Source organism: Octopus bimaculoides, chromosome 10 (genome assembly GCF_046866305.1).
Source record: "Octopus bimaculoides isolate indiv1 chromosome 10, ASM4686630v1, whole genome shotgun sequence".
NCBI lineage: Eukaryota > Metazoa > Mollusca > Cephalopoda > Octopoda > Octopodidae > Octopus > Octopus bimaculoides.
In genome coordinates, this window is record NC_142937.1 from 94,813,278 (window position 1) to 94,928,677 (window position 115,400).

At 36.9% G+C, this 115,400-nt stretch overlaps 3 protein-coding genes and 1 long non-coding RNA gene across 5 annotated transcripts in view; 2 read left to right on the forward strand and 2 right to left on the reverse strand.

Moving 5' to 3' along the window:
• LOC106876575 (cytoplasmic phosphatidylinositol transfer protein 1) overlaps positions 1–29,255 on the reverse strand; it is a 43,241-nt gene extending 13,986 nt beyond the window's left edge. Inside the window, exons 1-5 of the mRNA XM_052971379.2 lie at positions 27,808–29,255; positions 4,931–5,079; positions 2,621–2,709; positions 1,923–1,930; positions 385–456 (exon numbers count right to left, since the gene is read on the reverse strand). Coding sequence (XP_052827339.1) covers positions 385–456; positions 1,923–1,930; positions 2,621–2,709; positions 4,931–5,079; positions 27,808–27,855 — 366 coding nt within the window. The 5' untranslated portion in view covers positions 27,856–29,255. The remainder of the gene's footprint in view (positions 1–384; positions 457–1,922; positions 1,931–2,620; positions 2,710–4,930; positions 5,080–27,807) is intronic.
• A 9,909-nt stretch (positions 29,256–39,164) lies between these two features.
• On the reverse strand, positions 39,165–90,153 carry LOC106877200 (ubiquitin carboxyl-terminal hydrolase 46). Of its 2 annotated transcripts, none has more exons than XM_014926045.3 (9): positions 90,064–90,153; positions 64,236–64,316; positions 49,407–49,626; positions 47,695–47,775; positions 45,580–45,713; positions 44,000–44,160; positions 43,281–43,413; positions 42,411–42,554; positions 39,165–41,418 (listed from the first exon to the last, which is right to left on the reverse strand). In XM_014926045.3, the coding sequence occupies exons 1-9, from the start codon at positions 90,064–90,066 to the stop codon at positions 41,317–41,319; spliced, it is 1,059 nt and encodes a 352-aa protein (XP_014781531.1). In that variant the 5' UTR covers positions 90,067–90,153; the 3' UTR covers positions 39,165–41,316. The 2 variants fall into 2 exon arrangements, with proteins under 2 accessions (XP_014781531.1, XP_014781530.1); XM_014926044.3 differs by lacking the exon at positions 90,064–90,153 and adding an exon at positions 73,605–73,707.
• Positions 90,154–95,889: 5,736 nt separating this feature from the next.
• On the forward strand, positions 95,890–110,323 carry LOC106877199 (uncharacterized). Its single transcript, XM_014926043.3, has 3 exons — positions 95,890–96,952; positions 108,734–108,823; positions 109,419–110,323. Exons 1-3 carry the CDS (start codon positions 96,764–96,766, stop codon positions 109,686–109,688), a joined length of 549 nt encoding a protein of 182 aa, XP_014781529.1. The 5' UTR covers positions 95,890–96,763; the 3' UTR covers positions 109,689–110,323.
• On the forward strand, positions 102,864–106,687 carry LOC149133955 (uncharacterized). The gene is made up of 2 exons (XR_016243506.1): positions 102,864–105,430; positions 106,103–106,687. It is a non-coding gene; the product is annotated as an uncharacterized LOC149133955 (long non-coding RNA).
• Positions 110,324–115,400: the final 5,077 nt, after the last annotated feature.

Sequence of the window (115,400 nt, forward strand, 5' to 3'; positions counted from 1 at the left end):
ATTAAAATGGTCTCTGCTTTTAACCAAAACCAATTACACAATACTAATTACACAATACTACGCTTCATTAACTACACGACTATACTCAAATCATATCATTTTTATCTTAGATTTTTGAGATTTTCTTATTAGCTTTTCACAGTTGGTTTGAATCAGCAGAATTCCTAAATCCTAATATTTCAAGACCTTCAAGTCCCAAATTCAAGAATTGAATATATTTGTGCTGTTTCTTATAAAACTGGTTGAATATACTGTAGACTTTCCCACCAAAGGTTTTGAGACCATTTAGCGTTGAGCATCAGCAGTCACATGTTGATTCGTTAGACTGTGACAAACAATCAACATCTGATTGCTGATGCCAAAATTAGATGAGTGAATACTTACATTCTCTGATGTCGCAGGATTATTTTCATAGCGGGTCTCAATATAGACAGAGAACTTAGGCAGGAATGAACACTGTAAACAGAAAATAATCATTTTCTTTATTTATTCATTTAAATACAACCAGTCAGATCATCATCATCGTCATTCAACGTTCGCTTTCCATGCTGGCATGGGTTAGAAAAGAAAATAAGTGTTGTGATGTTCATGTCGTTCTTCTCAAGAACATAAATGTCGGTCAGGAATAATAGAGAAAATACCCAAACAGAGTAAGCTGCCCTTTGTACACTATTTCTTTATTGCTCACAGGGAGCTAAACATAGAGGGGCACAAACAAGGACAGACAAAGGGTTTAAGTCGATTACATCAACCCCAGTGCGTAACTGGTACTTATTTAATCGACCCCGAAAGGATGAAAGGCAAAGTCGACCTCTGCGGAGTTTGAACTCAGAACGTAACGACAGACGAAATACCGCTAAGCATTTCGCCCGGTGCCCTAACGATTCTGCCAGCTCGTCACCCTTTGTACATTAAGCAATCCTTTGGCCATCAGGCTTCCCTTTACCCTTCACTCACTGAGCTGCTTTTTTGCCCTTCACTCATCAAGCTACCTTTTGCTCAATGAGCTACCCTTCACTCACCAACCTGTCCTTCCCTCATCAGCCATGTTTCTCATTAACCAAGAATATTTGACCTTGACATGTCAAGAATAAATGCGCTAAACATTGTGACTAATCCTATTAAATACAACACACACACACACATCATATGCATGTGCACACAACACACACATCATATATACATACACGTGACCCACAAACACACACACACACACACACACAATACAATACATAGAATCCCTGCTGTTAGACAAATGTAGGTTAATGACACACACAATTCGCCTGTGATAAAGTTCATTTGGCCAAGACTAATCACTTGGAAGACAGCACCACCTCACAGCATCCACTACAGTTGATCACATGACTAGTCATGAGACCAGGATCTCAGTCAGTCACATGGTTGAACTGCTGTAAAAGTATGAAGTCTCCACATGTTTCAGAAGCACCTATCATCATCATCATCGTCATCTACACAGAGAGATAATGTTGGGAAAGAGAGTGGTGGTGGTGGTGGTCATCTTTATTTGATATCTCTGAACAGCAGCTGTAAGAGGCACCCATCGTTGCCACATCTGTGCAAAGAAGAGTGGGTCCCTAGCTTTATAATTATATTTACAGATAGAAATCAGTAAAAGGGGAGCGAAAAAGTCAATACAAACAGTAATGGACACATGCCAACAGGGTCAACTCAGTGGGAACAAAACCCTACCAGGGCCAAAGGCAATCTCAGATGGATGGATATCAAAAGGGGTTCAGTTTTAAATATAAAACATACATCCATCAGCCACTTAATGAAAATTTCTAAATTTACAAACATATCCAACTGATATTAGTGAGAACTGACAATCTCATTACTATAGAAATATTGCAAAGTCTTGTGTTTAGTCATAAATACGAAGAATAAACAAACATATCACTTACTGTGTATTCTTTATGTCCAGCCAGTGGGAAAGATCAATGTGGTGGTCAGAAGACAAGCAAAAGAAAAAGATTCAACACATGAGAAATTTACTGAGATACAAAGTAAAAGTAAAAAAAAAATACAAACATTTAATCAGATAATTTTTAGATTTAAAAGATGTTCAATATTAAAAGATGTCAAAATGTGCAGAGGATCTGTTTGTCTCTGAGTTATCAGGTATTAAACTATTGAGACAAACTTCTAACGTAGAAATACAATACAACTCTGTCACAGTCTTACTCATGGCAGGAGAATCACTCTGCACTGTTACAATTCCACAAAACACTTTACACTTATTCATGTAAGGACTTAGCCATGATGGTTAACAACTAATATATATTTAGTAATCAAAGTAATACCTAGAATAATCCAACAGACAAATACCTGATATTTACTTTCATATGAACCACTGTAGCTAAGAGTCAGCTATCCACCATAACTAGCAATCAGATATCCACACCATATATTGTACTCAGATATCCACCATAGCTCACAACATGATATCAACTGGAACTAAGTGACATTCGCACAGAACTAAGTCTGTAATCCCTCAAAATTCAAAACTAACCCTTGTCACCATTGTAGGATGACATTAAACCTAGGTTTTAACAAGAGTCCAGTATAAAGTTATATAAGGGGTAGAAATATAACACAATACCTGTTATAGTATGAGGAAAGAAATTCCAGGCTCGTTCAGTGACATAGAAGATTCGTGGAATAAGACTCTGTACCCAGCCTGGAAGTCGACTGGAAACAGAAGAAGAAAAACAAATTGATATAATCATATTTAAATACACAGGGGTGGCATGGGACACAGGGGGTGGCGTGGGACACAGGGGGTGGCATGGGACACAGGGGTGGTCAAGCAATGGGGGGGGCGGACAAACACAGACACACACACACATATATATATATACGATGGGCGTCTTTCACTTTCCGTCTACCAAATCCACTCACAAGGCTTTGGTCGGCCTGCGACTATAGCAGAAGACACTTGCTCAAGGTTCCACGTAGTAAGACTGAACCCGGAACCATGTGGTTGGGAAGCAAGCTTCTTACCACACAGCCATGCTAAAAAATTTTAATATTTTGTATATTCTAGAAGTCTAAGCAGTTTATTGCAGATAAACCTGAGTAACAAGATCTTACTTGGGCCCCCACAAGGGTCATGTGAACCCGGGTTGAGAAGCCCTTATTTAACTCACTATTTCCCTGTCTGTCTCTGTTTTTCTATCTCATTACACATTTCTGATTAATGTGAAATAATCCAGGCATAAGGGGAAGCTGGGGATGAGGAAGATGTGGGGGATGAGAGTTGGTGAAGAATGATCTCCAGAGGTTGAACCCTCACAAAGGAGATGTCAAAGGAATGAGATGGTTGGGGATTTGCTGTCCATCTAAGCAAAAATGAGACCCTAAAGGCACTACTAAATCGTAGTTGGCAGTTGACGTGTTAACTAGGAAAGGTTCAAAAGAAGGCATGGCTGATAGCTGGGACAGGTCATACAGAGGACACAATGATATTTAGGGCAGGTCACAGAGGTCATGGTGATATCTAGGACAGGTCATACAAAAGACATTGGTACTTCCCACATCCTCTAATTAATAAAGCTACATGGAAACAGCATTGAGTGATATTTAATGGATTAACTTAACTTGATATTTACGGGATTAACAGAGCTTGTGAAATATAAAGGATTAGAGAGATCAGTGGGACTTAGAGAGTTACACTGAAAATGGTTTATGGAACTGCTAAGGAATTTAATTTTGGTTTCTGGAGACAAGATCAGTCATTGACATTAGTACTTCACTGGTGCTGTAGTTAACACATCAAGCGCGACGGGTCACGATGATGGCCATCAGACACACAATCGTGGCCCAGAGAGATGCATTTAATTTATGGCCGTTAGTTGGAGTCTACTGTCACTCAAATGCTCCGACGCCCCCCCAGAATGCAAGAGGACTAATAGTTCAACTAATAACTTTTTCAGATGATGTAAAACTTGCCACCATCAAATACTAAGAAGATATTTTAGCTATTTTTTGTTTTTTACGTGTGCATGGTAGTCTTATTTTCATAAAATGTGCTCAGCAGTCCATGCTATGTAAGTGCAAATCCCAGCACTTTATGGGTTAATTAACCTTGGAGATAGAAAATGCAAAGTTGACCTAAGCAGGATTTGAACTCAGAATGTAAAGAGCTGCAATGAATGCAGTAAAGCATTTTTTCTGAAGCACAAATTACTCTGCCAGTTTGCCTCCTTAAGGAATCTAATTATGAAAGTTAAATATAGGTGCAAAAATGGTTGTGTGGTTAAGAAGTTCACTTGCCACCCACATGGATTTGGGTTCAATCCTACTTTACAGCAAGTTGATCAAATGTCTTCCATAGTCTCAATCCAACCAAAACCTTTCTGAGTGGATTTGTTAGATGGAAAATAAAAGAAGCCCAGTGTGTGTGTGTGCGTGTGTGAGAGAGAGAGAGAGAGACAGAGAGAGAGAGAGAGAGAGACAGAGAGAGACAGAGAGAGAGAAAGAGAGAACAAACAAAAGAAAGCAACATTCAACACATTTTTTACAGCAGTGTGACTCCCATCCATCTCATCAGATGCTAGATGAGATGGACATGTCCTTTGCACCCATGAAACTTCAAGTTAAGTGGAGTTGAGTCACAAGGATTATTAAAAACGTCTAAGAGAGTCTCTCTCTCTGTACTGCAATTGAGTGCTGGTTGTACACAAGTATCATCATCATCCAAGAAGTGTCATTCGTTTGTCATGTCCATCCATTGTGCTGTTCATGATCAAAGGACAAGAGGAGACAATATAACCTTACTCAGAAAGAGGTGGGGGTCAGTGGCCCTCAGCCATAGAAAATCTACCTCAACAAATTATGTTTGCCTGTGGAAAGCATGGAAAGGTGGGCATTAAAACGGTGATGATGATTAAATAAGTTGCAGATAATTTACCTGGACAGATGTATCCGTTTCTCAGTATATTGACCATTACCATGGACTGGATGTTCGCAGGGCTCATTCTTGACCACTTCAACACCTTCGCCACTTTCGCTTTGCTCATGGCTGTGTTTGGCTATCATGTACAGTTGGCCAATCTTGTACTGAAACAAACAAAACAGAAATTAATCATGTATGCTACCACCACCTTTATCTTCTACCCAGGTACTCTCACCCACCCTTATATAATGCAAGCAAGACACTAGTGCTTGCCCCTCAATGATACTTTAGCCTTTCAACACCTGGCATGAAGCCACAACCTTTGCCTAAAATGCACTCAAAGATAGACAGACTGATAGATAGATAGATAGATAGATAGATAGATAGATAGATAGATAGATAGATAGATAGATAGATAGATAGATAGATAGATAGATAGATGGACGGACGGACGGACGGACGGACGGACGGACGGACAGACAGACAGACGGACAGACAGATCACTGCTACAATATATAGAATATATAAATCTCGTTGTTACGATATATATTCTGGTTGGTCTGGGGTTACAGCAGAAGACAGTTGTTGAAGGTGTCACAATGGGATTGAACCCAAATCCACATGCTTTAGGAAGCAAACTTCGTAACTACACAGCCGTGTTTTTACCTGTTATGAATATATCACAACAAAAGTACATCAAAACGAAGTTTCAATTCTCTTCTAATTGGAGTCGAGAGCAGATACAGTCGATGCCTTGCCTCAGATCTACAAATTAATTGCCAATCATGCAGTTGGTGACACACTAGATTATCTCTGATCTAGATTTACCTCAGTAATCCTATAACTAATGTTATCTTAACTCAAGTTTAAATCTACCTTAGAATTGTTAATTAACACTCTCATTAACGGTAATTAGGTGTTAAATTTAAAGCAATAAATCAAAACAATGTTTACAAACGAAGTCCCTTCAGTTATTTTCTTCCTGATGTTCTATTTATGCTTCCATCATTAACCTAATGTCTATTTTGCTGGCATGGGTCTGGAGAGCAGGTTCTCTGAAGCAGGACTTTACAACCAGATGCTCTTCCTGTCACCAACCCTAAACTGCTTCTGAAGTAAGGATTTATTTATTCTACAGTGGAGAGGGATCAAAAGGGTTTTTGTTGAAAACATAACATTGATATATGTATCAGTGACATATTCCACAGAATCTAATCGTTCACTATTTCTATTTCCTATACACACACACATACGAGATACACACACACACACACACACACACACACACACACACATATATACGATACATACACACACACATATACGTGCTACACACACACATATATAAGAGTTATACACACCCACACATATATATACACAATACACACACACATATATATACATGATACACACACACACACACATATATGAGACACAAACGCACACAGATATATATATATATATATGAGCTTCCACACAGTTTCCATCAACCAAAATCACTCACATGGTATTTGTCAATCTGGACAATAGTAGAAGACACTTGGCCAAGGTGCTGCACAGTGGCACTGAACCAGAAACCATGTGATTACAAAGTGACTTTCTTAACCGAACAGCTACGGCGGCACCAATTATATAGGGAAAACATTATTTACCAGCAGCAGTCATACATCTAACTATGGGTGTGTGTGTGTAAGTGTTTGTGTGTCTGTCTGTCTACACCAATTATATTAATTGGCTCAATTAAGAAACATTCTAGTCTTTGATGAGCTCTGCAGACACTTTGATCTTGTTCACTCTTTTATCACAATGTCTTCTTATGAAACGGGGGAGAAGAAGTGGCTGCAGGGACGGACAATCTGCAAACATACAACATTCAGTGGATTCTTTGGTGAAGAAATCACAAAGACAGTGATGCTCTCTAACCAAAAGGAGGACCACTTGCTCAATGTTATGCTCCACCTGGCCAACCCATTGCTTTCCCAAGCGGAAGATTGATCAGGACTGACCAGGGCTAAGTAACACCTTAAGAAAGTGAAGGATGCTGACGGTGATGATGATGATGATGTCATAATAGTTGTGGTGGGAATGTTAATGGGGTGAATAAATGGGAGAATCATGGTGGTGATGGTGAATGTAATAATAGTGGGGACTGTGGTGGGAAAGGTAGTAGGGGTGGATGGAGTGGTAATGGAGATGCTGATGGCAGTCACAGCTGTGATGGTGGCGGTAGTAGTGATGGTGGTTGCAAGGGTAACGATAATTGTGGTGGTAGTGGAGGTTGTGACGGTGGTGGTGGTGGTAGTGGTGGTGGTGGTAGTGGTGGTGGTAGTGGTGGTGGTGGTAGTGGTGGTGGTGGTGGTAGTGGTGGTGGTGGTGGTTGTAGCATTTATGATCATATTCACCTGATAAGTCAACAGGTACCAATGAACAACCAAGATATTAGATTGAAAGCCGATTTGGCAAGATTATCTGATCAATATTTCTATACTAATAACCAATACACACACACAAATGAAAGAATCGTTGTTTAGGTAACATCTTATTACTGTAACAAAAGAAAACTCATGCACACAAACACACACAACATTTCTAATGGATCAGTTTCTATGATGAGTATTCAGGAGTTTAGACTGAATTACCTCTTCCTTGGATTAGCATGCATGTGGCTGAATATCCCACAGATACATGTACATCATCATTATCAATGTTTTTACATTCACTTTTCTCTTCCTGCATGGGTCAGATAGAATTCACCAAGGCAGATTTTCTACAGCCAGATACCCTTTCTCATGCAAACCCTATTTCAAAGCAACTTAAAATTTTCCTCATGCAGGTGCCACATAAAAAGCACCCTGTACACGCTGTCAAGTGGTTGGCATTAGGAAGGGCATCCAATTATAGAAACCATGCCCAAACAGACATGGAACCTGAGCAACCCTTCGGCTGGTCAGCTCCTGTCAAACCTCCCAACCTATGCCAGCATGGAAAACAGACATTAAATGATGATGGTGGTGATGATGATGAGGCATATTTTCATGAAAGACTGGAGATGAATGACACTGCTTGTATGAAAGACACACTTGTTTACAACTAGCATGCAAAGAGGCACACATACACACAGATGCATACTTATATGACAAACTTCTTTCACTTTCCATCTCCCATCAGTCTACCAAATCCACTGACAAAGCTGTGATTGGCCCAAGGGTTAGGGTTAGGGTAGAAGACACTTGTCCAAGGAACTACATAGCATTTCTGCATTTTTTTTTTTATAATTTTACTTGTAATTACACCTTTTCTGTTTTAAAACCCATAAAAAATTATTTTTGAGTGGTTTTTAGGGGCTGGAATGGATTAATTATAATTTAGTTAATTTCAATGGTGAAAATTGATTTGTAAAACAAGTAAATAATAAGACAAGCTCCATCATGGAATGAATTAAACTCATACTGCAAGGTATCAGTGTATATGTATTCATATATGTAAATATACACGGATTGAAACCAGATCAGACCAAGTTTGGTTGTGTAGTCACACCAGTGAATAACTATAAAACCGTGAATTAACAAACTGCACCGAGACACACCATTCATACCACCAGATACTGGAGGTAAACAGACTTGGCACTTCCACAGAGCAATTACATATAATTACAGTCTGTGATCATTTTTGTGTCATTTAAAGACTACAGATTGGTTTTCAAAGAAAACCTGACAAGCCAAATAATTTGAAGAATTATTTTTAATATCCAAAGGAAGCGTTTAAAGCTAGCAAAGCCAGACTTGTGTCTGCTTTGAAATATGGTGTGAATTATAATGAGAAATTACAGAAACTTGCCAAAAACCCAGCTTTTAGAAGACAAACTTTTTTGAATTTTGATGTTCTTTACACAGTGAACAGAACAAAATAATATGCAGGTCTAATATTGGCAGAAAACCTTAGATTTTAGAGAAGGACATGGTTAATTATATCAATCCCACGACTTGAGTGAGATTTTATTTTATCGATTCTGTGAAGATAAAAGACCAAGTTAACCAAGGTATGATCAGAAATCAAAAAGTAAGACTTACAAGGAAATAATGCAGCTTTTGACCATTTCACAAAATATAAGAATAATGGTTTCAAATTTTGGCTCAAGGCCAGCAACTTTAGTGGGTTCAATGTAAGTGACCCCCATCATTGAGTGGTACTTATTTTATCAATCTGGAAAGGATGAATAACAAAGTTGACCTCAGCAGAATATGAACTCAGATGTAAAGAGCTGACGTACATAGCACAAAGCATTTTGTCCAACATGCCAATGAGTTTGTCAGCTCATGAGAGTCATTTTTATCAATGCAAAAGATATGTAAAATAATAATAATAATGGTCTCAAATTTTGCCACACCGCTAGTAATTTGGTGGGGAGGGGTAAGCTGATTACATCCACCCCAGTATTCAACTGGTACTTATTTTAATGACCCTGATAAGATGAAAGGCAAAGCTGACATGAGCAGAATTTGAACTCAGGACGTAAAGACAAACAAAATGCCACTAAGCATTTTGCCCAGCATGCTAACAGTTCAGCCAGTTCAATGCAGCAGCAGTAGTAGTAGTAGTAGTAGTAGTAGTAGTAGTAGTAGTAGTAGTAGTAGTAGTAGTAGTAGTAGTAGTAGTAGTAGTAAATAAGTAAGTAAGTAAATAATAGATAAAATGTGTGTCTAAATCGAAGTGGGAACTTTCTAGAATAAAATATTTTCTTCAGCCAGTTCATGCAATATTGAAGAATCCATCAGAGCAGGCCAACAGAGGAAACCAAACTGGGAATGACATTAAAGACTCCAGAGTGTCCATTGTGTCATGCTGGGAAACATTTGAAATGTCTCACTTGAAGTCATTTGTTTTATGTGACACCAGAGCAACGTCAGAGCCAGTAAACATCATCAGCTGGAACTAAATATCTTATTAATTCAACTGATATTAATGACTACGTCTTTATGATAATTCTGTCATTTTATAAATTTTGATTTCAGAATTCTAACCAAACACAATGTCTTGCAGAATTTGTTCTGGCTTCCAGCACACATCATCATCATCATCATCATCATCGTCGTTTTAATGTCCACTTTTCCAGGTTCAATAATTAAAATAACCAATCAAGCCCTGAATTGGAATGAATGGGTCTTGATTCGTCTCTCTAACATTCTCTGAATTGGTTACATTAAACTTTGAGAAGGGTTGTTGAGTGGGGCACAATCATTCACAGTACCATTTTCTCAGGGAATGGAAAAAGGCTGAGTGAGGAACCAACGACCATTGATCGTAGAAAAACTGACAGGCAATTGGAGCCATTGGAGAACAAAGTGATGTGCAATGTGGTATGGAATGGAAATAACCGGAAAATAATGAATTGGAAAGGAATAAAGTTGTAGGGCTTGGTCTGTGGAATGGCTCCTAATTCATGGCATTCAAATGAACTAAATTATTGAAGAAGAACAAAATGTGGTAGAATACATTTTATTAGATCATCATAAATCCTCATAAATTACTGTCTCAAGTTCCAGGACACATAGAACTGGTTACCCAGTTTCTGTGGTATACAAGTGGCTGAGAACAGAACATTCCTCTTGAACAAGGTACCATTCCTCCACACAGGTTTACTCATTCACAGCTGAGTGGACTAATGTGAGATGAAGTATATTGCTCAAGAACACAACACACCACCCAGGAATCAAAAAGCTAGCAGCTTGTGATCATGAGTGCAGCACCACAAGGCCAGGTGCCTTCGCTTGTATTAATTCTGCCATATTTGTCCATTTATGGTCAGACAAACAAATATCAAAGTAAAACAGTAGAATCTGCAGAAACTAGAGACAGTCTGTGACAGTAAATACCAGTAAATAAGAATGGTCAAATGTCCACAAAGTCACACAAATTATTTTCTTGTAAGAGAAGTTAACATTTCCTACATGAGCCCTCATCCAGGCACCTCCGCTTCAGCAAGACACTTGTTCCTGTTCCTCAATCATACTTTCACCTGTCTCAGGTGAGGGGAATGGGGGTCAGGCAAGTTAATAGGGGACCCCTCTAAGGGCTGGTGTCACACACACACACACACACACACAAAAGCACACAATACATTCTGTAAAGTGGTTGCCATCAGGATGGGCATCCAGCCATAGAAAAACCATTTCCAAAAGTAGGCACTGGAGCTCAGCATAGTCCTCTGGCCCATCGGTTCCTATCAGACCATCCAACCCATGCTAACACGGGAAACAAATGATAAACAATGGCGATGATGATGGTGAGGAAGTAAAAAAAAAAATATATGTTTAATTTTGATTTCTTTATTTGGTGAAAAAAGCTGGTTGAGGAGAAATCTGCAGAAAGATTTCATCTTAAGATGGCAAGATTGAGAATAATGAATAATATATGCAAATTGAACGTAAAGAATAGTAAATTGGATGTCACAAATAATGTAAATAAATTGAGGAGGATAAATAAAGATATGTAAAATTGGATTGAATAAATAATATATGTAAATTAGGTATAATAATAAATATGTGTAAATTTATCAAAGCTTCTCATTTCCATGTAATCTACAGATTGGTGAGTGAGAGTAATTAAAGATTTTATAGGTGAAGAGGTGACATATTTTACAAGAAGTTAACTGCAATGGATGATGGGGAGAGATGTGGTGAGAGAGAGAGAGAGAGAGAGATGGCGAGAATGACAGAGATATTGGGAATGGTAAAGAGAGACAGTGAGAAGGATAGAGAACTGGTGGAAATTAGAAAGAGAGAGAATGATAGAGAGAGAGTTATTAAAACTAACCGAGAGGGATGTCAGGAATGATTGAAAATGTAGAGGAGAAAAGAAATGATCATGTAATACTTTAATCTGCAGTGAAAGTCGTCTGCTTTACAAGGAAATCTAACAATACAAAACAATAAAAAAAAACGGAAATAAATGTATAAAACCTTAACATAATTGCTACTGGAACAAAAGAGACAAGATGATAGGTTTTGAAATGGAATTAATTACAGGTGTGTGAGAGAGAGAGAGAGAGAGAGAAAGAGAGAGAGAGAGAGAGAGGGAGAAGAGAAAGAGAGAGAGAGAGAGAGAAGGGGTTTGGAAAAGAAAGAAGAGGAGAATTATTCTGAAGGCAGTTGATTAAAAATAGTGTGAGATTAAATTGCTGTGAAAGGTTTACAGTCAAGCTGAAAATAATAATTAAAAGACAAAACACTATAATTTTTTTCTTTCTTTCATTTCACCAGTAATCTTCATAATACAAAGGAAGAGAATCACCAATTCCTTCACTAACAATAGCTTCTTTATCAGTTTAGCATTTAGGACTTTCTAGAATGTCATGGAAACACTGACAAGGTACCAAGTTGAATAGCAACAACACAAATACATACGTGTTCTACTTTTGTTTCAGTCAATGGACTGTGGCCATGCTGGGGTCTTAGCCAAACAAATCAATTCCAGTATTTATTTTGAAAGTCTAGCACATTCTATCAGTCCCTTTTGCTAAAATGCAGTTACATGGACATAAATAAACCAACACCAGTAGTCAAACTGTGTTTGTGTGGGGGACAAAAACTGACACAGACACACATTTATATACATATATATTTATATATATATATATATATGCATACACATACGTCTACATTCATGTATACACGGTTCCTGTATACCAAACCCATCCATAAGGTTATGGTCAGCTCAAGGCTAAAGTAAGACAGTTGCTTAATGTGTCCTGCAGTGGAATTGAACCCAAATCTACGTAGTTGCAAAGGAAGCTTCTTAACCACAAAGCCATGTCCATCCCTATATAGAGGAAAGACGAGATCCCCTATAGGCAATGCAAGATTGTCTATACTGTCCAAAAGTTTCAATCAACTGGTCTCATGGCAGTTACCTACCTTGCTTGCATTATGTTCAACATTTTAAACCTCTCTAGAGGGAGTTTTTAAGTGCACTAATTACTTGGATCATTCTCAGTTGATCAAAATTTTACAACTTGTTGAAGGTCATATGTAATACCCTACCATATTTGCAATTAGTGTGCAGAATGCTCTCCTGAGGAATTTTTCCATAAAGTCAGCTATTATCAATTCATAGAGATGACCTTCCAATTATTATTATCCACAGGATGGTCATGACATCAGATATAAATAAATTAATAAACTGTTGTCCAACAAGGTAACAAGTCTGATAATAAAGGCAGATTTCACAGATTAATCCTGGCACATTATTATTTTTTGCTACGACAGAATCATTAGAGTATTGGACAAAATACTTGAAAGTATTGTTCTGGACTTTTCTATTCTGAATTCAAACCATACCAAGCTCAAAACTGTTGGCCTTGCACCAAAATTAGAAAGAATTATTATCTACCAACACACACACACACACACACACATCACTTTGACAGCTGATGCGTGGCACACTGTGTACCTGTACAGACAAGGTCAATTTAATGGAGGTACTGGCCATGCAGCACGAATATTTGAGCACTATAACTGAATTAGCTGTGCAGGTTGTCGAACAAAATGTTGCAGAACCTTCATATGTTGTCTATGACAAGAGAGTTCACTAAAAATATGTCTGTATGTGAGTATATATATATATATATATATATATATATATATATAAATATATATATATAAATATAGTGAGAATTCACAAAAAAACAAAAGACCAATACGGGCATGTCTATATATATATATATATATATATATATATATATATACACTTTATTAAAAAGCAGCAGAAATATCACAAAAACTGTTACTCAGAGTTTCACGTTCCTGATGATGACACACACACACTACTGTTTTGTTCTTCCTGTCCTGTTTTTCTTACCAATTTAACCCTTCTCAAAAAAAATCCCAAATTTTACTTTATTTGCTGTATCGGAAGGACTGTTTTAACAAAGTCGTGTCTTGTCCCTATCTTCGAAATGCAGAGTAGATAAAACAAGGGACAACTGATGAAGGGAATGTTCTTTATGTTGCCTGTCTCATTTCTCTATTTGTTTCTTTCGTTGTTTGAAAAATAGTTCGTTTTCTATGTTTTTGTTTTTTTATTTTCTCGTTTCTCATTTTGTTGACATGTTTTTGATGTCCTGTACCCATATATGCATGTTTATATATACATATATATATGTAGGTATGTACATATATGTATACATGCATATATATATATATATATATGTGTGTGTGTGTGTGTGTGTGTGAGCTTCAAATGTGTATGTATGTGTTTGTGTGCAAGTGACGATCATCATGATAGTGTTGGTAAAGCTTGAGTTATATGCAAATAAAATGGTGATAGTGGTGGTGATGATGATGATGATAGAGTAGGTAAGAACGGTAGTGAAGTGTTTATTGTAATTATGACTGAAGGTGCACTCCCCCTCCTCCTCCTTCCCCTCCAGGTACTTGTGAAGTTGAGTTTCAATAACAGAAATGCCATCTTAACTGTGTTTATGTTAGAGAGGAGGTTAGAGGGGACACACACACATACACACGCACTTTACCAGATAATCTCCAGTTGCCATGGATATCTATTGAAATTGATCTTAATAACTTCCAAATGAAAAACTAAATTTCTTCCAGTGATGTCTCAGATTTCTCAAAAACTTGCTGATTTTATATTGAAGAATGTTAATGTTACATTACCGACAAGGAACTGAAGTTATGCCATATATATATATATATATGTACATTCAGAGATGTGTATGTGCATGCGTGCACACACACACACATGCTGGAATGGTTGTATGGTCAAGAACCATTTTGCAAAGCCAGCTTCCCACTACTGCCAACTCACTGCAAGTCTTAAGTGTGACTTTCAGTGAAGAACTGTCACACATGCACACGTGTTGTGGCGCCACTGCTATGCACACAGATATTCTAGATTGCATTCAAAGACAAAAAAAGCCACTTCAATGATTAGCATGCAATCACACCCCACTACACCCTAATCTCTGGCCCACAGACATGTTGTCTCCTCTCTCTGCTTTTTCTCCCTCTTCTCTGATCCTCTGAGCTTTCTTCGTCCTCTATCACCACTCTGCTCTTCCCACCACACAAGGCTTCCTTCCTTCTCCCATCATTTCCATTGTGTCCTCAATCACTTCAGTCCTTCTTCCCTAACATGTCCTCACTTTGTATATTTTTCCCTGCAGCTTTTGGAGTGCAACAGCTGAAAAAGAGCATCATTAACTGTGTTGATCTCAAAGGTCCTGTAGAGGCCATGGGATTAGCTCCTTCCCTCGGATCAACATCAATCCAATAAATACAAAAGGAAAAACAAAAAAGAAAGGAAAACAAGCTGCCTCATCAATTGTGGAGGATTGGTTGCTATTTTGGAACTTAGCAGAAATATTTGGGATTTATGGTTTTATTTCTGAGTATTGAGATAGCTGTTCTTCACAGCTATTTGTCTTTGTAGTAAAATAATTCACAAATCTGTTTAGAAAGCAACTTTGAATACTAATCCGTAATTGGATTTGATGTTGCTCCCACACCACACTGTAATATCTGCATGTATATAGTGGTGGTAGTGTTTTCTCCGTCATTCAATGGTGAGGAGAGATTCGGCTGTTTGATCAACTGGATTATCTGCTCCTGAATTAACGCCTAAGTGGCTGAGCGTTCCACAGACATGCGTATTCTTAACACTTCCCAAACAGATTCACTCTAACTCAGTGTATGATGAGAAGATTGCATCGTTTGAATTCCAGGTACTATCTACCTGATGGGCTTCTATACAGTTTCTGTCCACCCAATTTCAATCAAAATATAGTTTCACCTCACATAGAAAATAACATTTGCCCCAAATGCCATGCAGTTGGACTGAATCCAGAACTTCATAGTTCAGAAGTGAACTGCTTGGCCATTTAGCTGTGCTGCACCTATGACTCTTATATATATATATGTGTGTATATGTGTGTGTGTGTGTATTTATGTATGTATGTATGTATGCACATCATTTTCTTTTTGAAATGAGTAAAACAAGTATACGTTTGATGTAGTTCTTGATGCACTGGACTCTGCTTGGTAAATAGATGAGGTGGTCATGTCTGGAATGTCTTTCATCAAAAATCAAAGATGACCTGAGCTAAACAACTATATCCAAGAATTTATTTTCTTCTTAGCTGAATGCTTCCTTTATGGTGATGCTGTTGATGACTGTTGACCAATTCTTACATAGAAGAGTCTTTGGCATTGACTGCATGGTAATATTGGTGGAGGTCATGGTTGATGTTGTTCAGCCTTTCTCTCCTCTCGTCTGATTTCTTCCTTTTCTCTTCTGGTGGCTTCGAAGTTTTCCGAGGCATATTTTCTATGTCTTCATGGCCTTCCCGTTTCCAAGCAAGGCAACATTCTCTCATGGCCAGACATGTTTATGCAGAATACTGGAATCGAATGACACTGCTTGTGTGATAGTAACATCCATTTATAACAATCATGTGATATCAAAAGAAAGGGGCACACACACACACACACACGCACACACACACACATACACACACACATGTACGTACATATGCATATGACAGGCTTCGTTTGGTTTCTCTCTTCCAAATCCCCTCATTTTGGTTGGCTCAGAAAGACACCATGTAGTTTAGGAAGCAAATTTCTTAACTTCTCTACTATGACTGCATCTTTCTGTCAGTCTATGTACAATATATATGCGTGTGTGTGTATATATATATATGCATGTGTGTGTATATATGTATATGCATGTGTGTGTATATTTGTGTATGTGTATATATATATGTATGTGTGTGTGTGTATATATATATATGTATGTATGTGTGTGTATGTATATATGTATGTGTGTATATATATATATATATATATGTAAGTGTGTGTGTGTATACGTATGTTTGTATATGTATATGTATATATGTATATATATATATATGTTGTATATATGTATGTATGTATGTATATATGAATGTGTGTGTATGTGTGTATATATATGTATGTGCATGTGTGTGTGTGTATAAATATATACATCATCATCATCATCATCATTCAACGCCCATTGCCCATGCTGGCATGGGTTGGACGGTTTGAGTGGGGCTGGCCAGCTGGAGGGCTGCACCAGACTCCAGTCAAGTTGTGATAGGGGACACACCAATAGAATAAGTACCAGGCTTTAAAAAGGAAGGACCAAGTCCAGGGGTTGATTTTTTTTTACTAAAACCATTCAAGGCAGTGCCCCAGCATGGCCACTGTTCAGTGACTGAAGCAAGTAAGAGATCAGATAAATGATTAGCTGCTTTCAGCTTTTGCTCATCAGATCCACTCAAGGTTTTGGATCATCCTGGGGCTGTAGGAGAAGACACTTGTCCAAGATAGCACTCACTGACATTCTTCAATATAAAATCAGCAAGTTTTTGAGAAATCTGAGACATCACTGGAAGAAATTTAGTTTTTCATTTGGAAGTTATTAAGATCAATTTCAATAGATATCCATGGCAACTGGAGATTATCTGGTAAAGTGCGTGTGCATGTGTGTGTGTCCCCTCTAACCTCCTCTCTAACATAAACACAGTTAAGATGGCATTTCTGTTATTGAAACTCAACTTCACAAGTACCTGGAGGGGGAGGGGGAGTGTACCTTCAGTCATAATTACAATAAACACTTCACTACCGTTCTTACCTACTCTATCATCATCATCATCACCACCACCATCATCATCATTTTATCTACATATAACTTGAGCTTTACCAACAATATCATAATGATCATCATTACCATTGATGTGTGTACACACACAAACACACACACATATATATATATATGAAGCCTGTGGGGGTGGGGTGTATCTATACACACACACACACATACACATATATAATATGAGTGGATTTGGGAGACAGAAACTGAAAGAAGCTGTGTGTGTGAGTTTTTTTTTTTTTTTTTTAACCACACCTATTCATTTTGCCACTAAATTGTATATTCTTTCTTATGTCTGAGATGTAAGCACAACTGATTCTGGTAATTGGCAGTGATGCACCTGATTTGGAAGCAAATTATGTAATGCACACATAATTTGACAGATCTTTGCTTCGAGAACATATGTCGTGCTGAACTGCGACTGTCAGTTGTTATTTTACAAGGATGTGTGTGTATGAGTATACATATATACATTTATAGACACACACACACATATATATCCACACGCACTATCGCTGACGTGGCCGATGACAGTACCGCTTAATTGGCACTCATGCCAATGGAACATTAAAAACACCATCCGAGTGTGATCTTTGTCAGGGATGCTGACTGGCTCCCGTGCTGGTGGTATGTAAAAAGCACCATTCGAGTGTGATCATTGTCAGCGTCATCTTACTCGCACATGTGCCGGTGGCACATGAAAACAACATTCAAGCGTGGTCATTGCCAGTGCCGCCAGACTGGCTCCTATGCAGGTGGCACATAAAAGCACCCACTACACTCCCGGAGTGATTGGTGTTAGGAAGGGCATCCAGCTGTAGAAACTTTGCCAAGTCAGATTGGAGCCTGGTGCAGCCTTCTGGCTTGCCAGTCCTCGGTCAAACCGTCCAACCCATGCCAGCATGGAAAGCGGACGTTAAACGATGATGATGATGATGATGATATATATATATAAAATTTGATAGAGACAGCCTTTAACAATAACCTTCTCGAACACCTGGAATTTCTCTTCCTCCTGAATCATTAACTGTATGATCTCCTTAACTCTTTAGCATTTAAACTGGCCAGATCTGGCCTCTCACACCTACCCTGCAATGTCATTGACACATCATCAAAATCTCAAAGCTACAGGATAATAATCCATGATTAATTCAAAGCAATGTGAATAAAGAAGCATTACATTGGACAGAATAATCTGAACGCTGTAGAGTTAAAAGCTAATCAACCAGGAACACTCCCTCGTCTATCAGTCGGCCCTTGTCCAAGGCTTGATGACAAAATAAGAAGACACATATATGTGTACACACACAACTGGCTTCTTTCAGTTTCCATCTAGCAAATCCGTTCGCAAGGCTTTGCTAATTCTTAAAACTTGGCAGAAACATGAATTGAGATTTGTTACTGAATCAGGATGAAAGCTACAAACAAAATGGATGTCTTTCCCCAAAGTTTTCTCCATGTAAATGATTAATCTCAAACTAGATGTGGATCCTGTACTTCAGCTCAACTGTGGATGCTGAGAACATATTCTGTAGAATAAACGACACAAGTTTGATGATAATTACATCATTTAAATTAATGAGTTTGATGAACTGTGGACAGTGTGGCGTCAAACCTGATTTTCTTATAACTTGTGTTACTGACTCTACAGTCTGCACCACCAGTTTAACAACAATAACAATTATAAATAATGAGTTGATTAATGAAAGATATAGTTAATCAAATCAATACTCTATCTCAATTAATTTACTTCATTTGTAGGAAAGAAAGACAAAGTTAACAGTGAAACTAGTTGACCTTAAAACCATAGAGTAGTGAACTGGATACAGTTAATTGTTTAACAAGCAATAATTAATTAACACTAATAATTCTCACATAAAATCAATCAAATCAGAGAAACACAGGTCAACATGAGAGTCTCTTATGGTCAGTTAATCTGCTCGAAAGAGCAGACAAACTTATTTCACATTATACCTTACACTTTTCAAGAAAGATAATGTGGTTTAACTGAAAAAGACAGAGTGGTCAAAGTTGGATTGTCTTTGCACATTTGTCTATTTTATCAGGGTTGACCTAGAGTAAAACAACAACAACAAATGAAAGGAATCTGGCTGTCATTTAGCCCAAGGTCAGTTTGATTGAGCAAACCTATACAAAAAACCAAAGGTGTTCCAGCCATGATCATCCTGTCTTTTTCAGGCAGCAACTACGACTACATTATTCAATGTGTCTACATTTACCCAAGACTCTAGGGTGTATCTGTCAATTTAGCTAATGTTTTGTGTTAACTTTCTTCAGCTGAAGAATTATAAAACAGCAATCATCTTAATCCCCCTCACAAGGCTTTGGTCAACCTGGAGCAATAGTAGAAAGCACTTACCCAAGGTGCCACGCAGTGGGACTGAACCTGAAACCATGTGGTCGGGAAGCAAGCTTCTCAATCACACAGCCACACTTGTTTGTGCCCAACAATATTTTAAACGAATAGAAGTGTTTGTTTAGTTGTAAACAACAGAATGACCTTCTTAAATTGGATTTGAATATATTTTCAGAAAGAAGAGTTAGAGTAATTAAATGAGAATACACACCACTTTGCTAGACAAAATATGAATAATAATAATAATAATAATAATAATAATAATAATAATAATAATAATAATGATATATGACTTAAACAGTAGCATTAGTTACAAGGGTTTGAACTTATTTTAAAGTTAGGAGTTACTAACACAATGTGACAACTGAATCACATGTGGAACATAGCTTATTTAATATTCTAAAGAATTGCAAGAATTTTTCCATTAAGGTACCATTATCTTTGAAGAAGCAAAGATATTTTTCACAATTTAGTTTCTGAATACAGAAACAAAAAAAAAAAGCTGAATGAAATGAAAGCCAATAAACTTCAGGAGGTGGAGGGGCTTGGGGGGGGGGGGGTAGTCTTGAGCATTTGGACTCATAAGGACTATAAACCCCATTTTCATGGTGGATAGAGACGAAAGTCAGAAGATTCCCTGAAATGAGATAGCAGCCTATTGTAGAGTTCAAGGCCAGCAATTTCTAGAAGAAGGGCAAGGTGATTACATTGACCTAAGTACTTCATTGGTACTTCATTTTATTGACACCAAAAGGAACAAAGTTGACCTCAACCAAATTTGAACTCCGAAAGGAAATAACCAGAAGACAAACCAGAAAGCATTTCGTCCGAAATGCTAATGATTCTAATGATTCTACTGGCTCATAGTCTACAGAACGGTAAACATTGGCACCGAAATAGAAACTGGTTCATAAGAATAATAAAGTAAAATGATGGAGGTTTGTATTTAGGGAGGAGAGAAATAACGTCAGTTATCAAGAGTCATAAAGTGGATTATGTCAGTGAGAAATCACCATGGTTACGCTGTTCTACCAGTAAATAGCTCTACTAACAACAAAAGTACAATCATTAGTTTTGGTGAGAATCAACTTTGAATGGCCTCAATATTTACAGAATTGTACTTTAGATGGAAAAGAAACTAGAAACTGAGGTAGGATGTTGGGATGGAATGGAGTGGTGTTGTATATGAGTGCTGGCATATAAGAATGTGTGTGTGAGTGTGTGTGTTTGAATGCAGTGTTTAGTGTAGAGTGTTAATGAGGTGCAGAGCGTGATGTTGGTGTGGTGGGCTGCTTTGGAGTGGAGTGCTGCATCAGTGTACAATTTGGTGTGAAGTGTACTTTTGTTACAGAGAATGGTGCTGAAGTGGACTGCAGTGTTAATGTTGAGTGTGGAATTGGTGCAGATTAGAATGTTAGTGTAGAGTTGGTGGGGGGAGGTATGGGTAATGGTAAACAGAATATATTTCTTTCTTTTTCTTCAGAAACTGAAAATGAATCAACTTGAAGAAGTTTATTGTTCAAGCTAATAAAATGTCTGAAAATAAGAGACTGACAAAACAAAAAATGGAGATAAAAGATTCATTTATTTGAGAGAAGAGAACGTGTTCTGCACGTGAGAGAATAGCAGAGAAAATCCTATCAGGAGAGAATTATTAGGGATTATTACGATCAAAGTGTTTGATTATATAAAGGAAACATCTGAGCAGCAGATAATCTCAACACAGCTTACAGCAAACAATTACATGAATCTCACAGAAACAGATTATTCTAGTCCAGAGATTAACAGAGATTAATTCAATATGAAAGTGGAATTACCTCATGAGAATGTACAGAACAAAAAAAAAACCTTTTTTGTTCTTATTTTTTGTTTTATTTATAAATGTTTTTATTTTTTGTTGACGGTGGGGAGAACTGTTTATAAATATTTATATAATTAGGAGAAATATTACTAGCTTTTAGCATTTTAGGACAGTAGGGCAAAGGTCAGCCAATACTACAAGAGCGTTAAAGGTCACATTTATAGTGAGCTTCTGATAATCATCAACGCTGCCCCACCACACACCAATGATTTCTTTCTTTCTAACATTTAGCTGCCAGTGTATTAATTTCTTTTGTGCAACGGTCGTACATGTGCATACATGTAGAACTGAGAAAGAATGTCGCCCATCCCTTCGTTCCTTGTCATACACATGATCCTCTCTCGTGTCTTTGATCATCATCTACTTTTCTTTCTCCATTCCTGTGTAAAGTAAGCAATTTCTAATAAACACACATGACCACACCTTTCCGAGTCGGGGGGGGGGGGGGTTGATTCAATCAGCCGCACAAGTCAACAGGTATTTTATCTCATCACTCCAAGAATGATAAATAACAAAGTTGACTTTTGTGAGATTCATGTTGAGGACATAAAGAGTTTTAAATACAGCAAAGATGTGTGTGTGTGTGTGTGTGTGTGTGTGTGTGTGTGTGTTCTCAATGAACTTACAAGTGTGGGTTGGGCAGGTCTCAAACACTATAATTTACCATACATCTAAATATACGCAGGCCTGGTTTAATGAGTTTTCTCTTCTCTGTTTATCTCTCTCAAAATAAAGTACTTTTCACCATCAACTTACATCATTCTCTCATATATATATATATATATATATATATATATATATATATATATGTATGTATATACACACATATATATATCTCCAACACATTTACTCTGTCTACATCAACCTATATCTTTTGATACACATCTACTAACTTAAACCTGTTCTTATTAGCAGCATGGCACATCCAGTGGACCAGACTGAGTTTAGTTCTCTGCAAGTCATGTGCATGCACTGACCATTCATAGCCCTAACCCTAACCCTAACCTACATATCATAAAGGGCCCACAAGACACAGCACATACTTCACAACCACAAACCACACATAATGTTGTCCACGTTCCACTACCCTACCCCCATCCCACATCTCCTACACACCACATGTAGTCCTCTCCATGTTTCACTACCCTACCCCCACCCTGCATCTCGTGTCAAGCTGAAACTCTCATTTAAATTTCACATCAATATAACAAAATGTTAAAAAAAAAATGTTGACACTGGACAAACTGGACAAACCATGTATGTAAGGCAGTCAGTCGGTGGGGCAATTATTGAGTGTGAATGTAGTAAAACAAGTTTTAGATTAAAGTTGTGCATCATTATATAATAATACAAGGTCTACCAATAAATCTCTCCCACCACTACCTATACATTAACAGTAAACTTCTGTAGTAGATTTAGATCATATTGACTATAAAATCTCATCTTTTCATAGCAATCCATATGAGACCACCCTTGATTTTGTGGTATAAATCTCCTGCTTCAAAGTGATCTAATTAAAAACCTTGCACCAAAATTTAATGTTAATTCCAAAGACTAGATTAATAATGCCAAAGTTTTGTTACCTGCTGCCTTCTTCATTTTTTTAAAAAATTAATTAAAATATCCAAGGATCAACCTATGATCAAGAAGACCTGTAATTAGAAACACCTTAGCCACAGCCATTAACTCCTATACAAATTTTTCTTGGACTATATCCTGTAATGTGTGCTTCCTTTTTATAATATGCAAGGTTGTGATCTGAAGGAACATTGACTGCTATTTCTAACAGTCTATGCGACTACATAGAGGTAGTCTTGGTACATTCATTATTTGTTGCTCCAGTTTCCCTCTCAACTGGCTGTGATGAGGAACAGGTCCAGTCACACTTCAGATTCAGATCCAACTTCATGCATGGCAATTATTATTATTTGCACACAGCCTAGAAACCCATACCCAAGCACGGTCACCCTTTGCTCTAACAAGACTTCGACACTAAAGCTGTAGCAGTAATTATCAAACACTGGTGCACCAGGGATTTTGGCACAAGTCCAGCAATTTTAGGGGAAGGGATAAATTAATTGCATCAACCCCCAGTGCTCAACTTGGTACTTATTTTAATGACCCCAAAAAGAAAAAAAGGCAAAGTCAACCTGGGCAGCATTTGAACTCAGAACATCAAGAGTCAGAAGAAATGCTGCTAAGCACTTTGGCCAACATGTTAATGATTCAGCCAGCTTGCCACCTTCAAGCCTTCCAGACTGACAATGAAGGAGTGGAGGCCAGGGCTGGGAGATCTTGCAGGCATTCATTTCAATTTGGTTTAGTTGTAAACAGGCACCAAGAGGAAGTACACTCTGCATAGCTGTAAATAAGTACCACATGATGGTATAAACTACAGAGCTGTGAATGGGTACCATAAGGAGGTATAATCCACATGGCAGGAAATAGATGCTACATGAAGTAGCTGTACACAGTATAAGTGAATGTTTTGTTAGTTCGCAAAGTTTGGTTCAAACAACATTATGATGACACTCCAAGACTGACTGAGGTGGAATCCAGAGAGAGAAGAGTTTCTCAGCATCTAGAAATCTGGGATAAACTCCAACCCACCTTTATACAGCATAGCAAAATACGTGTGCACACACGAGCAAACAGAATGTGTAAAAAGAAAAAAGTGAATGGTAACGAGTAAATGAATGAGCCATTAATGTAGAGAGACAAGAATGCATAGATTATTGAAACCGTTGGTTTTGTGCCACAAGAACTGTGACGTTCACAGCAGGGAAACAGGGTAAGGAGATGGTTGTGGGGTATGAAGAGTGATGGAAATAGTGACGGTGAGTTGGGGACTGTGGCAGGTTTACCTTAGGTATGAGTATATACAGGTGTGTGTGTGTGTGTGAGAGAGGCAGTGTTCATGTAGGGAGAAATATAATTTGTGAAACAGAGACTGTACTTGTATGACAGTGATGTATGTGTTTGTGGAAGAGACTCTGTCTGTCTGTCTGTGTGTGTGTGTGTGTGTACACACACATAATAAATAGTTGTAACTGTGAATGATGGAAATGGATGTTAGGAACTAAGGGTTATGCTAAGGTCCATGAAGATAGGATGGAGAATGAACTGAAAAGGGAATAGTGTCCTCACTGCGTACCTCCACCCATCCCCATTACTGGAGAGAGAGAGATCTTTGTATATATGTGAAAGGCTGCGTGAGAGAGAAAAACTCCATCGATCCCAGTGAGAGAGACTAGAGTTATATTCACAGTAGATGCAGTAACATCCAAGCGAACACAAAGAAGTTTCATGTCCATTATGGTTATTTTGTAATGTTTGGGATGATGCTACAAACATCGAGGAAGAGACGGAGTAGATGTGATCGACCAGTGCTCGACTTCAGCTAAATTTAAACTTCGGTAGTAACAATTCTGGACAGAAAATAGTGGAATTGGAAAAGAAGATTTTGGTGTCTTTTCAGATTCTGTGTTCAAATCTTGTCAAAGTTGACAATGCCGTACCTCCTCTGGGGTCGGTCGGTTCAGTGCATGGTCTCCACAAGCATAATCGCTAAGCAACCAAATCTTCCTCAAAATCACTGATGGTTTTGATAAAGTATAATACATTAGAAAAGATTGATTGATTACAGCCAGAACACTTTTGATCATAGGTTTAGTCTGTCAGGACTGACCGGGGGTTAAACGGTATATTATGGTCTTGTGACAATGTAAGAAGAAAAATCAATAACGATTTCTTAACGGCAGGTAAAAATGAGATTTGGTGACATACAACCACAATAATTACATTATAACCAAAGCATGATTCTACTCCATCTAGAATACACGTTGATATTGATGTTTCTAACATTAAAGACACAGCTATCTTCAAAAATGTGTAAAGATCAATAACATCTGAAATCTATTCCCTGGAAGGCAGGGATTATTGAGAACGGCTGAAAGAGATGAACACCAATGTTATGCCAGTCTGTATCTAGGAACTTGCAAAACCTGGCACCAAACAAAACAAAGATTTTCATAATGCCAAGAGAAGAAGAACATCTTTCCAATGTACACCAGTTGCTCAAATGAAGCACAGACACTGGGAGAGAATTCGTCCCAAATCACGGGTTGAAAACTCCTAACGTATTGTCAAAAGAAGGCAAATTTTGACAAATACCTATGAACAATTCCAAATTGAAAACGAATTCCTTGTTACAGATGGTAAAGGATACGAGTTAAGTTCAAGCCTTGGAACATTCTAAAAACCATTAGAAATTCTTACAGACACAAAGGCAAAAAAATTGTTATGTCAAGGACATTAGCGACGTCAATGAAATTGAATCAACTGGTTACAACCGAGTTGAAAAACTTTGCACAATAATTTCTCTTCATAAAAACATTGAGGAAAGAGTGTTGGGAGGGAAGAGAATGCGATCATTTACGTGAAACTCGTTATTAAACCCTTCAACTTGGATAAAGCATAAAGGTTCATTTTGTGTGCTAACCTCAACCATCCTGTCTGTTTCAATGAGGCCAGTGCCTGCTTAGCCTATCCATAAGGTTTTACATAATGTACAGGTGAGACGAATGAAACTGTAGAAGCCCCAGGTTAATCCTGATTGAGCAAACTTATGAACGCAAGCTTTCAGGCGTGACCATCCTATAGTTTTAGGAATACATCTCTTATTTAAGATTCTAGAGTGTGATTCAAGATTTTGGCTGCTTTTTCTAGCAGGTCATTGGTTGGAAGAGACACAGGTGAAATATAAGGCTGAGCACTTTCGCCCTCAAATTCTTCTACTATAAGAAGAAGAAGAAGTGTATCAATCGATTAAGGAATACCATGAGAGTGCTTGCTAGAGAAAATCTTAACTTTAAGTACATCGATATTGTAATAAAATCAACCGTCAGAACTGCTGAAAGAGTTGCCTTGCTCGTTATAATGGCAGAAACAATGAGACTGGGGACAAACAAAGGAGGAGAGTTGTTGCAGAGAGACACTATTCGAGATAAACACTTAAATCTAGTCTGTATTGTCAACAGACAATAAAAGAGACAGCAAAAGAGCATCGAGAACTAAGGAAGAGGTCTTAGACTGTTCTCGACACCTGTATCTTCCTATTCCTTCTGGCCTTTGAACAAAAAAATACTCCGATATTAATTAACAAAATATATACAGCCGTGATGCACAAATTTCATACACACACAGATATATATATATATATACATACATACACATGTGTGTGTGTGTGTGTGTGTGTATATATATACGTGCATGTGCAAGTTGACGGTGACTTCGCAGTTTCGGTTCAGTTTCCTTAGATTTATAGGAAGCGACGAAAGCAGCAGAACCGAAACTTGGAAATCACTGTCAATCGATCCTATGTAAAAACAAAACTAGATATCATACTTCATTCAGTTAAATATACTGAGCGATGATCCTTCAGTTAATGCTGTTCGATTTAAATATAAACCATAGACATAAGGTATAACACTGTATACGTGATACAGTTGTGAATTTCATTTTGTTTACTTCCTACTTAGAAACGATGGGACTACCTTATGTTGTAGAGGCACACTGTTACATATATATACACACGTGTGTACGTATATATTTATATATAACTGCATTGTCTTAAATGGACTTAAAAAATCCACAATATTAGACGTGTAATGAGAAAGAGGGGGGGTATAAGAATAAATGTAACAGAAAAATTTTATGGAGATATTACATTATGAAGAATAAGATCTTTAAAAAAAATCTGCACAGAAATGGTTAATATAAAACAAAATAGTGAATATAATCATTAGTAAATTTAAAAAAAAACAAAAAAACAATGACAATTGATTAAGAAAATGAAAAAGAAATAGTGATGATCATGTGTGGGTTTGAGATGAGACTTGGTAAGTGGCAGACATAAATGTGGAAAGAAAGAAGGAATAATAATAGATTAGATGGAGTGGAACAAACCTCTTCGACTGACAGTGGCATACATATTCTGTATTCTTTAATGTACATTGTCTTATTATTATTATTATTATTATTATTATTATTATTATTATTATTATTTCTTGTGTTCTCCAATTACTTTGACTGGACTTTGGCAGAGCGGGCTTGAAGAAGAGTTTCACTATGAATATAGAGGCGATATTAATGAATATTTATCTGTTTGTTGTTCACTACAAGTTAGTAATTTAAACAATAAGCTGGAAGGAGACGATGAAACTGGCCGCGATGTAAGCTGTTGTATATTTAAGATGTGAATGGAAATTGGTGGTCAACACTTTGAACAGCCGGTCGAGTGAAAGGTCAGTGTTTGGTGGTTCCCAGGTAAACAGTGTGTGCAGATGCACTGTCGTTGGTGCACTGCAAGACAACGACTGAAGCCAGTAAGTTGTTGGAGCAACATCTTTCAGTAAGCCATGTGCTTGCCGTGATTCCAGCACCGCCTCCAGCGACTCCCTTCTTTTTCTACTCCGTCTCTTCCTCACACACCTTCCTCACTTCTCTCAACTCTTCCTATCACCATCTCTCCCACCTTCACCAATTAACACATTCAGGTGATGTTCACCGTGAAACCTACTTTACTACTTACCCTCACTCTCACCTCTTTCTTCTACCCCCTCTCTCTCTCACTTAAGCTACTTACTTGTCATTCTTTCTATCTCTCTCTCTTTCTCTCGCTAAGCTACTTATTTTTCTCTCTACCTTTTCCATTCTACTACCCCTCTCTCTCTCTCTTTCAGGCCTCCTAATAACCCCTCATTCTCTCACTAATCTATTTTTTGTCTACTGCTCCCTCTCTCTCTCTCTCTCTTTGCAGCCTCCGCTGTTTATCCACCTCTCTCTCTCTCTCATCGATATTCCCAGGTTTCACATCCTGTTGCATTCTATCGATCAGTTTCCTATAACATTCGAGCGATGCAATTGAGACAGGGAGGTGTTGGATTACATACACACTTCACAGTGTTTAGATTTCGTTCTCTTCTGTAATTGACTTTTTCTCGTATCCTCCCAGGTCCAACCAATAACGTAATTTACTTTTAAATTATTACAGATAAGCTATTGGTCGATTGAATTAACCCTTCCAATACTAGTTTCGTAGAAGTCAGAGAAAAAAAGTTGAACTCCACTCTGGCAGCATTTTTAATTGAGATAAAAAAAATTTCTTATTTATTTAAATACTGTTTAGATTCGCTGTCCATGGTACCTCTACTCGTAGTTGGGTAATGAATTAAGCGTTCTCCTGTATAAACATTAGCATTGCACCAGATCTAGGCATCTCACTGGCAGAGTGAATAAAACGTATTTGTTCCATCTCTGCGTTCGAATCGTGCCAAGGTCAACTGTGCCTTTCGACCCTTTCAGTACTAATCCAAGGCAGCGGATTAGGGAAATTGTAAAAATAAAAAAAATTAAAAAACGACATTGGACAAGATGCTTTGCAGTATTTGTTCTGTCTGGCTCTTTGCGTTCTGAGTTCGAATCCTGCCATGGCCAGTTGGGTGGTAGACTTGACTCACCGTCCAGTTTAGCACGACTGCCTGACACCTTTGGAGGCCTTTAACAGAGTCTATATGGGCCAGGTTGCCTCTTTTGAGGGTGTCTTCTCTCTCACTAGTCTTAAAGAATTTTTATCTTTTATTTATTCAAGTCACGAATAAATATGTATGTATGTATGTGCAGACTTGTATGTTTTATGTGTGTCTTCTCATGCATATAGTTGCATATCTAGACATGCTCATATATATATTTAAATGATACACTTCTGGAAACTTCTACAGATTTTAACAGTTCCAGTGATGGCTTGGATTTGTAGTCTTCGAATTAGCTTTCTCCTTTCTGGTTTTGAGAAGCTTAATTTCTCAAGATTGGTATTTAGGCAGTGTATTACATATCCCAGTGACTCAATAATTACAGGGTGTATGTATGTATGTATGTATGTACATCATATGTTTGTATATATTTATATATATATATATATATGTATTTATACATATGTATATACATCTATCCATCCATACATATAACTAAATAGATTGATAGATATGTATACAATGTATGCATATACATAAATGCACCCCCCACACACATACATATATCCATATATATATATATATATATATATATATATATATGGATATATGTATATATATATATATACGTGGGGTGTGTGCATGTATATATATGTATTGTAAATGTGTGTGTGTGTGTAATGTTATTCTCATCTAAACTCAAGTTTGAGATTAACATCTAAACAAAACACAACTCACTGACTGCTCTCCCATATCTATTGCTTGCCGGCTGATCTACTGATTACAACATACTAACTTCACTATATTTTTTCCTTTTTCTCTAGCGATCAGGAGTAAACACAGACTGAATTTTTATAAATTTATGGATAAACATTGAAAACAAAGTGTTTCTGTGCAAATACACAAAGCCAGTGTGTATGCCTCTGCAGATGTGTATATATAAAGTGAAACCCTAATGCATTTATACATTAGCTTTTGTATATCAACTTAAAAGATGTTGGTAAGAACATGAATATGCTTATAAAATCAAAATGGAAAGAAAATAAAAAAAGACCTGTGCTGCACCCATGGCTGTTGGAAACATCTTTTTACCCTCAGAATAGTTGAAGCATTGAATAAACTGCCCAGGGCAGTTGTCTGTTGTCAGGACACTAATGCATCCTTCAACAATTCCATTTTTTCCCTTCAATTTACCAAAACTACACCTGACTTGCCTAATTAGGGTTTCACTTTATATATATACATATCTACAGAGACATACACAGATATGTATGGGTCAGACAGAATTTTTCAAGGCAGATTTTCTATGACTGGATGCCCTTCCTGTCACCAACCCTCACTCATTTCTACTCTGCAAAGTAATATTTCCCCATGCCTAGACCTATCTCCATGGAAGACTAGAAATGAAGGACATTGCTTTTATGATGTTGGTGCTATGTAAAGACATGGGGACGGACACACAGACACACACATATGCATGCACATGACAGGCTTCTTTCAGTTTCCACCTACCAGGATTATTGTAGAAGTTACTTACCCAAAGTGGAACAGAGTGGAATTGAACCCCAAATTATGTTGTTGGAAAGCAAAGTTCTTAACCACATAACTACACCTGCAGTTGATCTTCAAGAGCATTTTGTCCGCTTGTTGGACCAAGTTGTAGTCATTTGATGGTTTGGCACCAACCCCAGCAGCATCTGACACCATTATATTATTCTCCCTCTGTACTCTTGATAAAACAACCTTCAGCATTATTACTTCAACTCACTGATTGACATGATATTTCTACTGTTCTATTGTTGGGCAAGTCTCTTAACTCATCTCAGCCTCAAGTGGAAGAGAAACATAACAATAAACAGTGATAAATATTTTATGTTCAGATAAAAACCATCAGTTTTTCTAATATCCCCCCACTCTCCCTTCCCTATACCCCAGTTTTTTTTTTGTTTCTTTTTTTTTTGTATCACTTAATCAAAAATTCATTTATCTTGTACAAACATAACGAGTGTTCGATTTATTAACCTTTCCTAATCAGAAATTTTTATCTTTTAGTGATTCTTTGCATTCACTTCAAAAGGGTCGATAGCCGTCCACACTTCAGAGCCCCTTGGGAGGGCTCTGGCCCAGCACAGCAAGCGAACAGAGAATGGTTCAATAATGCAGGGTGACTCATAAGGAAGGGCTACTTTTAAAGTAACCAAGTAATGAGGACTGGATCGAACACATTTATTAGGAAATCTTATAAATAAACAAAAGGTGTCCTAGCACCATGAGATGCCCAGTATTTCCATTTACTCAGCTACTTACAGTGGTAAAGTATTCCTCCTCATGGTACCTATTTACAAATAGGTTGAGTGAGGGTTCGGTAGCATTCTTGAAGATCATGATGTAGACCTGTTAACAACACAAGAATATCATAGGCCACCAGTTCTCTACCCAAACTAGTTCTAATAATGGTTTCAAATTTTAGCACAAGGCCAGCAATTTTAAGGGAGGGAGAAAGTCCCTTACATCAACCCCAGTACTCATCTGGTCCTTATTTTACTGACCCTAGAAGGATAAAAGTCGACCTCAATGATATTCGAACTGAGAATATATTTCTTTATTGCCCACAGAGGGGACAAACGAGGACAGACAAAGGGATTAAGTCGATTACATCAATCCCAGCACGTAACTGGTACTTATTTAATCGACCCAAAAAAGGATGAAAGGCAAAGTCAACTTCGGCGGACAAAATACCACTGAGCGTTTCACCCAGCGTGCTAACGTTTCTGCCAGACCAAACTGAGAATATAAAGAACTGGAATGGAGGCTGCTGAACCTTTTGCCGGACTTGTTAACCATTCTGCCAATGCCATTCCTTCAAACCAGTCGTAATGGTAGAGAGAACAGAAGGTGAGGCAGTTAATATTGATAGAAACATTGTTTTTATCTTAGACAAACCCTATCGTTTCAAGTAGAAATTGTATTGAGACTGGAGTAGACACATTAAATAATCAACTAATATATATATATATATATATATATATATATATATATATATATATATATATATATTTATATATATATTGGCTTTCTTTGACAATTATCTTTTTTTTTTTTAGATACTGATTATATATTAATGACTGTCTGACCAGCTAAGTGAAGTGACCAGTCAACAGCTTCTAGAGTTGGTTAAAAGTACACAAGGTGTATATACTATTGTGGGTCATGCAGTGGGTTTGCAGATATTGGAGTAGATGTTTTGTGTCAGGCATGGAGAAAGAAAGGAGCTGAATAAGAGCGATTGAATGAATGAACGAATAAATAATAATAATTGTCTCTTTGAGTTACAGGAGGAGGCAGTACTTGGAATCTTTGCTGATTTGTTATTGCCTGCTTTTGAGTAAAGAATAACTGGTAATTAAGAACTATCCGAGAGTCTTTCAGAATAATAATAATGATGATGATGATGATAATAGCTGGTACTTAATTTATCGACCCTGAAAGGATGAAAGGCAAAGTCGGTGGAATCTGAACTCAGAATGCCAAGCACTTCGTCCAGCATGCTAGCGGTTCTGCCAGCTTGACACCTTAATAACAACAACAACAACAACGTCAGTATTTATGGAATAACAAAGAAAACAACCATTTCTAAAATGATATAACATTTTTTATACAGAAAAATGTGGCAACAATTTACATTTACAAGAATTTACAGATTTTTCATTTCATTTTTATTTATTTTTTTGTGTATTTTTTTTTAAATATTTCTTCTTTATTCTGTTTGATGGTTATCTTTTGTTTTGTTTTCTTCAGTGGGTACAGTGGGAGGGGGAAAGGGGGAAGGGGGTACAAGAGGGGGGGGGTCCTAAAATCCTTGCACAGCTTCCTTCGAATGTAACCACCAAATTTATAGATTTTCAGCAACTACATGATTCTGTTATGAATCAGAACGGCAGAGAAAACAAAACGAAAACTGCAGAAGTGGCGAGCAGAGAAAGTGTGTGTGTGTGTGTGTGTGTGTGTGTGTGTGCGGAGGGTGGGAGAGGAGCAACGGATTAAATGGGGAGGGTGGGGGGTGTCTGAAAGAATGCTACAAGAAAAGAAAATATACAAAGTTTTAGTGTGAGGGGAAAGGATCCGTGGCAATTACAGCCAAGTGCAGCCCTGAGCTTGTCTAATGGGGGTAAACGAAATAAAATAAAGCTGAGAGGAAATAGGGGATTTAAAGAAATGCACATCTAGATATATGTATGTATATGTATATATATATATATATATATATATATATATATACAAACACATACACATATATATATATACATATATATAATATATATATGCAGAATATTAATTTATATATATATATATATATGTGTAAATGCACACACATACATACGTGGATTCATGCACACACACACATCATATAACATGGGATATTATGGATGAGTAGACCACTGAAATATGTCTCTACAGTAATAAAGCTGAAGGCTAAAGTGAAGATGGGTGGGGGGGAGAAGTGGGGGAGTGGGAGAGGAGGACTCACAATAAGGACACTTGTTGATCATTAAATGTCCAAAGTGATCTCAACAACAAATGCAAGGGGGCGAAGGACAGAATGCAAAAGGTCGGCATCTTTTAAGTTAGACGTGCATTTCAAACGATTCAAAAAAAAAAAAAAATTTATATCTTTTGTCTTTTTTTTTGTAAATTTTCCATTTTTTTTTTTAATATTTCATAACAATTGTTTCAACTCTGCACTGCATTGTATATAAAGAGAGACAGAATAGAGGCTCTCTCAAATACATACATACATACATATATATATATATATATATATATATATATATATACATATATACATATATACACATACATACATATATAGACATACATACATAGACACATACATACACACACACACACACACACACATATATATATACACACACACGCACTCATATATATGTATATATATTTCACATATATATGATATATATATATATATACACACACACATATATATAGATATACATTATATATATATATATATATATATATATATATATATATGATATATATATACATATATATATATATGATATATATATATATGATATATATATATATATATATATATATATATATATATATATATATATATATATATATATATGTGGACTCTTTCACTTGACTACACACACACACACGTGTATGTGTGTGTGTGTGTGTGTGTATACATTCAACTTATTTAACATTTGAAAAAAAAAAGAAGAAATTCAACAGTTTGAAAACAGAAATATCAAGACACATTTAGAAACAAAAAGAAACAACAAAGAACAAAAAAAAAAAAAAGAAATCCACAGTGAGTAAAAACATTAAGCAGAAAGGAAAGAAATGGTAAAATGCCTAATCGAGAGGCTTAATGAAGGATTTCTAAGGAATGACTCTTAAAAGCTACGAGATATTAGTTTTGGAGAATATAAGACAAAAGAACATAAATTGTGAAACTTTGATATGTTGATTGTAGAAATTGTCTAGTGGCTCAAACAAGGAGGAAAGACTATCGTACTGATAACGGTCCAATTTGAAATGAAAAACTCACAGCAGTTAAGCTTGCTATAACTTTTAATTAAATGACTGTTCATTAGTAGGAAAGCTATGTGATTAGGAAATAAGAAACCTAATTTGTGGATATTTTTTTTAATTATTTTTCCTTCCCTTTTTTTTTTTCTTATTTTTGTAATTTTTTTTTTTTCAAATTGCACCAACACAAAAAGCTACAAGTGTGTGGGGGATGGAGAGAGAGAGAGAGAAATCTAGAACAAACTATTCAGAAACAGAAGAGAATGCTTTAAAAACAGGTATATTTTATGAATAGAGGCATTTTGCTCAAAAGTGGAAGAGACACAGGCAGACAAAAGAGACAGAAGAGGAGCAGATGGGGGTGGGGGTGGGGCAAACAGGTCGATTGTATCTGACAACAAACATTTACACTACTTGAGTATACTCGTTTTTGAACTTGAGGGCATCAAATATAGCAACACGGATGATATGTAAGGACTGGAATACTTATGTTGCTGTTTGGTCAACTTTTCTATCTCTTGCTCTCTCTACACACATATATATATATCTACACACACACACACACATATATATATATATATATATATATATATATATATATATATATATATATATATATATATATATATATATATATATATATATATATATATATAGGTATAAATATAATATGTGACAGTTAGTTGTCATAATAAAACTCAGAGTTTCGGATGTCGGGACTAAAGTCTGCTCCGGCATCTCTGAGTTTTATTATGACAACCAATTAATTGTTACATGTTATATTTATAGATAAATCCCTCTATTTTACATATCGAGGTTTCATTCATTCTTTTGTTGTCATATTATTATTAATAGATAGATAGATAGATAGATAGAGAGAGAGAGAGAGAGAGAGAGAGAGAGAGAGAGAGAGAGAGAGAGAGAGAGAGCACAGACAATCATTAGATGATATATATTTAAGTGGACCATTATTTAAATTAAGAGATGAAGTTGCAGAATATTTTTTTCTGTATACAAAGCAAGGGAAATCATTCCTAATGATAGGAAGGAATGATAAGATCCATTACAGCTATTAAACATGTAGAATACATTGTAATATTTTGAGGAAGATAAGCTTCTGTGGGTCTATTGGTTATGGAACTAAACTATTATTTTGAGAAAGGTGTGTGTGTGTGTGTGTGTGTGTATTTTATAATGCCTTGCCTTCAGCCCTCAGCTCTTTGACTGTGTTGTAGGGACACCATCATGAAATAGGATTTTTTAGGGCATTTTTAGGCCAAGTGGAGCCCGTCTCTTTCCAGGTCTGACCAAAGCTGATTTCTTCCAGAAAAAGCAGAATCAACTCCAATAAAGACTTGAACTTTATTTATTGATTCCAAAAAGGTGAAAGACAAAGTCGACCTCAGTGTAATTTGAACTCAGAGTGCAAAGCTGGACTCGACTTGGCCATTTGGCTGCCTTAAACTTAAATAATAATACAGGGCATTGTGCCCAATGTGCTGCTAAGATTTCTGAAAATCCACTGGTTCTACTATTATATCAGCCAGGGGTCATAACTGGTGAAGCTTCAAAAAATTGACTCTGTTATGGTATCAGGTACTCTTTCTTCCAACAGTCGAAATTAAACAAGAGTACACACACACACACATGGATAGTTCTTGTTTTCTGAAAGATAGATTTACATCTTGAGTTTACATCTTAACAAGAATTTTCCACAAAAAAATAAAATTATTAGATACATATATATATATATATATAGATGTGGCTGTGTGGTAAGAAGCTTACTTCTCAACCACATGGTTTGGGTTCAGTCCCACTGCATGGCACCTTGGGCAAGTGTCTTCTGCTATAGCCTTGAGCCAACCAAAAGCTTGTGAGTGGATTTGGTAGGTGGAAACTGAAAGAAGCCCATCGTATATATATATATATATATATATATATATATATATATATATATATATATATATATATGTGCAATGTTGGTGTATTTATGTCCCTGTAACTTAGCGGTTTGGATAAAGAGACCAATAGAATAAATACTAAACTTAAAAATAAATCCTGGGATCGATTTGTTGGACAAAAATCCTTCAAGGTGGTGCTCCAGCATGTCCACAGTCAAATGACTGAAACAAGCAAAAGAGTAAAAGAACGTATTTAAACTGCATGGAACTCGGGGGGAAATGGTTCAAAAATCTATCTGCAAGCAGATCAATAGACCTGTCAGCTGAGCCAAACAGCAAAATATATTGGTGAGGCTTGGCAACCCTGACACTCCAGTTGCTGGCACCATCAAACTTGCTGCCATTCTGTCTAAGATAACTCCATTAACCAAATAAGATTAATGAGACATCAGAGATGACCTTCTTTTGATGTTTGGGTCTGTGAGAAAATGCCTTCTACTTTACAAGTTCTAGATTAACAAGCAATAATTTGAAACAACTTGCAAAGATGAGAACTGTCTGTACTTGTGTGTGTGTGTGTGTGTGTGTGTGTGTGTGTGTGTGCATGTGTGTGTGTGTGTGTGTGTGCATGTGTGTGTGCTTGTGTGTATGATCTTCCCAGATGTAAACTGGGTGTATCCCACATATATACACAGGATATGCCCAGCTTAGATCTGGGAAGATCAGATTTCTAACTACTCAATACATACTTGTACAGAGTGTGTATTTTATTATTAGCAAGAGGCCCCAAGAAGGGCTCATCTGTTTCAGAAATCCCATGGGTCGCTCTATCAACATATGGACCTGTGAAACGGATAAGCACTCTGTAGGGCCTCACACTAATAATACACACACATACACATTGTATATGCAGCATAATTGTGTCAATGATTAAGTTGCAAAAGCCTGATGAAACCTTTTTACAAAGCATAGTGAACAGCACTATTAAGAAATAAATGGGAAGAGAATATCTCTGGCTAAAATGACTTCTATAAAATGTAATTTTATATATGTATTACACACACACACAAAGGGCAACAGGAATTTGCTATGAAACAGTTTAACGGGTTAAGGGACCATAACTGAATAAGGATTTGATGAGGGGTGGTGGAAATGTTTGAAGTGAGGCAACAAATGAAACAAATCTGTCATTGGTCAACAATTACAACAAAGGAAATGGTGGTTAGAGTAGAAACTAAAATTAGATTTCATTGATTAGAATATTGTCTATCAATCACTTTATATATATATATATATATATATATATATATATATATACACACATGCATACATACATATACACACACACACACCATTTAAAGAAGTACTATTTAGCAGAATTCTGAAATAAGAAATGTCCGTTTTATTAGGGCTCTTATAAAGACGGGGTGATGGTAACTATAGAAGCTAGCCTAGTGTTGATTCATTCTCATCACAACCAATACTAATTAAAAGTACAGAGTTTTATATAATGATATATAGAAAATAAATTGTCAATTAATTATTGTTCATATAAATTAAACAAATGAGAAACACTTAATTTTGGTATATAACTGAATGAGCCGTAGGCTTCAATCTGAGATACATAGTTTAGATATATATATGGTCATTTTTTGGATTAATTAACTTTTTGCCTGTCCAAATCTTTGTCCATGCTTGTTTTCAGACTTTTAGTTTGACCAGGTTTCATATGTTCCGAGTAATGTAAAGCTTCTCTTTCCTAAGTCTCGATTGACTCTGGTGGTTGACAGAAATTAGGAATGTGTATCATACTATGAATGCATGGACGTGAGGAAAGTATGTCCTGTGAATCACACGGGGCAGGCAAACGATTGAATAAGCAACAGTCTATGACTGGTACTTATTCTGTCAGCTCTGGAAGGAATGAAAAGCAAAGTGGATCCTGGTTGTATTTTGAACTCTGATATAAGAGGGATTACTGAAGTAAATAGCTCCAATTGACCGGGACCAGAAAGAGGGAGTTGAATCTATTGACAGTGAGAAAGGAGGACTCCTGGAAGGGGCAGTTTCTTTCATATTAGAATAATTGGTGTAAATTAATCAAAACAGATCTGCTAATGATTTACAATATGAACACATTTATATTATTAGCTCTAGTGAGGATGTAATAGATGTCAGTCAATAGTTTCTCCTTTTTCTGTAGAATCTACAGCGAATAAATTATTATATTAAGTATTAAAAAAAAAAAACTTAAATTTGAAGAATATCAATGTTTTTTTTTTTTTTATGTGTAAAAAACACATTTCGTTTAAAATATCACTTGTAACATAGTTCTAGTTTTGAAAGGAAAGACATATCGATAGATCGAGGAGGAGAGAAAGGCACAGAAAGATAAATTAAACAATAAATGGAATCTCGTACCAGATGCAAACCAAATCTACAAATTTTGACACCGCCACGAAACACCCAAAAACTTGCCAAGAAACATTAGCGAAGTTATCTCCCCTAGATCGAGGTGATTTCAATTAGCAACAAACTTTAACATAGTGGCCCCTTTTTAGCAATATAATTTAAAATAAAGGGCAGACCCTGAAGATGTAGCCATGATGGTAGTGGTGGTGGTGGTAGGGGGGGGGCTTATATTGAAGAATAATGACGGCAAACAAAGGGAACACTTCAACAAAGAAACAAAACTCGATACATCTTGATGTCAACACATTATTTAACAATGGGTTGGAGGGGGGGGGGATAAAAAAAAAAAACTCATAATTTCACAAAACTGTTACTGTAGCAGGGGAAGAACCAACAAATAGATGAGAATTACATCAACTTCAAATAAAGAATATCACATGTCCTGCTATATGATAATAGTTGATCACTGTGGTAGCTACTATCGTGCATATATCAACCAAGGTCACACATATTTTTATTGTGGAATCTTAAACAGATTATTAAAAAATTTTGGTAAAGTTTCTTTTTTAGTTTTTTTGTTTTTTTGGGGGTTTTTTTTTCACAAGACGATGATAAAATTATTCTACATACTGGGTATTACTGCTGCCAATGGTTTTTCTCGCAAATATTACAAAGAACAGCCCACAAAAGGCAAATAGAAGTTGAGGAAATAATTAGAAAAAAAAAAAAAAAAAAGGATTAAAAAAAAAAGAGGGGAGTTACTTGAAATGTTTTCAACCATTAATAGTTAAAAATGACGTTTTTTTAAATAAACGTGCTGAATATTTTACATACGAAAAATTATTATAGTTATTATTAAAAGAAAACTTTGAGAGCTAATTCATAAATAGAGTAAATAAATATTCATATAAAAATCTGGTGGCGAGGGGTGGGGGGTCTGATAGAAGACTTAACACAGATTACAGCTGATTATTGAAAACTTTTATATAAAACTCTCAGCTCAGCAAAAACTGAGAATAAACTGAAGTCATTTTGTGAGACTAACAGTTCAACAGAGACATCGACATACTCTTATAACACTGTTAGCTCAAGAATAACTTCTATATTAAGACTGACAGGTCTGGATAGACTTTCATATTAGACTAGACACATCCAGTTAGACTGATTCTTCTGTAAATAGACTTCTATACAAGACTGACAGTTTTGCATAGTATTCCATATTAGACTGACAGTTCTGGACAGGCTTCCATACAAGACTGACAGTTCTAATTGGACTACCATGTTAAACTGACAATTGTGAATAGACTTCCATGCTAGACTGCCAGTTTTGGATGGGTTTCCAAGACAGGCTGACCATTCAGTAATAGACTTCCACATAACACTGACAGTTCTAGATGGATTTCCATATAAGACTGACAATTCTAGATAGACCTCCATATAAGACTGTTAGCTGAGCATAGACTTTAGCATAATCCTCCTTGTAAGACCAACAGTTTGGCAGGTTAGACTAGTAGGTGCTTTGTTATTTTCCACCTTTACCCAGTTTGTAAGTAGTCACAATGGGCTGAGTCTGAGGTCGTCGTCGTCTTCTCAGCAATAAGCTCAGAAGTAGTTTTCAGCTTTTCACAGGGAGCAAAGGAAGAGGAAAAGAACACTTCATAACATCGTTTACCTCTTTCAGATGCTTTGTTTGTTTCTGTTATATAACTAGTATTGTTGTTGCTGTTGTTGTTGTTGTGACTGTGGTCTTTGGTAATGTTGTTGTTCTGTACAATAACAACAACAACATCTAGATGTAAAAAGAGCTGGGGGGGGGGCAGCAGCAGCAGTAGCTAGTAGAAGATGTGCTGAAGAAAGAAACAAACCAACCAAACCAGCTTCATTGCTAACAAGAGGTTTCAGGGGGGAAAAAACTGAAAGCCCGGTTGATGCAAAATCTGTATTGCTTCGGAGTGATCTTGCATTCACCCAAACACTGGTTAGTCCGATAATGGAACTGGTCGTAGAACATGTCTTCTAGAAAGATTTAAAGTCAATTAACAACTGCAGCTGCTGCACTGTTCTCATTCCCATGATTGGTAAAACAAAATGTAACCAGATTCGGAATTCTTTTGGAGATCTGAGGGAAGACCATAAAAATCTTCTATTGCACTTGCATCGATTTTCTGTAAAATAAGGAAAACAAATTTAGAATAAAATTCAAGATAAACTCGTAGCAATAAGTGAAACAAAATTAAAGAGCATGGGTGCTATTGACTACACTGGTGCCACACTAATGTACTGAGTTCTTTGGAGTAAAGATTATTTGCCAACATAACATGGCAGTCCCGGTTTAGGACAAATGTTGCTGTAATTTAGCCCCAGGAGACATCATCTCCAGATGGCTGTACGACATGATCTGTGTCCTTATATTTTCGAAAATATAAGGACACAGAAGTCAAGTCTATCAGTCTGTTCATAGTAAGAGTCTTTTTTTAAATACTGGTTGCTGTTTGATTCTTTTATCTCACAGTTGTTAAGAATGTCTTCTGGCTATGTTATGGTGGTTTCCATAATAATTCTTTAATAAATTGTAAAGAAATATCTTTCGCTGAGTTAAGAATTTTGTAATATCTCTGCAGTAATGTACATCATGCTGCCCTGAGATGGTTCCAGTATCATACAGGTTTTTTTTTTTTTTTTATCTATAAGAGGTTTTCAACAAACGAATAACTTGCAGATGTCTGATTACCAAGCTGTACAAGCGGGACCGGTCAGTGGACTAACAGAACCGTTTAGCAGTTAAACTGACCACATCCTGCCTCTCACAGGCTATGTGACAAGGTCAATCTTGAAGAAATGACACAATGCATAACTAACACAAAATAATGTGAATAAATAGGATTACATTTGACTGAGTAATCTGGATGCTAAAGGGTCAATACATACTCTATTTACAGTGGTCAAATTAACAACTGGCCTTCTTACTGCAATATCATGTAATCCACATACAGTGGCCAAATTAATAACTGACCTTTACATGGCCTGTAACACATTATTCTATTTGTGCTGTATTTACAAAGGTGTTTATATTTTGAAAAGACAAATGACGATGGAACTGGACAAACAAGGGTTAAAATAAAGAACCCCCCCCCCCCCGAAAACTACCACAACTTACATCAACAATATCATCATCAAAAAGTAACCAGAAGCCATGGCTTTTAACAATGCTGATGTAGTGGCCTCTGTTAGGTCCACTTCCACAATGAATCACCACTGCTACCAAGTCATACAGTCGGTACGGATTATATGCATCATCAGACTGAAAAACAACAGAATAAAGAATTAGAATAAAGAATAAAGAATAAAGAATTAGAAACATTGAAAAAGAAAAGCAACTTTTTAATCGAATTTTAATTGCTTCTAACAAGGTACAAAATCAACTAGATTGTTTTGTTTTTTGGGGTTTTTTTGCGTTATAGACAATGATTGACAGAAATACAGGAATTGTAGAAATACATTAGACATCATCATCCTTTAACGTCCGTTTTCCATGCTGGCATGGGTTGGATGGTTTGACCAGAACTGGCAAGCTGGGGTGATGTACAAGACTCCAGTCTGACTTGGCCTGGTTTCTACGGCTGAATGCTGCCCTTCCTAATACCAACCACTATACAGTGTGAGCTGAAAATATGTTTACATATTGCCCATCTTGAGGATTTCCATTCACTACAGCAAGGTAGTTGTTGATCCTATGATTGATTTATCTGTCCTTTTAACAGGAAGTCTTGTTTTAGTCATGCTAGAAACCTTTAATCATTAGTCCAATGATTTGCTGTTAAACATTGAGATGGTAATGCTGGCATTGTGTCAAGATATACAATGCCACATTGGCAATAACAAAATTAAATCAAGATTAGCTCACACTTGGATGGTGCTTTTAGCATTAAGAATATATACATATACATATATATATATATATATATATATATATATATATATATATATATGTACTATGTTTTAAGTGGTGATAAACAGAAGTACTTACGGTATTAAATAAACGTAGTTCTAAAGGAAATACAACTCGGTAGGAAAGTTTTGTGTAGCGGTTCAACTGCTCCATATATTTGAAACGCTTTAAGTGCAAGGCAAGAATCTGAGGTAATTTTTTGACTCGCATTCTGAAACAAAAGAATTCATGCGAAATTAAACCATTTAAAAAAAATGCTGTTTTAAAAAATGTTACACAAAATTTTTTTAGTCCTTTATCATTTAAAATGTTCATATCAAATATTCTACCAGTTTCATGTTGAAAGTGGTCAGATTCTGCCTCTCATACCTACCCTACAGTGTCATTTTGGAAATATATAATCACATACATTTGAGAGAGTAAAGTGAATGCTAAAGGATTAAAAATCAATTGGAACAAAAACACAATAGAGGGCATTGAAACGTTCGGACAGACAGACAATACAAAGGCGGACAAGAGAAACAACAATCAGAAGGACAGGCAAAAAAGGACGGGTCGTTCTTGGTTTTCTTTCCTCAGTCAAGTGCCAGACGTCACGACCATTTCTGGCAGTTACACTTGAGATGGTTCGATCTGGTTGCCCCCAAAAAAGTCTAAGCTAAGAGCATTAGACTCCTTTGTAAGAAAGCTAGCGAATGCATATGGCAACAAAGACACAAAAGAAACAAAAAAAAAACGGGGAACATGGTAGAAAGTGTGAGTTTGAGTTGGTTATGATCACTGGAATGACAACAAACCTTTTCTGAGCCTCCTGTTTACTACAGCACACCTCACAGTAATATTTGTGTTCAGCACATAACGTCTCTGTGTTACTAAAACCTCGTAAACAATGGGTTATCGATGTGTTCTGCTCAACATCAACAGATAAATCTAGAAAATCTTCATCTTTACTACTGACCTGAAATACAAGGACATAATAAATCATTTCAAAGTCATACACACATGTAAATACATATACATACATGCACATATATATAAGAAATGGAAAACAAAACAATAAATTAAACAATTATAAATTCATTTCAATTTAAATATTTTATACAAACACCATTACATATTTAAACAGATTTGATTATTCTTGAAAAAATTTGTTTTATTAATGTATCATTTGTTTGTATAAAATATTTAAATTGAATTGAATTTATAATTGTTTGATTTATTGTTTTGTTTTGTTTTTTCATTTCTTATTAATATTTATATATTAATAAACTGTATATTTTTATTTACCTATTGGAATACCATTGTTATTGATATAGGTAATATAAACCAGTAAATTCTTCGGATATTTAACATCCCTTAGGCGAATTTTACACCTAGCTAAATTGTTATATACACACACACACACACACACATATAACAGGCATAATAATGTGAATTGTGTTAAAAGCCTCATTCTGCACAGCTTTAGTTATGAAGATAAAACATCAAAATTTATGGCAGAGGGTAAAAGAAGAGCAGATAAATCTCCAAGCAATTACCACAGTGACCAGAGCAAACAACACTTGTCTCCGCAATGCCTTGCTCGTCTCTGCACTTACCACAGACTTCACACTGAATCAGTAAATGGGTGTGCTTATGGACTGATTCAACAGCTGGAAATTGATGCAGCTGGTGCAAGGTCACACCACTGGCACACTAGATATACAGTTTGCTGTTTATAAAGAGATTCACTGCAAGCTTGGAGGTTGAGTCTTCATATTTAATTCTTTATTGCCCACAAGGGGCTAAGCATAGAGGGGACAAACAAGGACAGACAAAGATGTTGGATCTAACAAGATGATACAGGATCCAGAAGGGTGGTCATACATACTGCACTTTCATCTAAGCCAGATAAAAGGGTTCTCCATTTTGGCACAAGGCCAGCAATTTCAAATGGAGAGGATTAGCTGATTACATCAACCCCGGAGTTCTACTGGTCCTTATTTTATTGACCCCAAAAGGAAGAAGGCAAACTCAACTCCAGCAGAATTTTGAACTCAGAATTGGAAGAAATGCCTGGTGGCATTTCTTCCAATGCTCTACTGATTCTGCTAGCTAGCTGCATTTGAGCCACACGTAACGAAGTAATGATAATCATCATCATCATCATCATCATCGTTTAACGTCCGCTTTCCATGCTAGCATGGGTTGGACGATTTGACTGAGGACTGGTGAAACCGGATGGCAACACCAGGCTCCAGTCTGATTTGGCAGAGTTTCTACAGCTGGATGCCCTTCCTAACGCCAACCACTCAGAGAGTGTAGTGGGTGCTTTTACGTGTCACCCGCACGAATAATGGTGATGATATTAGCAATTAGAAAATAATTAAAGACTTACTGTTTCACAATTTAAACATCTAGTTTCATTGGTTAGCGTTCCTTGGAAAATATCATGAACCCATGTTGATGCAACCTTCGGATGGATATCAACACCTCCAACTGTTGATTTACTTCGGTTACCCTGTTTCTCTGCTTTAAAACAAAACTCAAACATAATCATCTAACACAAGCAACCAAAGAATTTCAATTATTACACTAATAGTAATGAAATTATTGTGTCTAGTGCTCAGGTGCACTACAACTCATCAAAGGTGCATGCGCAGTACATAGAATTATGTACAAATGCCAGGAAAGGGAACAGTGTATGAGTCAGGATAGACATGTGTGCATGCGTATGGAGGGGGAAGGGGATGTCAGGTGTAGGGTTAGTGAATTTCAGGAAGCATGGAGGTTTTTTTTAAGGATGCAATGTTTTGACAGCTAACAACTGATACAGGTAGTTTGTGAAAAAATGTTTCCGAAAGTCATGGGAGCTGTGCTGTTTTCTGACTTTATAAGGCATGTCCAGGTATGTTAAACACATGGAGCTCAAAAAGGTGCTTAAGGTGGTTGTTGGAACAATGGTTAATAATTTCTGAACATGGCATGAATCAGAAATAATTATTTCCTGAACATAGCACTGATGTGGGCAAACAATAACAAATAGATATTTCATTTTTATATCAAAAAGTTACATCAAAAGACTGTCGTCAACATGTTGGTAAGCTCCGAGATAAACTTACACTAGATCTGTCAATTATTTCCCTTTACATGATTAGAATTCTCTATCAAAGTGTGATCGATTCTATGGAACTTGTGCTTCTATCTATTCCTCCATCCAAATATCCACCCACCTATATATAAATACCTGAGTCTACTTATATTAATCTAAATACCTGTTTACCTACCTCTATATCGATCCATCTGCCCATCTGTGCACTAAATAAACACATGAGCCTGTCAATACCTGTCCACTTGTCTAGTGATCTATCTACAGTGCAAAGTGGAGAAGGTGTCAGCTGTAGCATTACTCATCATCATCACCATCATCGTTTAAGGTCCGCTTTCCATGCTGGCATGGGTTGGACGGTTTGATTGAAGACTGGCAAGCCAGGAGGCTGCACCAGGCTCCCATCTGATCTGGCAATGTTTCTACGGCTGGATGCCCTTCCTAATGACAACCACTCCAAGTGTGTAGTGAGTGCTTTTTACATGCCACCAGTATGGGGCCAGTCAGGCAGCACTGGCATCGGCCATGCTCAAATGGTGCTTTTTACGTGCCACCAGCATGGGTGCCAGTCAGGTGGTACTGGCATTGGCCATGACTACAATTTCACTTGACTCAACAGGTCTTCTGAAGCACAGCATATTGCCTGACGATTGAAAGGTATCTTTAAACAGGCCAGTTATGCGACACTGGCATCGGCACAAAACACACTTCTATATTATAAATGCTAGGTTCAGTGATGTGTACAAACGTGGCTTGTCTAATGCATCTATCAATGTAAACAGCCTTTTATATTCAGTGAGTCTTGTGATATCGGGTAACGGTGAATGCTGTAATATTTTGATGTCTTGGACTCTTGTACAGTCCCAGATATGATCTTCATTGTACAGAGTTTAAATTATGGAATTGCGTTCATTTTTCAATAAAGAAATGATTTTAATTAAAGCTAGGTCAGGGATCATATCACAGGATGATGAAACCTGTTACAAGCAGCAGTTCCATAGTTGAGTAGTTGGTAACTAAGCTAGCTCCCCCACTTGAGTAGCCTGCTACTCTTGCGAGGAGTATGTCTGGATGCCCTGTTGAAGGGTAGAGGTGCTCTTCGTGGGCCAATGGCCATCCAGTTCGGGAAGCCAATGGCAAACCGTCCCAATATCTCTACCAAGAAAACACAATGAGAAAATCAGAACCAAGTATTGCCATGACTTCATCCAATGGGAGAACTCCCACTTAATCAGGCAGACTTTTGTTGTTGATCATTGATGTGCAGCAAAAGTGCACGAGACAATGATGACAAATATTTCGATGCAGTTGTGCCTATGTATGAAACAATAAAGTTCACCACCACTGCCACCATGGCATAAAACTTTGATAGAAGAGATAGTGTGAGAGAATGAGATGTCTTACCTTGCAACAAATCAGCCACAGTGTTTAGGAGATAGTTCAGAAATTCGTGTGCATCTTGCTGCATATAGTTATCAAACAACTCTGAAAAACAAAGACAATTACTGACGCTTACGAACACAGATGTTAAATGATGGTGATTGTATATTTGACCTGGGTATGGCTTTAAACAACATCCAGTGGTAGGGCACTGGTTTGGGAGCTCCAGTGTGCATGTTGTCACTTACAAAATATCAAAGGGCCTCATGTCTTTACATACATATTGTCTGTGAGGAAAATTTTCTCCTGAGCCAATTTCAGCAGTAAAAGGCTCTCCCAAACTTGAGTGTATATGAACAGGTTAAATACGACTGTACAGGAGTATATTTAATTCAATGCTGCTTTGTGCAACTCTGCTTATTTAATCCAAGCTTGACCAATTTTTACTTACATGGATAAATGAGTTATTTACTATTCTTATAAATAAGAACTATCATTTATATAGTCCTGTGAAAGACAAATTCAGTATTCATAGCTGATGATTTGCAATGACAGAGAAACCCGTCTCACATTCTGATGTCGTCATTCACAGCCCAGTCTGTTACCAGTCATATTGAGCACGAGGAGAACTTTCTCTTGGGACTATTTCCACAGTGAAAGGCCTTCTCACATCCAAGTACGCACATGTGATAAATCTGGTTGTACATAACAATATTATAGATATTTGTTAGTTTTTACATCTGTTTTTCCATGCTACGAAGGTTTATATGAATATATTATTAAGGCATTGTTTTACAACCAAATGTTCTTTCCATCTTAAGCCAACCAAAACCTCAAGTGAATTTATTAGAGGGAAACTGAAAGAAGCCTGTCACATGTGGCTGTGTTGTCACCTCTGTCAACAAATTGTCCACTCAAGATGTATGAAGTAAGAGATCCTTTACTTGAAAGACAGGTTAGGGTCAATAATAAACAAAATCAAACACACACACAGACAAAGTATGCGTGTTGTTAGTTTGTGGGTTGGCTGTGGTTTTGATTTCTTTATATACCTCAAGCTGCTTGTAATTCATATTTGGATTTTTTTTCCATGGCATGAAACATTGGTACAGCAGATGGTTCCCAATCCATTTAGCAGAGAGTCATAGGCAGTGATATGGCTTGGTGCAGGTCTTGTTTGCTGTCCAGCATTGATAAGTAACAACAATGACGAAACATCGATGTCTGTTGCTCCGAGAAGGGACCTATGTGAGTTGTCTCACTTGAGGTGTCTTTTACACCAGGTCCATAGAGAATGTATTCTCTTATGCCTAAAAACCACAGCTGACCCATGAACTAACAATACACATACCTTGAGCAGGTGTGTTCGATTTTGTTTATAAACTTCAAGCTGCTTCTAATTCATATTTGAAACATAATTAGATGCTAGAGAGAGAGAAAGAAAACATTAAAATGTGTGATATCAAATGAGTCAGCGCCAGAAAGGCTTGGCCAAAATGTTTCAAACCCCACAGGTATCCTTTTAAACAAGTTTACCTCAGTGTTACATTATATTGAATAATGTCTGTTTCCATATGAAATACTGAAAGAATTGAAATGAGATTTTTTTTTCTTTTTAAAGTTATTTTCTGTTCTGAAGATATGTTGTTTATTTGTTACAGTCATTAAATATTAATTAACAATGTCAGAAAAATATAAGATTACTCAAGGAAAACAATATAAGAAATAGAATTTACCGTTTTCTTTACGTAACCTGGTAATAAATTTCTTTGGTGCTATAGTGCCAACCTTTTTCTTCTGCGTGGCTATATTGTAAAAGAGATCGGCAAGACATGTTAGCAGTGTTTCTTTTTTCTGGTTCTTCTGTTGTAATTTGTATTGCAGAACTTTTTCACGGAACGGACGGCAGAAGTATAGCGCTTGCAACACAGAATTGCAGTAACACGTATTTCCAAACTGAAAGGAAAACAAATCAAATACATTGACCAACTTTGAAGGAACAAATACAATTACAAAAAAAAAACCCACCAACAAAACAATGCATAAATACATACATATATATATATATATATATATATATATATATATACATACATACATACACACATAGACATACATTATATATAGACACAGACACACACATACACGATAGGCAATTCCTGTCAACCAAATTCATTCACAAAGGCATTGGTCAGCAAGGTTATAACTGAAGACACAAAGTGGAAAACAGTGAGACTGAACCCCAAACCATGTGGTTGCAAAGTATGTGTGTGTGTGTTGTGTGTGTTTACATTCAGTGCTCAATGCATTGAAATGGCATCGAGCAGTGAACTTCATTGGCAGTTCTTTGCTAAAAAAATAGTCTGCACTTTTGAAAATGTGTGGAAATAAAAATCCCTCAGTAATATGAAATCATCCATGTTAGCATAGTAAAAATAGACCAATGTAAAAACAAACAAACATCGTTAGTTCTTTGCTTAAGATTATAAAACTGGGTTTCTCTCTTTCATATTACGTTTGTGATTGGTTAAGTAGATAACCTTGTAAAATGGACGTTGAAATTAAGTTTACTGTCATTAATAACACCACAGATGATAAATGAAATATAACAAATCTCAAAACTCGATAGGGTGCACAGCCTGGAAATCAAGGGGTCTCTCCAGTTTGAGGTGCTACTTCTATGCATTGAGAGGTCACAGCTCTGCTATGATGAACATGTAATTAAAATGTCACAAGGAAGGAACACAAGAGAAATCCTTCGAGTTTAGGAGACCAAAGAATAGACCAAGAAGTTGGAAAATATCCATAATCTCAATTGGTCACACTTGGGAATTGAGCCGGAAAGTGTAATGGCATTTGCATCTAATAGGATCCTAGATAGAAGGTACCTAGGGACCCTAACCACCCAAAGGAATTGTGGGCAGAGAAAATGGATGGAACAAAATATGAAAACTATGAAGTTCACATTGTGCTTATTCCGTTTTCCCAGACAGTTGCATCTGGTTAAATATTGAGGTCAAAGAGTTCAGGAACTTCATTCCATCACCAACTTTGTGCAATGTCTGTGACATGTTATTTCGCTATAAATAGATACCATGACGAGGCGCGTTTCACAACGGGAAGCAGTAGGGGATATTGTATAACTGTCAAGTGAGTTCTGTGCTAAGTTCAATAACATGACATCCTGTCAAGGGAGAGAGATGAAACGCTCTGCTGTTTAAGAAAAAGTGGAATAAACTCGGCTCTGCAGCAAACTCCAATACCTATTGGTAATTGTGGTGGATAAATGGGAAAAAATATTAACCACTTCATGTTGCCATTATGAATCAAGGATGGAGTAGGTTTAGTTTAGACTCCAAAGCATCAACCATTAACTCCAGTTACAGAAATGACTTTAACCCTTTTTCGTTACCAAATTTCTCTTGAAATACACTTTGTTTCAATAAATTTTGAAAATAATACAGAATTTAGGAAAATCAAGACAGTGTTCGAACATAGATTAACCTGCACTTTAGATGGAAGATTTTAATCTCGATCAATACCAAACAGAAAGGTTTACATCGAAAGGGTTCATCAATATACGTTGTGTGAAGACAAAGGGTCAGCAGGATTTCAACACTGCTACTTCTCAGTCTAGCTCCTTTTATAGAGTCACCTTTTTATCTCTTTATTGACAGACATACTGGGAAGCGAAATGGTATGACAAGCTAGAAAAGAGGTAAAATAGTCAACTCGTATGGAACACTGACAGAAATAACTAAATACTTTCAAATAAAATGGTCAAAAGGAACTACAGTTCTATATTTGAGAGATGAAGAATTATTTACATCATTTACATTTGACAGATATTTGTCCTCATCTTGTTTGTTATTAACACAACGTTTCGGCTGATATACCCTCCAGCCTTCATCAGGTGTCTTGGGGAAATTTCTAACCTGGGTTCTTATTCCTAAGGTACTTTTTCTATGTTATTATTATTATTATTATTATTATTATTATTATTATTATTCAGGTCACTGCCTGCAATCGAACTCAGAATATTGGGGTTAGTAGCCCGCACTCTTAACCACTACGCCATATGCCCATGGGATATCAGCTTAACAGATATGGGGTTATCTGATTTAATATTTCAGAGCTCAATAAATTTTCTTTTGTCTTTAATTCTCTTCTCGTTAAAATCACTTCAGCGAGAGGGAAAGAGTAAAACTCTAAATCGTTTGAAGTAATATTAAGTAATATAACTTTATCGCTCCTACCTGAAACTAAGATGGTACTTTTGCTTCCTGCTTGAGTAAGAATTTGTTAGGAGAGCGTAGAAGAATAAATGTGATCATCAACTTCATCTCTCTCTCACTTTCTTAAGACAACCCCGCCACACACAGACACACATATGGGTCAGCTATTGGAATTTTGTTTACAACAAAAAACAGAATTACTATTATTTTATACCTTCAGAATGTTTTGCAAAGCTATATTTAATGGTTGTGGCCCAATAAAAGTGAAGTGAATTGATAAAGGGATGCAGTAAGAACTACGTAGAAATCTCATCAATAGGAGACGCAGAGATGTGGCAGGAGAGCTTTACACATCAGAAAGCAATTAGGTCATAGGAATGGAAAAGAAGATATTTCTTAAGCTAATAAAATGGAGTTAGAAAAAACATATTCTAAAGGATGTAAATACTACAAGAATTATAAAAATAATTCTCTGCATGATATGAATTCAAATATTGATTTAGCAATTAAGCTAAAATTATGATGGAATTTGATGCCAGTGGTGGGGAAGTTTTCTTTAAAATAAGTTTAGCTGCTTATTCAATGCACTTTTAAGGAAGAATGAAAACAGAACACTTAAAAATAAATATATGTGAATTTGCAAAGTGAACAATGGTAATGTTTAATGATTCAATTGAATCAGATAAAAAATATGCATGACACCTTCTGTTTCAATCATCTTGGAATGACCAAAGCCTTGTGAGTAGATTTGGTAGATAGAAACTGAAAGAAGCCCATCATGTATGTGTGTGTGTGTGTGTGTGTGTGTGTGTGTGTGTGTGTGTGTGTGTGTACATTTATGTCTACTTGTTTTGACATCGCATGGCAGTTGTAAATAATTGTCACTATCATACAAACAGTGTCGTTCATTTCCAATATCCTGCAAAAACATGCCAGGCCACGGAGGAAATATTGCTTTGCTTGGAAACAAGTATGGGCTGGTGACAAGATCTGGCCATAGAAAATCTGCTTCTATGGCACCGAGGGCAAGTGTCTTCTATTATAGCCTTGGGCCGACCAAAGCCTTGTGAGTGGACTTGGTAGACGGAAACTGAAAGAAACCCATCATATATATATATATATATATATATATATATATATATATATATATATATATATATATATACACATATATGTATGTATGTATGTATGTGTGTGTCTTTGTTTGTCCCTTTACCATTGCTTGACAACTGATGTTGGTGTGTTTATGTCCCTGAAACTTAGTGGTTCATCAAAAGGAAACCGATAGAATAAGTAGTAGGCTTACAAAGAATAAGTCCTGGGGTTGATTTGTTTGACTAAAGGCAGTGCTCCAGCATGGCCACAGTCAAATGACTGAAACATGTAAAAGAGTAACTCCTTTGTTACCATATTTCTGTTGAAAGACACAACCTTTCTTTCAATTAATTTTGAAATTAAGGAAGAATTTAGTAAAATAACTGTCATTATTTATTTGATGTTTGGTACATAAACTGATCCCTTCCTAACGCCAACCACTCCTAGAGTGTAGTGGGTGCTTTTTACGTACCACCGGCACGGGGGCCAGTCAGGCAGTCCTGGCATCAGCCATACTCGAATGGTGCTTTTTACGTGCCACTGGCACGGGAGCCAGTCAGCTGGCACTGACATCGACGGAGTGAATAATTTCCAAACCAAGATACAAAAAAAAATGACCACACAAGCAGCATAAATTCAACGAAACAGATTCTGTTGGTTCTACTCTGCAATGCCCAGATCATATCAAAGGGTTAAATAGGGAAATGTGAGCAGGTTGCTTGCGTGAATGCCAACTAAGCATTTACCATAGAACTGTCACAGAACTTTACAGATTCATGTCATCAGTGAGACTGATTTGTAATTTATATTCAGTTTCCAAGTGACATATTTACTATTCTCAAAATAAATAAATAATAAAAATAAAATATACAGCATAAAAAAAATATAAAGAGGTATCTATCTAAATCAATAGTAATTTCCAAAGAAATATTTTTAGTGTTATAAATAAATTCTAAAATGATTATCTAAATGTTGATTCAAGCTGTCGTTTTTGTACATTAATGCATAGAAAGTTGTACGTGAAGCCATATGCTACTGCCTCAGCAAAAGGCTGTGCCTGCATGTAGTTATACATTCGCACATTCTAGTCTGCAAATATGTTGGTGTATATATATATGTAGAGGTAAATGATTCTGTATCTATTGACAGGTAGGTGGCTGCTTGACTCTAAGTGAATGTGTTGGTAGATAAGTGAATCTGTAGTTTAATGTTTCATTCAAATAACAGTCAGAAACATTTTAATAATGAGCACCAAGTTATTGAAAGAGGGCAGATTGAACTCCTGCTGCAAAACAAATAACAAAAGACAATCCCTGAATCCCAAGACCAAATAGATGATACGTTGGCTTTGAATAGTTCTGAAGATTTTCAGTCCTGATACACATGACTATTAATGGAGAAGTTATTGATATAAACAAGACAGAAGTTTCATAATTGACATGCTGGAATACATTTGTCTTGAAAATACATCAATAAAAGTGTCTTCTACAAGAGCTTCAGGTCAACCAAAGCCTTGGGAGTGGATTTCGTAGACAAAAACTGAAAGAACTCTGAATCTTATCAGGTGTGTGTGTGTGTGTGTATGTGTGTGTATGAGGGTGGGTCAAAAAATAATGCCATTTTGTTTAGGACAGGTATAATTACCAACACAGGAACATGTAACATACATCAAAAGGAAGCTGGTCCTCTGTGGATCACATCCCTACTTCTCAACATAGTCACCATTTCTCTCAATAGCAATGTTCCACCTTCGAATAAGAGCATGTATCCCTGCCCCGTAAAATTCTGTTGACTGTTCTTTGAGCCACTTCTTCACTACAGTTTTCACTTCTTCGTCACTGGAATAATGTTTGCCTCTCAAACCCTCTTTCATGGGGCCGAAGAGATGATAGTCTGATGAGGAAGTGAAAACTGTAATGAAGAAGTGGCTCAAAGAACAGTCAACAGAATTTTATGGGGCAGGGATACATGCTCTCATTCGAAGGTGAAACATTGCTATTGAGAGAAACGGTGACTCTGTTGAGAAGTAGGGATGTGATTCACAGAGGACCAGCTTCATTTTGATGTATGATACATGTTCCTGTGTTGGTAATTATACCTGTCCTAAACAAAATGGCATTACTTTCTGACTCACTCTCATATATATTGATATATATATATATATATGCATGTATGAGTGTGTGTATGCTTGTGTCTCCTTGTCTTGACATTGTATGATTGTTGTAAACGAGTGTCACTGTCATACAAGCAGTGGAGAAATGGAGAAATGTTTCCTTGCCTGGAAACAAGTCAGCAAGAGAAGGGGGCATCCAGTAGCAGGTAATCTGTCTCAATAAACTTCGTTTCACTCATCCAAGCATGGAAAAGTGGATGCTGAAATGATGATGATGGTGGTGATGCTTGTGTAAGTTAGGCAATTGTATGCTTGGGGAAGAGTTCCGTTAGACAGATGCCTTTCACAGTTACCCTCCACCACCTGTTCCCCAATCTATCAAACAATAGACAGCTCACAGACGATCACATGGAGAACTGCAAACAAACACCACCACCTATATATAAACAGTAAGATTTTGGTTAACAGTCAGTGAATACATGTGATGAGGGGGAAATATGAAATTACACACACACACACATTGCATGATATGTTTCTTTCAGTTTCTGTCTATCAAATCCATTCACGAGTTTTTGATCAGGTCAGGGTTTATAACAGAAGGCACCCAAGGTGCCAAACAATGATGGGATTAAGCCTGAAAGTATAGTTAGGAAGCAAACTTCTTAAGCACACAAGGCTGGATTAACAAAAAAAACAGGCAGGACTTGTTAGCTGACAGACGCACTCATTCCCACAATACAGCACAATTTATTATTATGTGTGTCATTTCAGAGAGATTTGGTGTATTTTACTGTTTTTTTTTGTTTTTTTTATGGCTGGGTAGTGAAAGAATAACTACATTGATGTAATAAAATATGCCTATTTTGAATAAATCTTTGGCAAAATATATCTAAGTAAGCTACAGCATAAATGTAAACGATAATGGTTAGATTTTACTATAGAACAACCAAAATTGTCATAATAGCATATAATTACAACATAATACCCTATAACTAGTCATTATGCCATAACTACATCACCTATTCCACTAATGTGTGCAGTTTATATGCATCATATTGCTAAAAGTTGAATATCTGACAATACACTAATTCTGTTAACTGATATGAAATTAGTTCACCCAAAATTAGGTGAAACAGACACTTTTCAAGAAAAGGCTGAAAATTCTTTTTCAAAATACAGTCCAATCTAATAGAAGGAACTAATAATTATGGTTTTTAAAGAGGATAATTAACATCCACTTTTCCATGCTTGCACAGGTCAGACAGAATTTGAGGCAGATTTTGCTATGGTTGGATGCCTTTCCTGTTGTTAACCCTCAACTGTTTCCAAGCAAGGTAACATTTCTCCTTGGCCAGATATGATACTTAAGGAAGACTAGAAATGAACAACACAGCTAGTATGAAGGTGATGCTCATTTACAATTGTCACATGATGTCTTGATAAGAGTACACACAAACACACACATACATAAAGACTGGTCTCTTCCAGTTTCCAACAATTGAATCCACCTGCAAAGCTTTGGTTGGCCTGAGGTCATAGAAGAAGACACTTGTCCAAGGTGTCACTTAGTGTGATTGAACCTGAGACTACATGGTTAAGAAGCAAGCTTCTTCACAATTCTTCATCACTGAATTCTAGATTTTAAGGAGAATTTTGTTGCAATAAAAAAAGAAAAACAAAACTGAAGCAAATTGAAACAAAAAAGTTTAAAGAGTAAAATAAAATAATGTATGCAGGGAGAAATGACCATCTCTGGGATAGGCATACTACATGAATGCTGGGTTGAAAAAGTGGTCTCACATACACATGACTATCTCTGGGATAGGCATGCTGAGTTGAAAAGGTGGTGCTTACTGCACCTAAGTTTCCCAAACATTCACTCATCTAAGGACTTATTAGGCTAGAGGTTGGTCAGATGAGAACCTGTGCCATTGTTATCATTAATAATACCATGTGATATTTTTAATAATACCACATCAAGATATGTTCCTCTTAACAGTTTCCATTCAACCTTATTTCATTCATTCCAGCCATCCAGGGACACAGCCTTCAAGATTTCAATTGAACAAATTGCACCCAGTATCTATTTTCGAGTGTGGTTCTTACTCTAATGAACTCATTTGCTGAATTGCTAAGTTATGGGGATATAAACAAACCAATATCAGTTGCCAAGCAGTGGACACACTGACACACACATATGCACGTGATGGGCTTTCACAGTTTCCACTTACAAAATTTACTCATATGTCGGCCCAGGGCTATTATACAAGACACTTGCTCAAAGTACTGCACAGTGGGACTGAACCTGAGACCACATCTCCATGCCTGCACCAGATTTGAAATGACTTCTTGAACAAGTACTTTTTTTAATTTTATTTATCACACAGTATTACTCAGTCTTAATAAATAATAGCTTTTGTTTCTTTTTTTTCTCTCTTATAAAGTAACTTAAATCTACGTAAAGACTTTTGGCATTGTATCAGTGAAAATACTGTGAGCAGTGAATCACTTAATGGAAGATATTCTCAAAAATGTCCAGCATTTTCTCCAAGATGAAAGATGTGGTTAATATCAAAGAGACTGAGCCAAATGTTATATAAGTAGATACTAAGTCTAAGAGTAGACAGCGTTTTGCCAACTACCACTTAGCCATTAGTACAATAGTTAATTTTCACAGCTGGTGTGGGAAGTAGAAAATACGGGCAGCAGTAGAAAAGTAAATAAAACGATAAAGAAAACACATGTGCAAGCACACATACACGCATACACACACACACACAAGAATTACTAATGTACAGCAATATTTAGTGTGGTGTTAGACTTGTTATTTAGTTGGCCGCAAGCCCTTCTGCAGAAATATGTCTCATTTGATTATTTAGATGAAGGAGAAAATGGTTTTAAGATAACCTAAAACATTGTTCTTTTTCTTTCGTTCATTCTGAAGACCATTAGAGAAGACTGTGGTTTCTATCTCTCCACATAAATCTTCCTTTGCCTTAACGAGCTTCATTACATGCATAAATTAAACAACACTTATTTCATGTACTTATTTAGTTGTTTCGTTATAAATCAAAAATAAATACAAGCATAATTACAACCCAACGTAGTTAGAAATACAGAGAATTTAAGATAAAGATAGTATACAGGTGTATAGTTTGCTCCCTATCACATTGTTCCAGGTTCAGTCCCAATGCGTGGCACCTTTGGCAAGTGTCTTCTACTATAGCTCTGTAATGTTAGCATTTACAAAGTTGTCTTAAGGAAAAAGACAAAATAACACTCTGAAAGTGTTGGAATGTTGTCAATTTATGAGCCAAATAATGTAAGTTATTTAGAAATTCAGTTTTATGTTTAGTCTAAAGTCCAAGAAATGATTTGAAGCAATTAAACAAAACAAGACTAATTAAATGGAACAACTCTTCTAAATAATGAATTCTGACTGAAAAACAGGAAAATATACTAAACCATTGTGAAACATGGAACTTTCACTTTACTAAATCCCATGAAAGAATCATGAATGAGAAATGCAATGTGGCTATTAATTCTATGATTTCAATGAGGAGTAGCTGTCCACAAACAAAATATTTGTCACCATTACTTCTAGAATTAACGACAACCTTCTGGAACTGCCCCTTAACAAAATTCTTCTTTCAAAGTGATCTAAATTAAAACCTTCCATCAAAATTGAATGCTAGTTTGGGCTCTAAATACTAGGATAATAATAATCATCATCATCATTTAACATCCACTTTTCCATGACTGCATGGATCGGATGGAATTTATCAAGGCAGGTTTTCTACAGCTGGATGACGCTTATGTTGCCAAACCTCACCTGTTTCCAAACAAGGTAATATTTCCCCATGACCAGACTTGCTTCTGCAGAATACTGGAAATGAATGACAGCCTGTATGGCAGTGGTATTCATTTACAACTATTACAAATGCCAAAAAAGGACACACACACACACACACACATGATGGGCTTCTTTCAGTTTCCATCTACCAAAACCACTCACAAGGCTTTGATAGGTTCAGGGCTATAGTAAAAGACTGAACCCAGGAATTTTAGAAGATTCTTCATTATTTTAGAAACTAATAGATGCAAAGCTGGTAAATTTCAAATGAAATATGGTAACAAAAAGGGTTAAGGAGAATGTTACAATCGGGGTGGGGGACACATCTACTTTTCATATATCTATTTATTTCATGATATCTTCTGGTGAATAAATTCTTCTTGCAACAGTCAAGAGATTAAATTACAAGACTAAACTTACCATTGTCATTTACTTTACTAATCCCTCACCCCAAACTTGTGGCATTGGGCCTGTCTGTTAGATATTATTAAAAAATTTTTTTTTATTTAATATCATATTTACTACTACTACTACCACTACTACTACTGCTACTACTACTACTGTTGCTGCTACTGCTGCTGTCAACATTAGCTGGTTGTTTGCTCTGGTAATATTCCAGCAATTTTCACACTTAACCGTCACAATAACGGCTTCAAATTTTGGTACAAGACTAGTGATTTTAGAGTGGTGTGGGGGTGGGGGTAGTTGATTACATCAACCCCAGTGTTTAGTTGGTACTTTGTTCAACCCTGAAAGGACAACAGGTGAAGATGACCTCAGCAGGATTTGAACTCAACATGTAAAGAGTCAGAAGAAAATATTTGGTCTGGCACACACACAATTCTGTCAGTTTGCTGCCTCATGACAATAACATCTAATTAGAAGCTCATAAAGATTTATGGAACTGTTACTCACGTCATTTACTTACAGTGATTCAATGTACGTGTTTGTTTGAGAAAGTATAATAATTGATTCATAAGTAAGAAAAATATTTTCAAAAGTGAACAGGAACTTGTGATGTTCAAGCATTTAACATGTACCTTTAATAATGTAAATATGTGGCACATAAAAAGCACCCACTACACTCTTGGAGTAGTTGGTGTTAGGAAGGGCATTCAGCTGTAGAAACCTTGCAAGATCAGATTGGAGCCTTGTGCAGCCTTCTGGCTTGCCTGTCCTCAGTCAAACCATCCAACCCATGCCAGCATCGAAAGCGGATGTTAAATGATGATGATGATGATGATGACTCCAAACCAGAACTGAAACTGAGCAACTGATGAGAGTGATCGGTTGGTCTAGAAGTTTATTTTTATTCTAGATTACCACAGGGTGTATCTCTTAGTATTAGACTTAATTCAAGTGAGAAGACATTACCTTGGAGAGCTGACATAAAGCTAACCTCTGGATCATAATAGAGTCAAGACTACACGAAGAGATCACAACAAATAAAAACTCAGAACTCTAAAACTTGTTGGTGCACCTCTGAATTACTGAAATAATTCTCTACACACAGTTAATGATTTGTGATAATTAGAGGTTTTAATTAGCGTTGGGTGGAGGTGCTATAATAACAGAGTAGACTGCTGAGAAAGGATGGAAAATTTTTCATAAAAATGATCACTCGGTTGGCAACAAAGGATTTCTTTCTTTCTTTCTTTCTCTCTCTCTCTGCTAAAGGTAGACTACATGAAACCTGCTGAAGAAATGTGATGCTACATAGTGATGGGACATTTACATGGAATGTGTAAGGTCTGTGGAGGTTGGGAAAGAAATGAGAAGAATATAATCCATTGGATATATAATGTGATCCTGCATGAAACATGGAGATCAAATGAAATGAAAGAACAGTTAGGTATGACAGACATCAAGTAGAAGTAATATAGATGTGTGGTATGAATGGATGGTGAGTCTGAGTGAAAATGTGGGTTACCAATGGAAGATTTTTGAAGAAGAAATGGTAAAGTTTAGTCATCATTATCAAATATTTAAATTTGGAAGATCATTTCACTTACTCTAACAGTAAAATAGTGAATAAAACACAACTAAAGAATACATTCTATTAAGTCTAGGAATAAAGAACACGTTTTCTCCCAGCAACTCCTTTCAGAAAGTCTCTGCAAACTGTGTGAACACTTTTGAATCTTTCTGAATTATTTTCAATCACAAAAAAGAACAATCTCAGAATCTCAAACCTGCCCATTGCCATTTAGATGATTTAAGAAATAATAAAAAAAAAAAACTAAGAACCGTGATGAAGTTAATAGATGGAGGATTAGTGTATTTGATAGCATAAAAGAGACACACAAGTGTGTTATATACACACTAATTTCAGCAGTGCATATTCAACAAAAAAGTCTTTAGTATATTAAAACTTGTGGGGGACACAGCTTTGCATCTAGGACCTGAGCTGAATTTTAAAAATAATTTTCTGATTTAAAAAGTGCATCTTATATGTTGTCAAATACAGTATATAGAACAGAGATTGTAGCTATTAATAGCTGGAGGAAGTAAATTTCAAATCGTGCTATTGTTAGCAATTAAAACGTCCATTATGTGTCAGAAAATAAAAAATATTTGTAGTTGTTACCTAACCCCAGGGCCATAAACATAAATTGACAATAAACCAAGATCTAACAGAGGATTGACAAAAATAGATTTCAGTCATTTGTATTCACCTGAAATTCACACATGCCAATGCTTGTGTGTGCATATGGGAACTTTAGATGAATACAAACACACACACACACCTGTGTCTGTGTGATTTCCTTTATTTCACAAATAGCAAAAATTAAATGTATAAATAGAATAAATCTCTAAACAAGATATTTCTCTCCCTCTCAAAGAAACAACCAATGAAAAACCAATTTACATTTCTACTCAAAATACTAACCAAAATAAAGATTGTGACCTTTTTCGCAAACAAATGCACAATGATAGTTTTGTGAATGGACGCAAGTTGGGCAATTTGCTGCATAACCGTATATAAAGAAGGAACGCATAGAAGAACAATGGCCTCACTGAAAATGGCTTTTCTCCTTAAAGCAACATAACTGAAAAGTGGCCAGCTAAATAACTATGGCGACTCCACCAAAAGGCTCAAAATATAGCTGTTACAGCCATCTGCTACAGATGTATTCAAATTGACATTAAATTTACTTCTCTTTCTAATTTACAAATGAACTACAAACTGAACTTTGTCTTGGTCAAATATTTCCAAACTGGTTATGTGGTTAAGGAGCTTGCTTTGAAGCCAAGTTGTTTTAAGTTCAGTCCCATTGTGCAGCACCATCAGGAGGTGTCTCCCACTATAGTCCAAGGCTGGCCACCACTCGTGAGCAATTTGGTAGACAGAAACTATGTGGAAGGCTATCAAATACATGTGTGCATGTGTGTGTTTGTACCTCATCACCACTTGACAACTGATGTCTGTTTGTTTATGTCCCTCTAACTTAGCAGTTCAGCAAAAGCGAACGATAGAATAACTTCCAGACTTAAAATAAGTACTGGGGTCAATTGGTTTAATTAAAACCCTTTAAAGTAGTGCTCCAGCATGGCCACAGTCCAATAACTCAAACAAGTAACGATAAAAACAGAAAACATTCTCTATAGACACACCTCAACTTCTGCCACTTTCCTTTCAAACATGTTTGCCTTTTATAATGAACTTAATGTCACTTAATGTCCAGCTTCTATGCTAGTATGGGTCAGACAGTTTGACAGGACCTGACAAGTTGAAGGACTGAGCTATGAGCCAATAAATACTTTGGCAACGTTTCTAAAGATGGATGCCCTTCCTAATGCCAACCACTTAACAGTGTGTGTGGTGAGTGCTTATTACAAGGCACTGGCACTAAGGATGACTACCTCATAACTTGTGATGGTGAGGACCTAAAGTGGACCCTATAACTGAAGGAGAATAGAAGAGAGAGTGGATGATGGTTCTAGGCAGACAAATGGGGAAAAGTAAGAGGAGAGAATGGGGGAGTATGGCAGGGAATGGGGGAGAGGGAAGCGGTGGTGACAGGGGCTATTGGTAAAAAAGGGTGGGAGGGATAGATTTGAAAGGTGATTGGAAGTGGTGGGGGGTAGACCATTAATTACTCTGTACCTAAGAGATGCAACCAAAAATTAAAATAGCAACTTCTATCTATGAATATTAAAGATTTTATGGCCGAATTGAGAAAAACAAAAAACATAAATCAAAAATATATAAAGATTTTATGATGAACTTCACTTATTTCAGAAATGAAAAATAAGGAGAATAGAATAGACACCTAACGAGATATTTATCTCGTTTGAGGAAAGTATCAATAAAAGACCAACCTAAACATGCAGATGTGAGCGTGTGTATACTCCCTCTCACACAGATCAACATCATCTTCCTTGATGGGTTCCACACAGGAATGGATTTGACAGTTCTTCAGAATCTAATGATGCTGTCATTGCATTTGATTTCAATTTCGATTTCACTTGCCTCAACAGGTCTTTGCAAGCAGAGTTTGGTGTCCAATGAAGGAAAGGTACGCATAAGTGGGCTGGTTACACCCCTACATATATATATGTGTGTGTGTGTGTGTGTGTGTGTGTTGCATATGGATGAGGACGGCTGTGTGAAAATGTCACACCCTAGCAGTAGAGGGAACTTGTGGAAGAGGTAGACCTAGGAAGATCTGGAATGAGGTGGTGAAGCACGACCTTCGAACATTGGGCCTAACAGAGGCAATGACGAGTGATCAAGACCTTTAGAGATATGCTGTGCTTGAGAAGACTTTGCAAGTCAAGTGAGACCATAAACGTGGCCTATGCCAGTGCAACATAACCAGCCCATTTAAAAAGTACCCTTCCATCATTGGGGAATAAACTGTGCTTGCGAAGACCTGTTGAGTCAAGTGAAGTTATTGTCATGACTGATGCCTGTACCAGCTGACTGGCTCCCGTGCTGGTGGCACGTAAAAAGCACCATTCAAGTGTGGTCGATACCAGTGCCACCCGACTGGCCTTGTGTCAGTGGCATGTAAAAAGCACCCACTGTTAGGAAGAGCATCCAGCTGTAGAAACCTTGCCAGATCAAAATGGATCCTGGTGCAGCCTCCTGGCTTGCTAGTCCTCAGGCACACTATCCAACCCATGCCAGCATGGAAAGCAGATGTTAAACGACAATGATGTTGATGATGATGACAATGTATACATATATATATATATATATATATATATATATATATATATACACATGTATGTATATATTTAAGAAACTAGTACAAATACTTACATTTACTAATCCAAAATAATGTTCATTCACCGGGAATTGATCTGACCCTATCTCTTTTTCCAGCTGTGAGGCATTGGCACCCTGTAATGAGAAGGTCAATCATCAGTAATGATATTGGGGTCTAAATTAATAAGGAACAAAATATAGGGAGACATTTAGCAATAGTTTGTCTAAAAAACAACAACAATGTTACTGTTTCAATGTCGTACCAGATGGACAAAAATTAACATAAATTCTACACATTATTTGCATTTGACGGATATTTGTCGTCATCTTGTTTGTTGTTAACATGTTTCGGCTGATATACCCTCCAGCCTTCATCAGGTGTCTTGGGGAAATTTCGAACCTGGGTTCTCAATTCCTAAGGTATTTTTCGATATTATTATTATTATTCAGGTCACTGCCTGGAATCGAACTCGGAATCTTGGGGTTAGTAGCCAGTGCTCTTAACCACTATACCATATGCCCATCAAATGTAAATAATGTACATAATTCCTCATCTCTTAAATATAGAACTATAAATTCTACAGTCTTCGTTATGGGAATACTGTAATAAGTTTGAACCTTGAAGCATGAAGTAAAATCTACTAGAATTATCAAAACATTTGAGCCACTTTTCCCTGTTCCAACAGGTCGAATGGAATTTCTTGAAACAGATTTTTTGTGGCTGGATTGTCCTTCCCGTCATTAACCTCCACCTGTTCCCAAGTAAGATATGTTTTACACAAAAGACTGGAGACAAAGGACACCACTGATTGATGGTAATACTTGTTTACAACAATCACATGATGTCAAAGCAAGAAGACAGTAACACACACACACACACACACACACACACACGACTGGCTTCTTTCAGTTTCTACTACCAAATTCACTTGCAAAGCTTTATTTGGCCCAGGACTATAATAGAAGAAAATAGCCCAAGGTGCCACACAGTGGGACTGAACCTACCACACTGCACATGACTACAATATTCATAACATCTAATTATAATATTCCCCATGCTACACTTAACTACAATAATCACCACACTACATCTAAGTACACCATTTGCAAGCCATCATGACTCAACAGTTTATTTATATCTCTTATGATATAAAACTAATTAGTAAGTTACTGAACTTGATATCCTAGATTCAGCAGCTTTGTGCAGACATCGTTGACTCAGTTTTACTATGAAACAACTACCTCTCACATTATGATGGAGTCCACCATTAGATGAGCATCCATCAGTAAAACATAATCCTAACAGAAACAGTGATAGAGTGAGGCGAAGCAGTTGGTGCAGTCGCCATTGAAGAAATGATCATTGTTGTGAATTATAGGAAACAGTGATTTCCAGTGCGGGGACAATGCTGGAGGTTTTAGGGGTAGGAGAGTTGATTAAATCTACCCTGGTAGGGAGCAAAAAGATGTTAATGAGGACAGGAGTGTGTAATTAAATACTGTCCCTCATTATCATCATCATCATTGTCGTTTAACGTCTGCTTTCTAATCGACAGGCCCCCTCCCCCAAAGTTTCAAGCCTTGTGCCTAGAGTAAAAAAGATTATATCAACATTGGTGAAATGGAGAAAATTGTTTATTATGAATTCCAGAGACACAGTTTTCTTACACAGATGTTAATATCCAGGGACAGAGTTTTGTGTTATATTGATGTTGAATCAAAAAGCAACTGTCGTGTTAGATTTTCTAATAGGGGTGTCGAGGATTTCTGAAACGCTTGGCAAGGGTGCCTCGAGGCAGAAACGGTTGGGATACTGTGCTCTAACGACTGCAAAAAGAATAAAAGAATCTACCAAAGCACCATCTTGCTTTCATGTCTGCTGTCCATTGCAGACGTGCGTTGGATGGTTTGACAGGATTTGATGATATGGAGGAGGGCCTCGTAAACCAATGTCTGCTTCAGCAGGATTTCTACAGATGGATGCCCTTCCTAACACCAACCACTTCACTGAGAGTATTGGGGGCATCTTCCATATCATCATCATCATAATCATTTAGAGTCCACTCTCCATGCTGGCATGGGTTAGACAGTTTGATGAGGCAGAGCTGCACTAGGTTGAAGGCACGGTTTGGCATGGTTTCTATAGCTGGATGCCCTTCTTAATGCCACCCCCTCCAGGAGCATAATGGGTGCTTTTCGTGCCACTGGCATGGCGCCGGCAACAACCACGATTATGACTCACAGGTGGGTGCCATTTATAAGGCACCGGTGGTGACCCTAACGATTCATGGGTGCCATTTGCATGGCACTGGCAATGACTATGACCAACGACCACAATTCCTGAGGTGCCAATTTACATGGCACCATTGATGACCACAGCTACAATGCACAGGTGTCATTTACATGGCACCGGCACCAGCTATGATGATTCACAAGTGCCATTTACATGGTACCGTCAATGACCACGACTACAATATATATGTGTGTGTGTGTTTAAGATTACATGTGAAAAGTATGGCACTTGGTTTGGGTGTAAACATTAGCAGATATTTTCTTGTTTGCGGATAATTTCTATAATTTCTCGAGTAACCCTTCTAACTGGCACCTGTATTCCAATCAGAGATAATCAATCCTCTGCATCACAGCATTTATAACAAGCAATGTGCAGCAGAGTTTAACTGACAATAGTCATCTTTTCAAAGAATACAACTAATCAAGCAGAGTCTTGTTGTATCTATGTGAGAAGACATTCCAGCCATGACGGATGAGTTTATATGTCTCTACTGGAAATAGGTCAGTTGGCCAATATATCAGCACAACGGTTTCACTTACTACAACAGGTAGTATGTCTGCCTCTCTCTCTCTCTCTCACTTTATATATATATATTCTTTTATTCTTTTACTTGTTTCAGTCATTTGACTGCGGCCATGCTGGAGCACCACCTTTTAGTCGAGTAAATCGACCCCAGTACTTATTCTTTGTAAGCCTAATACTTATTCTATCAGTCTCTTTTTGCTGAACCCCTAGGTTACGGGGATGTAAACACACAAGCATCACATGTCAAGCGATGTTGGGGGGGGGGGGGACAAACACACACACACATATATATATATATATATAGGGAGAATTCACAGTAAAACAAAAAAAAAGACAGGTGGTGTAGACAACAAACAGATGTATTAGTTTAATGGTCGGGAAGTGAAGAAGTCTTTAACGTTTTGAGCCTACGCTCTTCCACAGAAAGGAATACGGAAAGAAACAAGGAGAGAAAATAAAGGTGTAGTGGCTAGTGATCTCTATACATACATATGACGGGCTTCTTTCAGTTTCCACTCACAAGGCTTTGGTCAGCCCGAGGCTACAGAAGAAGACACTTGCCCAAGGTGCTATGCAGTGCGACTGAACCTGGAACCATGTGGTTGGTAAGCAACCACTCCTGCGCCTATGTGTATATGTATATATATATATATATATATATATACACACACACACAATTATAAACTAAAGTTTCAGTTATATTGAAGTATATACACTGAACTAAATTAGACTACTAAAATTACATTTTTAAAGTGAAATGAATACCCATGTAAACAGTGTTTTGAAAACACACACACACACACACACACACACACACACACACACACACACACACACACACACACACACACACAGAGCATTTGAATTTCATAGGTGCAAAGTGCCATTGTGCAACAGTTGATAGCAACAGTACACTGACTAGTTGTCTAAAGCATAACAAAAGTGGTTTAAGTATAATGAAAGTGTACGCCATAACAAGACAGCAGAATATCTGTGTTAGTTGTTGTGTTCTAGAAATCAAAAGTCACTGCTAAGATTTCACTGGAGATAACATTACAAAACAGCTGCAACATTGAGATAGATAAAACGATACAACAACAATAAAAGCATTGGCTCAAGCGACTTAGTACAAGCAAAATAAGATACACGAGATGTCTACAGCCCCTCCCACCCACTCCACCACCCTGCTTAATTAGATGAAATGTTTAACCCTAATATTAAATGTGAAAGTTAAGAAATGGAAGGACTAGGAAATATTCCTCCACCTAACAGGCGCAGGATAAGAAGCTCACTTGGCAATCACATGGTTTGGGGTTCAGTCCCATTGCATGGCACTCTGGGCAAGTGTCTTCCACTACAGCCCTGGGACAACCATTGCACTGTGGAAGCCTGTCGTGTGTGTGCGTGTTTCTGTCCATGTTTGTCCCTGGCACCATTTGACAACTAATGCTGGTTTGTTTATGCCCCTGTAACTTAGCGATTTGGTAAAAAAAAGGCCAATGGAATAGGTACCAGACTTTTATGGAATAAGTATTGTGCATGGGGCTGTGATTTTTGCCTGACTAAAACACTTCAGGTCAATGCCCTAGCATGGCTACAGTCCAATGACTGAAACAAGTAAAAGATTCCTCTCTAGGAATCTCTTTTTGCCGAACCCCTAGGTTATGGGGATGTAAACACACAAGCATCGCATCTCAAGCGATGTTGGGAGGGGGGGGAGACAAACAGACACACACACACATATATATATATAGGAAGAATTCACAGAAAAACAAAAGACATCCTTACTTTTTGAGTATTCAAATATTTGATTACAAAAAACTGTGTGAGAAAATAGTTACACTAAGGTAGATGCGATGTCATTTGAAAGAGTCACAATCTTAAATATCAAGGTAACAACTTCACAGACTTATATGATGAGTTTCCTACAGTTTCCATCTAACAAATTCACTTGCAAGACATTATTCTAACTGGGGATATTGTAGAAGACATTTACCAAAGGTGCTATACATTGGGACTGAACCTGAAGCCATACAATCATGAAGTGAACCTCTTAACCACACAGCCACGCCAGAGCACCAAATTATATCCTCATTGTGATTTTGACTCAAATTCTCCAAGGTTCAGCTGGAATTCAGAGAGGCAAATTCTGTACAATCTGATGCTCTTCCTGTTTCCAAGCAAGGTTATATTGAGTGCTGCTGATAACATGACATGTAAACCAATACAATTTGTTGGAAACTAAAGAGGCAATACTACCAAGCCAGTTTGATGAGTAAAATGAATTTGGATATCTTGTCGGATGAAATACAAGACCTGCCAAATGGTGGATGTATTCAGGAGTCAACAGAACGGTACTTATTATTATTAAAGCTGCAAAAACATCACACTAAACTGCTACTCAGAGTTTCACGTTCCCCTTCATTGGACAGTTTTCAATCTAAACTGTCTGATGAACGGGAATGTGAAACTCTGAGTAGCAGTTTTTTGTGATATTTTTGAGATGTTTTTGAAGCTTTGATAATAATAAAGCATATTACTCTACCTCCTGTAGTCAAGTACTACGCATATGGCATAGTGGTTAAGAGCACAGGCTACTAACCCCAAAATTCCGAGTTCCATTCCAGGCAGAGACCTGAATAATAATAATAATAATAATAATAATAATAATAATAATAATAATAACATCGAAAAATACCCAAGGAATGAGAACCCAGGTTCAAATTTCCCCAAGACACCTGATGAAGGCCGGAGGGTGTATCAGCTGAAACGTTGTGTTAACAACAAACAAGATGAGGACAAATATCAGTAAAATGTAAATACGATTAAAGTGTTTTCTCAATCCTACAATGTCTCCACTCATTCACTAACTTACTCTTCAGAGTGTCCTGGGTGCATTTTATTGTGACACCAGCACCAGTGAGGTTGCCCTGTGTATGTATGCCTGAGTTTATGTTTATACCAATCCAAGAACTGAGGTTTATGTTGTGTCCCTTTATGAACAGTAACTGACATAAGTGCTGGAACTGGTATGATTGCCTAAAACCATTGGCAGTGGTGGTGAACTAACTTGGCTGCAGTGGAAGAGAAGAACACAAGACAACCTCACTTGGATATATAGGAAATACATGACCTGCATCACACACTTTGGTCGATGAGAACAGGAAGTTGATGACCAACTAGAGAAATGTGAGCAACAATCTAACCAAACCTACAGTCAGAAATCTGTAACATGGAAGGAAGACTGCTGAAGATGAAAGACTGAATCAAAGAAGAGAGCAGAAAGATTCCAGGCAATGAAAATCCCCAGCAGGCTGAACTTTGAAGAAGAAAATCTATGTTGTTGATATTCATTGATGCTTGATATTACAAGATATTTCTGTGCCTGGTATTCAATAACAGTCTCATTATCTGGGATGTTGACAGCAACACTAGATTTGATGTATCTTGTGACACTTCTGATTAAAGTACACAAATTTTCCCCACTGAAGCATAACGAGAGAGGTTAGTGATTTGGAGGAAGTTTAGACCCAGCTTTTTTTTTTATATATTTTCGTTTTTTTTTAATTTTGATCCTTTCTGAAGAGGATAGGAAAAACTGAGTTACTGCAACAAACAGTTGTTAAAAGAACCACCTTTGTAGTTAACAATCGCTATTGTGATGGCCTTCTCGTCAGACAGACCCAGCCAAAGTAAACGTTCCAAATACTACACCATAGCATGTCTGTACACGACAGAGAATAACCCACTCCCAACCGAACAGAACATGACCGAGGAGTGGTCGTAGATAACCTGATACTAGTTACCTAGCAACCTGAAGCTGTTAATGATTAAAGATGATGAAAGCTGGAGTTCTCTCTGATCTTTGGTATGCATGTTCTCCACTAGAGGGCACTGGTTAGTACTCACGTTAGTAAGCATACATGTGAACGCTACTGAATCACCTACAAGTCGTGGACAAACAGGAACTAAAAGCTTTAGGGATTGGACAAGTCTATTCTATTTTAATGGGACAGATAGCTGCTTGAGTAAGGTGTATGGGGGAGATTCGTAGCAGTTGTTTTTTTTTATTTATAAGTGTTCTATAAAGTTGTAAAGCAGTAAACGAAAATTAAGGGGACTAGACATTAAGATACATATCACTTGAACTGTTACATAGATGACTTAGGGGGTATTGACATGAAGAAAAACGGGTTGAAAAACACCGGATTAAGACGAACATTATATTTTAAAATGTCTATTTCTAGCCAACTTTACAGGTAGTTTCCAACACAAAATGCGTATGCTACAACACATCACCTTCCAACCGCCTCCTCTCTCTCTCTCTCTCATATATATATATATATATATATATATATATATATATATAACAATTTAATCAATCCATTACCACCGTAAATAGACTGAGAAGAGAAAGTTTTCCAGACAATTTAGTGAACAAATGATAGGAGATGAAATGAATTGACTATAGTTTAACAAAATGTTCAGTGGAGAAATATAGAAAGAAACGTAGAGAAGATATCGATTGTAGAGCTGACACAAACAGCAAGCTGAATAGTATTTTTCGTACGGAATCATAACAGCAAAGGCAATTAACAGCCGGTTAACTAGAGATACGTGTAGACTGTCTCTAGAGACAGCTATTTCATAGGAAACATTAAAAATTTACCTCTAATCAAATGAAAACAATAACAAAAAGCAGTTGAAATTAAAAAATAAACAAGACTAAATAATAAATCAGCCGTTAATTGTGTCAGTGAAAGTGGTTATTGTTGAAATTTGTAAAGCGATCGAGTTGCTTTTTAAACAGCTTCATTACATATTTGAATTTGTAAATAGTTACAATTTGATCAGAATGAAAATCTATGATGTGACGACGATCAGACATGAGCGGTGTTGAGGAGTTGCTTTTTTGATATACACACACACACACATATATATATATATATATATATATATATATATATATATATATATATATATATATATATATATATATATATATATATATACAAAACGCATTTTAAATGTACAAACACATTGATGTCGTCCTTTAACTTCGATATGATTCAGAAATACATAAGCAAGGAGAAAACAATTGACAGACCTTCTTTTAATAACAAGTGGATAGTCGGTCGTACGTTCGTTTGACTCAGTAAAAAGATTAGGAGGTGACTGTATGTGTGCGCAAGTGCGTGTAAGTATAAACACACACGTACGTACATTATATATATATATATATATATATATATATATATATATATATATGCATGACTAGAGCTCAACAAAATGATACAGTTGTTTTGAAAGTGAAGTAAAAAGGAGTGGAAGGTGGCGGCGAGTGGTTGTTGGTCATTATTAGTACACATATTTATATCACGACCTGGTCAACACCAGCGGAGAGATGTACTTGAAGAAAAGTCCTAACCTAGTTGTCTTAACAGAGAGAGGTGAGGGTGAGAGGGACGGTTTTATATAATCAAGTGGGGGGATTAAAATACATAGTGACAAGCAGGTAGAAATGTGGAGGTAAGCAGCAAAAATGTCATAGGTGTGTGTTGAAGAGTCTAACAGTAGCACTAAGCAAATGTGTTGGTGCGTGTATCACGTACATACGTATCAACCATTGTCAAATTGCATTATTGTCGAGAGAGAGAGAATCTAGATCACAAGATGACCATTAACGACGTTCTTTCTGTCGAGCATTCGTCATGGTTGTTCTCAGTAATGAAAATCACCAGCGTGGGGGCGGAAATATTTTCTCAGATAGACATAAGACATATATATATTTTTTTATATGACAATAAAACAAACCGTCGGAATGGAAAGAAGAAAACAAAAGGTTGTTAATGTATAAACATTGGTGTCCAATTAACTCGAAAATGGATGCAACAGTGGCGGGTGGGGGTGGGGGGTTGGAGAGAGGAAGCCGGACTGGAAACGACAAGACGTTAATAGCAAGATCACTAAATCGGGAAATAAACAAACTGGGGGGAAAAAGTGTGTGTGTGAAAGAGAGAGTCTCTATGTATGAGTGTGTGTGTGTGTGTGTGTGTGTGTGCGTATATGTATGCATATTTGCGTGTGCATAAGGTAGAGGAGATATAGCAATGCCTACTAAAATGGGCGGGATTAAGAGGACCAAACAGAGATTATGTCAACAACAGCTATAAAACACACTTTACGGTGGATGCAGATATTAAGAAAAGAGTTCAGGAGGAAATAAGATGGGGAAATAACACGAAAAGAAACAGTTGCCTGTATACATGTGTGGCATCGACGCAAACATCTGTACTCATACATTCATAGATAGATAGATAGATAGATAGATAGATAGGCACACAGACATACACATACACACAGATGAACTCAAGATGATTGTTAAAATCTCGATCTCTCACAAGATTCTTTGAGAAACGTGAAGAGATAAAACGAAAAGGAAAAGAAGAAAAACGTCAATATTGTGTTCTGACAGCGTCAGTCGGTGGTGCCAATGAGAAAAGACAGAGTGTATATTCAGAGACAGACCTATACACACACACATATATATATAGATAGATGTATGCATGTATGTATAGACATGTAAAGAGAGATGGATAACTTACAGTATTCCAGAGACAGCTGAGAAACGGAACGGACATAACGTGGAGAGAAGTAGGGAAAAAGGTAGTAGCGGTGAGAGAAGAGATTGTCGAGGTAGTGGCGGTAGTGGTTGGAGGAGGAGGAGGAGAGTTGCGTATATGAGAGAAAAGACCACTTGGACATAGAGAGGGGGGAAGGGGAGAGAGTTCGACTGGTAGAACTAGCATACTGTCAGTGTGTCACACTGTGTATGCATGTGTCTGTGTGTATGTATGTGTGTGCTTGCATATAACATATATGTGGACAGATAAATGATAGATGTGCACACACACATATATATATACACACGCATATGTGTGTGTACACATATATGTTTATGTATATGTATGTCACACTAGCATGTATGTATATATATATATATATATATATATATATATATATATATATATATATATATATATGTCAGACTGTAGTGTAGTAAATATAGTTCAAAATGTAATTAAATTTATGCCGTGTGTGTGTGACTATTTATAAGGGTTGGGTACTGACAGACGATTACGCGGTTGTGTGTATATTAACGTGCGTGCAATATCTTTACGCAGAGATGACCGTAACGGCGGCGATACACACCTGGTGAAAAGGAGTGTATGATCCACGTTCGAATCCTGGTCGTAGCTACTTTACACCTACCCCATGGATACACTGGAGAAATCAATAACACTTGTCTTTCGTTAATGTAAACCTATGATCATGAAATGTTATGCAGTTAATTATGTATAAAGTACACACACATACGCATATATACTTACGTGTGTGCGCGTATATGTATGTATATATATATATATATATATATATATATACACACATTTTATATATATATATATATATATATATATATATATATATATACATTTTATATGTAATATGTAATATATGTGTGTGTGTAAATATATCTATATATATTTACGCGTGCGCGCAGATACATACATACTCACAAACACACACACATATCCTCATCGTCATCAATTGTACATGTGGCCTTCTCTGCTGGCGTGGGTTGAGCAGTTTGTCCACGGTCTGAGTCATCCCTTATTATTGTGAGCTGGTGTTTCTCTAGACTGGTGCTCATACATGGCTTTTGACTTGGTCTCTACAGCTAGATACCCTTCCTATCACAGGCCAATAAGCAGACAGGTTGGATAAAGAGACTTCAGAACCTTACATGCTCTCCACTCCATTGCCAGCCATTTAATAACAGTATGTACTGAGCACATGTTGTGGATGCCAGCATTAGAGTGGTTGTCCTCACTCACCAGTTACTCTTGAGGGAGAGCAATCGGTCTCCTTACCATTGTAGGACTACTTCGGGGGGGGGGGGGCTTGTACACAGGTAACATAGAGAGTATTCAGTGATTTAAAGACATGCAGACCAAGGGGGGGAGACATAGATTGTTTTGGGAGAGCAATACTAGCAGTAAGTGGAGGTGGAGCAGCTGTGTAAGTGCTGAGAGTACTCAATAACCTGGGGCATGTGCATTTGCTGCTGGAGTGGCCAGACATAATATTAGAAGAGAGAGAGGGAGAGCAATGATATCAGAAAGACAATGGAAGTTGGGTGAAAGGAGCAGTAATATGATGTAGGTGATAATTTGTGGTGGGGTTGGGTAGGGAATGACATTAACTGAGGGGCCAAAGGTATGGATGGGTGGTAATAGAAATGGCCCTGGGGGAGGAGAGAATGATGGCTGGTAAATCAGAAGGGCAAAAGAAGCCAAACAGATGCACTAGAAAGAAGGAATTACAGAATGGTTTAATGAAGTCTTTGATATACAGGTCGAGGGAAAATGGAATGGTGGACCAATGCAGTTTCTTATACACAGGTCAGGTGAAAGGAGAGGGTGGACCAATGCAGTCTCCAATATACAGGCCTAGTAAAGGGTGAAGGAGTCAGAGTGATGAGAATGATGCAGTCAGTACTGGTGGTAGGAGAAAGAGAGAAACTGGTTTAAAAGAGGAGCAAGGGTGAGCAATAGAGTGATGTGAGTAGAGGGAGACAGCAAGATGTACGATGTACACTTGGCAGAGCACAAGGTCCCCCAATCTCTAAACACTATTTTTGTGTTTGCTTTCTGCAATACTACAAATTGCAAAACAATAGTCCTTTGTCCTCCCCTCCACGAGTGGCAGCATCTTCAGATCAGCCTTAACTGCTTCATCCCAAGTTGTCCTTCGTCTCAGCCTTCCACAAGTTCCATTGAATTCCTGGCACCTCTTCATGCAACTATCATCATTCATATGTACCCCAGGCCCCTATTAATACAGTCTTCTCTTTTGCACACAGCACTTCATTCTTCTGATGCCCAAGTTTTCCTCGCAGTACACTTGTATTCTGGCATTCATGCACACTAACAATGCACATCCAACAGAGCATCCTTGTTCCATTCCCTTCTAGCCTCTTTGCAAGGTTTTCTACACTCAAGGCCCACGTTTCACTTCTATGCAGCATTGCAGTTCAAATGCAAGTGCCACACGATCTACCCCATTGTTGTGAACAGCAATAATAGTTACATGATATCAATGACTTGCAGGAAAGTCATTGACATGGAAAATCTGTAGAGATGGCCTTAACAAGTTACATAAACATATATGTAAACACAGAAATATATATACATGCAAAAATTATATGTATATGTATGTATGACTGATGATCACTTAAAGTAAAAGGAAAGTTGTGGAAGAGAGAGACCCAGGAAAACATGGGATGATGTTTTGAAGGCTGATCTCAAAATGTTGAATCTTACGAAACGGATGACAGAGGACCGAGATATGTGGCGCATTGTTATACTCAAGAAGAGCTGCCCACCACAACAAAATTGAAATTCTAAAACCAAGGTGCCACGTACAAAGGACTGGTGTGGGTGCTGGTGCCATTTAAAAAAAACACCTGTAATGGTGCCACATAAAAAGCACCTAGTACACTCTGTGGTGTGGTTGGTGTAAAGAAGGGCACCCAGTCATAGAAACCAAGCCAAATTGGACTATGGCACCTGAGGCAACCCCTGGCTTTACCAGTTCCTGTCAAGCCATCCAACCCATGCCAGCACGGAAAACAGACATTAAATGATGACAATGAGGATGATTATATATATGTGTGTGTGTAGTAAGGCTTCAACAAGTTGAATAGCTCTTGATCAGCGAAGAGAGTAAAGATGATGTTATAATAAGACCCACAATTCTTGTTAAATACAGCTACCCAGGGAGCAGGACATAAATTGATGACGATGATGATGATGATGGTAAAACACATTGAATGATCAGATATGTTAATGGTCACTTCTAATTTCAATCTAATAATGAATTCTAATGATTGGCATATAATGTGAAAAAATAAAATATAGTAAATTTCATACAACAATAAAATTTGAACACATAATCTCAAAGACAACAAACTGTTTGCTTTAGTCATTTCAGCAATGATGGCATGTATTGTAGAGATGTTGGTCCCCATCTGCTGAGTCTATATATAGTCAGAGTGGCAATTGTGATATTGCCTCTATATCGAGATTGGCAAGTGGCTACGATTGGCAAGTTGTCTTATCAATTTTTGTGCAGTAAATATTCATGGAGCAAATGTTTGCTTGACAGAAGAAGAAGAAAAGAAAAGAAACATTTTATTGTCCTTCCACTAATGAATGCTTTCCATGGCATTTTTTCTTCCAAATTTCTTGTCTGAACGTTTGAACCACATGCTCTGATTTGCTGTTTCAAACAAAGAAATCAGATGACATGAAATGCAGAACATCTACTGGGTGCTGATCTTTCTCACTCTATTAACTCTTAAAGTACTGCTGTACTTTCTCTGTACTCTCTCCATCCTCTTATAAACTAAAGATCTTGATGGAATGCTTTTACACCTGTTTACAATTCATAAAATGTAACCATTGCATGAATGTGGATAAAACTTACTGTGGTATGATATAACGATTGTTGGTGTACGTTGTGAATGTGATTTCTCCCTCATGTCATGTCATTTCCATCTTGTCCAATTAGGCTGAATACAGGTAAAATTGATTATACATGGATGTTTTTACATATATTTACAAGATATTGATTCCTATGCACAGGTTGTGTTTGGTCAACAATAGACCCAGAAAATCTCATACCGGAATCAGATTCTGGTGCTGCTTCCATTGACTCTTGTCTGTTTCAATTAAGGACACCATTTGACCGTCTTCATAATTGTGTCACAAAACCATTTAGTTTTGTTTCAACAATCCCTGACAAATACTGATCATTCAATATATAATTTGTAGGAACCTTTTGTCTGTGCATCCTCCATTTGATTATAGTTTGGCAGTGATAATAATGACCAGGCAACACTACTTCTGCTCGCAGTTTTCCAACTGTCATTCCACCAAAGAATGCTTTCCGTGGCAGGTTTAACAAATTCCTTTTGTGAATGTTTGAACAAAGTGCTCTGAAGTGAAATGTTGAATGTCCATCTAATTGAAAATTTGTTGTTTAAATTGACTTCCACTGTTGGATCTAATTCTTTCAGACAGTCTTTCAATGGTGAATATTTTATGGTTAAATGCTTCATTATTAGTTAGCTGTCTTGTGAATAAATACCAAAAAATTTTCCAGATTCCTATCTTGTTTTGTGTGTGTGTGTGTGTGTGTGTGTGTGTGTGTGTGTGTGTGTGTGTGTGTATTATATACTACACTCTCGGAGTGGTTGGCGTTAGGAAGGACATCCAGCTGTAGAAACTCATTCAAATCCGATTAGAGCCTGGTGTAGCCATCTGGTTCACCAGTCCTCAGTCAAATCGTCCAACCCATGCTAGCATGGAAAGCAGACGTTAAACAATGACTTGTCACTGTCATACAAGCAGTGTCATTCATTTCCAGTCATGGGGAAATAGAACATTACTGGGAGTGAGAGATCCCCAAATGGCTGTCATAGCATCCATCTAAAAGTGGAACAAATTGATTCAAAACCATTGATTTCACATGCTCACAGGTCATCTCAGTTCCGCCTGTCACTCTGTACTAATCGTAGAGACTCAGAGAAAGGGGTACCTGGTGTTTTGCAATAATCCAATAAGGCAGAGACGTCTCTTTATGTTGACCTCATTTGTCATTGCATCTACTCAAAGTTCTAGAGCAATGGAAGAAGAATGGCAATGTGTGCATACTTAACCAGTCGATTAGGTCTGTAACAGGACTGAACAGTCATCTGAGAGGTCATGAATGGAGAGTCAGAAATGCCAATGTCAATGAGGAAGCACAAAATGACAGCAATCATCTGTGAAGGTGAAGTAATCATTGTGTGTGCGTGTGCATGCGTGTGTGTGTGTGAGCCCATGCACATGTGTGCATGTGTGTGTGTGCATGACCTTGTCTTGACATTGTGTGATAGTTGTAAACGAGTGTCACTCTCATACAAGCAGTGTCGTTCATTTCCTTCTGTGGAAACCTGTCCAGTCATGGGGAAATAGAACATTACTTGGAAACAAGTGAGAGTTAGCGACAGGAAGGACATCCAGACATTGAAAATCTGCCTCTGTGAATTCAATCTGACCCATGCAAATATGGAAAAGTGAACATTAACACATTAATGATGATGATGATGACGATGACGACAATGACGATGTAACATATGGAAATTCTGAGACTGAATCAATGACAAAATGCCATTGGTCCAGCATTGCTGATATGGATTTGTTGCTGTGGTCCAGATGTTTTATCAAGTTCGTTAGCAATTAATCAACATGGTGCATATGACTTGTCTATGACATCTCTACATCAAACCAATTGTCGTATCTAGGACTGATTTGTTTCATTCAGGCCATGGCTCTTACAAATTTCATTTTGTTGAGTAAGACTTTTTATTTTGTAATATTTTTAGAATTAATTACTCTATAAAAATCGGACTCCAAAACTAATAAACTCCCAGGATAATTAATTGCATCACTTTTTATCCCGCATTTTCGGAGATGTTTGTCTTCCCTATTTAGGTTTCCTGGCCAACCATTAACGATGTTAAATGACGATGATGATGATGATGGTAATGATGACAATTTCAGGACTGATTCCATTTCTTTGGCAGTGACTGACATTTCCATTCATAACTTCCATGTCGTTCAAATCCGGATGCAAAATGAATTCCATGACTTACATTAAAATCAGCCGAGTGTGTGATTAAGCTCAGTCCTGCAGCACGGCACCTCAAGCAAATGTCTGCAACTATAGCTCTAGGTGAACCAATGTCTTGTGAGTAAATTTGGTAGATGGAAACTGTGTGGAAGCCTGTCAAGTGTATGGGTGTGTGTATGTTTTTGTGTTTGTCCTCCCACAGCTTGACAACTGGTGTTGGTTTGTTTACATCTCTGTAACATAGTGGTTCGGTTAAAGAAGCTGACAAAGTAAGTACCAAACTTAAAATAAGTACTGGGGTCCATTTATTCGACTAACCCCACAAGATAGTGCTCTAGCATGGCTGCAGTCCAATGACTTGCAAAAGTAAAAGAGGTTGAATTGGCAGTCTTCATAATCCATTAGCAATTCCTTGTTTCACCATACTAAATATATTTGTATGACACCAATAACATTGCCCAACCATGCAGCGGCTGAGATGTATATACTGGTATATACTGAGATGTATACACTGGTATATACTGAGATGTAAACACTGGTATATACTGAGATGTATATACTGGTATATACTGAGATGTATACACTGGTATATACTGAGATGTATATACTGGTATATACTGAGATGTATACACTGGTATATACTGAGATGTAAACACTGGTATATACTGAGATGTATACACTGGTATATACTGAGATGTATATATACTGGTATATACATCTCTGATGAGAGAAATATGTGTGTATTATTATTAGCAGCATGTGATCAGTGATTAATTCAAAATGTTACCCATATATGAATCCATTAAATTGGTGAAGGTCAGATATAATTGGTAATTATCTATTTGCAACCATCAATGTTGATACGCATTCAATATTTTACACAAATGAACCAATCAATGCTCAACTCCGCTTTGATGTTGTCACAGAAGTGCAACCGTGATGCATCTGCTGCCAAAACGACTGGCAAATTTCTGTAGTAATGCGAGACTTGTGTCTTCAATTAATCACTTGACCGTTCAACTCATCAAAACTTCAGCAACAATCCTTACTTTAAATAGTACCTTTTTTGTTTGTTTGTTTGTTTGTTAAATTGACATTTCAAGTCATGACTATTTAACTGATAAAATATTATTTTTAAATTATTCAAATATTCTTCATCTGTTGCCATGGTAACAATGGTATCATCCACATACAGAGCACAATGCTCTAATACTGATAACATTTCATTAACTGGAAAATTTTAAATGACATTCATTTGTACTTGTAAAGAGCAAAAGGTATATTTATCAGGAATAAATTTTGTGAGTCTTCTATTAACTCAAACTGTTAAATAATCATTTTTTAAACTGATATGCCCAAGTTTTACCCACCCTCCAGTTTATAGAATAATTCATTGTATCTTGGCACTGAATTTACGAGCTTTTGAATTCCTGTCGTTCTCTCAATCCCATTAGAAATAAGAGAGATTTTGATGAAATGCTGTGAGACCAGTATAAAAGTCATTAAAACATAATCAGTGCATGAATTTGGATAAAACTGGCTGATATGATGTGATACTCACTGTTGATGTACATAATTGAGAATGTGGTTGTTACCTGTTGTCATGTCACTTTTACTTGCCGAAGTAGGTTGAATACAAGTAAGTTGATTATACGGAAGTATAGTCACACATATTTGCAATATGTTGATCTGTTTTGCAGTTAGCCTCTGTAACTTGGTTAGTTGCACAACTATTATCAGAAAAAAGCATTCTGAAGTGTCCCTTCATCTCCTCTACTGATGTAATGCCATGTTCACAGGCAAACCTCATGGATTATCTGGACAAAAATTTCATTAGGAAAATGTTGAAGAAAATACTCAATGGACTTTGCTTATAAAAGGTTTGTGGGACTCTCACTAACGAAAGCATTGATGTAATGATCAAATATACAACCAGTCTACACCTGCTCAGAATCAATAAATCTTAATACCAAATACATCACTGGTGTCTACAAATAACACTGTTATTTCTCTCTGATTATTTTCTCCAAGTTAAAGCTCTCTTTCTCTAACTAAATCATTTATATATATAATTATGAATGAATAACATCACTAAATCCTAACTCACAGCCAGAGGTATACCTGTCATAATGCTGGAAAGTTCTTTCTAAAGTGAGGTTAAATTTTGTTTCTCACATGGAAGATATTTCTCCCAAACAACAACAACAACACTGCCAAACCCTTTGTCATTTAAACCAGCCATATCTGATCTAATTATTCTACCTGTTTTATGTTCAAACTCACCAGATCTGACCTCTCACACCTCCCCTACAATGTCATTCTCAAAATAAAGAGTCACATCATCAAAATCTCAACGGTATGATGCATGATTAAGTCAAAACAATCATCATCATCATCATCGTCGTTTAACGTCCTCTTTCCATGCTGGCATGGGTTGGACAGTTTGACTGTAGAAAGGATTATTATTATTATTATTATTATTATTATTATTATTACCATTTTCATTTGATGTCACATATACATTTATAAAAAGATTTATTTTTCTACATGAATAACATTTTTTCCCCCTTATGTGAACAATATTTTTCTGAGTTTCTCTGTGGTTGATTTGACACTTTACACAAACTTTCTTTTATTTTATATTTATCTGAAATTTGTCACAAATAGCTTTGAATTTGATATTTTTAATATAATTCAATCATCATCATCATCAATAATAGTGTAAAAAAATATTCCTATTGGCCTAGTAAACCCATTCTGTCAAAAATGACAGCATTTTAAAATAAATAAGCTCAAATTAAAATGAAATAAACACACACACACCCTACCACTGATATAGATACATACTTGACTTAGTGAGGATAATAGGTTTTTTTTATGAAAATTCTTTCAAGAATTGAATTCAAAGAGTTTGAAAATTTTCATCCCTAAAAGGAGTTTAACAGTGAACTTCATGATAAAAAATTTATGTAAACAATAGATATAATAAATGCCTAATTTAGCAGAAAAGAAATATATATTACATGTGTGTGAGTATAATTGTCTCTCACAGGTGTCTATGTATGATGTGTTTGTGTACTTGGAAGAGGTTGTTTTTTTTTACTTTTGTTGTTCCGATTAACTTTTGCAGCTTGAATTTTGAAGAGCAGAACTAAAGATGGAAAATATTTCAAAGTCTATGAATGAGTCTTAATCACCTACAATGCCAGTTTATCTTCCTTTCTTCTGTTTCCCTTCCACTACCAGAACACTTTAGTGGGACAGCGAAAAAAAAAAAAAAAATAGATATACTTACATATAAATACACAATCAAGTTTATTATAACAGACTACACTCTCAGAGTGGTTGGCGTTAGGAAGGGCATCCAGCTGTAGAAAGTTTGCCAGATCAGAATGAGTGTTGTGCAGCCTTCTGGCTCACCAGTGCTCAGTCAAATCGTCCAACCCATGCCAGCATGGAAAGTGGACAGCTTTAACAAGAACAGATTTTGCAACAAATTTTGTGTTCCAACTCAAATACATTTGGATTAGGTTGTAGGTTAATAATGGTTTCTTGGTACATAGAAAATATGTTTCTCAATTTGTCATGATTTTGTTTTGTTCCTGCATTTAGTGGAGAATGAATATTATTTGTGCATCTGATTCCATTTCAGAAAATTTCAACCAAGTGGGCTACTTTTCTTTCAGTAGTCTACAAAGTAGATTTCTTTTTAGCCTAGATTTGTGAAATATTGTGAAGAGAAATACTTGACAAAATTATATGACAAACGGGGAAAATCTACTGGAATTATTTGATGGAAAAACAATCTGTCAGAAATAAAATAATGTTGACAAGTTGAACTATTATTAATAATAATAATAATTGACTGCAAGAATTCATTGCGGGGGTTCTTGAAGCAGGACCAGTAAACAAGTGTCACCCTAGTCCGCTGGCTGTGGACAGCTGACACATTCTATCACACCCAGCAAAATAAGCTGTGAGTTTTCATATGATGATGATGATAATAATAAAAATGATTTCAAATTTTGGTACAAGGCCAGCAATTTGAGGGGAGAGGGTTAAGTTGATTAGATCGACCCCAGTATGCAACTGGTACTTATTTTACCGACTCTGAAAGGATGAAAGGCAAAGCTGACCTGGGCGGAATTTGAATTCAGAATGTAGTTATGGCCGAAATACCACTAAGCATTTCATTGATTCTGCCAGCTCCCTGCTTTAATAATAATAATAATAATAATAATAATAATAATAGAACTTCTGATGAAACCTTGCACTTAAATTTTATAGAGAGTGATTTTGGTGAGAGCTTTTCTGATAATGTCAACCTCCACATGGCTCCTGTGACTACAAAGGAGAGCAAAGGGTTAGAAGTATTTCCAATTCTCAAACCTTTCCTTGATTAAGACCAAGGCATGGATCATAATATCTAAATGCTCAACCCCGTTCTGCAACACCTTGGCCAAGTGTCTTCTATTATAACAACAAAAGCAATCCTTTCTACTCTAGGCACAAGGCCTGAAATTTGTGGGGAGGAGGATGAGTCAATTACATTGACCCCTGTGCACAACTGGTACTTATTTCATTGACCCTAGAGGGACGAAAGGCAAAATCAACCTCAGCAGAATTTGAACTCAGAACATAGCAACAGAGGAAATGTTACTAAGCAGTTTGTGCAGCATCCCAATGAATCTGCCAGCTTAATATAATGATGATGGTGATGATGAAATCATAAATATTTATGAGGTGAAAATCTCAACAAATAATAAAAATAATTAGATAATTAATTATGACAAATAATGATTAAATTTCTGTTTCCCACATCCAGCACCATTGTTGTAGCAGAACAAAAGAAAATTTCAATTTCAACACCTACAGATATTACCTTTTAATCATAGTGTATTGTTAAATTGAAGTAATCTTTTCTACTCTAGGCACAAGGCCCGAAACTTTTGGGGAGGGGGTCAGTCAATTAGATCCACCCCAGTATGCAACTGGTACTTAATTTATCAACTCTGAAAGTATGAAAGGTAAAGTCGACCTCAGTGGAGGTTGAACTTAGAATGTAAAGACAGACGAAATGCCACTAAACATTTCGCCTGGTATGCTAACGTTTCTGCCAGCTTGGCACCTTTGAATTGAAGCAATTCTTCCAGAAATTAGTATTCACACCTGGAAAAAAAAAAAAAAAAAAAAAAAAAAGAAATGCAAAAGTAAAACTGCTACATACATAAGGTTTTCATTTAGCAGTGCAGGACCATATATATATATATATAATATTTGATTGGAGGATATGTTAACCGCATGAAGGGATAGCTGCATCCATGGAAATACTGGTTCAATACCTAGTATTTTGGGGGAATGAATTTCCTCAAAATAATAGGTATATATAAAGCATATAGTTTATATCCATTTAAAAGAAGAGAACAAAATGGAGATTAGGAAGTTAATAATTGTTTATTATTAACAAATTGGTCACCTTCGCTTCTTATAGCTATTTTAATTAATAGGGCCGTAAAAAGCGAAGATGAGCAATTTGTTGTTAATAATAAACGATTATCAACTTCCTAATCTCCATTTTGTTCTCTTCTTTTAAATGGTTATAAACTATATATATATATGTATATATATATATATATATATATATATATATATATATATATATGGGAGAATATACGAAAAAACAGCAACAGACGAGGACAGGTGGTGTAAATAACAAAAGGATGTATTAGCATGATGCTCAGGAATACGGAAAATCTTTGACGTTTCGAGCTACGCTCTTCAACAGAAAGAATACGGAGACAAGGAGAAAAACATGGAGAGAAAAAAATTGAATAGTGTTCAGCCAACGGTCAATCTGAGAGAGAGAGAGAGAGAGAGAGAGAGAGAGAGAGAGAGAGAGAGAGGGAGGAGGAGGAGGGGGGAAGGGTGGAGAGATCGAGGGGAGAAAGACAGATACATGCACGTGACACAAACATGGTAAAGATGCATGTGAAATACATGTGAGAAAGTTAGAGCATGCACCTGTCCAACATAAAATATATCAAATGTCACATGTAAAGAAGTTTTCACCCTTATAAGGGTGATACCACCCTTTAGATTTCTCTAACCTACCCAAGTATTGTCAACATGCAACTTAGAATCTCCAGGCCAAGAACATTAATCACTTTGATCTCTGCAATCTGAGAGGACTTACAGTTGCCATAGGCACAGCTCATTTCTCCCCCCAAAAGTAGAAGCAAATATCCAAAACAGCTGTCAAGATAAGACTATTACATCATTCCATTTGTTTATTTGAATTCCATGTAAATGCATTCATTAAGCCTACTTGCATTTATCTGCCCTTTTTTACCTCCAGACCTACTCAACAAAGACTGTTGTTATGGCTGACTTTCAACATTGGAGCCACCTGTCTTGAATGAAGGAGCTGGAATTTTAAGTTCTCATTTATCTGAGCATTACTTTGTGAATGTCTATACCATGCCTACTTTAGCATTCTCCAATTCTCTCTCTCGAGGGTTCATTATATGTATCTTACACACACATATACATACATGCATATGTATGTATACATACATATATACACGCACATGTATGTATACATGTATCTGAATCTATACGTATTACACCAACAAACAAAATCAGAGCTAAAACCTTAAGGTAAGCTATTCATCCTCGACACACCTGAGACCTTTAAGCAAATATTTATGTAAGGACAGGACCCAGTTGATCCTTGGTAACTGTCCCACCCAGAAATAATAAAACTCCAAGAGAGGAATTGATCCTATAATCATTAAGTTAGCAGTCCAACATCTTGTTTACTCAGACATTCCATTATATAGTAGAGATGAGAGAGAAAGAGGTGGGGGGGGGTTTGTCTGATGAGGGAAAAAGAGGTGGGGGGTTGTCTGCTGAGAGAAAGTGGGGGGGTTGTGTGATGAGAGAGAAAGAGGTGGAGGTTTGTGTGATGAGAGAGAAAGAGGTGGGGGTTTGACAGTGTTATAGAATATTGTAGTGGACTTCTTCCAACTACATTTATTTACATCCTTAAGCTGCTCTTTGGTAGGTCATAGTATAAAACTTAGTGGTACTATATCATGGTAGCAACCAATATCTGTTTTCACTGAATACTTCCATGACAATTTCATTGTGCCAATGTCTCATTGCCTGGCACAGAGCCAACTTCCTCAATACTAGACTCCTTCCTGTTGAGGGGTTGTCTTGCAAATTACTTGGTCAACTCACTGGTGCTGGTACAATGTACACTGCCGTAAAGCGGTTGGCATTAGGAAGGGCATCTAGTCATAGAAACCATGCCAAAGTAAACATTGGGGCTTGGCATCTAATCGTACCAAAGAAGAAATTGGAACCAGCTCTTCTAACCCATGTCAGTATGGAAAACAGTGATGATGATGATGATGATGATGATGATGATGATGATGTAACAGTTTCTTCACTATTTTCACAGCAGATACTGTTCTAAATGGAATACACATCAATATTTTCGTGTCTGTCCATGTAGGCATATCATCACTATTAAAATGGAACCTTAAGATAGGTGTTGCTCTCTAACAGAATGCAGATTTCATCAAGTGGTACCAACTGTTATTGGCTCAAGCATGAATACATTCTCTGAGACTTACTAAACATGCCTTCAGATGTGTCTTAAATGGAGACCCTAGATCCTTCTTCTTTCCTAATATAATCAGCCACCCCTCTTCATATATAGTCTTCTTGTAACGATTTCTCTTTAATCATTTTTCATTACTTCCATCACATCCCTTGTAAAATCTTAACATGATGTTGATGTAGCATCCTGTATTCTGATACCTTGGAGTCAACAACAGACTCAGCCATTGTTTTCTTTTCCTTATTTTACATTGTAATTGTCATCATCACTATCATTGTTTTAGCATCATTTTTCTATGCTTGTTTGGCTCAGACAGAATTCATTTCGGTAGATTTTCTATGGCTGGACATGTTTTCATGGAAGACTGGATAAAAAGAACACCACTTGTATGATGACTATGTTCATTTTACAAGTTTTGTGCAATGTCAAAGCAAGGAGACGCAAATACAACCAGGCACACACACAAAATCATTGTCTTAACATTCAATTTTCCATGCATGCATGAGTCAGACAGAATTTGTTGAGGCAGATTTTCTATGGCCGGATGCACTTCCTGTAGCCAATCATCAGCTGTATCCAAGCAAGGTATTTCCCTAAAGCTGAAGGTGTCTTCATGGAAGGCTGGAAATGAATCATACCACTTGTACGGCAGTAACACTCATTTATAACGCTCATGCAATGTCTGGACCAAGAGACAGTAAAACACATACACACACATATATATACACATACACAATGGGTTTCTTTCAGTTTCTGTTTACCAAACCCACTCACAAGGCTTTGGTCAGCCTGAGGCTATAGTAGAAGATACTTGCTCAAGGTGCCATTAACTAGGACTGAACTCCAGATCAAGTGGTTGGGAGGTAAACTTCTTAACTCCTATCATGAATTTTTTTCTTGATTTTCAGAAATTTCGTACCGGATGCTAACAACTTCAGACCAAGCCAAAAAAATCGCAAATAAATCTACTTCGTGTGTCTAGAACAGTCGGCTTGTTCGAGAGTCCTGACTTTAGCCAAATTACTTTGGTTTTTCAAATGGCTCTTCAAATAGTTTACAAACATGTGACTTGCTTTAAAAAAGATATTTATCGACCAAGTAATTAAATAACTTCATAACCATATTTCCCATTATTGGAGTGATTTTTCGTTTTTCATTGACAAATATAACATTGTGTATGAAATTGACATCAACCAACCGTAACATTTACAACGTTTCTACTTTTGTTCTTGACCAAAGTTGGATAGGATTCCTATACGATTACCTTCACTGCTCCCACTGGTCGTTGGACATAGAATGAGACTCTGATATTGAATAGTTTCTCGTCTTATCATTTGTACTTTAATAAAGTCTAAAGTGTTTTAATTATTATTACAAATAAACAAGCTGTTGATAACGGACCCCTTAGTATAACTACAATCATGGAAAGAAAAAAACCCCACTTCTCTCTGTTCCAGTCGTTATTGTCAATCGATAGTTTAACCAACAATTTATCGATGTTCAACGTTTATTTATTCCATCAATTTGGCGGAAAATTGTAATAATTTAAGAAGACAGATTAATGAGCCGTGCTAGGTTACCATATTCATCAGGTATATGGAACGTGTACATTTATTGATAAATATCTGTATGATCCAGAAAAAGCAAGTGTTACAATCAAGGTTTTCGCAAAAACATATACATATGTGAGTGCATGTGTGTGTGCGTGTGCGTCTGTGTATAATATACCAGTGTTTATAAATACATACATACATATGTATATATATTCATTGTGAGGGGGAGATTTAAGAAGAAACTTCTAAATAATGCACGAAGAATGAAAGAGCTCTTAACTCGGATATCGCATTAAAAAGACAATTTCTCTCCGTATATATATTTATATATAAAAGAAAAAACATACATTAAGCGAAAAAAGATTTTAAAATCAAAATCGTAGAAAGAAAATGGTTGGCGCTACGTTGTAGAATTGAATTCCATCAGTGAAATAGTGTATGTGTGTGTGTATATATATATATACATACATACATTATATATATATATATATATATATATATATATAATGTATGTATATATATATATGTTTGTATGAATATGTAAAGTAGTTGTGTGGATATATCTATCTGTATGTGTGTTTATTTGATAGATGACAATTTATTCTGCTCTTTCAAATTGTTATGAAAGCAATTATAATGAAGAGCAACAAAAAGCAAAAACACCTCTCTATGCCCCAACATCACACACACACACATATATATAAGGTAGATAGATAGATACACTGTGGTGTGATTCTGAGTGGCTATATGTAAATGTGTTTACATAAGTGTGTGCGTGTGTGTCTATATATATGTGTGTGTGTGTGTGATGTTGTGACTGTAGGATGTCGGTGATGAATGAGTTGCCATCGGAGTCCAACAGTAAACACCGAGCGCAGTATGTTTCTCAATGAATGTAGGATGAATATCGACAACATAAACAAATGTGCGATGAGGTGAGGCAGTTTAAAGTTGTGTTTTGGGGGGGAATAAAACAACAGACGTCTGCTATTATTATGAAATGGAAGGGACAGATTGGACGTCATGGAGCTTCACCTGCCACAATAAACAGACACACCACCGGACATTGGTGCAGAATACATGGAATCGTAAACTATGACGTGACAAAGAATTAGGATAGAAAACTGAAAAACTGTTCCACTTTACCATATTTTCTTGGTGGATGCTATAGAAAGTCCTATCATTAGCATCAGAACACAGCCATGTTTCAACTCCACGGTGCTACAGATGAAGGGGAGGAGAAAGGAGACAGTTATTCGCCCTTGTCCACAAAAACATTCTCTAATTACTCGACAGGTAGCGCTCCCTGTACGTCATTCATCTAATAATAGTGCAGTGGCGAAGACGGTGGCGGTGAATGCGTTCAGTGTTGATGGTGGTGATGGCGGGAGGTGTAAACACTAACGGTTCTTATGATAATAGTGGTGGTGGTGGTGGTGGTGGTGGTGGCGGTGGCGATGTAAAAACGCTCACAGTCCTTGTGATGGTGGTGGTGATGACGATCGAGGTGATTCTGTGTGATAGACATGACAACATCGCTAAATATTGCTTCTCTTAAGTGAATTTGTTAACTTTTAGGTTCCAAAATGCATATTGAGAAAAATGAAGCAGAAAGAAATGCGAGACTTGTAATGTCCTATTAGTATTGTGTATCTAATTAAGATTCAGTTGAATTAGGTACTTAAATTGAGGCACCTTGCCAGTTCGGTATAGTCCGCACAGCTCCAAGTTAGGTGAACAGAATGTAAATTAGTAACAAGGAGGTATCCTTGTTACTTATTTATGTGGGTGTGTGTATTAATATTTAGCAGAAGTAACAGAGTGGCTCAAGGTCCGAGATTTTCGTGTGTTGGCATGAATATATATATATATAAACACACACATACGTGTGAGTGTTAGTTCACACTACGAAATAAATAAAATTTATCTAACACTATACTCATGTTGTATCGATGTAATATGAAAGTAAACTTGGCTTGAAACAATTCCAGCGAAGTAAAGGCTGTGGTAAGAAGCTTGCTTCCCAACCACATGGTTCTGGGTTCAGTCTTATAGCGTGGCACACTTGTCTTCTTGGGCTGATCCAAAAGTGTGTGTGTTTGTATCTGTGTATATTCAGTTTTATTTCGAAATTTCTTGCCATTGAGTTCTTGTAGTAGCCAGCTCTTTGACAGAAAGAGGAAAAAATGGAGAGCGAATATATAGGGAGAGAGAGAGAGAGTACCAGTTGAACACTGGGTTGATGTAATCAACGCATCACCATCTCCCCCAAGCTGCCCTTGTGACAAAATTTGAATTCATTATTATTATCATAGGACATGCTCAACTGGTTAAGGTCAAACAAGTGACAAGCAAATCTGTGGTATTGAGCAGAATATTTGCTGTAGCCCATCTTTTATACCAAGACCAAGCAATGTACATGATAACACTTCCAGTCAGTTAAGATCAGGAACCATGAGAGCCATTGCCGGGTACTTTATCATCATCATCATCATCATCGTTGTTGTTGTTAAGGTTGCAAGCTGCAAGAACCATTAACATACCAAACTAAAAACACAGTGGCATTTCCTGTGGCTCTTGATGTTCTGAGTTCAAATGCTGTTGAGGTCATCTATGTTTTCGTTGTTTTGGGGGTCAATAAAATTAAGTCTCAGTCAAGCACTGGGTAAGTGGAGGACGAGGGGTCAATGTAATCGACTACCCCCCCCCCATCCTTATGCCAATGACAGAAAGCATTGTCATTAGGAAGCAGAGTTGTCACTGCATCAGACAAAATTGCTCAGCAGCATTTCATCCGAAGTTTTGTGTTCTGAATTCAAAACTTATCTAAGGCTGATTTTGTTTTTCAGCTTTTGGGTAAGATGTTGACAGAATAAGTACCAGATATGTTCTGGGGTTGATGTAAATGACTTATGACTTGTCCCCCTCCCCCAAATTTTAGGTCTTGTAGAAGGGGTATTATTTATGCCTTTATTGGCCACAAGAGGCAAAACATAGAGGGGACAACCAAGGACAGACAAAGGGATTAAGTCAATTACATCGACTCCAGTGCATAACTGGTACTTATTTTATCGACCCCGAAAAGATGAAAGGCAAAGTCGACCTCAGCAGAATTTGAACTCAGAACGTAAAGACAGACGAAATACCGCTAAGCATTTCACCCGGCATCCTAACGACTCTGTCAACTCGTTGCCCTTAAGCAAGGGTTATTATTAATGACACTGAACTGGCAGCATCCTTTGCACTCAAGACAAACAAACCCAACAGTATTTCGTCTGTCTTTATGTTCTGAGTTCAAATTCTGCTGAGGTCGACTTTGCCTTTCATCCTTTCGGGGTCAATTAAATAAATACCCAATTGAACACTGAGGTTGATGTAATCAACTAGCCTCCTCCCCTTCAGGTTTGTACTTATTGTAGAAAGTGTTATTATCATCATCATCATCATCATCATTATTACTATTATTATTATTATTATTATTATTATTATTATTATTATTATTAAGGTGGTGAGCTGGCAAAATTGTTAGCATGCTGGGCAAAATGCATAACAGCGTTTTGTCCATCCTTTCATTCCGAGTTCAAATTCTGTCAAATTCAACTTTACCTTTCATCCTTTTGGGGTCAATGAAATAAGAACCAGTTATGCACTGGGGTTGATGTAATCGACTGTCCCCCTCTGCCCCAAATTTCAGGCCTTTGCCTATAGTAGAAAGGATTATTATTATTACTATTATTATTATTATTATTATTATTATTATTATTATTATTATTATTATTATTATCATTATCATTATTATTATTACAACAGTCTGGAAATAATTTTCTCTGTAAATCATTCTATGAAGAACGCTCCTCTCCAACCCTTATAACTCTCTTCTGCTTACTGCATATTATCCACGTTTTACTTTCTATTGAAATCGTTTCTGTTAACTGACCCCAATTCTGCCTTCCTTGAATGTCACTGTTTGCGTTTCATATGGAAAACAACAAATTATTGAATATTTTAACACTCTATTCTTTTCCCTGTTTACCGAAACGATTATGCAGTGATTTCTCCAACACATGAATGAGATTGTATAACAACTGTGCGACAAGGAAATGTATTCATTAAAATAAATGTTGTTACTGTGTTATTAACGATGATGGTATTTAGAGCAGAGGGTGTGTGCAAACAACATTTAACACAAACTACAGAACTACACAATCGGTTTTTTATTGGTCAAACAACAACAATATCTTCAGGGCTTGTGTAAAATGTAAAAGGCAAATGTGATTAATTAAGAATGTGAGTAATTAAGACATTTCAGCGGATTTTTTTTGGAAAGTTTTCTTGTATTATGTCTGCTTATCAAACAGCCATTCCTGCCCCGTGGGTTATCTTCTAGGACAGCTACAGAGGCTTAAATCTGTAAATATAATAAATTCTCTAAATATAGTAAATTAGAACTAAAGGAATTAAAGAAGGTTATAAAGATTTTAATCTTTGCTGAATCCTTGACAGGGTTTCAATTTCTGGTTGAAGCTATTTCAATTCATTTATGTAAGAAATGTCTTTTGAAAGGATATTTACATCACAGCTTCCTATTTCTAGTAAAATGAAAATAAAAATCTCACTATTTGAGCTTAGAAAAAATGAAACTTATTGTTGAAATCAGAAATTACTATTGAACTGTCTGGATCTGAAATATGCTGGACTAAATGTGTTAGTTTATTTGATATGCTACCCCCTTATTCTAAGTTCAAATCCATTTAAGATCATCTTTACTTTTTTTTTCCGTTTAAATGATAAGTAATTGGTATTTAATTGACATGTGGGTCTTTTTAAAGCATTATACTCCTTCCCTTTGTCTGTAATTTCTTCAAAAGATATTCAGTAGTCAAAATGCATGAATATCAAAAGTTTTTAGCCAAATAGCGTTATCTACCAAATAAGAATTATCTTCCTTAGCTCATAGTAAATGCTTGAATTCTCTCCCTTACATCGAGGAATGGAAGAAATAATGGTTCAGTGTTGCTGTGTTGGAACGTTAAGCAGTAAAATCTCAACGAGAATAGAAAGTAGATTATTGGTTACAAGAGAGTCGTGATTCAGTGTTTTGTCAGAATCGTCGGTTGTATATTTTAGAGTGAAGTCAGGACAGCTACCCTGTCTTACATTACTTAGTTTCTTGGTTTTAAAATAATATCCGGATATTTATGTCAAAATGACAGAAGTTATCAAAAACTGGACAGAACTTGAAATTGTGATCTATTGACAATCGATTCGATATTAAATGCCGCTAAGCATTTTTTACCCTGGCGCCCTGACAATTCTGTTGGCTCACCATTTTAGCATGCCTAGACATTAATAGCACTTAGTTATGGCTTTCAGCCACAGACTGGTGAAGCTGCTTCAATTCTAGTTGGTTCTGTTAAGAACTAATTGATCTGTAATAAATATAAGCACTCTTGTTTATCTTAAAAGAAAGCAAAAGATACTTTTGAATTTTCAGGAAAATAGCACAACACTAACCACTGATTCACATTTTTAGTTAAAAACCTGAAATGTGATAATCTTCATATATATAGCTTTGTTATTTTAAAATACACAAAGGTGGGTGAGGTAGCAGAATTTTTAGCAAGCTGGGAAAAATGCTTAGCGCCATTTTACCACTTTTATGTGCTGAGTTCAAACTCTGCCAAGGTCAACTTTGCCTTTCATCCTTTTGGGGTCAGTGTAATTGACTGGCCCCTTCCTGCAAAGTTTCAGACCTTTATGCCTGTTAGAGAAAGGATTTTAAAATACACAGAGGGCAACAGTCTTGTTGTTGTCTCTAGTTTTTTGCCTTACACATAGAAACACAAACACACAAGTCAATGTAATACGTGAGTGTGTCTGCGTCAGTGTCTGATGTGTGTGAGTGTGTGCATCATCATCATCACCATCATCGTCATCATTGTCATCATTCAAAGTCTGTTTTTCCAGGTTGGTAGAGGTGTGTGTGTCTGTGTGTCTGTGTGTATAATTTCTCACTCTCTCTCTCTCTCTCTCTTTCTCCTCCTCCTCCTCATCTCTGATTCGAAACAAAATTACTTCCGTAATTCTTGAAGAGAATAAAAAAACTCCCTCTCCGCATTCTCCCTGTTTAGTCCTTTGATGTAAGATTTATCTGCATAAGCCTCTGATTAGCATCATAAACGTTTTGTGTGTGTGTGTGTAAATGTGCAAATGTGTGTGTATGTGTTTGTGTGTGTGTCTCTCTCTCTTTCTCTCTCTCTCTCTCTCTATATATATATATATATATATAGAGAGAGAGAGAGAGAAGGAGAAATTATACACACATACATAGATAAATAGATTGATAGACAGATAAATAGATAGATAGCTACACACACACACACACATACATACATACATGCATACACACGTACATACATACATACACACACACACGCATGCATGCGTGTGTGTGTGTGTATGTATGTGTGTATAAATGCTTTGATTATTTCCTGCTCCTTATATAAAGAAGTGCAGAAGTAATGGAACAAACCCTGCTGCTGGGAAGATATTTCAAAAATATTACCTCTGTATCACAAGAATTTATGTTTGATGATTGAACAATAAATATTATAATAAGTAATTAAATTGTTATAATGAATTGCTGTAATAAGTAATTAAAATAACAAAAAACAAAACAAAACCAGCAACAAAACAGAAAGCCAACGTATAAGATGGCTTTATAAGTGTTATTATAATGACCCTCACTGCTGAGGAACTGTGTTGCTACATTGGTGTGGATGAGCAGCATGAAGCGTGTGGTGCCTGGTTATTTGGAGGTGAGCGAATCACGACGCAATTATTGGTAGGCCTTACCCCCCCCCCCCCCCACACACACACACACCCACACAGGTAGAGGTGTCACCTTAAGTGTTTGCTCGTGAGTGTGAATGTCGTCTTGGAAACTATCAGTTTAGACAGCGTTTCTAATTGTCGCCTGGCTTTGAGCTGTGCGTGTGTGTGTGCAGGTGTGTGAGTGTGTCTGCGTGTGTGTGCACGCGTGTATGTGTGTCTGTGTAAACAGGCGTAGACGAACACACTGAATGTGTGTGTGTGTGTGTGTGTATGTACACACTTACAGATACAGATATATATGTACATGTGTGTATACAATATATATATATATATATATATATATATATATATATATACACACACACACACACACACACACACACTTGTTCTGACACATTATATATAAACATTGACAAACACTGGAATCATGAGATATATTAAATCATTCACATATCTATGTATTTATGAATGTACATATACACACACCCTTATGTACATGCGCACATATATAAACACATAAACAGACACACACACACAGAGGCTGGTTATAAACTTTAGGAACACAACCACCAAGTCCACTTCTTAAACACACTCACAATGTTTAAGGATTGAAAAGTTTCATTCCAGTCATTCAGTCTTTAACAATGTTTCCAGTCGTAATCAAGTGGACCCCAAGGTTTACATGGCGTCAGTGATTGAAGACCAACTTAACTTCAACCACTTATATTACTCTCGACAGTAAATAAGTTTGTATTTATAACAAATTGATTATTCATTCTCATTAACTGAATGAAGACTTGATCGCACAGTGTTACCCAACAACTTGTCAACTTTCACTTTTCACTTCTTTTCTGCACTTTATTTTCCTAACTGAATTGCTTCTAAACAAGGGCAGAGTAGGTTGATCCCAGCTGATTTACTCAAGGCATTGCACATATTCAGTGAGGATTATTTAGGCAAGAAACAAGACCATCACCTTCTGGTTGTAGGGATCCTTCAGCTAACCCCTACCATGGCTACTACTGTTTTATCTGGAAGACAAACAAATAGTTCGAAGCGATCTAAACATAAAAAGGACAAGCTTGTTGCTGATGTTGGCTCAGCAGACAGGAATGGACATACGGATCATCTGTTTTCAGTGGAACGTAAAGAAAATGACTGTCCCAGTGAACAAATGGAGATTTCTACGGAAACCGAGATGGTAGGTGGCATTACATTATAAATCTACACACCGCATGTGTATATGTATATATATGTATATATGTAATCACAATAGAACTGGATGGTCAACATGTTTACTTTCTAACCACGACATCCCAGTCTAATATCATTTTCTGTAGCCTCAGGTTGACCTATAACTTGTGAATGAAATTGGGTGAATGGAAACTGCAAGGAAACCTGTCTGGGCAATTGCATCTGTAATTTAAAAGGTACAACCTTGCCACAGTGATTCTGCCTGAAAGTTATGCTAATAATGCATGTCTTCTGTGGAAAACCCAACCACTTATATCCTAATTCAGGAGCAGGTAATTTGGTAGATGAAACAACTGAATCTCCATCATCAAACAACTCATTCACCACATACACACACACACACATGTATATATGTATGTGTATATATATGTGTGTGTGTATGTAATAACTTTTTTGTCATGATAACATGGCTGTTCTATACTTCATTTTAATTCCACAAAAGCGTCTTTTCAAGCTGAGTTAACAACACACAACCTGTGTCCTCTATATTGTGAGTAAGAGAGCAAATAACTCCCATCCAGCTTGGCAAGACTAGCAGACCATGGTTTCTGGGTTTTACCCTTCATCGGTACTGGATAGCTGCCTGCTAGAGATGGCAGTCAATCATCCCTACTCCCAATATATAAACAGAGAAATGGCAGACAGCCACTGATCTCATAACAAGCAAAACAGCTAGTTTTAACCCCAGGAAAACGTCTTTTCCAGTACCAATGAAGGATAAAGACCCAGAGACCATGGTCTACTGGTCATGCCAAGCTAGAGGCTAGTGAATCGCTCCATTACTCACAATATATTGGACACAGCTTGTGTGTTGTTGAGCAGCTGGAAAAGACGTTTTCCTGGGGTTAAAAAGTAGTAACGTAGTTCTTTATAGAACAGCCATGTTTTAGTGACAAAAAAATGTTACCGTCTCGTATTGTTACTACTTATATCCCATCTAGAGATTTTAAAAACTACCTATTTTGCTTGTGTGTGTGTATATATATATATATATATGCATCATAAACAAATATTCAAAACTTAGAAAGCTAGTAACAGGAAGAGTGTTTATATTGTCATGTTTTATTAATATGGTTTTCTTTATATAAAAAAATTTATACATCATCGAATTGCATGTTGTGAGGCAACAGTACATACATAGACGTATGTGTGTGTGTGCTGGTGTGTGTGTGTGCGTGGGGTGTGTGTGTGTTTATGCTTACTGTCTACAAAAAACAGTTTCTCTATTGTAAACATTAGCATGATGAATACATGTACACACATACACACGCACTCATTCACTCACACAACATCCATGCACACGCATACACAATGCACACGCATACACAATGCACACGCATACACAATGCACACTTAATGAATAACAGTTTTACATTTTAATGTAAAAAAATCTACTTTAGTAAATAAACTTTGTTGTGTTTTTTTCACACAAATAAATTTAATCCTTTTGTGTCGCATTAAAATGTCAAAGTGAGAAGAAGAGGGTCAGAAGAGAGTGATCCGAAGGGTGTCCAGGTGATTGTTACAGAACAAGGAAACACAGGGACTGAGAGTGAGGCCACAAAACAGATCTGACCAAAATTTTTAAATCTGAAAAAACAATAACAAAAAACAACAACAACAAAATAAAACAAATAGACACAGGTGCACCTGTGTGGTAAGAAGCTTGCTTACCAACTACATGGTTCCGGGTTCAATCCCACTGTGTGGCACCTTGGGCAAGTGTCTTCTACTATAGCCTTGGACCAACCAAAGCCTTGTGAGTGGATTTGGTAGACAGAAACTGAAAGAAGCCTGTTGTGTATGTGTGTGTGTGTGTGTATTTTGTGTCTGTGTTTGTCCCCCTTCCCATTGCTTGACAACTGATGTTGGTATGGTTTATGTCCCCGAAACTTAGCAGTTTGTCAAAAAAGACTGATAGAATAAGTACTAGGCTTACAAGGAATAAGTCCTGGGGTTGATTTGTTCAACTTTCTGTGCTCCAGCATGGCCACAGTCAAATGACTGAAATGTGTAAACGAGTCAAAGAGTAAATGGTTTTAATCAAATTCCCTAACACATACATGTTTATTCAAATGCACATATACATTCACATACATAATATACCAATACACAAACACACATATAAATACACACACACACACCCATGTATCTCCACTACAGCAAGACACTTGTTCCTCTCCCTCTATCATAATATAACCTCTCCTCACCTGGCATTAAGCCACTTCCCTCAATGTTACACCCCAGGGCCACATAAAAATACACTTTGTAGACCTGTAAATTAGCTGGGATTAGGAAAGGAGTCCAAGCAAACTATCCAGCAGATGTTAAATGATGATGGTGGTGATGGTGGTGGTCTATTCTGTTCCACCAAATAATTAATTTGTGTTTACTGTTTACATAATAGCTGACATAATTATTTATCATGTGGTTCTGTAGTAGAACTAATGAGTTCGTCTTGTTTTAAGGGCAAAAATGTTCAAGGTCTTTGGATCCAATCCTTTGAAATATTTTCTTCCTATTAGACAAGTCTATAAAATGCATCTCCCGTTGATGCCAATTTTGAATATTGGTTTCAGTATGTTTCTTATAAAATTCTGCTATTTATGACACCATGGTTGCAAAATATGATATTATAATCATTGCCAGGTGGTGCTACTAAGTCAGACATGGCCTGGCCAAAACCTATCAAAGTTATTCTAATGTTTGTAGCAATTTGATTAATTATTGATTCAAGCAGCTGCTGCACAGACAAATTGTTTCGTTAACTGTTTTCTATGAAATGTATTTTGATCACCTGCTAGCATACAATATGTCTACGTGTATATATACATGTATAACTATCTGCCTACCTACCTATCTACCTATCTATCTATCTATCTATCTATCTATCTATCTATCTATCTACCTCTCTGCCTATCTAACTATATATCTATATATATATATATATATATATATATATATATATACATTTGCTTCACCACATACCGAAGTTCAGAAATAGCAGCTATGTTTACATACCGAAGGGGTTGGTAAAAATTATTAATTGTTGATTTATTAATAAATTAATAAATTGATAAACCTTTACCCTTTTAATTGTTATATATATATATATATATATATATATATATATATATATATAGCTGAGTAAGCACATAAATGCGAAACAAGGTGGAAAAAACAGTACTCAAATACCGAAGGTAGAGTAATATGCTTTATTAATAAAGCTGCAAAGACATCACAAAAAACTGTTACTCAGAGTTGCACATTCTCATTTATCTATATATGATGGGCTTCTTTCAGTTTCTGTCTACTAAATCCACTCACAAGGTTTTGGTTGGCCCAAGACTATAGTAGAAGACACTTGCTCATGGCCTCAAGCAGTGGGACTGAACCCAGAACACTGTGGTTGGTAAGCAAGCTACTTACCACACAGCCACTTCTGCACCATGATGATGATGATGATGGTGATATATACATACATATATATATATATATATATATATATATATATATATATATATATATATATATATATATATATATATATATATATACATCGAAATAATATATATTGATAGAAAAGGTAAGACAACAAAAGAGAGAGAGAGAGAGAGAGAGAGAGAGAGAGAGTGAGTGAATGTGTGTGTGTGTGTGTGTGTAAGAAGAGAAAAGAGGAGAGAAGAAGGAGAGCTAGCTCCCAAAACACTCAGCTAAAAACCTGTGATGGTGGTGCCCCAGCATCGTTGCAGTCCAAACAATGGCAACCAAACAAGAAAAGAATACGCTGACATGTCTACAAATGCCAAGTGTTGTTTATGCGTAACCTGATCTTGTCACTTCATTAAGAAACCAGATCATAATCTGTCGTCAACATCAAATCTAATTAAATCTGTATTTCTTTTGAGTTGACACACCTAACGGTGGAGGCCAGGTGTCACCAAATGAAACAGTAGCAGGGGCAGGCCTTTAGTTTCTCTAATTTGGACAGCAGAGGAGGAAAGCTAATGACAGGAGTCTAAACTAGAAACCAAATCTTACGGGATACTAGGTCAGGCAGTGTTCTACTGGCCCCTCTGTATCCCCTTGCCAGGTAGATTTTAGTGAAGAATAATAACATGCAAACACACAAACACACACGCATGCACACACATATGTATGTTTGCATCTATATATACACGTATATAAATATATGTATCTCAATAGGGTTAAATGTGGTGTTTAAGAAAATATTAAGTATTAATTATCATATCAAGGCATGAAACAATGTGGTCAATGTGTTGGGCTCCTAATCACAAGTGTGGGTTTGTTTTCTGGCCTGGGTGACACTTTGTGTCCTCTATCGCAACCCTTTGTTCCATGTTGCTTCAGCCTATTCATCTAGAAATGAGTGCTGGTGTGGTGCCCTTTCCCATCATTGGTCACTTGCTAGCAAAGGCTTGGGAACATGGGGTGCAGGAGATGCAAACGCACCCCCTAAAATTTTTAGCTGATGCAAAATCAAAATTTGCACCCCCTTCATTACTTTGCCAGGTTTGACCTGACAGAGATTAAAGAAACATTGACAATTCTGGCTGTCAGTCAGTCACATTGCAAATACCTGCTGATAAAACAATAGCCATTGTGTTGGTGGCAGATTTAAGACAACACAAAACATTGCAACCAAAAATATGAGTTTTACATCCTGTTGGCAATTCTCGTCACTGAACTACAAACAAACCTCAAACTCATACGACTGCTCTTTTCAAAAGCAGAATATTCTTTGAACATTTTTGATTAATGGTGAACTTTGTAGTGTTCAGAGCCATGGCTTTAAAGCAACAAATGCATTGTTATAACATTAAATGTTGTTGCTTGAGAATAAGAACATGATAACAGAGCAGCTGTGTGATATTTTGGTCCAACACTAATTGACAAAAATAGCAAGATCATGAAGAATACCAGAGCAGCTGAGAACTTGCAACTGTAGAGGAATTGTCAAATGGCCAGAACTTGAAGAATTATTATAGACATGTGGAAGACCAAAGATATTTGGGTGTTTCAGTATCTAGCAAAATGGCAATTTACCATTGAAGACTAAAAGCAGCAAAGAGTGACTGGAATAATTTATTTTAGAGGATTGACATAATGGTGTGGCAGATCTGTGAGTAGAAGTAGCTTTTGTGTGAAAATTAGAATGAGAAAAACACAACAATTGTCCACGAAATGAACTTGTTAAGTTTTATTGTGTGATTAATACAAAACAATGAAATAATTTAGAACTTTTGAAGATAGCAGACATGGATTCAGTCTTGCAGACATTTGAAATAGCATCAAACAAGATGTTAGAATAAAAAGCTGTTAAATTGGCAATAAAGTATCTCAGCATATCCCTTTTTTAACATGTGTGTGTGTGTGTGTGTGTGTGTGTGTGTGTATGTATGTGTAGTAAGACCTAGGATTTGAACTCCATTCTTTAAAAATAGAAATAATATATTTCTAAATCTCCCAGAAAGATTTATGCAGTAGCAGTACGATAAAGTGATAGTATGTTGTCAACCGTCTCTGATAGTTTAGTATTCATCGAGCTTCATCAACATCCACAGTAATTACACTAAATCACATAATTGTGGTTTGGTAAATAATCCTGTAAGGTTCTTCAGGTGTGCCTCAGGTGTGACTCAAATGCATTTTATCCGGTTGACACAAAACACAGTCGCTCTGATATACATGTAAATACTTGTAAAAGTGTATCAGTGCAGACGAACGCATATTGCTATGCTTGCTTAAGCATGTGTGTATGTAAATATACACCTCTACCTATGGATTATTACATATATGTGTGTGTGTGTGTGTATTAATATAAAATGGTGATTATGCTGTGTCAGTCCATATTGGACATTCTTAGATTTCCGGTTGAAGTCTTTTGCTTGTTGGTTCAGTTATAATCAATAGATTAGTTTAATCAATAGATTAGTTTAATCAATAGATTGGTTAATTAGTGTTGCTAATGGGAATTATAAGTGGATGGCAGATGCATCTCAGTGGGAGTCAAACCCTTACCCTAACCCTTATCTCTATCACAGTCACTCCAAGGTTCAGTTCCAGCTCTAATATTGATTCTCTTATCTCTAGGACTCTACTTGAGTAAACTGATTTCAGAATATTTCTGGTACTAATTGGTCATGGGCAGATCATCCTCATCATCATCATCGTCATCATCCCCCTCATCATCATCCTCATCATCATCATCATTGTCATCATCATTGCCATTACTTAGTGTCTGTATTCTATGCTGGCATGGGTCGGATGGTTTGACAGGATCCAACATGTCAGAGGAGAACATCTAGCTCTCATGTCTGTTTCTGCATGGTTTTTTTTTTTTTTCCATTTGGATGCCCTTTCTATTGCCAACCAGCTTACAGAGTATACTAGGTGCTTTTTTTTCATTGCACTCACTCTGGTGGGGTCACCAAGTAGCTTGCATGACAAGACTCTTTGATTGAGTGAGGCATAGAATTGAGGAAGGTCCTGAAAAGCGAGAGGAATGGGAGAGCAAGGAATAGGAACAGGTGTATTAAAGGAGAGAGAGAGATGGCTGCTCCAGCTGGAAAAGAAGCAAAGAAGATGGTGTCGATGAGGTGTCTGGATATACACCTCAAGGCACAAGAGGGTAAATGTGAGGGTAATGGGAACAGAGAATCGTCGACTTTCAAGACATTTTAGCAATGGACACAGAGTGAAGATCTCCACAGATATAGCTACAGGTTTAGTTTGGAAACACCATGAGTGTGTTCACTTAATCATTTCTTAAATTGCATTTAAGTGTAACTGAAGGCACCAGTAGGTATTTTTTGAAACATTTTTTTAAAAGTTAGGTATGATGTCTTAATTTTAATTTTACAAGTAATTTATCTTTTGTGTGCTGTTTATATTCTGAATATAGTTATATTTGTATCTTTCTAACTCCTGGGTGGGGTGGGGGTGGGGGGATTCTGTGGCACCAGAGGTACAGAATTTTGTCTGTTTATCTGTTTGATCTCCATTTGTGCCATCTTTCTTATTTTCCTGAAGATTGATATCAATGTTTTTTGGAAAAAAATTTCCTCTTCACCTGTTTCCATTGTTTGACGCTGAGTCTTCAGCTTGGCTTTTATAGTTAGATGCCCTTTCTAATATCTACCACTTTACAGAGTGTCCCAGATGCGCTTTTGTAGTACCACCATTTGAGAGAAATTGTTCTCAAATTTACAGAAAACAAAAGATGAAGATAGGTGAAGGAATGAGCAGGTGTGTTAGTTTAACACCTGGGGAAAATGGAAAAGTCTTTGATGTTTTGAGCCTAGGCTCTTTGATAGAAAGGATTGAGAGGAAAAAATGGAGAGAGAAAAAAATATGTAGGGATTAACGGTTCAACATATATGTATGTATGTATGTATGTATGTATGTATGTATGTATGTATGTAAACAACAAACAGATGTATCAGTTTAATGCTTGGGGAGTGAGAAAGTGTTTTACGTTTCGAGCCTACGCTCTTCAACAGAAAGGAACTCAGAAATAAACAGGGAGAGAAAATTGGAAAAGGTTTGATGTTACTCTCAGATCCTGTCAAGCACTCTCACTCATGTTAGTCAGATCCTATCAAACCATTCAGCCTATACCAGCAAGGACTGTAGGTATTAAATGATGATGATGATGTATGTATGTATCTATGTATGTATTTAATGTAGGCTGGTAGGTGTGTAATGTAGGTCGATGGGTAAGTGTGTATGTTTGTGTGTCTGTTGCTGCATATCAGGTGTGTGTAGAAGTGTGTCTCTGTGTCAAGCTGATCCAGTGTGTTGTCAAAGCAATTTTATCGGTTGCTAGAATGGACACATTGAAGTTTGTATATCCAGCACAAGCATGCATGATTGAGCAGGATGTGTGCGAGTGTTTTATAACAGTGTTGGAGGTAATGAAAAATGCATAGACACAGAAAGGAAACTTAAATATATACACATATATATATAGAGAGAGAGAGGGGGGAGAGAGGAAGAGGAAGCAGTGTGAAGAGAGGGAGAGAGGGTGAGAGAGAAATATAAAAGGAGACTTATCAGGAAAGGGAAGAAGACAGAGTGAGAGAGGTTGATGGGATTCTATAATGATATAAATGTCTTAAGAGAAGTGAAATGTATCATTTCCCTGTGAAATATTCATTCCCTGAGAAGTTGTGACACCATTCAGTCTTGTCGTGTCCATCTTCCATCAACAGTGAAATACTTCCGAAGAGGATTTATCTACAAATAAGCATCAAGATAAATTTCAAGAAGTTTAATATCTCTCTTGGTAGTAAGATTCAAGACCTGGCTGTAGAAAACGGTCCTTCCATTGCTTTCAGCCAGGAAATATTTCATTTTTCTGGGAAGACAAGATTACCTCGGTGCTATGTTTTATGGAACAAAGGTAACATTCTAAGATGCTGTTGTTGTTGTTGTTGTTGTTGTTATTGTTGTTGTTTGTTATTTTACTAATGTACAGGCACAACACACATGCACACGTGCATGCATATACATTCACACACACACACACAAATGCACACACAAATGCACACACACACACAACTGCACATATATATATATAAACATACAGTTATCCAGGGTGACTGGTAAATTCCACCACGGAAAGTTCCACTAGATAAATTTCACTATAGGTAAATTCCACCATGGTGTACTCCACTATAGTAAATTTCACCATAGGTGAAATCATTATCATCATCATCATCATCATCATCATCATCATCATCATCATCATCATCATCATCATCATCATCATCATCATCATCATCATCATCATCATCATTATTATTATTATTATTATTATTATTATTATTATTATTATTATTATAAGGGTTACGATATTATGGAAATAAAAAAAGAATGCATAAAAAATAATATCAATAATGTCAATGAATACAAAAAATACAAAGGAGAAAAAATAATTAACGAACAAACACACAAAGAAATGCATGGTGAATTTTTTAAACACCTGAATGAGGAGGAAGCAGTACCAGAAAGAGATTCATTGAGATTTATATAATCAAAGCAAATATTTAATGATGGATAAAATATTTTTCAGTATCTACAAGACAGAAACAACAATTATGGAAGAAAAAAAGGCATGTAGATATTGTAGAAAACAAAGGAAACATGGAACATGTGGCAATACAATGTGGGAAAATGGCACACATGAAATATAAAGAGAGACTCAATGAGATAACCAAGATAATCTTTGTGAACCTTCTACAGCAATAGAACATATAAAAAAAAAACAACAGGAAATCAGAAACGTGCAAATAGAAAAGGTAACAAGTGAAAAGATTTTAGTAGATAGCTGAGTAATAACACGAAACTATAAAGAAAGCAATAAACCTGATATTACAACATTTGACCACGAAAGAAAAGAAACAATAATAATCGAAATTGGAATAACATTGACAAAAACACTTCATTTTACATCCAAATAGATGGAGTGTTCACTACAGTCTGTAGTGGACATCTATTAGGATGTAAAACTGATATGTCAATTTTTGCCCTGACGAGATTTTTACCTTCTAAATTCATAATACAATTTTTAATTGTAAAATGTGAATGAAGGTAGATATTGAAATGCACGCAGGCGTTATGATATTGACTATTATATAAATAAATTGATTTTGCTGTGTTCAAACTCTCCATTTTCTTTATTTTATATTTCTTTGTATTATGTGTGTGTGTGTGCGTGTGTGTGCCAAATCAGACTGGAGTCTGGTGCAGCCTTCCAGTGTGCCAGTCCAGTCAAACTGTCCAACCCATGCCAGCATGGACAACAGATGTTAAATGATGATGATGATGATGATATATATATATATATATATATATATATATATATAGCATGCCCTTCCACTTTGCCACCACTGATCTCTCCCTGGCTCTCCTCTACCGTTCCATTTATATTCTGATCCCCAATCCTTGTGAGCATGCCCTGGCACTTCACCATCATCTCTCTCCTGCTCTCTCTCACTCTTGCTCTCTCCCACTCTCCCTCTTTCTCTTGCTCTCTCTCCCACTCTCCCTCTTTCTCTTGTGCTCTCCCACTCTCTTACTGACCTCAATCTTGATCACTCTTTCTCACCCCCTCCTCTCTCTCTTTTTCTCCAATGTATCTCCTCTACAGCAAGACACCTGTTTCTGTCTCCCTGTCGCACTCTAACCTTTCATCATCTGGCACAAGATCCCCCCCTCCTCCAATGTCCCAAACTCACCTCTCAAAGGTTCTTTGTCTTGCAACTTACTTGGTGACCCTGCCAGTGCTGGTGCCACATAAAAAGCATTGAGTCCACACTGTGAAGTGGTTGGCATTTGGAAGGGCATCCAACTGTAAAAACCATGGCAAAACTGACTTTGCCCATGCTGGTGCCATGTAAAAAGCACTCAGTCCACTCCATGGAGTGAGTGAAGCTTGATGCAGTCTTCTGCTGAACCAACCCCTGTCAAACTAGCCAACCCATGCCAGCATGAAAAGCAGACATTAAATGTTGGTGATGATGATGATGATGATGATGATGATGATGATATATATGTATGTATGTATGCATGTATGCAAAGTTGTTTAAAATCCATACGTCAGAAAGAATAGGCACTTATATATTTATCGAAAGAGTGAGTATGTTAATCAAAGTATCCAGTATTATTGATCCATTTCAGCTGATCTTACCAAGTGCTTTCACACAGTGTGAAGCCATTTATTAAGATCAGCTATAACAGATCTATAATACTGTATATTATGATTTATATGTGTGTGTGTGTGTGCGTGTGTGTGTGTGTACATGGTTGCAGGCAAGCATTCATTTCTATTTACATGTGCACGTTGCCATCCGGTTTCACCAGTCCTCAGTCAAATCGTCCAACCCATGCTAGCATGGAAAGCAGACGTTAAACGACGATGATGATGTATGCATGCGTCCATGCATAATGCATACCCCATTCATGTTGACAATAGATTCTAATGGAAGAGCATTGATTCTGGGGTAGAAACTTTTTCTTTTTTTTTTTCACATTGGTGAGACATCAAAAGAAAATAAATGTGAAAAATACATACCTACCCACAAGCATACATACATAATACATACAAACATACACACAAACATCAATGCACGTGTGTGTGTGTATATATATATATATATATATATATATATATTAATAGTGATAGCATGACAACAAAAGAATGAAAGTGACCACATACATCACAACCATGTGCATGACATCATGATCTCATATCAAGATTAACAGGGCATGACCTTGCAGGTGGGGGCCCAGTTGGAATTTTCTTCAGGTCGAGTAGCCCATCCTGCTCAAAAGGTCCCTGAATAAGGGTTGTTTAAGGATGTTGAACAAAACACACAGTTTCCAGAAGTGAATTATCCAAACCCCAAAGAATTCCTCTCAAGACATGGCTATGATGCTCCCCCACTACTTCTGCTCATGATCAGAGATGCACATATCATCAGTCACTAAGGGACATTTCTCAACTGGTTAAGATCAAACAACTGACAAGCAAATCTGTGGTATAGGGCAGAATATTTGTTGTAGCCCATCTTTTATACACACACACACACAAACACACACACACAAATATATATATATATATATATATGATGATGATGATGATGATGATGATGATGATGATGATATATATATATATATATATATACATATATATATTTTCCAGAATTCCACCTCACAAGAGGAGTCAGAGCCGAAGAGTTCAAGAAAAAAGAAACGGACAGGATGGAAATCCATAAAGAAAGGAGTGTCAGAGGTATGTTGTCATTTGCTGATGTCCAGGTCTGGTTAGCCATATCGAATGAAAGGGAATGTTTAGAATGATTTAGGATATCATGTCTTGATTATAACAGCCTGTATGTTGCATATTATGAACTTTGGGCCTCACAGAGGCAGTGACAAGCGACCGAGACTTTTGGTAATATACTGTGCTTGAGAAGACCCATGAAGCCAAGCGAGATTGTGGCCGAGGCTGATGCCAGTGTCGCATAACTGGCAGCCAGGCTGGTAGCACATAAGAAACACCTTTTGAATGATAGGTAATACACTGTGCTTGAGAAGACCCGTCAAGCCGTGGCTGGGGCCGGTGTTTCATAACTGACAACCATACCAGTGGCACATAAAATGCACCCACTACACTCTTGGAGTGGTTGGCATTAAGAAGGGCATCCAGCCATAGAAACCATTCCAAATCAGATTGGAACCTGGTGCAGCTCCCCGGCTTACCAGTTTTCAGTCAAACTGTCCAACCCATGCCAGCATGGAAAACGGACATTAAATGATGATGATGATGATGATGACGATGATGATGATGATATATGTATATCTGATATGTAACATATTTTCTTCAGTTTCAGCTACAGTCCAGAAAAATTCTTAACAACATGATGACAAAAGTACGACAAAACTCATCTAAGAGACGAGTGACCATGGTTGAAAACATTAACATAACTCCAGATTCTAAAGAGACCAATGGTCAATGGGCTGAAACTCGAAGACCGTCCAGTTTGGTTGAATCAAATCAATCTAATCATTCGTTTGTGTCTTTGGAGAAATGTCATCGATGTAATACGTATGAATCTGTGGTTGTGGTTCATGACATGGAAGAAGAATCGGATTAATATTTACCATAAGAATTTTATCTCTTGTTTATTTCCTGTTCATTGTTAGTTGTTTACTGTTTAACATTCATTGTTAGTTGTTTACTGTTTAACATTCATTATAGTTGTTCATTGTTTGATGTTAATTCATAAACATTTGTATGTGTGTCGGTAAAGATTTCCAACATGTATCACAGAATGATAGGAGAGGATTAGAGTCAACTAAATCATTTCTTACGTCACTAATAATATGTATTTTATTGACCTTGGAAGGACAAAAGACAGGCAATGCCTTAACGGGCATCAAATTGTTCACAGATGTTCAGCACACAATAATATTGTTTACAGATTTTCATTACACAATAATATTGTTCACTGACATTTTTTCATTCCTTCTTCATTATCTGAGTTGTGATGTCCAGTTTTTATTACTCACATAACTATTTACATTGTTCAATGTTTATTGGCAACAGTTGTTCATTCTATGTTTTCCTACAGAACAAAAAGTATTTGTTTACTATTTGTTTATGACTTATTGAGAAAAAAAACTATATTTGTTTTTTGACAATAGTTGTTCATTGTTCATTGATAACATTTTACGGATCATTGTTTATGTTTTTAACTAAAATAAACCATCAGAATTTTCAAAGATTTAATTTGCGTTTGATTGGTTGACTTCTCTCATTTGCATGTTCTGACATTAAAATAGTTTTCTTAATTGAAAAATGATTTCACAGTTATCATTACTCAGAATATGGCAAACACAGATCTGAAAGTCCAGTCTTTGATCGTACTGCAGTGCCAGCAACAACAACAGCAATAATAATAATGATGATGGTCTCAAATTTTGGCACATTGCCAGCAATTTTAGAGGAAGTGGGCACATCTGTTACTTTTACCCTTGTATATAGCTGGTACTTATTTTGTTGATCCTGAAAAAATGAAAGGTAAAGTTGGTTGCAGCAGAATTTGAACTCAGAATGTAAAGATCTCAAAGAATTGCTACCAAACATTTTGTCCAATCCACTCACAATTCCGCCATCTTGCAGCCTTAATAATAATAATAATAATAATAATAATAATAATAATAATAATAATAATAACAATAACAACAACAACAACAACAACAACAACAACAACAACAATAACAATAATAATAATAATAATAATAATCCTTTCTGCTATAGACACAAGGCCTGAAATGTGGATTGGAGAGTGGGGGATACGGTCAATTACATCGGACCCAGTACTCAACTGCTACTTATTTCATCAATGCCCCCCCCCCAAAAAAAAGAAGCAAAATTGACATTGCTGCAATTTGAACTCAGAACACAAAGACAGACAAAATGTCACCAACCATTTTGTCTGGTGTGCTAACCATTCTGCCAGCTCGCCACCAAGGTCTCTGGGTGAGACTTGGAGTCAACTTGTGCAAATACAAAGCAAAAGCCAAACATATAATAATAATAATAATAACACACACACTCACATACGCACACATACACACACATGCACACACACACACACGCACGCACACACACACACCCATGTACACTTTCTCTCCCAGACAACCTGAAGTGGGGAGTTCCATCTCTTTCACAAAACTCACATCCTCCTTGCTCCTGTCTGTTTCTCTTTCTATTTGTCAGCCTGCCTGCCTGTTTGTCTGTCTGTCTGTCTGTCTGTCTGTCTCTCTCTCTTTCTCTTTGTCTCGGTCTCTCTCACTTTCTCTCTCTCTCTCTCTCTTTCTCTCTCTCTCTCTCTCTCTCTCTCTCTCGTTACTAAGGAACACAAACACTCAATGTTTCCATGGATAGCAAAACTAGTTCAAAAATTAGGTTCACATAAGATATTAAGCTGAAACATCAAGATGTTTGCAAGATTGTTACCATATACATCACTGTGTGTGTGCGTGTGTGTGTACATGCGTGTGCGTGTGTGTGTGCATGCACGTGTGTGTGTGTGCATGTGTGTGTGTATGTGTGTATGTGTGTGCATGCGTGTGTGTGTTTTACTATAGACCACTATGAATATGTTATCCTATATACCACAGTGTATGTGTTATCCTATTGTGTATATGTGTATTATCCCATAAATTATATCATATATGCATTGACCCATGTCCCACAGCATTATCCTATATGCTACAGTATGTATGTTATCCTATATATTACTGTGTGTGTGTTACTCTTCATCAGACAATCAAAGCTGTCCGACAAACTGGAATGTGAAACTCTGAGTAGCAGTTTTTTGTGATATTTTTGAAATGTTTTTGCAGATTTAATAAAAAGCATATTACTCTACCTCTGGTATTTGAGTACTATTTTTACCCACCTTGTTTCACATTTATGTACTTACTCTGGTATGTATATATATATATATATATATATATATATAGGCTTGTATGTACATATGCATGTTCATATATACAAATGTGTGTATGTATATACATATGCATGAATGCATGTTTGTATGTATGTATTTAGGTAAGTTGGTTGGTCGGTAGGTATATATGTTTTCGTTAGGCTTCATGGAGGCAATGACCGAGGTCTTTGGCATTATGTCATACTTGGGAAGAAGACCCATGAAACTGAGCAAAATTGCGGTCATGGCAGATACCAGTGTCATGCAAATGGCACCCGTAGAAAACCATGCCAAATCAGACTGGAGTCTGGTGCAGCCTCCCAGCTTACCAGCCCTGGTCAAACTGTCCAAATCATGCCAGCATGGACAATGGATGTTAAATGATGATGATGATGATGTATGTATGCACTTATGCATGTATATAGGTATCAGGGCTGGCCCTAGGGTTGCTGGTGCCCTGGGCAAGCTGAGCTTTGGCATGTACAAGCTGACGGCTGTGGAAATTTCCTTTTCTTTGTCATGCCCTCCTTTTTTACCCCCAGCACATGGCACCCCGGGTGGCTGCTGGTGTTGCTTGTACTTTGAGCCAGCCCTGATAGGTATGAATACATATATATGTCATGCATATGCATGTACGTATGTACATACATATGTATGTCAGTGTGTGTTCATCTATGTATGTATGAATGTATTCATGTATGTCTGTATATATGTATTCGTGTATGTATGTATATATGTATTTGTGTGCTAGTGTTTGCACAACTGTTTATGTTTATGTGTGACTCATTGCAAACAATTACAAATCATTAGAAATAATATTTGTCTAACAACCAACAACAAGTCCAGTTTGTGACTGGATGTGTTTCCCAGGCTAAAGCCACTGAACAGCCCTGGTAAGCACACATGTTGCTAGGAGACCATTATCTCTATATTGTGTTTGTTTTATTTAGAAATGTCTCCATTGGAATGCTTTGATTGATTTACCACTTTCTCTGGATTTGTTTGTTATTACGAAGGGAGGGGGCAGACCCCTTAACCCTTGAAATCACTTTTACACTGGGCAAACAGCAATATTTGGGTGGGGTGTGTTTGGGTAGGGCTGCACGAGGAATCAACAACAAGAACAGCAACGGAATTTTCAAATACTATAAGGGCATGCACAGCTGTGTGGTTAAAAAGTTTGCTTCCCAACCACATGGCTCTTGGTTCAGTCCAACAGCATGGCACCTTGGGAAAGTGTCTCCTACTACAGCACCAGGTTGAACAAAACCTTGTGAATAGATTTGGTTTTGGTTGACAGAAACTGAAAGAATCCCATTGTGTGTGTGTGTGTGTGTGTGTGTGTGTGTGTGTGTATGCATGTGTGTGTGTATGCATGTGTGTGGGTATGCATGTGTGTGTGTGTGTGCATGTGCATGTGTGTGTGTGTGTGTGTGTGTGTGTGTGTGTGTGTCTCCTTGTCTTGACATCACATAGTTATTGTAAATGAGTGTCACTGTGATACAAGCAGTGTCATTCATTTTCCCAATATTCTGCGAAAAAGCGTCTGGCCATGGGGAACCATTACCTTGCTTTGAATCAGTTGATGGTTGATGACATCTGACCCTAGAAAATCTACCTCAATAAACTGTGTCTGACTCAAGCAAGCAGGGAAAAGTGGATGCGGAAACAATGGTGACGATGATGATTAGGATGATGTTCTCTTCTTTTATAAATACAATCACCATTTCAGTTTTATTTCTTGAAGGTAGAAAATCCAAGGTGGAGAGCACCTCGATAGTTCATGGCTGCTTCGTCTGTTTTACAAACAACATATTCTGAGCTATGCCTTTCCCTGTATAGATTGATCAGTCTCTCCACGACAGACTACAAATAGCACACATTACATGATTACATTGCATGACCACAGGCTGCACATACATAATGGTATAGAATTACTCAAAATAAACATCTACTTGGATGTGCTGAGGACTCAGTTGGTGACTGTAACCATCTCTAACTCTCCTATAATCCTGGCCACTACATGTTCAATCACTCCAAATACTTAGACATGTCTTCAATATCACAGAACTCTATAAACCCATTCTGTCAATCTGTTCAGTTCATCATAGTCCTTTTGTCATCATCATGACCTTATTAATGACATGCCCTCACGACTCCAGGTTCTCTCCACGACCTGGAACAGACCTGAAATAGAGAGAGCGCATAATTTTCTCTCCTCCTCTTCCTTCTCTCTCTCTCTCTCTCTCACACACACACACACACACACACACACTAATGTTCGTTAACTGTATGCTGTGAGACATGTTTGATTTTTATGTTTCATATTTTGTGCAAGGCAGCCCTTCATCAAAAAAAAAAAAAAGACCCTACTAGTTTCTGTGGATTCTAAGTATTTGTTTTTTCCTTGGCAACTAACTACGTATAATAATTCACTTGTTATATTTACTAAAAAAAGCCTCAAAAGCTATGGGCATGTCTCTTCCTTTCAAAATAAGACAAAAGACCTGATTACAAAAACAGCAATGTCGTTAAGTGATGGATGTGTATTGTAATTTGTCTAATTATTACAAAACAGCCAATATACAATCATTAGGTCCGATTCTTTTGTGTCATTAACCAATGTAGAAATGTAACCTTATGCTTCATTAATTTTTATTAATGGTGTGAAGTTATATACACAAGTGATAATTAGCATATCAGGTCATGTACTTAATTCAATCATCTCAACCATTTCCACCCATTAAATAAACTTTGTCATCGTCATCATCATCATCATCATCATCACCATCATCATTATCATCATCATCAGCATCACCATAACCATCATCATCACCATCATCATCATCGTTATTATCGTTGTTGTTGTCGTCGTCATCATCATCATCATCATCGTTTTATTGTCTACTTTTCCATGTTTGTTTTTATCAACAAACAGTCTTTGTTGATGCAGATCTCTCTATGGCCAGATTGTCCTCCTGTTGCCAACTCTTACCTTGCTTGGAAACCAGCAACTCAGCAGTTCCCGCCTTTAGGCTTTCATGGAAAGTTACAAACACAACATTACTTGTATGACATTACATTTTACAACCATCATGCCATAACAAGGCAAGGAACACACACACACACACATCTGTCTGTGTGTGTGTGTAAGAATGTATGTGTTTGTGTATGTCTATATTATATATATAATAATTATCATATTCGCCATGATAGATCGCTAGCCACTACACATTCTTTTTTTTCTCTCCTTGTTTCTTTCTGTCTTCCTTTCTGTGGAAGAGCATAGGATCGAAACATTAAAGACTTTTTCACTTCCCGGGCATTATACTAATACATCTGTTTGTTGTCTACACCACCTGTCTTCCT

Excerpts from the sequence above, each read along its gene's own strand:
- LOC106877200 (XM_014926044.3), bottom strand. The coding sequence starts at position 73,640 with ATGTCCGTTCCGTTTCTCAGCTGTCTCTGGAATACT. Across the intron at positions 49,627-64,235 it reads ATTATTTTGGATTAGTAAAT|TTTGGAAATACGTGTTACTG; the intron begins GTAAGTATTTGT and ends TTTTCCTTTCAG. Across the intron at positions 44,161-45,579 it reads GATGTTTAAATTGTGAAACA|GTCAGTAGTAAAGATGAAGA; the intron begins GTAAGTCTTTAA and ends CTTGTATTTCAG.
- LOC106877199 (XM_014926043.3), top strand. The coding sequence starts at position 96,764 with ATGGCTACTACTGTTTTATCTGGAAGACAAACAAATAGTTCGAAGCGA. Across the intron at positions 96,953-108,733 it reads TTTCTACGGAAACCGAGATG|AATTCCACCTCACAAGAGGA; the intron begins GTAGGTGGCATT and ends TATATTTTCCAG. Across the intron at positions 108,824-109,418 it reads TAAAGAAAGGAGTGTCAGAG|TTTCAGCTACAGTCCAGAAA; the intron begins GTATGTTGTCAT and ends TATTTTCTTCAG.